The sequence below is a fragment of the Carassius auratus genome, chromosome 16, assembly GCF_003368295.1.
Source record: "Carassius auratus strain Wakin chromosome 16, ASM336829v1, whole genome shotgun sequence".
NCBI classification, from domain to species: Eukaryota; Metazoa; Chordata; class Actinopteri; order Cypriniformes; family Cyprinidae; genus Carassius; species Carassius auratus.
Window position 1 is genome coordinate 17,337,898 of NC_039258.1, and position 144,179 is coordinate 17,482,076.

At 39.5% G+C, this 144,179-nt stretch overlaps 8 protein-coding genes and 2 long non-coding RNA genes across 12 annotated transcripts; 5 read left to right on the top strand and 5 right to left on the bottom strand.

Annotated features, from left to right (window-relative positions):
• Positions 1-82: 82 nt before the first annotated feature.
• aicda (activation-induced cytidine deaminase) lies at positions 83-2,108 on the bottom strand. Its single transcript, XM_026285162.1, has 5 exons — positions 2,041-2,108; positions 1,145-1,310; positions 745-1,024; positions 539-654; positions 83-317 (listed from the first exon to the last, which is right to left on the bottom strand). The coding sequence occupies exons 1-5, from the start codon at positions 2,058-2,060 to the stop codon at positions 267-269; spliced, it is 633 nt and encodes a 210-aa protein (XP_026140947.1). The 5' UTR covers positions 2,061-2,108; the 3' UTR covers positions 83-266.
• Positions 873-3,212, top strand: LOC113116841 (uncharacterized). Its single transcript, XR_003294080.1, has 3 exons — positions 873-1,011; positions 1,129-1,234; positions 2,956-3,212. It is a non-coding gene; the product is annotated as an uncharacterized LOC113116841 (long non-coding RNA).
• A 4,782-nt stretch (positions 3,213-7,994) lies between these two features.
• Positions 7,995-13,415, bottom strand: nat14 (N-acetyltransferase 14 (GCN5-related, putative)). Its single transcript, XM_026284489.1, has 3 exons — positions 13,258-13,415; positions 12,705-12,790; positions 7,995-9,354 (listed from the first exon to the last, which is right to left on the bottom strand). Exons 2-3 carry the CDS (start codon positions 12,783-12,785, stop codon positions 8,596-8,598), a joined length of 840 nt encoding a protein of 279 aa, XP_026140274.1. The 5' UTR covers positions 12,786-12,790; positions 13,258-13,415; the 3' UTR covers positions 7,995-8,595.
• A 277-nt stretch (positions 13,416-13,692) lies between these two features.
• Positions 13,693-22,884, bottom strand: znf628 (zinc finger protein 628). The gene is made up of 7 exons (XM_026284490.1): positions 22,561-22,884; positions 19,968-20,524; positions 19,733-19,805; positions 18,183-19,271; positions 17,766-18,102; positions 17,062-17,216; positions 13,693-16,599 (listed from the first exon to the last, which is right to left on the bottom strand). Exons 2-7 carry the CDS (start codon positions 20,339-20,341, stop codon positions 14,353-14,355), a joined length of 4,275 nt encoding a protein of 1,424 aa, XP_026140275.1. The 5' UTR covers positions 20,342-20,524; positions 22,561-22,884; the 3' UTR covers positions 13,693-14,352.
• A 1,792-nt stretch (positions 22,885-24,676) lies between these two features.
• il11a (interleukin 11a) lies at positions 24,677-31,392 on the bottom strand. The gene is made up of 5 exons (XM_026284491.1): positions 30,949-31,392; positions 30,224-30,384; positions 26,990-27,082; positions 26,570-26,731; positions 24,677-25,792 (listed from the first exon to the last, which is right to left on the bottom strand). The coding sequence occupies exons 1-5, from the start codon at positions 30,953-30,955 to the stop codon at positions 25,619-25,621; spliced, it is 597 nt and encodes a 198-aa protein (XP_026140276.1). The 5' UTR covers positions 30,956-31,392; the 3' UTR covers positions 24,677-25,618.
• A 23,185-nt stretch (positions 31,393-54,577) lies between these two features.
• Positions 54,578-68,661, bottom strand: rasip1 (Ras interacting protein 1). The gene is made up of 16 exons (XM_026284493.1): positions 68,340-68,661; positions 66,067-66,188; positions 64,540-64,988; positions 63,281-63,541; positions 62,963-63,186; positions 61,906-62,061; positions 61,288-61,492; positions 59,333-59,631; positions 58,821-58,982; positions 57,745-57,785; positions 57,188-57,342; positions 56,597-56,709; positions 56,217-56,508; positions 55,912-56,075; positions 55,672-55,813; positions 54,578-55,133 (listed from the first exon to the last, which is right to left on the bottom strand). Exons 2-16 carry the CDS (start codon positions 66,186-66,188, stop codon positions 54,955-54,957), a joined length of 2,964 nt encoding a protein of 987 aa, XP_026140278.1. The 5' UTR covers positions 68,340-68,661; the 3' UTR covers positions 54,578-54,954.
• Positions 68,662-70,967: 2,306 nt separating this feature from the next.
• LOC113116373 (cytochrome c oxidase subunit 6B1-like) lies at positions 70,968-74,661 on the top strand. The gene is made up of 4 exons (XM_026284496.1): positions 70,968-71,056; positions 71,558-71,685; positions 72,156-72,256; positions 74,383-74,661. Exons 2-4 carry the CDS (start codon positions 71,580-71,582, stop codon positions 74,434-74,436), a joined length of 261 nt encoding a protein of 86 aa, XP_026140281.1. The 5' UTR covers positions 70,968-71,056; positions 71,558-71,579; the 3' UTR covers positions 74,437-74,661.
• A 2,400-nt stretch (positions 74,662-77,061) lies between these two features.
• On the top strand, positions 77,062-84,356 carry LOC113116372 (solute carrier family 2, facilitated glucose transporter member 3-like). 2 transcript variants are annotated; one of them, XM_026284494.1, is made up of 12 exons: positions 77,062-77,230; positions 77,752-77,896; positions 79,683-79,784; positions 79,876-80,036; positions 80,134-80,374; positions 80,515-80,677; positions 80,778-80,965; positions 81,899-82,003; positions 82,117-82,218; positions 82,368-82,436; positions 82,553-82,756; positions 82,848-84,356. In XM_026284494.1, exons 2-12 carry the CDS (start codon positions 77,873-77,875, stop codon positions 83,076-83,078), a joined length of 1,590 nt encoding a protein of 529 aa, XP_026140279.1. In that variant the 5' UTR covers positions 77,062-77,230; positions 77,752-77,872; the 3' UTR covers positions 83,079-84,356. The 2 variants fall into 2 exon arrangements, with proteins under 2 accessions (XP_026140279.1, XP_026140280.1); XM_026284495.1 differs by lacking the exon at positions 77,062-77,230 and having other exon boundaries at positions 77,873-77,896; positions 82,556-82,756.
• Positions 84,357-85,625: 1,269 nt separating this feature from the next.
• Positions 85,626-102,552, top strand: LOC113116374 (uncharacterized). The gene is made up of 3 exons (XR_003294009.1): positions 85,626-85,761; positions 101,875-102,137; positions 102,416-102,552. It is a non-coding gene; the product is annotated as an uncharacterized LOC113116374 (long non-coding RNA).
• Positions 102,553-110,918: 8,366 nt separating this feature from the next.
• LOC113116375 (solute carrier family 2, facilitated glucose transporter member 1-like) lies at positions 110,919-122,487 on the top strand. 2 transcript variants are annotated; one of them, XM_026284497.1, is made up of 12 exons: positions 110,919-111,091; positions 111,627-111,777; positions 118,588-118,689; positions 118,781-118,941; positions 119,034-119,274; positions 119,413-119,575; positions 119,676-119,863; positions 120,647-120,751; positions 120,882-120,983; positions 121,133-121,201; positions 121,318-121,521; positions 121,614-122,487. In XM_026284497.1, the coding sequence occupies exons 2-12, from the start codon at positions 111,754-111,756 to the stop codon at positions 121,842-121,844; spliced, it is 1,590 nt and encodes a 529-aa protein (XP_026140282.1). In that variant the 5' UTR covers positions 110,919-111,091; positions 111,627-111,753; the 3' UTR covers positions 121,845-122,487. The 2 variants fall into 2 exon arrangements, with proteins under 2 accessions (XP_026140282.1, XP_026140283.1); XM_026284498.1 differs by having other exon boundaries at positions 110,942-111,091; positions 121,321-121,521.
• Positions 122,488-144,179: the final 21,692 nt, after the last annotated feature.

Consider the following 144,179-nt stretch of genomic DNA (forward strand, 5'->3'; position numbering starts at 1 on the left):
CATATTCCTGGGACAGTTCCAATTATGAATCATACTGATTTAACACAGACAAAACAAAAAGCAGTTTGAAAATGCTTGTTAAATGACAGCTTTTATTTCGGCATCCAACATAATCACATTAATGCTACATACAATACAGTACAAGATGAGTATTAAGTCAGATTCAAGTCAAAGGATTCAAGTCTCAGGTCACACAGCACCATTTCTCTTCATCCCATTCAGTTCATTTCTCAGTGTTCATTGATTTGCAAATCTCATATTTGTGATCATAGCCCGAGGAGAGCAAAACCGTCCCTCAGATCCTCAGTCTCGGAGGGCTACAGTGAAAAAGAAAAAGAAATTGACTTAGCGCTGACAAATATGAAATGACCTTTGACCTCATCAAATAGCATATGGATTACTACCACCTACTACTATTAGATAGACTGACTAAAATTAAAGGACACTTCTTATTCAAATTGCCACATTGTTTTCATCTAATACTAGTTATATAGTTTAATTAGGATTAATCATGTTAAAACGATTGTAAATTTACAACCTGCAGGATCTGATTAAGTTTTCGAACAAGTCGGACAGAGTTTTCGTGAAGGCCATCCCAGGCTTTAAAACTCCTCTCCCTCCGTGCAACAAAGGTTTGCCAGCAGTAGAAATAGTCTAGAAACAAAACAGAATCTAATAAATAACAAGTTTAATATAACTGGCCAGAAATATTAACCAAGCCCCCTCTGTCCCCTCCCCATTTACCTTTATAAGTCATCACAGAGATCTGCACCCCTGCCCTCTTCAGGTGTCTCAGTCCTTCCCTCTCCTGGCTGTCCTCTTCATCACAGAAGTAAAGGCGTGACACAAAGATTCTCAGACGCAGATTGGGCGTCTGTGACAGGAAGTGGGCAAGTTGTTCAGCGCATTTAGAGCAGGGCGACCAGGAGCAGAACCAGGTCACTGCGTAACACATTCTCGCACCGTCCACACTGGAGCCCCACAGCCCCGGACACAACGCACCCAAGTGACGTAAGAAGAGCAGCTTCAGACGAAAACAGTTACAGATGGAGAACGAATGAGTAAAAGGTAGTCTGGGTTTTTCTCTCTATATTAATACCTTAATGTTTCATCTTTTCCCATTATCAGTTCATCTTTGCCTCACCTCTACATGGCAGCCGGAGCGATTGCGCAGGTGTCCGAAGTCAAAGGACAGGGAATCAGGACCGGTGCGTCTCTTTACTACAAAACAAAGGTAAGTCTCGTGTCTCCCTCGGGCCCAGCGCACATTCTTATAATGGAAGATAAATTTCCTCTGGGTCATGAGAACACTATATCAAAATATGATACTTTGTTATTCATTTGATACATTTGTCATAAACTGAAAAAAAAATACTTTTGTTTAATATCTATATTTGATTATTTAAAGCAATAACAACAAACATAATTCAAGGTATAGTCTCTGAAAATAAGTCTTGTATACCTAATTCTGATTCTTAAATGTTGTTTCTTGCAAACACAAACATTTGAATTTTTCTTGTAAAACAAAAAACTAAATTTTAAATAACAACAAAATTAAATCAGATTTTAATTTAAAATGAAATGTAATAAAAAACAAACAAACAAATAAATAAAATTTTCACTAGTTAATTTGCTAAAACCTGTGCTGTGTCTACAGCATTTTGTAGTGATCACATTGTTCAGCCCGACTTTGACACCTGCAGTCATCAGTGGTCGGTTGAGTTTAGACTTGGTTCTTAACCACGTGCATTTAAATATAGACCCAAGAGCAACGTGCATCCAGTCATTCCCAGACTAATAACTATCAGTTTCAATTCACACTTTCTGAAACTGGAGAAAATCTGTTAAGAGGTCAATGCACTAGCACAACATTGAAAAACATGAACTAAAGGACATCAAAGCATTGATTTATTCCTTAATTCTAAAGCTCTCATAATTACAATGATCAATTTCAAATGAACAATACAGTTCATTTTGCATACACAGACTAAAATAAATCCCCCCTTGTCTCTCACTATCACTTGTTTTGTTTTCACTTACCTGTCCAACTTGCTGATCATTCCGAAAGTCGAAACTTGCTAACTCATTTAGTTAAGCGAAAGTCAGTGAGAGTTTAAAAATGGGTTGAGGAAGAGGGAGGTATAGAAAACCTATGACATGTTCATATAGCTGCAAGAAAGAGGGTCTCTGATTGGGTGAAAATGGTTTTCAAACCTGTTTGGGAGGGCTGAGGTGCATTTAAACCGATACAACTCAATAACCTGGGCACGTGATATTTAAAGAGATATGTAAAAGAGTTATGGTCTTAGTTGCACAGATAAAAGATATGAAAATCATGACAGATTATGAATTGGATGGCACAGTGGATGAATGGTTGCATGCATTTATTATCTATTTTTAAACTGTGTATTACTTTTTCCAACAACAGCACTTGACCTTGTGTTCACCGTATATTAGTCTCTTGAGCGTTTGACGTGTTTTCTAACCTTTTTGCTCCAGAATGTGCGTCAGAAATGGCTGCCAGCAGCATAACCAAAGCCAGTTGGAAATTTCCAGATATCTTGCACCCAGTCAGGGAAGCCTCCACTTCATTTTTCCCACACAATTCCAAAAAACAACTCCCATATACCTTCTCTCCCTTGCTCAGATTTTCTCCATCCGCACCCTTTCCACTTGTTTAGTTTTTCCCACAGGGAATAAAAACGGGGGGAAAGACTTGTTTTACTACAAGAGGTCACCGCAACCCCCCGAGACACCTTCTCAGAGGGTTTTTCCAAAAAGCTATTTAACCTTCACACAAGCACACACTCCAACGCACAGGTAGCGAGACGGACCGGCGAATCGGCCTGGTTTAGGATTTACAGCATGCTTGTTAATTTGCTGCTGTCTGCAACTGTCTTTGGCTCTTTCCTGGTGACTTTAAAGTTGGCATCCTGTGTGTTTGTCTGTCTCCAGTCACTCGACTTCACCCTCTCATGCACTCTGCGGCCAGGGAAATCACCGCTCCCCAATGAGCTCCCTCTCAAGTGTATGTGTGTGTATGTCTGCATTCGAACATCTGGAAGAGATCTGTCTGCTCCCATGATTTACCTTCCGACCACAAGTCTTTCTGAGGTCTTACCACTATGCGCTATGTGTGTATAACATGGGAAAACAGAGAAAAGAATATACTGTAGGTTCTGTTCCCATTAAAGCTGATTCTCATGATGTTTTTTCTTTACTGCTAATGATTTGTTTTGGTGTGTGTTATCAAGAAAAAGATTAGATTTTTGTTTAAGACAAATCTATTGATATACACTCGTGATACTAATCATTATAAATGGCCAGTTCATCAAAAAAAGTACAATTGTGTTATAATTTACTCACCTTCATGTTACTCCAAACATTTATGACTTTATGTGGAACACACACACAAAAAATACTTTTTTGTGTGTACTATGAAAGTCAATAGTGTCCAATATTGTTTTGCTCCAAAAGGGAACGAAGGCTCCAAAAGTTTCTCCAAAGAACCATTTATTTATTAGTGTGAAGAACCTTTTTCCTCCTTTTGTTCAGTGGAAAGGTACCATGGATGTTTTAGGTTCTTCATGGAACCATAGCATCAATAAAGAACCTCTATTTTAGACAAAAACGGTTTCTTCAAAATATCTTCTTTTGTGTTCCTCAAAAGAAAGAACACCATGGGGGTGAGTAAATCGTGATAAAACTTTTAACATTTGAGTCTCACAGGTGACCCAAAGCCTAGTTTCCTTTGTTTTCTTTTGCTTAGGGTGGGCAATGAAGACCACCACATTGTGTAAAGGTGCACAACAAATGAATCGAATCATGGCCGGAAACGGCAAGTCATATTTTCCGTAACGCACCAACCTACACGCACACACACACACACACACACACACACACACATAAAAACACAGAAGCCCATCGTGCAGACAAAATCAACCACAACTCCAAACACACTTACTTTCCAGAGTCATGAACTCACATCTGTTTCCTGGCGACAATAATAGTTACACATCGGTTAGGGGGATATAGTAGCAGGTGTTCAATTGCCTGAGCAGCTCTGTACATTATAACAAAAGCTCCTCCACAACAAACCCACCACTATGACTTGCAAAAGCTACCAAGAGGAAAGATGAAGTAATTGTGCTCATTAGTTGACTAACACAATGGTAGCCCATCAAAACTTAGTGGCTGGTACTAAAACAGGTTTTTACATTAGAGTAGTGCGTGTGCATGACAAAGATGCGACACTGCTTGAAGAAAAAATAGGGTTACTTGAGGATTCATTTATATACCTCAATGTGAATACACTGAAGACGTCTGATAAAACGTAAAAAGTTTCAGGTGAAAATTAAAATCATCCTGAAACTCTATTTAAACCTAGATATGCATAATACTACTTTACAGGAAAGTAATATCAAAACCAGCAACATGAGTTAAACAGGCCTACATATTTAACATGGCTATAACTTCAAAGTTTTTTAGTTAGTTCAGTAATCTTTTTTGATTTAACTGGTAAAAGTCCCTGATTGTAGATATGTAGATATGCCCTTATAAAAAAAGAAGTTTGGTTAATTCTATTAAATGCGCACCTTTAATATACTTTAAATCTTAAAAGAATATTTTTTTAAAAACTTAACTTTAATTTAAAATTAATGATAAAAGGTAATTTAAATATAGTTAACGAGAGTACACTTTCATGGCTGTTTCTTAACACAATTAAGTGCACTTCTAAAAGAAAAAAAAACTGAAAATCTTTACTTTTTACGTAATCTTTTGTTGTTCTACAAATAAGTGCACTTATTTTTTATGTATTGACTAACGTACTAAAGCACATGTAAAGCACTTTACTGTATCGTATATATTTCGTAATATACATTTAAAGTTAACATATTTTATAACATATAAATTGCATTTTAGTAAGTTATTATGAAATGACATGTAAAATGTACTTACTTGTTCCAAACCTGTACGAGTTTCATTCTTCTGTTAAATACATAAAGATATTTCTGAAAAATTTTGATAACCAAACAGTTGATGATAGCCCTTAAAATAAAGGGTACATGATGATGGAATTTTAGGTTAACTATCCTATAACCCCTACTTAAGTGGGTCAAAAAGCCTTCTAAAGTTCAGCTGATTGCATTTAATATGAATTTAAAATATAATTCATTTCCATTTAATTGCAATTAACATACATTTCAGTATATTATTTTAAAGTGTATTGTTACAATTATAATCATTCCTTTTAAAAGTATGCACAAGTGTCTTTTTTGACATGACTATAGGGTTTCTAAACAATAGTTAAATGTTTTAAGTATAAGCAGTGAAAGCCTTAAACATGACAGTGCAGCTTTCTGTTGCAGGTGAGCATCCACCCAACCACACAGTGAACTGTATAAACATCCGGTGGTGAATGACAGACTTAGGTGCTGTTGGGTAGTAGTGTGAGTGGTTAAGGTATAGCTGGTGTTTTAAGCTAACCACACAGCATGAGCAGCTCTTAGTTTCAAATACACTCAGCATCACTAAACTGTATCCACCCACACACATTTAGAGTAGCATGCGGGAATTAACTGTACTTGCAGTGGCTTTTGCAGCAAATTGAAAGAAAATGGCCTGGATATGAGAGACTGAACTCAATTTACGATGACTTTGTGTAGTGTTATTCCTAGGTTTGCTTTTGGTAAAATCTATCAGAGCATTTCAGTGCAGCAAAACCACAGATATATTGGTACAGAAAGATCAGTGAAGCAGAAAAACAGATAACCATGCTTGGTAAAAACACATTAAAAGGTCTACTCTTAGGACACATACATTCTTAACATTGAATAGTACCCTTTGAGCTTAATTAAAAGAGTTTTAACAGAATTTAATGGCATGAGAAACTTGAGGAACAAAACCTTTATTTATACATTTAAAAAAAGCATATTCATCAGCAGTCAAGGGAAAGGTACAAAATATTTTCACAAAAACCCTCAAATTCACTCAGATATACAAGATAATAAATAAGGTGAATAAATAAGGCAAACACATGTAAATCACTATCTTTGTCCAAAAACAAAAAACTAAACGATCCATGCTATAAACAACAAGTCAAGTCAAATGACCTATCATGATTGTCCTATCAGGCTCAGTCTTCGCAACCCAGAGATGATATTTTGTAACGTTCACAAACATTAAAATGCTCTTACACAACAACAGAAATAATTTTTATTAGTGCTGTCAAATGATTAATCGTGATTAATCGCATCCAAAATAAAAGTTTTGTTTAAAAAAAAATGTGTGTGTACCGTGTATAGATATTATGTATATATAAATACACACTCATACAATATATATTTTGAAAGTATTTACATGTGTATATATATATATATATATATATATATATATATATATATATATATTGAATATACAAATATAAAAATCTTCTTAAATATACATATGCATGTGTATTTAAGTATACATAATAAATATACACAGTACAAACAATTATTATGTACACAAAAAGTTTTTTTTGGGATGCGATTAATCGCGATTAATCGTTTGACAGCACAAATGTTTATACAATATTTATATTTAGTGACAAAACCAGAGAGGTTCCCAATGCAAGTAGCTATGTTTCCATCACCCTATTTAAAAGCGCATTTTGAAATATCGCATAAGAAATGAGTAAAGCAAACACCAAATGTCTAATAAAAACCCCTAATTTGCAAAAAAGCTTTTATGCTCGCTTGAGGTGGTTTTTACGGAACCCCGCACATGACACACAGGAAAAAATATAAGGCTAAATCATGTGCATGATTTACTAATTCGTTCCCTCAATGTACTAAAACGTGCACACGATTACTATTGCGTTCCCTCGATTTACTATTGCGTTCACTCGTTTTATAAATTGTGCGCACGATTTACTAATTCGTTCCCTCGAGTTGCTAAATCGTGTACAAGATTTAGCAAATCGAGCGAATGCAATAGTAAATCGAGGGAACGCAATAGTAATCGTGTGCACATTTTAGTAAATTGAGGGAAAGAATTAGTAAATCGTATGCACAATTTATTTATTTTTTCTTGCATGTCTTGTGCGGGGCTCCGTAGGTTTTGTGCAAAAAAGGGTTGATGCGAATAATGGGAGATTGAAATGCATTTTGTGAATAAATTACTCCAAGCGCATTATGGAAAAACCTGACTAACCAGCGGACCGATCTCATTCCACAGCATCTAAAATGTTTTTATGGTCATTCATAAATGCACGAGCAAAATCTGTCAAAGAATTTCTGTATAATTGCCTCGCAGAAATGTCTTACAAGACTGCATTCCCAAACAGCAGCATCAACCTCCAAAAGCAATGACCGCATTCATCGTGTTTCGTCTGCTTGCTGTGACGCCCAAGTAATTTATTAGCCTATATATGTAAATTATTATATTCTCCTACTTTTCTTAGTGATTTATCGTGCCAGTTTTTCAGGAAGTGACTATATTGTTCTCTGACTTGTTGGATGAAAACGATGTTTTATGCGATATTCCAGTTTTGAGCACAAGTTAAATTTGGATGGCAACTTTGGATGGAAACCCGGCTACTGTTATTCATTGGGATGATGTGAAAATGAACAAATCCATTTATAAATCTTAAATCTAAGCTTTTAAAAAGGAATATTAATGGTTCAAGATGAGTTAAGCTCAATCAAAAGAACATAATATTGATTACCACAAAAAACAAAAAACAAAAAACAAAAACAAGTTGAAATGGCTTCTGGGTTACATACAATGAAGCCAATGGTAAAATACTCACTGTTTCAACAGTAAAGCCACAAGATGTAAACTATGCATATTTAGTTTGAAATAAAAAAAAATGCTTATTAAGTTACAGTGGTGGCCAAAATTATTATAATACTAGTATTTTCACCAGCAAGAAAAATGGCTTAAAATCAGTTCTTTCTATATTTTGCTATAGTGTGTCAGTAGGTAATATCAGTTTACATTTCCAAACATTCATTTTGCCATCAATTGTAATAATCCGGTGAGATTTTTGTTTGCACAAGGAGTCTGACAGCAGCCAGTGCTGCACACAGAGATCTGATCTCATTATCATCATTCTGTCTGGAATGACATGAAGAAACAGAACAAACTGAGACAGTCTAAATACAGAAGAACTGTGCCAAAGTCTCCAAGATTCTTCAAGAAAATACTAGTGTTCTAATCATTTTGGCCACCACTGTATTAGGTACACTTAAATTCACAAATTCATGGTAATATTACTTCATAAACCATAAAAGACTGTAAAATGAGTATTGAAACAGCTTTATAACTCATACTAAAGGTTCAACAGAATTAACTGCTTTTATCGCAATTATTAGCTTTACATTCTTACTTTTAAATCCATAAATTGGCCCCATTTTTCTTTTAATGTCGGCCCTACCATTTCCTTAAATTTGACTTTTATGTATTCATTTTGTTTAAATGTCAAAAAAAATAATTTTGTGATCACCATTTACATTAGACCACAGGTTTGTTGAGTATTGTGTGTACTGAACCCAGAATATTCCTTAAATTATGTGTTGCCAAGAAAGCCTTTCGTTCCTGTTTTAATGTGAATTATAGATCCTTTACAAACACTTTAGTTAAAGGGAAACCCAACCAACCCTTCTGTGGCTCTTCATAATCCTCCTCCTCCTCCTCTTCAGTAGTCCCTGCAGTCTCGCCCTGCAGACGATAACCCAGCCTCCTGAAGAAAGCTTCTCCCACTTTGGATGGAAATGGCACATGGGCATAGACCCGCCGTATGCCACTCTGTTTTGTTTTGGACTCCAGTCCCTGCACCAGCAGTCTGCCCAGTCCCTCTCTGCGGTACCAACTCTGGACCACCAGCCTGCAGACCCTACATACACCGTCCCGACTCCAACCATCTCTAGCCACGCATCCCATAATCTCCCCATCAGAGTCCGCCACCCACACCTCACCAGCAACCTTCGCCCTCTCCTTCAGCTCATCCTCATCCACCTGTTCTTTCTCATTCGTCTTGTCCTTCTCCTTTTCTTTAGGTTTTTTACGCCGTCTGGTTTTCTCCAGTTTGGCCCTGCCAGTGTGAGGATTGGGTAGATCTGGTTCAGTGTCTGCATGGTAACTGCTGCCCACGTAGTCCCAGTATGGCCTGCTGGAGCCCAAGATGCCCACCGAGCGTGGTATGGTAAGTTTGAGGTAGATGATGAAGATGAAGACTGGAATGACCAAGGCCAAGATAAAAGAGTGCAGTACACAGCGGAGGATAGAGGAGAGGATGGCCAGCATGAGGAGAGCGAGCGGACGAGTCAGAAGGTAAAGAATCAGGCGGTTCTCTGTTCCCTCACATCCTTCCTGAAAACAAAGAGAGAATGAGAGGAGGCCATAAAGAGAAAAAAAAATTCCTCAAGAAACTTCTTCAATTCTTTGGCACGTGTAAGAAATAATAATAATTTCTGCCAAGTTCCTTGATATTGCTAGATAACATTAGCTCCATGTATGCCATTTTTGCAGTGGTAGTGGCCTGAAGCATATACACACACACACACACACACACACACACACACAGCTGAGAAGTAACTGTTCACATGTAATCTGGATTATGTAAACAGATTCCAAAAATGTTATTTATTTTTATTTATTTATTTTGTAGTTGTAATGAGAGTATATTATATTTTAATATATTTTATATTTTAAAATGCTTGTAATCAGGATTACATGATTACATACTAATCACACAATGGCAGTAAATTTTTATAATTTTTTTTATTCTGGAAGCTGGACAAAAAAAATATTTAAAATCTGGAAGACTTTGGGTGTTTCGTTGTTTTCATGTTTATTAATGTGTTTCATGCAGGGATTCCCAAACGTTTTTGTCACCCCCTTAAAATATATATATATATATTTTAAATATCACAGAGGTAGCTAGTATTTCAATAATTAAACAACTTATTTGCATGTTTACAGTTCTCTGCTGTGAGTTAATGGTCACACTGACATGCAGGTAAACAAATAAATTTTTTATATTTAAATGTTCAAGTGTTTGAATTGTTTTTATTTTAAATTTTTATGATAGGATTAATTATTAGGTTTTTATCAACATACTATTCACTCTCTATCAACTCACTAATGTAATGTTTAATGCATTTTAAGATGTTGTTGACATCAAAACACAGAGTATATTTTCTTTTGGTGTTTCTCTTAGCTTTTTTTTTTTTTAATTTAAAACAAGTTAGATAAAAAAAAAAAAAATCTAAATTACATTACCAAATTTACATTACCTAAGCCGGATTACATTACCTAAAATGAGTAACCTAGATTACATTACTAACTAGTTTTCATCATGTAATCTATAAGCAGCGTGGCATGGAGGCGATCAGCCTGTCGCACTGCTAAGGCATTATTGAAGCCCAGGATGCTTTGACAGCGGCCTTCAGCTCCTCTATATTGTCTGTCAGATGTGATTTATCTTCCTATTCACAATACCCCATAGATTATCTTTGAGGTTCAGGTCAAGTGAGTTGGCTGGCCAATCAAGCACAGTAATATCATGGTCATCAAACCACTTGGAATTGGTTTTGGCACTGTGGGCAGGTGCTAAAGTCCTGCTGCAAAATAAAATCAGCATCTCCATAAAGGTTGTCAGCAGATGGAGGCATAAAGTGCTCAAAAATCTCCTGGTAGATGGCTGCATTGACTTTGGACTTGATAAATCACAATGGACCAACAACAGCAGACGTCACGGCACCCCCAAACCATCACTGACTTCAGAAACTCCCAACTGGATTTTTGATTCTGTGCCTCTACAGTCTTCCTCCACACTCCAGACCTTGATTTCCAGGGGCCGGTTGCACCGCTAGACGTAAAAAAGCTGGGTGTAAGTCCTATGCTGGGCTTTGCAACGTCTAGCTTTAGGATAAATATTTACACCTGTTGCACCACGATCAGGCGCAACTACATCCGGCTCAGACAAGGCGCGTCCACGCGACACATTCTCCCGCATTTACAGATCTATCTAAGATGACGTTCACACCACAATTTGCTAATTAAGACATCATAACAAGTGAAGCCACCGCGCAATGATTTCATTGAGTAAACATTTTCTAACAAGTCAGCGTTTTTAAATCTGAAGTCTCTCACATTCCCATGATGGATTTAAATAAGTTAAATATAGTAAAAGTAAGTAAAATATCATAAATTTAATACAATCTGGATTTATTTTTTATAGCTGACTATTAAGTTTATGTACAATTAATTTCTTAAATGTGACTACGTGATAGTTTGTGTTTTACTGGCATCTTTCTGTGGCTGAAAACACGTTTATAGTTTCTATTTTGTGAAAATATTTGAAAGCAAAATTTGAAATCTGACCATTTATTTCTGATTAAATGTAACAATGCACAAAACATATTGCAATTATTGGATGGCAGGCACACTACAAATAATGAATAGAATTAAAGAAATAACATATTTCCAAGCTCTTACACTGTCCAAGATGTCAAATGATTCAGTTTATTTTAATAATCCCAGTTCATATATAACATTTTACTGCATAATTATTAGGCTACATGATTTACAGAAATATATTTTGTATTCAATTACTGTCGACACTGTTGTAAGCTACATCGAAATTTCGCGATTAATATTCCTTATCCTGCCCGAAAAGACAAGTCCATAAGCATTACAGTTCACGTCTGCAGTAAGAATAAACTAACAGACGATCCTGAAAATGAATAATGTCCAAGCAAATCATGCCTTTTCACTTTAAACCTACCTCTGACTAGGCGTAAGATTTAGTCTCAGAAGTAGCACTACGCAGAGATGGTGCAATGGGTGTAAATTCTACGTACAACTTAAAGTGCATTTTACGTCCAGCCTAGTCTTATGACCGGCTGTACGTCCAGCTGGTGCAACCAGCCCCAGTTCTTTTTCTCCTTTCCCCAGCTGAAATGCTTCTGTCGTTTTTTTTTTCTGATTCAGGAGTGGCTTGGTTCTAGGAATGGGACAGCTGTAGCACTTTTCCTTAATACGTCTGAGTCTGATGACTCTTGATGCGCTGACTCCTGCGTTAGTCCAATCCTTGTGAAGCTCTCCCAAGTTCTTGAATCTGCTTTCCCTGACAATCTTCCCAAGGGTGTTGTCATCCCTGTTCTACCAGACTTTTTCCTTCGAGTCAACTTTCTATGAGTATATTTTGATACAGCACTCTGTGAAAAGCCAGACCTTTTAGCAATGACCTTCTGTGTCTTACCCTCCTTGTGGAGGGTGTTGATGATTGTCTTCTGGACAACTGTCAAGTCAGTGGTCTTCTCATAATTGTGGTTGCATGTACCTCTAGCTCAAGAGGTACCCAGTATTTATACTCAAAATTAATCAACTAATCAAGCTAAAAATTGAATATTCTATTTTTTTTTTTTTTTTGAGATACTGATTTTTTTTTAAATTTTCCTAAACTGGTAGTCATAACCATCAGAATAAAAAAAAACTCTTGAAATATTTCAGTTTGTGTGCAATGAATCTAGAATATAAGGACGTATATTTATTTAATTAAATTAGAAAGAAATATAGAACTTTTCCATGATATTCCATTTTTTAGATGCACCTGTATACGTGTGTGTGTGTGTGTGTATATATATATATATATATATATATATATATATATATATATATATATATATATATATATATATGATGTTGAATCGCACCTTGATGAGAGCCTTTACAGCATCAATATCCTTCTCCTGCATCCTGCGCAAAAGTACATCACCAAGGTCCAATCTAACCATTTTACCTGAAAGATACACACACATTAGAAAAAAGGTTAAATTAAAAATGTAAACATTTAATTATTGGGGAACCTGAATTTACTTTATTAGATTTTTTAATTACATTTTTATTTTTCACTGCAGAAATTGTGATTGCAACAACAACAAAAAGGAAATTCTCTAAGGAGTAACGTTACATGCAAATAAGGACAAGTTTAACGTGATAGACTTGTGGTTTTATGTACGATTGCCTCATGAGCAAATTATATTGCATTGCATCTCAAACGTTTATGAAAAAAACAACTTAATGCTTGTCTACGTCTTTCCGACTGAGCAGCTGTTCAAGGGGCATTTGACAGGTTTATAGTAGCATTCAGTAACGTTAGCTTGCTCCGTCACCACGCTTTTTTAATCCCTTATATGGTAAACACCACCACCTCATCTGTCGCTTAATCTATGGATGTAATATATAGAGCATGCGTGACCTACTTACCCAATATTCACAGAAGCCGTTAGTTCTTTAAAAGCAAGGTCATGCAAAAATATCCTCTGTAGTCGATGCTACTTGAGTGTTTGAGGGACTTAAGGATTCAGCGTTGTCTTCCCGCATGGAACGTAATTTCAACCAAATCTCATCCGGGAATACGACACTGCGCAAACTACGTAGACTAGATGCGCACATAGCGGTTTAATCTTTCAACGCTAAAGCGCATGCGTCCTTTATGTATTTGACCCACACGTGCGTGCATTACTTCTATATATTAAGAAAAAAGGTATTAAAAATAACAAACCTTATCTCTGCGTGTAAAATGATTTGCAGCAATTTCAAATGGAATTATTAACTGTATCAATGAAATCTTAACAAAAAAGCATTAAGAAAATGAATATATTTTTAAGGTCTGAGAAATAAGACAGCAAACACAAAAACTGTTATTCATATTTATTTTTTATTGGTAATTGTCATCTAGTACCAATATTAAGAATGAAAACAGAGTAGACATATTTACAAAAGTTCATTTTGTACAGTCACTGTCAGCATAGCTGAGTATAGTTCATATTTCATTTTAGTTTATAAATTCTCTTTTCAGTGCACCCTGGATGTGGAAGAGCACCAGAGATTTCCTTCATTTAGAAACCACTGCTTTTTGGCTGGGCTGTATTCGATGATTGTGGTTTGTGAAATAGCTCCCCGTAGGGGCCAGGTGAACAACTGTAACTACAAGCAATATGCTTTATCCCCACAAAGTGCAGTTTTGGTGATGGGGTGGACAACAGCTTAGGAAGAAGACACTGTGGTGTTCTAACGATGTTTATGTGTGGAGCAAACAGGTATCTAATGATTTATGTAAGATTCAACATAGGTCCTGCATTGGTCCTATAGCTACAATGTTGTTGTCAGCTTCCTAATCTCTATAAAAATTAATCACAGTCCAAAAGAAACATCTCGAATAACAGAACCATTACTTGAAATTAATCCAGTCTGGATATGTGGTAAACAAATGTGCCATTTTGCATTTGAAAAGTGACATGAGGTGTGATTTGTGTTAAAGCCAGTCCGGTTGACTATTAGAGTTCTCCATTCTTAACCCTAAGTTCCAATCAGTCCCATCTCTGCCGATGATATGCTCTCAGCCTCAACAAGTTTTGACTCATCTGACATTACTTCCTCTCGTGCTTCTTGTGCATCATTAGCTTGTTTTTCCTCAGTTCCTTCCGCTAAAGTGTGTACTGCATCTGCTGCCTCTATTCCACCCTCTCTCAAACTGCTGGTGCTAACTTCAATTATAACAATGCCTTCTCCCCCCTCTAACTGGAAGATTCCCTCCATTTGCCCAGAGTTTGCACCAACAGCACCTTTAAAACTGCCCCTTCCCCCAGAACCATTGCCTTCACCTTCTATCAGTGCAATCATTTGAACACTGTCCCCTGGAACCGTGCTTCCATCTATTTTTGTCTCATCACCAAGCTCAAATACCATATCCTGCCCTTCCAGAGGCACTAAGGCTTGACCCGGATGGCAAGAAAGGCTGAGATCCTCACCTGGGCCTCCTATGAAGCCTGAGTTTGGCTGAATGTCCTCCTCACTCTGAGGCTCTGTTTGGAAATGAAGCACAAAGGACTTTTCTACTTCAACACTTCCCTCAGCATCTGCAGTTCCATGCCCCTCACTCTGTCCGGTCCACTCTTGAAGTAAGTTAAGAGAGACCATTTCGGTCTTCTCTTTTCCTGCATCTCCTTCACATTCTCCCTCTGTCTGAAAACGGAGGACATATGACTTCTCTCCTCCCTCACTATTCCCTCCCTCTTCTTGCTGGCCCTCACCTTCAATCTGCAATACAAAAGACCGCCCTGCATCATTCCCTCCCTCCATTTCCACCTTCACCTCCATCCCATCCCCCTGCCCTCCATTCTCCATTTCTTTCTTTAGGCACAGAACGAAGTGTTCCCTAGGAATTTCTTCGACAGGAACACTCTCAGGATCACTACTCAACATGGGGGAACTGTTTGTTAAGTGGAGTTGTTGAGTGGAGTTTGGGGTCACTGACATAATGCTAATTGCAGGAACTGAAGAGCTTCCAGGTTCTTGGCTAATGCTGACAGGTGACACAGCCGATGGATCATCAGCATTAACCCGTGGGAACTCTGTCTTTGAAGAAGAAGCAGAAGTGGCACTAGATATTGTGGTAGATGTGGAAGTTACACCTGAAAACATTAACGGTTGCTTAACTGGTGTGGTCCGAACTGTGGTAGCAGCTTTAGGCTTCCGTCCACGCCTGGTTCCTCCTTTACGGTTTCGACCGAGGGTGCCTAAAATGGGACGAGCAATCGTCGATGTGCTTTGAGGCTGGGAAGTAATGAGGGGAGCATTATAATTAGTCAAAATAAATCTCTGCTGGGTCTGAACTGGTTGAAATTGCTGGAATTGAGTTTGGGGTGCTGCCAGAACTTGGGACATTGTCGGAATGGTCTGCACCAAGGGCAGGGTCTGTGGTTCTGAAGAAGTGGGAAGAGTGTTTGTACTGGATGCTGTGGGAACCAGGATAAGACTAGGCTGGTTTCCATTGTTGGACTGGCACTGAAGCAGCAGGAAATTTTGTGTCTGAGGAGGTGGTGGTGGGGGAGGAGGGGGTGGAGGAGGAGGGACATGCTGTGTTGGTGTGGGATTGGATAGTGGGATCAGTTGCAACCCTGAAGTCGTCTGGATCATAAAATAATTCTGGGATGTGTTTGGAGGTATGTCAAGATTTGGGGGTGAAAGAATCAATGTGGAATTGCCATCAGTGGGAAACAAGGAGGTAAGCCCTCCAGGTACATTCAAGTTTAAATTTAGTGTTGCTGTCTCTGAAGCCCCACTACCTTTAGGTACCTTTCCTGCTTCCTTTGTACATGCTACTGCACCCCGCGTACTGTGAGTTCTCAAGTGCCTCTGCAGGTAGGAGAGCATGACAAACTCTTTTCCGCAGTGTTGGCACTTGAAGTCCTTGCGCGAGGAGTGCGTGCGTAGGTGCAGCTGCAGATTGGATGAGTGGGTGAAGCTCTTGTGGCACTGGGAGCACTGAAAGGGCCTTTCTCCAGAGTGTGTCCGTTCGTGCTGTTTGAGGTTGGAGGTTTGAGAGAAAGCCTTACCACACACAGAGCAAGCGTGTGGACGTAGGCCAGAATGGAGCTGACTGTGGCGACGGAGACAGCTGGTGTTCTTGAAAGACTTGCCACATTCCTGACATACATATGGCCGCTCACCGGTGTGCTGGCGAAGATGGTACTGATAGTGTGAGCTCCACTTAAAGGTCAGTGGACAGTAGGGGCACTGAAAAGCCCGCACACCTGTGTGGACCTAGATGGGTTGAGAACAAGATGTTTTTAGAGCAAATTTAGAAAACATTAACATTAAAATTTGATTTCCAAATATTAGAATTCTGTCATTTATTAACAAAGCTGCTCAGGCCATTCTCCATGCATAAATGCACCATAAATGCATTATAAAATTATTATTAGTGTAGTTGTTACAAATTATGCGCTACATTGCTTTGTGTGAGATACAAGTCACTGGTAAGCTTTCCTTTAGTGTGTTGTTAACTGCTGTGACCAAATCAGAGCCAGTGAGCTGAACTTATGAACTGGATCAACCCTTAAATATTATTTTTTTTAAATCAAAAAAAAAAAAAATTTTTTTTTTTAAAATTCAACCATTAAATTAATACATTACATCACTGATGAAATTATGCAATGAATCAGTTTTTTAATCCTGCCGTTACACAAAAAGATATCAAAATGTTTGACAAGAAGATCTATTTACCCTTTGGTGTATGGAGAGCAGTGAGGACCTTTTGAAGCTCTTGCCACATTCTGTGCATCGATACGGTCTCTCCCCAGTGTGGTCTCTCATGTGGTACCGAAGACCTGATGAACCTTTGAATGACTTCCCACATTCAGAGCAGCGATATGGCCTCTCTGTAGGGAATGAAAACAGAAATTCAGACGTGAGATGAATATGAGTTACACAGCGCAAATGTCTCATGTATCAAATGGGTGTTTATAATACCATGTAAGGCAGCGGTTCTCAATTCCAGTCCTCGCGCCCCCCTGCTCTGCACATTTTGTTTGTTTCTCTAATGGCTTCAGACGTTTGTTCTATTCAAACTTAAGTGCCCTGCGAAGTGGATATCACAGGATATTCCACCATGATTCTAGTTCGAAGCGAACATATGTTCCATTCAAAGTGCACTGAAGTGTGCGAGACATGAATTTAAATGATATTTATTTACAGAGGTATATGATGTCACACTTGCCCATGTGTGAAGCCGTTGTGCAGTACATTCAGTGAGCGGTGGGGGGCACGAGAACTGGAATTGAGAGCCGCTGATGTAAGGTAATGTAATGTCTTGGAAATAAATAGCATAGTATAATAAATAAGAATAAAACCTTACAATCAGAGATGCCAGATTTTGAACAAACCAAAGTAATAATTTTGCATCCACAGATCCACTGCGGCACGCTTACCGTTATTTGTGGCAGATGTCTTATTGCCTCCACCTCTCCTAGCTCCCTTTCCTGATGCTTTGGCAGATGGCTTTACTGTTCGTCTCTCTCCCTCCTCAGTAACAGCAATTAGACTGACATGGATCTCTCTCTCTCCATCTTCTCCATCTCTCTTTAATGAGGACAGGGGCAATGAGAGAGAGGGGCAGACGATCTCTGCTTCTGCCTCTGCAAGCAGCCTCTGCTCAGGAGTGTGGGAGTGCTGGTGGTTGAGCAGAGAGGAGAGCAGAGGGAAGGAGCGATCACATGCTGAGCAGTTGAACTGAGAACGCGACTCTGATAGAGCAAGAGGATGGGCCTTAAAAAGAGAGAGACAATGAGAAATGGACGTTTGGTTCCTAAAACATTCTGTCCACCAGAACGGTTTCTTGGTCTCACCTGAGCCACATGTCTGGTCAGACCGCTGCTGGTTTTGAAACTCTTCCCACAGTAGACACATTCTGTTGTAGCTTGTGCTGTTGGCACACCGGTATCAGTGGGCATCTGATTCACAGATGCTGTAAAGGACTGCAGAAGATCATACTGTGCCTGCCCTGACTCATTTCTAATGGCATCCAGACCAAGTAACTCTGCCGTCTGCCCACTATCTGCAACTGTGGTGGTTTCAACAACCTCTTCAAAGTCTGCCAACAATGGTGTAGCCCCCACCAGTGACACTCCACCTCCCTCAGCCTCTGTGCTATTTTCTGCAGTAACCCCTCCACCACCTGGGCCAAGACTATCTAGATGTAGAGTCTGATGCTCCTCAAGGTGACTCTGTGTTGAAAATGTCTCATTACAGCTGCCACAACTAAACAGCAAAACACCAGCACCTGTGTCATTCTTGCTCATGTGGATATGCTCTGACCTTGTGACAGTGGAGGAAGTGGCTGTGAGTGTGAGCAGCGGCAGGATGTTCTGATTGGCTGTACCCGAGTTAACAGGCGAGGAAGTATTGTGAGACAGGAACACCTGTCCGACCCCTCCTTCCTGTCCACCAACGAGCCCAACCATTTCAGAAATACTCATCCCAACAGTGTTCAAGTCCTCCGTCAGTACCACCTCCATCTCTCGAGCTGCTGACCCTGAATCAGCCCCTCCGGCCTTCCCAGCACTTTTCCCCTTTCCTTCTATGTGAGAGATACGATGCAGCGCCAAGTTGGATGAATGCGTGAAGCTGCGCCCACAATCCCCACAGACATAAGGGCGTTCTCCTGTGTGTATGCGCATGTGCTGTCGCAGATTAGTGGACTGACTGAAGGCTTTATTGCAAACGTCACAGATGTAAGGCTTGAAGCCCAGGTGTACATTCTTATGGCGACGCAGGCTGCTGGAGTTCTTGAAGGCTTTGGAGCAGCTGTCACATGGGTACGGACATTCACCAGTGTGCTGGCGGAGGTGATACTGGTAGTGTGAGCTCCATTTGAAGGTCAAAGGGCAGTAGGAGCACTGGAAAGTGCGAAGGCCTGTATGCACACTCCGATGAATCTGGACAGATAAAGCGTTGTGATAGTAAGTAAATAGAAAAAGAAGATTTTTTTTTTTTTTGGAACGTAAATCCAGACTGAATGGATCGACAATAAAGACTTTTCCAATATGACAAATTAATTTAAAATAAACACTGTTCTTTTTTAACTTTCTATTAATCAAAGAATCCTAAAATAAATATTACAGTTTCCACAAAAAAGAGGTTTATAACAGGTTTATTAGGCAAGATAATTTTATTTTAAGAATTAAAAAAATATTATTGTGCAGTTCACCACTGGACAGCTGAATGAAATAAACTGTTTTAAATAAGTCTACTCCATGTCAAATATCTTATTTTGTAATCTATTCTCTTATTTCATTGAATAAATTGATAATTGATTCCTTCAGTTTATTTTGAGGTGGAATTTATATGAAGACTCACTGAAATCTGAATTAGGATCAGTAAGATGGGAATGGCTCACCTGTAGTAGAGAAGAGCGTTTGAATGCTTTACCACAGTCATCACACTTATACGGCTTCTCTCCAGAATGAGACCTTAAACAACATACAAACCAATTTTACTGAGGAACTTGTAGCGAACAATAAGTAGCAGAACAAAAACAGTCATCAGGGAATCACATCTTCAAATGTTATACAATATTCAATGATGTGTGACCTTGCATCTCAGTCCATATGTAGAATCAGTTGACCTCTCACCTCTGGTGGTATAGTAGGGCAGATGAGCCCTTAAAGGCCTTAGGGCAAAGGTTACAACGATATGGCCTTTCATTGTTATGGCTTCTCTGATGATGTGCCAATCTGGATGACCACTTAAAACTCTTGCCACAGTCCAAACACTGGAATGGATGCTCTGGGTTTTGAGCCACCGTTGCAGGGGGTGCTGATGATGTCACCATGTCACCTGTGAGCCCAACTGTTCCTGACTCTTTGCCCTCTTCTTCTCCCTTCTCTCCATCTTCCTCTCCATCCTCTACGGAGGGGAGGAGGGAAGGAAAGGGAGAGAGGGAGGAGGGCGTCTGAGAAGGTAAGAGTTCAGTCTGGACCACCAGAGTAGCAACAGTGTTAGCCATCACAACTGTTGTGAAAAGTTGGGTTGTAGTGAAGGAATCTCAGTCGTTTTGTAGTTTTGCTCTAATTATGGCAGCCATGGCTTGCGTTTAGTAGAGTCTGGGCCAGTTTTCTCAGATTATAGCCAGAGAATATTTTCTGAGGCAGAATGGGTTCTATTGTCTTCTCCTTCTGAATTGGTAGAGCTGCAATAACACATTTAAACATTTTTATGATCCATACAAATACAAAACCGTTAAAGATATAACAGTGATTGTCAACTGGTGCGTTACAACTAAAAAAAGGAGGTAATTTATTTTCAGATGTTGGAGACAGCCAAAAATAAGATGGTACTACCATGTAATCAATCATGCATGTAAAGGATAAAAAGTAGATAGGCATACTCATATGCAAATCTTTCTCTAATGTTTTGTTAAAAGAAAAGTTCACCCATGAATGAAAATTTACTCATCCTCAGGTCATCCCAGATGTGGAGGAGTTTGTTTCTTCATTGGATCAGATTACGAGAAATTTTGCATTACATCACTTATGAGAACGAGAATTCAAACAGCTGATAAAAACATCACAATAATCCACATGACTCCAAGTCCATCAATGTCTTGTGAAGCAAAAGCTGCATATTTGTAAGAAACAAAACATATCAAGGTATTTTAAAAACAGTCCTTAATCCATAATAAAGCTTCCTCCAGTGAAAAAAAAAAATGAATCGCCTGTTATCAGCCAACATCAAAATCTACAATAAATATATATATGCATATATATATATATATATATATATATATATATATATATATATATATATATATATATATATATGCTTGAAACCAATGCTTGATCTGTGCATATTTCTCTCCTGATTCAGACAAGACAACATTTTCACAACAGAAGGCAATGTTATCATATTTTAGCCAGAGGCAATGATTTGTAGTTGAAAACATCTCAATGATTGATGGGAGTTGTGTGAATTATTGTGATGTTTTATCAGCTGTTTGGACTCTCATTATGCTGACACCCATTCACTGCAGAGGATCCATTGATGACCGTGTGATCATGTAAGGCTAAATTTCTCATAAATCAGTATCAATGAAGACACAAACTGATATAAATCTCAGATGGCCTGAGGGTTACTCATTTTTCAGCAAATTAAAATTTGTAGATGAATTATTCCTTTATTTTGAAGGAAGCAAGCCAAATTAGGCAGATGTCAATATTAGCTTGTTTGATACTTTTGTTTGCTTACTTTTTTTTCCTCATACTTAAAAACTATGAATACAACTATACAAGGTAAATGAGAACATACATGGTTTGGACTGTACAAAATATTTTTGTGCTATGTATTATTGCACTATAAAGATAAGCCTGCCGCAATCAGTATCAAATCCTTAAACATGGTTCATGGTAATATTAATAAATTTCGACCATTACATTTTTAGATTTTTGTTCACTTTTGCACAATAAAGAAACATGTATGCATGTTTGTATGTATGTAACGCGTCACCACTACTGAGTGCCCAAACTATGACATAAAATAAAAACCGCTGAGAACTGCTGACATATTGTAAATAGAAACATACAGTATATCCTGAATCTCTGAGACTATACTTTTTGTAACCAGAGCCTGTAAATAAAGATTTTGAACAATACAAAATAAAGAAATTGTATGATGCAAGATTACTATCTATCAGATTCTGCACTATTTCTAGGTCACCAATCAAGCAAATTTTTGACACTGATCATGTGAACTGCTTTGTACAGACAGTCAGATGTTCTTGTTCCAAGCTCCCTGGATCATGCAACAAACCTGTGGAGTGTAATTAAAGCAAATACGAAGAGTAACCAAATACTAAAAACATTCTGAATTGCATTTTCAATGTAACTTTTTATCCAAGATGTTATGCTAATAATAAGATTTGTGATAAGCTAAATATTACGTTAGCTAACAGACGGTCCTTGAAATTAGAACGCCTTTTTAAAAAAATACTGCAAGTTATTTTACAAGAATTCTTTCCACGAGTAACTCTGAAGATCCTCGCAGTAAACAGTTTGAGTTGATCCACCTTCCCCTTTAAAGATCCTCCTCCTCTGTTTCACTCCCCCTCCCTCACCTGCGATCTATCTGTGTGTTCCTGCCTTCTTGTCCCAGGGAAATGGAAAAATAAATAAATAAATAAACAAACACAAAATGGAGATAAAAGGCTTCAAGTGTTCAAAGCGTACTCACCCCTCAGTTTCTAAACACATCGACAGTGGGTCTTTTTATCGTCTGTTTGTTGAATTATTTGCGCTGTCTCGAGTCGGCCTTCTCGAACCCATCCCAGCCTTGTCTTCGTTCCTCAAGCGTCACAATATTTGTCGGAATAAGTGCAGTATTCTATGCATGTGTTACTCCCCTGGTTCATTGCTGAGAAATAGCCGTTTTTTATGTAATGATAAAAGGCCGAACTCCGCAGTGATAGTCCACACAACCTTAACAATAATCTAGAGCACAAACTAACCAGCAGTCGCCCGTCTGTGACCGCCTCTCAGTAAAGTCGTCGTCTATTGGTCCGCTCTTGTCCCCTGTTGACTCGTCTCATTGGTCAAGAAAACATACGGAGATGAACATTTTATTAAATTATGCATAGACGATTGATGGTTTTGTTTAAAACACACACGGAAAAAACAATTAGCTTATTATGCAAATATATCTTCCTAGATTAGTCTCAATTCAGCTTTATAGACAAAGAAATTATCTTTTATGTAGCGGGTTGGCTCTGCGCACGTGCTTGTGGGTAATGTAGTTTTACTCCTGCGTCATCTCTTGCTCAGCACGTTTATTGTATGCTATTACACCTACCACAGTAGGAAAATATGCAGGCCTACTCAAAAGTAAACAGTAGTTTAAAGCTTTATCCCTCATTTTTAACTGTAGCATTCATAATAATATAGTCTTTACTTTTAGACAATGCAAAACAACAAAAAGCAACCTAAACAAGTCAAGTCCCCTTTACTTATATAGTGTTTTTAATGATACAGATTGTGTCAAACCAGCTTTAAATTATCAAAATAGCTTGGTTTCTTTGTCTATATCAAAATAGGAAAATAGTGTGTCAGTGCAAAAAGACAATAGTAAACCCTCAGTTTTCAGTTAAAGGCAGTTCATCACTGAATTCAGTGATGTCTTCGTCCAGCTCAGTCCAGTTTAAATAGTATATGTGCAATCAAGTCAACAATATCGATGGAAATTAAGTGTCCCCAAACTAAGCAAGCCAGAAGCAACCGTGGCAAAACTCCATTGGTGACAGAATGGAGAAAAAAACCTTGGGAGAAACCAGGCTCAGTCTCCAGCCTGACGAACCAGCAGATTGATCCTGATCCATGTTGCAGCAAGGTTAGATTGTGCAGAGGGCTAATCTGGTTCCTTGCTCTTGTCCCGATGACCATTAGTAGACAAGATCATCACTGGGGATCTGTCTCTGGGGCTCATCTAGTTGTCCTGGTCACAGCTGAAAGTCAGGGCTGTAGAGGTCATCTCTAGATGTTTATCCACCACTAGTGGCTATAGTGACCTGGTTCTGATACTTCCTGGTTCTAGTAAGAACTTTATCTGCTGCATTTTGGACTAGCTGGAGTTTGTTTATTAAGCACTCATTAAGCACTGTCAAGTCTTAGACAGTATTCTAGGTTATTACATGCAGAGGTTTTGAGTTAGATGATCACCTTTGATTTTTCAGAATTTAACACTAAGAAATTACATCCAGTATATTGACAATGCAGCTACAAAGAAAAAAGAGCTGAGTCTCATCAGCATAATAGTGAAAGCTAATACCGTTTTTTCTGATGATATGTCCCAAGGCTAACCAGTAAAGTGTGAAGAAAAGTAATGGTCCTAGTACTGAGCCTTGAGGTATTCCATACTAAACTTGTGATTGATATGATACGTCATCTTCATTCACTGCTACGAATTGATGGCGGTCAGATAAGTATGATTTGAACCATGCACTTGCACTAATGCCAACAAAGTTTTCTAGTCTATTCGAAAGAATGATGTGGTCAATAGTGTTGAAGGCAGCACTAAGATCTAGCAGCACTAATAGAGAGATAAAACCATGATCAGATAATAAGAGCAGGTCATTTGTAACTCTAAGGATAGCAGTCTCAGTTCTATGATACAGTCTAAATCCTGACTGGAAATCCTCACAGATACCATTTTTCTCTAAGAAGGAATATAATTGTTGCTACCTTTTTTAGTATTTTTTTTTAGTATTTTTGGCAGAAAAGGTAGATTCGAGATCAGTCTGTAATTAACTAGATCTTTGGGGTCAAGCTGTGTTTTTTTTAAATGAGAGGCTCAATAATTGAAATAAAAAAAATAAAATTTAATCGTATGAAAATACAATCCGTTTAATAAGACAGGAAATGGCACTGTCATACATGTGGTTTTGTGTGTGGTACAGGAGAAGCAGATGAATAAAGGAAAATAAGAAAGAGAGTACATTTTACTTCTTGACTTGCAAATGAAAGAATGTTGACACGATTATCAAGAAATCAAATAAATAATATCAAATAAATAACTAGTCAATAAATAAATAAATACATAAATAACAAATAGTTATGAAAAATTAATTTGTATAAAAAAAAAAGAAAAGGCAAAGGAAGTTTTAAGGTTAAATGGAGCATCAGAAGCAGGATGTCGACTGGAGTGCACTGTTTTTTTCAGATCAGACTCCTTCACTGATCAGGCTTCAGACCGCAACAGGGATGGACTGGGACTAAAAACAAATCAGTCTGGGACATACACAGCCCATCACAACCCACCACAGCATCAAACATAGTATTCAGTTTTTTTTTTTTTTACATTTCCAATATGGTTTCAGATGGTTTAATATGCCCCTTTATATGACTCAATTTACAACTTGGGACTGGACCACATTTTTTAAGAGGTAGTAATGATCAAATCAGTCATTGTCTTCCTGGTTCCATACGCAATATTTATATTTTTGTGTGCCTTAATTATGAACAGATTTACTCTCATTCTTATAATTTAAAAGTTCAAAGCTGTGGCGGTTGGAAAGAGACTGAACAAGAGTAGGTTGTGAACGGTTGCGAGAGGACAAGTTGAAATACTCAACTTCCCTCCTGTTACTCAGATGTTACGGCCTGACAATATCAAAACCATTATCGCATACATTGACCCAACCCACTGGGAAAAGTCCCGGTGCTCCCTATGGCCAGTCCATCTGGCCAACGATCAAGTCCTGGCCCAATTTTTTTTTTTTTTGTGATGCCTCTGAGGTTCCTCATGCTGGTAATCTGGATTTGAGGGTAAGGAACACTCGGGAGGCCCAGTCACAGAAGAGCCTGAACTGCTGCAGGAGTTCCTGAGAGGACTGAACCACCTCCCAGTGAAAAGCAAGATTAGGTGGGAGCGAGGGAGAGGGAACGGCGATCCGGGGAGCCTCTGCTCGGGTCATCTGAAATAAAAAATCATAATCATGAATGCACTGATTATATTTCCATGTAGCTATAAATTATCTCTGTACATATGCATCTAAGAGACTCAAATTAATTTATGTATTTCAATACAAATATATTATTATATACGTATGATAGAATATTTAAATATATTCAATTATACACAACCATTCAAAAGGTTAGGGTTCAGTGAGATTTTTTTTATGTTTTTGTGATTCTTATGCTCAGGTCTGCATTTATCTAAAAAACTGTAATATTGTGAAATGTTTTAACAATTTAAAATACAGTTTTCGGTTTTTATTTTTTACATATATCAAAATGTAATTTATTCCTGTGATGGCAAAGTAGATTTTTTCAGCAGCTACGGAACCTTACTTCAATGAAATCATTATAATATGCTGATTAGGTGCACAAGAAACATTTCTTATTATCACTGTTAAAACCAGTTGTGCTGCTTAATATTTTGGAAATCATGAAACCTTCATTAAACAGAATGTTGAACAGAACATTGAAATATTTTTTCTTTTTTCTTTTTAGCATTATATATGCCTTTCCTATTAGTTTTAAACATTTAAATTCAACCTTGCTGAATAAAAGTTAATTCTTAAAAAAAGAAAAACTTACTGACCCCACAACTTCTATTCTGTAACATTCTATGTATTTAATAATTTTAATATTATATATTACACATATCTACAGTTTATAGGATGGATAATCCAATCTCCTAACAGTTGCACATATTGTTTGCTTAGAGATGTGTGTGTTTCAGCACGTACCTGACGCTGTAAGGCGTTTATGAGGCTCTTAATGTGGGAGATCATGTCTGTCAGCTTTGGTACTGAGCTGTGCTGCTGCTTGCGTGTTGTTCTGTTCAGCCACTCGAAATGGTGCTCAAAGGACTTTAAGTCTGCATAGAGCTGAGAAAGTGTAGACTTGAACTGCAAGAGAGGAAAAGAAAAGAGCCAGAAACAAAATTATTTAGAGAATTCAGAACAAAATATCCTGAGAATGTCCTGACAAATAACTACATTATACAAGCAAATAGACAGATGTACAGTTAAAAGGCCGTCCCATCAGCAGTGCAACCAATGGACCTGCTCTTGAGAGGGCTGGGGCCCTGGGAAGCCCTATACTGATAAAAAGGTGCATAATAAAAATAAATGGCAGCATGAAAGCCTATTTTTCTTCATACACACCTCCAGAGTGGTGAGGTCACTGACTCTGCTGCTGATCGCTGGAAGAGACTTGAACCTATGGTGATCAATCTCTGTGGCAAACACTGGGTTTTTCTGAAAACAAAAGGACAAAAAGACAGAACAGGCATTAATCAAAAGGAAAAAAGAAGCATGCTACACAAATATTCTGAATGAAAATGTCATGACATTTTCTTCTGGTCACAGCTAATTTCCAGATCCCCAACTCTGAACTCAACAGTCAAAACAACAGAGTAACATTTGTCCCACAAGTGGAACGACTGGCTTCCACTAGCAGAACCACCGCAGAATTACAGGGAACAGCAGTCACCCAGAGTTCCCTGGGCTTTAACTTCTGAACCCAGACAATAAAAGTTCATGACCTAGAGCCACAGGATGTTTTCTAGAGGAAGAATAACAACATATGCAATGACTAAGGAGTTTGAAGTGGAATAGACAACACTGGGCTGCAGGGAAACTCCAGGGTCAGGACTAAAAAAGGTGCCATGACGTATGGGCCGGTCCATGCCTGGATGCACTGCCTTCACCTGGCACTAGAGGGAGACAGAAACAAACTCAGGTGTTTCTAAGGTATCTCAGGGGGGAGAAGAGAGACCCTAACTTGCTCTCGCCGGTGTTTAGACAGTATCCGGTGTTCCTAATGTGGCTGCCACGCAAATGGAGCAGAGCCTGTTTACAAGTCATCTAAAGGGTTGTTTGTGAACAGTGATGAGTGCTAATAATGTGACAGGTGTAATGCATCACCCTTTGCATCTTTGAAGCCCCATCAGAAGAGGAAAACAACATCGTAGACCAATCAGAAGTCAACATGACGAACATAATAGCGTGCTGAAGCCAGCTTTCTATCGTCACTCTTGCACTGTTTGGAATGATGTGTTTTTTCCTTGATTTGTTGTTGTTTTTGTGTACTTCTGCTCCCTCAGATGAATCCCTGCATTTCTCTATCTAGGCTCTGTGGTAGCAGCCAAATGATGACACACTCCATCCTAGACCTCATCACTCTTCATCCTAGTGGCACAATCATCACACACAAACTTTGTTAACCATCTCTCATCCTCTCTCATTCAGAGCACTCTCTGATCTCTTTATCTCCTCGGTTGCTTGTCCCGTTTCCCCCCCACCCTCTCCGTTTGGAGTGATGACCTCACTCGACTGATTCTTATGCCCTCCCTCCTCCTGTCTTCCTTGAATGCAAATACGGGAATGTGATAAATCAGAGTGATTTTTATCAGGACACTTTGCTGTGGAGACCGAAAGCTAAACAAGCAGCCCCACACCTACACAGACCACAACTATTTACAACATGCACACTCTCACCGGCACGCACACACGGTCATACAAACATCGCATGTATACACACTCTCACCACCTCACACAAATAACAGTAACACATTCTGTACATACACGCACACATCGGGTTTTATAGCTTTCTTGTGGGGACTTTCCGTCGACTCCCATTCTATTTTTCTTTCCTAGGCTTGACCCCTGTAAAGTGGAACTCCATGCAAGAAGAAAAGAAACCAAAATAAATGCTTCATGTCACTGAAAAACTAACAAAATGTTTTTCAAAGTGTGTCGGCCCTTTTGTCACCAGTGGGGTCTTTGATAGGGTTCTCCGCTGTAACATCTGGTGCACATACACAAGGCGGCAGACACAAAACATCCTTATATACAACACGCACACATAGAACCAAGTGTTATTGTATCTAATTGAACCACAGGACTGGAAAAGGTGGCATCTGGCCTTGGATTTATAAGCGATGGAGTCAGATCAGGTGATTCTCTGTTCTCAAAGGAAAATCTGTCTTGTTCGGGATGAGTGACTGTTTGAGTTAGCATAACGTTGTACACATAATCTCAATGTCAACGGGAATCAAAGACCATGCAAACATATGACAAGTGACATCTTAAGGGGGTACAAATGAGACCCAAAAATTGACATTTTGTCATCATTTACTCACCCTGTATTCAGTGGAACACACACACATGCAAAGTTATTTTGAATAGTTTCAAATGGTTTTGCCCTTATCTGTGTTTTAATTTAAATATAATATTTTCAGTTTTTATTAAGTTTAGTTTGTTTTCTAGTCATTTTGTCACAAGCTATATGAATATGTTTGTTTAAAAAAAGAAAATAAAAAAAATTCCAGTTTCAGTTTACTACAACTTTATATGTTATATATATATATATATATATATATATATATATTATAATTGTTTTTAATAGTTTTAGTTAACAATGACACTAGCCCATACAATGAAAGTCAGTGGGGTCCAAAACAACATTGGGCCCATTAACTTTCAACGTATAGGCAAAAAAAAAAAAAAAAACTAACAAAAAAAACTTAAATGTCAAATTTTGTGTTCCATGGAAGAAAAAAGGCATGCAGGTTTGGAATGACATGAGGGTGAGTAGATGATGACAGGATTTTCATTTTTGAGTGAACTATTAGTAGCAACTGCAACGGAGGATCGCGGCTCATGCTACGCCGTTAAGCAGTACATCTGTTAACATTTTCATTTACAGTGGAACTACACAGAAGGCAGCACTGTACTTTTCACCTTTCAGTGCCATGTGCTTCACTCGTGCTGGTAAACAGGACGTCCAAGTAACCATGGGAACACAGATCTGTTTATGTTTCCGAGTTAGGGAAGGGAGGCCTTGGAGAGGTGAGGGGTGCACTGTGGGTTCAAGACCCTCAAAGTACAGATCTCCATCACATAGCAACCGCAGAATCCCAAGTAAGGCCCACAGCATTTCACTTTGAGATGGTCTGAGCACTGAATACAAGCACAAGGCTCGTTCTGAGCCATGCAGATCGTGTTTACCCCCATCCCGTAGGTTCAGGCTCATTAGTTGCAAGTTTATGAATGTTACATTGCGAGCTTTGATGCTGTCTGAGATGTCAACCCTGCTGTTGGGCTGTTTGTCAGATAGAGGCTACAGTAATGAGCCTTATCTGCTCCCACATGGACTCAAAGCTACCGCAATCTGCTATCTCAGTTCTAATATGAGCCAGCTGAATGAAAAGCCGATCAGCGGCGGTGTGTGCGAGAGAAAGCATGATAGATAAGCTAATTCCTGTCCACAAATTTTTGCAAGGGGCATTACTGTAGCCCAGCTGTTCAGAGGCTCAAGATCAAGATCTGATCATCATCAGCATCTCTGGGTACAGTGGGAACTTCCTCCCCCGGTGTCACACCAGAACAACTCACCAGTAGATCCTGAGTCAGCTTCAGAAGGTGTCTGGTCTGATTGGTCAGCTTGTCAAAGTCAGTCTGGATCCGCCGGTGGTGGGCAGGGAAGGCAGATGCTAACAGATGAAGTTGAGCCAACAGCAGCGAGAGGAGCAGCGATGAGGAGGAGTCACCCAGCACTGTGGAGGAGAGCAAATCATTGATGCACAGCTACAAACAACACTCCTATGTTCGTCCCAAGGAGCCTGTGCCACTCTGACAACGGGACCGTGTTTCCACACGTCCATAAAATACATCGAGAGTCTCAGCCAGAGGACACTTCTTTCATCTTTTTGGGAGAAGGAAATCACACGTTGCATCACACTAGAGGGAAAAGCGGTGCTGCTGTGCGCCCTGAGCGAGTAACACTTTATCCATTATTACTGTCGACATGATAAATACTTCTCTAATGAACTAACCGCGAGCGCCTCAAGCCGTTAACCTGTCAAACTAACTCTACCCATTATTACCACTTACAACCGTACAGGTTTCCATCAAAAAGTTCCGCATTTATAAATTACAATAAAGATTTGTCAGTTCAAGAAATCAGTAGTGATGCTAGAAAGTTGAGTAGGTTTATATTAGGCGATATAAAACGAGTTAAACAGTGTTTTAATAAGAAACGGCGAGCTGATGGGTAAAAGCAACAAGTGTCAATCACTAATAAATAAATAAAGCGAATATATAAACAATGTGACACTTACATTTCATATTTGTCCAGGTCCTTTTTAAAAAAAAAAAAAAGTAGATACGTTGCAAATAAATATGCAGAGAAATAAACAAACAAACAAAAGCGTATAAATTAATAAATAAATGAAGCTCCAGATGTTGTCACGTGCTCCAAAGTTCGTCTCTCTCTCTCTCAGTATCCCGCGCGAACGGCTCGCGACAGTAGTTTACAGAGGAAGAGCGTGAGGTGAGGAAGAAAACGAATGAATGACAGAATTGCTGAATTAGCGAGAACTAGAAAAAAAAAGCCACAAAACTTGACTCTGTCCAGTCCCAATAGTTGTCTAGTTTTAACAAACGCGAGTGAGGATGGAAAGACACACGGCGAGGGTCAGAGAGGTGTATGGAGGGAGAGACAGACAGAGAGAGAGAAGGATGCGAGGGTAAGTCTAATTTTTCGCGAAGTGAAATGTTTAGGCTTGTTTAAAACTTCCTTTATAAAGACGGGGGTATGACACATCCTGAGTCACCACTTCATTCATAAAAACACTCTCTCTCACACACACACACACACACTCTCTCTCTCTCTCTCTCGCTTCCCGCCCCTCGGCACTGTCTGTCTGCTTTTGCGAATTTTTGAAAGAAAGAAAAAAGACGTTTCTGTTGTTTTTATTTTTTTCCCCTCAAGCAATATAATTTTCTGTAGGTCTATTTATCTCTCCTGCTATCTCTCTTCCTCTGCTCCATCCCTCTACGCGATCTATGCCGATCAAATCGTCCATCTCTTTATCTTTTCATCTGCAGATCTCTTCCCCTCTCTCCCTCTATCACTGCAAAAGTTTAAAAAGCCCATTGTTTCATTTTATATCAGTAAATCAGAGTTTCATAACTCTCCCGTTCTGTCTTTCTCTCAGCCCCGTTATATTAGGAATAAATAAGCACTTTATTTGCATAATGTAATGTAAAGGGAGCAGCTGCATTGCGCATATTTACCATATTCAAACTTCGCTCCTGAGACAGCAGTCTGTTATTTCCACCATATTTCCACTCTTTTCGTTCTCTGACGCTCCCCCCTTCTTTCTCTCCAGGGTAAAGGAAAGAGTGAGAAAAGGAATAAAAAGTGAAAGGTGTTACATAGTAAGGCCTGTAAGTGTTGCATAGTAACAGTTAGGGAACTTGCAGAACATTAGCACTAAGCCTTCAAGAGCGAAAGAGAGAGAGACAGGCAGAGTTAGAGAGAGAGGAAAAGGGGGAAGGTTAATTTAGCATATACAGAAACCAGTGCATGGCGCTGGAAATACAGAGTCACATGCAATAAAGCATAGCACAGTGTTGCAACAGAAGCAGAGAGGAGTTTCCAGACAGAGAGAGAAAGTATGGGTGAGGGGTTAATGCAACCTTAAATACACATGCTGCATTAATAGCTGACCTTTCCAGATTCACGAAAAGTGAAGAAAAACTCACTCAGGGGTGTAGGAACAACTTAAAACGTGCAAAGGGGGGACAGTAAAGGTATGGGAATGATTATCTTAAGAAAGAGTGGGGGAACAGTGGAGCTGTGGCAAAGGGGGTAAATCACAGGCACTGGGGTTTGAATCCGGCGTGCGTCATGCTCTGATCCTATTCACAGACCTGCATTTTATTGGCACTTAAGATGGGTCAGGGGTCAAATGAATGATAAATAAGAGTGTCCACAAAAAGGAAAAACTACTTGAAAAACCAAGCTAGAATGAAAACGTTGTTTTATATTAAAAGAATGTTTTATATTCATGTTGTTTTGATATTAAAAAATGTACACCATTTTTTTTGTTAAATTTTCATTTAATGACACATATATTTAAGTATATATAATGTACTTTAAAAAGAAAATCATGAACTATTAATTCATAAATATTATGTTCTTGGGACTTCAGATTTTATTTTCAAGAATATAATGCTTTTTCTTCATTATGATATCAGGGTGATTGACTTATTTTTGGCATTATTAAAATTAATTGTAGAGAACTATTCACCATTAATTAAATTCAAGTCTATTTGTACAGCCCTTATTACGATGCAAATCATTGCAAAGCAAATTCAGTAGTAGCTTATCAGTGGTAGCTTACCAGTTTATGCATGGCAGAAATGTAAAAATTTATTATAGTCGTAATCAAACAGACAATGAACACTATTAACAGTAATTATTATATGATGCAATCAAACTTATAGCTAAATGTGGTAGTTCGTTTTGTTGATTCAGGGTTAGCATCATCTGAGGTCCTCTGAGGGTCAGCATCATCTCTTCTCAGGTGTTCTGGATCCAGACTGGAGCTTGTGTAATTCCTAGTTACCCATGGCAAAAACAGAGAAACAAATAGAGACATAATTAGCATAGCTGCTTTTCCAACCAAGTAACATTAATTTGTTATTTATTATTGTGCATTATACTGTATGTACATTGCAGTTTCAATGTATTTTTGAACACATTATAGATTACACACAGTTTTGATGGCTGCAACACCCTCACTCACTCTTATGCATGCAAAAACCACTGTTCCCACAAAACTGTTCTCAAAAACTCTCTTGTCACTCACACACACACACACACACACAAGGGTGTGTGGAGGTAATGCGGTTGCAGGGTCACATTCTGGTTTTGTTGGGTCAGCCATAAAGAAGAAAGGGGGGAGAGAGGAAGAGATGGAAGGAAGGGAAATAGATGAGTGTGCAGGAGCGATGGAGGAATGGAGGGAGATATTGACACACTCGCTCTTTTAATTTCCCACATCAAAGGCCTGTTTGAAGACACAGCTGGGAAAAGAATAAAAGAAAGAGTAAAGTTAGTCACTCACCGACTCTCTCTGCCTGCATGCCCTGATGGGGGTCTCTTGGGTGGTTGATGGTGAGTCTGTTTAAGTCCCTAATCCAAAGGGCGTGTGTGTCTGATTTTGTGTGTGGGTGTGTTAGCGGGTTACCAATCAGCGATGATTGCTGTGCTGTATACGTGTGTATGTGAGTGTGTGGTCCTGATGTTCAGTCCGTCACATCACCGATCACTGAATGCACCAGAGGAAAGAGCGGTAGTCTGAGCTGTCCGGTCACAAACCTCACAAGACATTACACACCAACTCCTACACATTCACACACAGTCCTCGATCACAGGGGAAGTGAGGCACAGGTGGGGAGCAATAAGTGTCCAGACATCCTGGTACCTCATTACTGTAATATCCCCCATTATGAGACTCACACACACATTCATTATGTCCACATTCACACGCTGCCAGACCTCCCCTCCTCAAATACACATACACTGCAGCACGCAATAATACACACAGTTTCATTGGCCAACATGCTCACAACTCAGAAATGGTTTTTGTTGTCTTTTTTAATGGCTTCCTTTGATGTGTCAGCACCCTAGGCAAGAGGGCACAAGCTTAATTGGAACAATTAAGGCACTAATGAATTTCAACAGGTGGTTAAAATGCTGAGTTTAAGAACTACTGTTGAAAAGGTGCTTTTTTTCCTCCGGAATGGACAGCAGGCATAGTGAGACCGATGGTTTAACTTAATTAAACTTAAAAGAATGAAACTTAAAAGGCAGAGAAAGAGTCTACTCCTTTCCGCTTCAGTTTACAAATAATGTTCAGGTAGTGTGTGAACACCGCAAATTATTTTTTAAGGAAGAGGAAAGTACAACCAGGACATTCTGCTAAACACCTCCTTTTGTTTTCCACAAACAAAAGGAAGGTTAAAACAACAATCTGTCATTTTTGTGTGAAATAAAAATGACTGATTATTGTTTATGGCTTTCTTTTGTTTGAGGAAAACAAAAGGAGAAGTTTAGCATAATGCACTGGTTGTACTTTTCCATACAGTGTAAGTGAATTATATACTTTTTCATACAATGAAAGTGGGTTGTTTGGTTTTTTGTTTCCTTATTAACTCCATTCCAGCATCTATGACTATATTCATGGCAAGAACCAGTTAATCCATACACAAGTCGATCCATACACGTCTTGTCTTTACAAACATCCGGGGACAATTTAGAGGCTTCAATTAACCTAACACGCTGGTCTTTGGGCTGTGGGAGGAAACCGAAGCATAACCCGGCGTAAACCCATGCAGACACAGGGAGAACGCCACACAGAAAGACCCCCCCCCCCATCCCAGAGGGGCTCACACTTGGGGACTTTCTTGCTGATTAAATTTCTGAGAATATATAATAACAACACTAAAATAATGCAATAAAGATATAAATAACAGAAAATATAACATTATAGAAGAATATACATTTATAATAAAAATGTGATTTTTTTATTTAACGTCATGTAATATCATATGACTTCTGGGATGTATTTAATCAAAATCTTATGTGCAAAGTCAATTTGGATAAAAGCGCCATCCAAATTCACATATATATATGTAACATATTAAAATACTTTTAACTCAAGATCAGTATTTCATGTCTCCATCTGTTCTTATTTGGTAACACTTGCTAACATTTTGCACTGTATTCATAATCATAATCACACTTTCATTTCCCAAGCCAAAACCTCACAGCAGTTTACCATCATTTGGATTTAGTCTACTTATTTCTTACTGCCAAACTGCACGTGCAATTACAAGCATTATTTGTGGAACCATTTAGTTTCTCGAATGGAAAACTCCTTCAGAAATGCTGAACGTTTTAGTTTTAGCAATGTGTGTGTGTTGGGGGATGAATAATTATTAGTTTATTAGTCAGTGTTACGGAACATGTTTCTACTGGTGTAAATAGGTCATAAAACATTTTGATAAAAGTGGGGATGTTTAAATTACTCAGCAGTAAAATAAATCAAACTTTGTTAAATATTACTCTGTTCTCCAATGTTTCAAAGCACAGTCTTTTAGGCCATATAATAATGATTATGTTATGCGGAGTACTGCATATCACAGCCTTAGTCATAAACACACACACACACACACACACACACACCAATATCAACAGTTGGCAGAGCAGCATATGACATTAAATACCTGCAAAAGCATGATCTGATATAATTTAATAACTTTACCATCTCACTAAACCCCAAAGGGACTTTCACAATGGAAGAGGAAAAAAGAGTGAGAGTGACTGCTGGAAGATGAATGTGTGCATGTGTGGGAGGATGCATAAATACAGTGAAAAAAGAAAGATAATTCTTATTACAGGATGTGGATCATGTCCTTTGACCCTGACTGACTGCTCCCTTTCTTTGTACTTCACAGAAAAAAGAGGTGTGTCCTGACCAACTGCAATCTGGCAAGCCCCCTTCACCTTTCCCAACCCATGTGCCCCTCTACAGACGTCAGAGAGCAAGTGAGTGTGTTAATGGCTCTATGGGAAAAGCAAAAGGGGGAATAGAAAGAAAGAATGACACACTGCGGGAAGATAATCATTGGGCAATAAAGTGACGTCTCAGAATCTGTCTCACAATGCTGCAGACACAAGCCTGTAAGAACACACGTGCACAGGAAACCACGCATAAACACTGCTGGATTACACCACTGCCAATGTGCCAAATGATACTGGGTCAATAAATGTGCTGTATATAAGCTAATAAGTACACTAGGGCTGTGTAAAAAATATAGATTTTCTGATTAATCTTCACTTGATCTTGTTTCTTACAATCCAAAGATCAATCTTTTCTGAGCAAGTGTTTCCTGTAAGCACTTTTCAGCATTGCCGCACATCTTGCTGCTAAATCTACAGACTCTCTGCAAGTTATTTTTTAACAGAGTCTAAATTAAATATGAGATTGAAAAAGGGTGTGTAATTTTTTTTATTGAATTGTTCTTGCTGGGTGCATGCAATCACATATACTGTAGTGTTTCCAGTGCAGTCCGATACACATTTGAATGATCCAACTTACCAGTGGATCAAAAAAATACAGTGTCACCAATGTAAAATGATTCCCAATCAAATGACTCCTATGAACTGGTTCATGTTAGTGAATAAAATAAATAAATAAATACTGCATCACCAGGGTAGAACATTTCACGATCAAATGAGTCCAATTAATTAATTCTTGTTATTAAATAAAAACAACTTACAGCGTGGCCAGTTTAGTCTGATTCATGATTAACTGACTCTTATGAACTGGTTCTTGTTAGTGGATCAGAAACGGACAGCATGACCAGTGTAGTCTGATTCACAATCAAGTTTTTGGTTGCGGTGATTATTACTACTATTATGACTGCATAGTTCAGCTGTTATCTGTTACCTCAATTGTTATTTAACAAATATAATATGTTGATTTTGCAAATTAATATTCTCATACAGTTCCAATAATTAGTTCTCTATAAATTAGAGCAATAAATAGTTTATTTTAAGCATTGTAACAAAACTATACCCAAATGAGTAAAAATCTAATAAAATCAAATCAAGAAAACATGTATCACGTTTTGTCACCACATACAAAGGACAGTTCATGTAACCGAGCCACACACGCACACATACACACACACACAAGTTTGTTTTTGTGAAAAGTGGAAACATCCCATAGTAATGGTTTTTATACTGTACAAACTGTTTATTCTATGGTCCTACACCAACCCTACACCAAACCCTAACCCTCACAGGAAACTGTGCATTTTTACTTTCTCAAAAAGGTTTATAAGAAAAGGTTTATTTGAAAAATGGGGACATGGGTTATGTCCTCATAAGTCACCCTCTCCTTGTAATACCTGTGTCATACCCATGTCATTGTACAGAGTTGTGTCCTGATATGTCACAAAAACATGCCCACACACACACACACACACACACACACACACACAGAGAGAGAGAGAGAGAGAGAGAGAGAGAGAGAGAGAGAGTTAGATTACAACTAATTAACTTAATAGAATTTATCTCTTAAAATCTGACGTACTGGAATGTCCAGATGATATTTTATTTCCTTAACACACACTTACAAACACAAGCTTAATCTGCTTACGAAACGGTAATAAGTAGTTGTAAATCACTCGCGGCAGTAGCTGTCTTCCGGTTCTTAGAGCTTGGCAGCAGTGTTCAGATATTACCCTGACGCACACAAACATACACTCTGATGCAAGCTGCTTGCTGGAAGACATTAGGAATCGGGATGGTATAAGAGAGAATGAGTGTGCATTGTGGTCAGGTCAGGTCAGTAGGTGAAATGAAATACTTGAAATAATGAAATACTAATTAAGAAAAGAGAAAACTAAAGCAACTATTTCTATTCAATTCCATTTATTTACTGTAACATACTATATTTGTAACATGCACTTGAATATTGACATATTTGAATGAGCAATAGTTCAAAGAGAGACCAAGAGAGAGGAAGAAAGTAGGAGAACAGAATGAAGATGGAGAACAGCCCACGCAAAAAGGAAATTTTTACAGGGTGGGCAAGTCTTTCCACACTCACCCCCCTTTCCTTGCGTCTCATCTGTTCATCTCATGAGCGTGTTAACATTTTGCAGACTTAGTTCAGTCTGTTAAAGCACACGTATACAAACACAGGAATGCTGACCATCCTGCACAGAGTCGGCTTAAACATTCTTTCCTCACCTGTCATTGTATGTGTCTTGTCTGTATCTCAAACCATCTCTTCCCAGTCTGTCTCAAAAAACATTTTCTTGCTTGGAAAAAAATAAGCTTTTACATAAGAATTTACATAAGAAGATAAATTTAGTAGAGAACAGGGTTTATATTCAGACAGTATATCTTTTAGTTTTTTTTTCCAGTTATTTATTTATTTTTTGAAGCATGAATGTAATAGAATTTGGAAAGGTTTAGTCTTAAAACAACAAGAAAAAAAGTCCTAATACAGATATAGAATGATTGGGGTAAATTTTACGTATTTTGTCATCTGATAAACCGTCTCTAGGTTACGTATGTAACCCTAGTTCCTCGAGGGAACGAGACGCTGCGTCAAAGCGCTTTGGGGAACGCGCCCAGCGTGCGCAACTCTGAATATCGTGTGAAATCAGACCAATGGAAGAGCGTGACGTCACCGGCGGAGTGACGTAAGCGAACAGGAAGCTATAAAAGCACGTGCCACGCAGCTGGCGTCAGCTTCGAGTACCAGCAAGCGCCGGCAGGGGTGCCGGGGGTATGGCTCCGAGACGCAGCGTCTCGTTCCCTCGAGGAACTAGGGTTACATACGTAACCTAGAGACGTTCCTCTTCAGGAACTCGAGCTGTGTCAAAGCGCTTTGGGGAACGAGTACCAACGCCGCCAGACTACCAAACCCCTGCCTAGTGTGTATCCGAAGAGCACAGCTTAGGTAAGGAGGACTGAAGCGCCTGGAGTGACTGGCATGTCTAGGCCATAGAATTTGAGGAAACGTGTAACTAGGGGATGTCTTCCCAAAGACTGGCCATCGAGAAGGGGCGTGGTAGGCCACAATAGCCGCCACGTAGACCTTCAACGTGGAGTGGGTCAACCCTGCAGAGAGCCTAGCCTGTAGAAACTCCAGAACTGTACCAGTTTCCTCGTTGAGGGAGCTCTGGATTGGAGAAGGGTCTCAACAACCTCGGTTGAGAGACTGGCTGCTAACAGTTGTGCCCTCTCAGGGGCCACACCCACAGCTTCCACAACTCCGGGCGAGGGTGAATTATCGTACCCTGCGCCTGCGAGAGTAGGTCTGTCCTGATCGGTATCTCCCACGGAGAGCCATCGAGGAGCAAGACTAGATCTGAGAACCATACTCGGCCCGGCCAGAACGGGGCTACTAACAACAGACGGACCCCGTCCGGGCGCACTCCCGCCAGAACTCCCGGGAGCAGAGCAATAGGGGGAAATGCGTACAGACGAAGCCTCGGCCAGGTCTGTACCATAGCGTCCAGTCCCAGAGGAGCTGGATGAACTAGAGAGAACCAAAGGGGGCATTGAGACGTCTCTTGAGATGCAAATAGGTCTACTTGAGCCCTGCCAAATATTCTCCATATCTGCTTCACTACTTGTGGGTGAAGTTTCCATTCCCCGGGCCTCGGCCCCTGCCTCGACAGTATGTCTGCTCCCACATTTTGTTTCCCAGGAATATATACTGCTCTTAATGAGAGGAGTTTGCTCTGGGACCACACCAGGATCTGGTGCGCCAGCTTGTACAAAGGGCGCGAACGCAGACCTCCCTGGTGGTTGATATAGGAGACCACCGATGTGTTGTCGGTGCGCAACAACACATGGTGACCCCTTAGGTCTGCGAGGAAGTGCTTCAGTGCACGATAAACTGCTAGCATTTCTAGACAATTGATATGCCATGTTTGATGGCGATCGCTCCACAGACCACGGGCAGGGTGGCCACTCATGACTGCACCCCAGCCAGTGAGGGATGCATCTGTCACTAGCGTTACACGGCGACAAAGAGCTCCCAGCACCGGGCCCTGTTTCAAGAACCAAGGTCTCTTCCACACGTCTAAGGCAAGTAGGCAACGCCGCGTGACCTTGATAGTGCGAAGTAGATTGCCCCTCGGGGAAAATCCCTTGGTCTTGAGCCACCACTGTAGGGGCCTCATGTACAGCAGGCCAAGAGGTATCACGTTGGACGCAGCTGCCATCAGACCCAACAATCTCTGAAATTGTTTGACAGTGAGTGACTGGCCTTCTTTGACTCTCTCGACTGAGATGCGGATCGACTCGATACGAGCAGGGGACAATCGTGCCTGCATCGCGGTCGAATCCCATATTACGCCTAGATAGGTGGTTCTCTGAACCGGAGAAAGCACACTCTTCTTGGCGTTCAGTCTCAAACCCAGCTCCCCCATATGTGCGAGGACGACATGTCGATGCCGAACCGCAGCCTGCTCTGACTGTGCTAAGATCAACCAATCTTCGATATAGTTGAGAATGCGGATGCCCTGCATGCGCAGGGGGACCAGAGCCGCGTCTACACATTTTGTGAACGTGCGGGGTGAGAGTGCAAGGCCGAAGGGAAGTACTCGATATTGGTAAGCTTCGCCCCCGAAAGCGAACCTCAGAAACTTCCTGTGTTGTGAAAGGATGGATATGTGAAAATATGCGTCTTTGAGATCTATTGTGACAAACCAGTCCTCGGACCTGATCTGCGCTACAACTTGCTTGATTGTGAGCATTCTGAATTTTAGTCTCATAACTGAACGATTTAAGACCCTCAGGTCTATAATCGGACGCAGCCCCCCATCCTTCTTCGGAACTATGAAATACCGGCTGTAAAATCCGGACTCCCTGTCTTGAGGAGGGACCACCTCGATGGCCTCCTTCTCTAATAGGGTTTTCACTTCCTGTTCCATAACCAGACCCTGCCTGAGGCCGACTATTGTCTGAACGACCCCGTTGAATAGTGGCGGCACGGAGCCAAACTGAATGCGGTAGCCTTTTTCTACTGTGTGCAGGACCCATCGAGATACATTTGGCAGTAGTTTCCACGCTGCTAAATAATCTACTAAGGGAATCAGTCTCTCGAGACTGATCTCTGGTGTAAGAGGCCCCCGCAGGGGCGGCGAGCGTCTCAGCCCCGCTACGCGCACGGGCGGAAGATACTGAGAGCGATGCTCGCTGGGACCTGCTGCGCCCTGGAACACTGGCAGGGTTGGCAGACCGGCCCCCAGAGGGCGCTGAGGTGAGACGGGCACCGTGTACTGTGGTGTGTACCGCTCTACCCCAGCAGAGGCTGCCCTCTGAAACCCTGGGTTGTTGGCGTCAGGGTTTCTTGGCCGAGGACTTCTTAGCTTCAATAACTGCCCTAAGATCTTGTTTGGGCTGGGAAGTCCTCGGCTGTTTTTGGGCCTTGCGTTACGAGGAGCTAGGGAGCGGCTGGGGCATCTCCCGCCCAGATGCCCCAAGGGAGCGACGAGGGAGGAACTTATGGAGCGCCGCCGCTTGCTTGCGGGCCTCCTGAAACCTGTCAACGACAGAATTGACTGCATCGCCGAACAGGCCAGTCGGCTGGATCGGGGCATCCATGAGGCAGACCCTGTCCCGCTCTTTCATATCGGACAGGGTCAACCATAAGTGCCTCCCCGCGGCCACCATAGCTGCCATGGACCGCCCAATCGCTCGAGCGGTCTCCTTGGTGGTGCGGAGGGAGAGATCAGCGGTCCTTCTTAGTTCTGATATGTCATGGGACTTGATCTCCTCTCCCTCGTCTAGCTCCTTCAGCAGGTCGGCTTGGTACGCCTGTAACACCGCCATGGTGTGCAGACACGCACCAGCCTGACCTGCTGCCGCATACCCTTTGCCCACCAAAGCCGATGTTGCTCTGAGTGGCTTTGAGGGCAACGCCGGGGCCTTTAGAGACGACGCCGCACAAGGGGACAGATAGCTCGCGAGCGTCTGTTCCACCCGGGGCATCGCTCTATAGCTGCGCTCTCCCATCCCCACTACATTCCCATAGTAGTCTGAAGAGGGGATGTAGAGGCGGGCCGAGAATGGACGTTTCCACGACCTGGAGATCTCTTCGTGCAGGTCGGGAACGCAGGCGCAGGAAGCGTTCATCAAGCTTGCTTCTCTGCAGTTCAGCTGCTTTCTCGGCGGGCCAATCGATGTTTAATTTGGCCACCGCGCGAGTAACCACCTCCAAGAGCTCCTCATACTGTGGCGAGTGGGGTGGCGAATCCCTGTCGAGCGACTCCACATCAACCTCCTTGGAGGAAGAGAGGCGGAGCGTCTACCCCTCTCCCTGAGTGGAAGGAACCGCTGAGCGTGCTTCCGACTCTAGGGATTGGGTGCCGGATCTGGCAGAAGTGGAAGGAGATAGGGACTGGCCCGTCTCCATTCCCTCGACCAGATCCACTTGCGAACCCCACGAGTGCAGCCGCCATTCTGCCTCAGCAGAAGCGGGACCAGCACCGCGGGGAACGCTGGCGAAGGCCCCCTCCTCGAAGAGGGCCATCCGGGAACGAAGCAGCCGCACCGACATACGCTCACAGTGCGGGCAGTCGGCCCCCTCGAGAGCCGACTCAGCGTGCTTCGAACCCAGGCAAACCACGCAAAGGCTGTGTGTATCCGTTATATATCTTGGGCAGGGAGGAACACACAGCCTATAACGCGATTTGGAATCGCCAGTGTGTTTAACTTTCGCCTTGCTTTTAGGCATGTCTAGGAGCTCTTAAACTGGACAGACAACAGTAAATAAGACTCACAGACAAACAGTTTGACATTCACATACAGAGCGCTTGCTGAGAGACGTGAAGCTGACGCCAGCTGCGTGGCACGTGCTTTTATAGCTTCCTGGTCGCTTACGTCACTCCACCGGTGACGTCACGCTCTTCCATTGGTCTGATTTCACACGATATTCAGAGTCGCGCACGCTGGGCACGTTCCCCAAAGCGCTTTGACGCAGCTCGAGTTCCTGAAGAGGAAATTTAATTTATGTAACTTCTGAAGACGGTAGCTACCAGTGAAACAATGATATTTACAATTACCATTATACATTATCATCCTGTTCAAAAGTTTACACCCCCAGCTCTGCACAAGACAAACAAGGGACCCATGAACAACTATTACTAAACATAAAAACAATCATGAATCATCATCATTAGTATTCAAAAGTATATTCTTTAAAAAGAAGTCTGTTTTACTGCAAAACAAACAAAAACAACAACAACAACATTTTTCTCATTATGTGCCTGTTTGACTTCTATCTCTTTTTCCATCTCTCTGTCTTTCACTGCCTCTCCATCTCTCTTTATCTCGGCGGAAGAGTAGGTGTTGGAGGAGAGGGCTAAACATAAACCGGGGGCTGCTAAACAATAACAAAAACAAGCGGATGGAACCAGGAGTGAAATATGTAAACAGGTCTGGTCACTAGCATGGTATGTCTCTCTCTCTCTCTTTGAGAAACTTCAACAAGGCCAGCTGAAAAAGAACTACTGACTGATGGGACAAAAGAAAAATACAAGACAACCAGCGTGAGTGTGGCTATTTTTAGCGCATTCTTTGTAGCTAAAAAAAGATACCCAGGAGACACTGGGCATTCTCAATGTCTTTGTCAGGCTCGTCTGATAGCTCACAAGAGAGAAGCGTCACAAGCGGCCAAAGGCCAAACTCATCACCCTCCCCTTTACTGGAGACCTTCTGTTACACATGCACTCGACCCTCCCCTTACTGGACCCCCTTTTGCTCCTCTTGCGTCACAGAGGGCTAACTGGAGGGCTGTGTGTTTTCTAAGGGAGGAATCTCACTGCTCAAAAACAGAGGAAAGGAAACGTAAAGATAAAGCAGGATGAGATACGATGGACGGCTGATGTCGGCTGACGGAGAGACAGTGGGAAGGCAAGAAAGAGGGTGCGAACGTATCGGTGAGAGGAGACAAAAGATCCTGGAATGCTCCTCCAACGTCATCGGTTTGTCCCACTGACTGGGTTTTCATTGTGACCCCAGGGAGATGAAAGAGGGAAGCCATTGGAGGGCATTCTCATGCTCTCAGTCGTGTGACTAATGCCAACCAACATCCGTACCTCTTGCAAAAATGTGCCTTTTAGTCCCACACAGAATAGGCTCAAAGAACAATAACTTGGGCATTTCCATTGTGCGTTAATCAATGATCCTCCTTATGTCTTCCCAGCTAAGAAATTTACATATTTGAAGTAACCTATAATCACTTAATATAATCCAAACTAGAGCAAATAATCAAAAAACAGCTCAGTTTTCATTAAACTCTAGTATCAGTATTTTAGGGAGGGACGGTTATCATTGTGAACCTCAGGAGGCCATTAAACCTCTTTGATAGCTACCTCTTATGCCAGTCTTTTCATTGGCACTGTTATAGAGTCTTTTGTAGACTGGTCTGTCAGCAGCTCATTGTTTGGTAACTCGTGTTTTGTCTTGCAAGCTGTAATCATGTGGGGTCTGATGCCACCCTCATGGTGGTTCTGGCTCTTTGCCTGTGCTGCCACACATTCGTCAGTGGCTCTCATTGCCGAACATGGATGTGTGTTTCTCCACTAAGCTCAGTGTTTTCATATTCAGTTCTTTTCTCACTTATCACTTACACTCTGGAGGTGCCGGTAGATCCAGCAAAGGCAACATCAAAGGACCGCCTACTCACCTGTCAATCAGTCCGACATTAAGGTTAAACAGGCATTTTATGGCTTTTAGGTGAGTCAGAAATTATCACAGGAACCAAGAACTCCTGAAGTTTAATTAATACAACTCAACTAAAATAACACAAATAATCATCTTTAATGTTTGTTGTGAGATGTGTGTCAAAGGGATAATTCATAAAAAAAGGAAGAAAATTCTTTCATCGTTTATTCACCCTTGTGTCATTCCAAACAAATAATGCTTTCTTCTGTAGAACACAAAAGGAGATATTTTGAACATTTCTTTTTTTGTCTGTACAATGAGAGTCAGTGGGATCCAGTGTTGTTTTGGGCCCCACAGACTTACATTTTATGGACATTCTTCGAAATACTTGTACTGCTCTGCAAACTGACACAATTGGCCCTTCACAGGGAGCTTGAATGACAGGTGATCTGACCAATCACAATGACATCGCTGCCATTTTTGTCCGACAAACAAACCAGACAGGGGTACAGATTAACTTCGGTGAACTTGAACTTGAAAAATGCAGTGTATTGACATCTTTCCACGGTTTAAACAAGATACCTTCTGATGTTCATTCATATTTATTTCATGCTTTAACCAGTAAATATGTAGAGATGATCAGTTCACGTGTTGCTTGAACTGAGGCACTACAGCATTAGCAATCTGTCATTAGGGGGCTTATATGATGTTGCTAAAAATAACATTATGTTGTGTATTTGGTGTTATGAAATGTATTTATGTGGTTTAAGGTTAAAAAAAACACATTATTTTCCACATACTGTACATTATTGTTTCTCATCTATGCCCTGACTTTCTGAAATGTTTCATTTTTTACAAAGCATATCAGTCTGAAAAGGGAGGTGTGTTCAAACAAAGTAGCTTTGCTTTCACAACGAAACACACAGCGTCTCAACAACATGGCACCGGCTGCAACAGCGAGAATAAAAGTTAAGCCTTCTTTCTTTGCATGAACATTTGGGCAGCGTTATGCATATATTCCTACATTGTGACGTAGACATTTGGGTTGTGAATAAACAAGGTGTTTTAGGAGGGCGTGGACAAGTATCAAAGAATATCTCTTTGGGTTTGAGACTTTAGTTTTTGCAACTTTAGGGATCTTATCTATTCACAAACAGTTTGTTACAATCCAAAGAGAAAGGAAAAACTTGAAATTGCATAATATAGTCCCTTTAAAGAGCCTCAAAATTGTCTGTGTTTCTTAAAAAATAAAAAAACTGAAAGCTGAGACTTTATTTCATACTTAAAGTAGCCTGCTCTGTCTTGTCTGATGGCATGTTGTCAGTTTCCTCTTCACTCCACAATGTAAATCTAACTGCGTGAGAACATGATGTGTGTTGTGAGAGCGGTGTGGCTTGTCAGACATAGCAACAGTAACGAAGGGGTCGGGTTTTGTGAAGGGTCTCTTGTGAAATCTAGGCTTTTATTCATACATACACTGAGCAATGCATATACATAGAATGCATTGAAAACCGTAAACAGAGGATGAAATATTTATGAGGATAAAATGGATTTTCAGTGGAGGGAAAGAAATCTCTCATGTTTTATTTAAAATATCTTGTTTTCAGAATTAAACTATCATGGTGTTGGAACGATACAAGGGTCATAAATATATAACAGAATTTAATAGTCTGGATAAACTATCCATTTAAAAGGGCCCTCTGGACTCAATAAGTTAATATACAAATAGCTATTACAGCTGGCCTTGAGAAACAACCTTATTACTTAAAGGTCGGTCTCATGTAACAGGAAGTCAGAGTTTACGGTAAAAAAGGTCAGTTTCACATTCCGAAGGTGAAACAATCCCACTCCATCTTACTCATCCACTTTCCCTCTCTGTGTTTGTCAGTGTAATGTACTGTATGTCATAATGACTGTTCTATATTTATACATCTGTTTACATGGCCAATTAGCCTCCCACGGTCAAGAAGATCAATACAGCACAACGTCCTCATCCTAAAAACTCCTCTAATACCACCCACTTCAGCGCATCTCTATCTCTTGCTCGAGACGCTCCATTAAACCCCTTCATACACACACGCACTCCAGCACATTTCAGCATCTTATCCCCGTAGGAATGAAAGGAATGTGAGGAATGGCAGAGTCATAGATAGAGGGAATTTCCCTGAAAGACAGCAGACATGTAAAAATGTATGAAGACACACAGACAGTGGGGAAAAGGGAGCGGATGAAGGAATGGAGGATTAGAGGAAGGGCAAAGGTGAGGAATACAGCAAAGAAGAAAAAGAGTCACATCTTAGATGAAGACAACAGACACTCAGTAGTACAGTAGGGCAGCATTACTCAAACATTTGTGTCTGGATCAGTCTCACCAGCCTCAGCATGACTCAGCCTGAATAAATCCTATCAGTGACAGCTCCTGTAACAACCCAAGCTTGTGCTGATGTCAGATCAGAGTCTTAACCTGAAACAAACAATCCACTGGACTTTCACTGCAAATTACATTGAGCCTACAGGTGACTCCTGCATCGGTCGCCCACCTTGACCTCAAGTTCACCTCAGAAATACATTGAGAGACAGGTCAAAGACAACACTTCAGTTTAGGGACCAATTTATTACCTAGCATGCCTATTACTCCCATATTAGCTGTTTATTGGTGTTTAAAGCATTAAACTTTATTTAATTTCCGCATTATCATATTTTAGATCCCTTAAATCAATAACTTACTAATTATTAATAAAAAACAAATAAGGAGTTTATTGAGGAAATTGTTTTTAGCTAATAGTTAATATTGAGAATTGAATCTTAAAATAAAATGCTCAAATAAATAAATAAATACTTTTATGGTGAATTAATTTAAACTCAGTGACTGTGTAACCACCAAAAAAAAGTAATATCATATATTCCTTACAGCTTGAAAACATGTATATTTTATTATTATTCTAAAAAACATTTTATAATATACTTATCATTTGGTAAAAAATATAATTAAATGAGTTAATATAATTTTTGGGGGGAATAGCAACACCTAACTACAATCTAAATATTAATGTTCAAATTATCCAATATTTTAAAATATCTATTGACCATGGATATTATATAATTTTGTTGATAAGGCAGAAAAATATTTTTAAATTAATACTACTTTAACAAAACTGAAATAATAGTCGATTATGCCAAACTACTTAAGTTTTTTCTTTCTGTTTTTTTTTCTTCATTATGATAAAGACAGTTGTATCACCATAACATTTCTGATTAAGCCCCTAAACATATCTGTATTCAATTTATTGCATATGATTTAATATACTTTTGAATAAATTCATGGATCTGAACAAAACAAAGAGTGTCAAGTCATTGTCCCAGATTTTAATAAACTTACACAACATGGATAAGAATGAAAGCAAAAAAAAAAAAAAAAATTGAGGGATCGGATTACAGGACCGCCGGGGTTGATTTCCCCCCGTTTCCTGGCGTTACATCATCATTTGAACTACGCCGGGCCTTAAGCAAGCACATGCCATATGCCTCCCACCCAGAACACACACAGCCTTGACAAAAGAGACATCATTCTCTCTATATTTGGGCCGAATGTGTATAGATCAGTTCTGGGAGGAGTCTGGGAAAGACAGAGACTGATTCGGAACAGCCGCTAGCTAAGTCCACCGTATGACTGCGGTCATCTGCATAAACGTAACAAGTAATGAGTAAGAGAGAAAAAGAGAGAAATTGTCATACCCTCTTTAGGTAATGTCATATTGTTGAACAGAAATTGCAATGTCATCTCCTGTTAAGACTGAAAGGATGAAAGCAAGAATGAAGGATCCCTAATGTTTTCTTTACCCTAGCAGCCACTGATGTGGAGAGAAAGCTGTCATTTGGCTCAGTGTCAAGCTCCGCCCACTGAATGATTTACAAATGGCACGCTGTAATTTACTTGAATGAGAACGCATCACTGGAGTTTAACAGGTGATGTCAGAGGGCTTTCCAAAATATCACACAGAGATGTTAACACATACACACCCAACCGCATGCTGCCATTCACAAAGAGTCCTATTGAAGGGATTTTGATAGGTTATAAAACAATGCTATAAAACACAAGTACACACAAGCTTTTTATTTACAGCCACAAAGATGATGTCTACATGTAAATGAAAAGATTATCTCATCTCATCTCACATAAGAATTACTTTATGTACAGCACACCTGCTTTACTTCTTACAGGATCATTATGATTTCAAGTAGAAAAGCATTGTGAAATGTTATAACCACAATAAAGACATTGTTTCCTCTTCCATCGCGAATTATAGGGACTACTGCCAAGATGTTACCTTTGCTTCATTGTCAATAAAATGATTAAAATGTAATTTTTTAATCAATATTTTATTTTGTTTGCCAGTATAAATATCTAAACATTCTTAAAAGCAAAATACATTTACTGATTTAGACTGATTTGGTTCTATTTTACTTGAAATAGAAATCTTTATAATCTAATTCAATTTGTTTACCGTCACTTTTGATCAATTTGATGCATTCTTGATGCAAACTTTTGAAGGTAGTTTAGTTCCAGATATAATATCTAAAAAGCAAGTCTTAATATCTCAGGGTTTGAAATGTCGGAATAATATAACCTGTCAAAATATAACCTATATAACCTCCCAAAAACATCTAAAATGATGTTGCTCTCAGATATAAAACATATGCAATTTATTAGCAATAAAATTAATAGTAATTCATTTAACAGTGGCTACAAAATTCATTTTATATTTTGCACCATTTTCCCATGGGATGGAAACACTGCTAAATTTGCTAATTGTTTTAGCCCCCTTTTAATTTTTTGCAAAAATTGAATTTGTAACTTGGACGCGCATACACCGTCTGCCATCATCATGCTTGCTTTGGATTGGTCATGCCATTAAAACTCACTGAACTGAATTGAAAACAGAAAGAGAGAGAGAGTAAGAGAGAAACAGAAAGTGAGAGAGGCCCAGCGCTTGTTCTCAGACAGTGAGTGATGGCATGAGCTTCAAAAACAGTGAAGAGGTTAAGTACCTATTATGGGATTGTGGAGGCGTAATAAGGATTGATGGAGTAGACGCAGTCTTGCCACCACAGCCAAGGCTCCGAGAACCCCACACTCTCTAAAAAGAGAGAGTGAGAGAGAGAAAGAGAGAAAGAAAGAGAGCGAGAGCTCCCCTTCTGTCCCCTTTCTCCCCTCTCTGACACTAATATGGAAAAAACCATGTTTTGAGTGAATACGAATGCAAATATTATTTTTCCTGACTATTACCACTGCAAGCACCTCTGCGCGGGCAGCCAAAGCACTGGACAAAAAGGCCAAAGACTTTCTCAGCGCCTTCAAAGAGAGCCTACATAAAATAAACACCGCCATCAGATTACAGCCACTAACATGGCTCAGTGTTAGGCCGAGACCGGGTGCGCAACTGCCTGGTAAGTGTGGGGTCCATTCAGTCAACACGATGACGCAGAACGGAACAAAAGCACGACAGAAAAAGCAGGTCTGTCGGAACACAGCCCCAACCCGCAGCACCGCTGACCCCTCTGCCGCTGCCCAGGCCCAGAGCGGAGGAGAGACGAGGGGATGAGAGGAGAGTGGAGGACAGATGAAGCGGCTTGAGCGGCGAGTCGGGGTGTGGTGTGCGTTTTGGACGAGACCCTTAAACCCGAGACCAGAGCGGAGACTCCCAGGGAAGGCAGACCTGAAAGAGAGCAAATATAAAACAGAAGGAGGGGCAAGGAAAGGTGGGGAGAGAAATGCAGAGCAAAGGTTAGGGTGGAGTGAGGGAAGCTAGATGAGAGAGATGTAGGGAGAGGTAAAAGAGACATCTGAGCGGGTGATGTTTAGACATCCAACGAGAGAGACAGACAAAACGGGAGCGTCACCGGTGGATAACCTCTTGGTATGACATCACAGGGCTCTTCTAATACGGTGGGCAGCGATGACATAATCCGCCTGGCAGCAGGAGAAAGTGAATTGGTCCCAGAGCAGAGCCTGGGTGTTTCACTCGTCCCGTGTCTAACCCCAAACCTACACACAGTCTCTCTTTCCCATGTGCGTGCACACACACACTGGCTACAAACACGATTCCATTTCATGTTGCTATATTGCACATCAAGGATTTGCTTCTATAAGAAAGTAAATTAATACTGACACGTGTTCACTCCCTCTGCACTCGCAGATAGAAATACACACGCAAATATGCAAGGATAGATTCTCTCTCTCTCTCTCTCTCTCACACACACACACACACACACACACACTCACTGATGTTCTCAGAGCAGGGTAGGAAACTCAGGGCAGCTCAACCTCACTGACCGCACCGGCTGCAGACACATCTACTGCACACACACGTCTCCATTTATACTGTTCACCATCTTTTGCTGTTAACATAACGAAGAAAATGTGTAATTAAAGATGTATTTTCTAAATAAATGTCTGGAGTAAAGTGTGCAGCTCATTTTTTTAACCAAAACCAATAAATAATTGACATCAGATATAAAGAAAAAATGCCTTAGACTGGTTATAGCAGATTATAAAAACTTTTTTATTTTTTATTGAATCTGCTCTGATGTCTTTTTTCAAATGTAATTCAGGAATCAAACTGAGATGACAAAACTTTAAAACAAAGGTGTATGCTTCAATATATCATTCCATGCTGCAAAACTTTAATCTATAAAATACTTGTACATTAATGCATTTCGTCGTGTTTAGTTAAATAGTCATCAACTACAGGACACCAGGGTTGTGTGCCATTTAAGATTGGAATAAAAATGCCTTTTACGTAAAATCCATTTCAGTTATTTAACAGGATGTAGAACTAAAATTTGAATTTCGGAAGCAAAATAACAATAAACGGGAATTCAAATAAAGTCATTCAAACAAAAAAAAGGCATTAAGGCCTTTTTAAAAGTTTAAACATTGATGGATGATAGATGGATGGATGGATGGATGGATGGATGGATGGATGGATGGATCGATAGATCGATAGATAGATAGATAGATAGATAGATAGATAGATAGATAGATAGATAGATAGATAGATAGATATGTGTCCAGCAAGTATGGAAAGCCCCATGATGCTTCAGGAGGGCTGAGGGCACTCATCGAGAAAGCAGATTAAAACTGCTGGACTGCTTGTGTCACAAAACATAACATATAAACATCATACAATACTCTATACTGAGCCATTCATGCTCAAAGATACTGTTAAGAAGAGCGAACACACACACACACACACACACACACACACACACAACCCGACACATACAGAGACCCTCCCTTTCTCTCTTTCCTGACTCAGCGGTTTTGTAGGAAACCTGTGTTACTTTGAAGAGGCAAGAATCTATCATTACTTGAGAGATGTAGAAAAAGAAAGCAAGCAACGAGAATAAGTGCTCCATTGTCTACCCCTTCACCCCCCGCCCCCCACCCCCCGTCTTCGAAAAATAATTGTGTTGTCCTAATTACAGAGAGGAACTTCAACAGGTGTGGGGATATGCACCTGGAGGAATGGGTATACATCTATGTGTGTGTGTGTGTGTGTGTGAATGGCCGTGTGAGCAATGCAGACACACTCTTAAGGACAGGGCAGACAGTGACACAGAAAGAGGATGGGGAGGCTGACTGTTCACACATCAACACTGGCATCACTGACCCATAGCTGTATGACCAGCATGCCTGAAAAACATCTTCACTGCTTTAACCCAAATAATAATCATCAATTATTCCATGATGAATGGGTGACAAGTTCAAAACAGCCCCTGGACTGTCTCGCTCATAAACCACACAGATTTGCAAATCAGAAGTCGTATAGTAACTTATTGATTAAATTTCCACCACAGAGAGGTTAAATCATGACATGAAATCTGCCACCGACTTGAGACGATGACATGGCGTGGATGATGGGGAGGGCTGCTGCCGCTGGCTGGACGAATTGAAAATCCGGTGTGATGTAAACGGCTCTCACGGGATCGCATTCTTACCGTAAAAACGGCATAATGAAACAATTGACCGGAAAGGACGGAGATCTGGCTCGTTGTCAAGATACAACGCGGAAAAGACAACATGCTTTCACAATAAGTGTGGATTAAAGGCTTGATATGACGTCAGTGAGCGTCTTGGGAATTTTGTTCATATCCTCAAAAACATGTAAATCTAAACAAACGAGCCAAGGATGGGCTTGGCGCCACTTCCATTCATTGCGTCGTTTAGGTCAAGAACAGCAAGTGTTTATTTTCGAACGTCATGTGAGTGAGAAGGTTGTTTTATCGGGAAAAAGAAACTCAACAGTAGCCTGTGAAATGTAACCTACTCCCTCCGTCATAACACAAGAGATAGTTCTGTCTGCAATAAATATACACTTCAAACTACACTTAACCCTGGGTTAGCAACGTTTCACACTAGTTAAGGTGTTTAGCACCACTTTCAGCCAAAGATAATGACATTAGCAGTATGTCTTTAGCAGAGTGTTTTTCTATGTAACGTTAGGCTAATACTGTTTTTATACAGTCTATGGCTAATACGATTTGCCGACGTGCTTGACTGTTGCGCTTCTTTTGACGCGACGTTACAAAATATTAAAATATTAATATTATATTACGTAGGCCTATATAACTGTTTTTAAACTTCTGCCTTTTTAAAAATTCCAATATAACTTGCCTCTTGTAGACAACTATAAACCGCGTCAGTGCTTGCTCATCAAATATTCTTATTAAATAAATAAACTTTCACGCACTGTGTTTAGTCTCCATATCTTAGGGAAATGTTACGTGTTAACTGGAGTGAAGACAACGTAGCCTATGTGTGTTTTTTTTTTTTTTTTATTGTTTGAGACCATATATCCGATTTACGCAGCGACCTTCTCAGAGATGAACAAACAGGTAACGTTAAAACAATGAGTCATGAGCTTTGCGTTCAATCATCGTTGCTGTCCTCATAAATATATAAATGACAATCCTGGGTTTAAATGTCGAAAACCCAACTTACCGTGGATTAATTACCAGCGCATGGTAAACATAAACTGTATGAATAGCATGAAACACCGGATAACCCTTAATTAGCCTATGTTTACTCTGGGTTTAACCAGGCGTCGAACTAGTAGGCCTATCTAAATGCTAACGTTATATACCTTTACAAATATTTACCATTGTAACCACAAGTTGCGCCAAACACCATAGCAGCACCACATAGTTATTACTGCAATAAAATAGCTAGTGTTAACATTGGTATTAGGCTACATGAACTGTCATCAAATAAAGAATTTTAAAAGATGACAAATAAAACCCGGATTTATGTATTATGTTTTTTTGGTAGTAACATATAGTATCATATATTATTCATATGGTTGTAGGCTACTGTTTAATTGTAAGGGCCCCTGCATGTATCAGCATTTCCACTATAAACAGTTATTGTATAGGATATAATAAGTTTTTATAAAAACCGTTCTAGACAAAACAATAATCTAGAGTAATTGTCAGGATACTGATCCTCATTAATATAAACTATGATATGTGATATGTATTTTCAGTGGTGTCCAGTGGAGTCTCTCTCTAACTAATCGTTGAGTCCATTGTTATCATGCCACCCAGTGTTGATTAATAGAACAGCAGGTGACCACAACTTTTTTCCAACAGCTTCTCGCTAAATGTATGAGAATACATAAAAAAAACTGATCATAAAAGTTTGATTTGTTTATTGTAGTGCCATATTTAGTAAGATTAACAGTGGAATGAAAAACCCTACAGAACATATGAATACTGTGTAAAATAACAGGCTGGCATTTATCATTGCAACCAGGCAATGAATCTCCTCTAGCATAAACCCTTAGGGTAACTAATGCAATGAATTATACATATTCATAGTGAAGTCAGTGTCTATCCATCAAAATCCAACAGATATGCTTGACAGAAAAAAAAGAAGAAAAGAAAATAACAAAAAATAACATCATCTGATATGAACAGGCCTTTATGTAGCTTACTAGTGTCTAAAGATTGGTAGTTTCTCTATGTGAGGACTAGATAATGTTCATAATGTGAAAACTGGGATGAATTCTTGTTACAGTCTAGTCCGCTGATTAGCAGGAAGTTCATCCTGGTCGAGCCCCCACAGGAACGTTCGCAGGCGTGTCACTTCCTTCAATAGCTCAGGGCTTGGGATTGGCTGAGTCAGATCCAGACGAGGTGTCTCATTAGGCAGGATAAGAGGAGGATGGTCCAAGAAACTCTCATAAATATCTTAAAATATGAATAAAGACAAAACATATATATTATATATAAAATTAATATCATATACTTAAAGTATTTACACTACAGTTTGGGGTCGGTAGGATTTGTGTAATGGTCTTTTATGCTTCCTATGGCTGTATTTTTTCGATTAAAAATCATCAGCATCATTTTCAGCATCATTACTCTAGACTTTAGTGTCACATGATCCTTCATGTGAATTCATCTTCAGAAATTATTCTAATATCCTGATTTGTCAACCCTTAATATTATCAATGTTGTAAAAAGTTTTGCTGCTTAGGTGTAATATTTTTGTGAAAACCTTTAAAGTATTCTTTGATGAATAAAAATGGAAAAAGAATGCATTTTTCTGAAACATAATTTAAACATAGTCTTTTTTTTACTACATTCTTTCAAAAAAGGTTAACAGACTCCAAAACTTCTGAACAGTAGTGTATGTTATACGTATAAGTTTATATAAATAGTTTTTACAGGTGTAGTATCATTATATACAGGAAGAATGTGTTAATTTATTTAGGTTGTTACCCACCACCTCCAAGTTCGGTACCAAGAGGCGGAGCCCAGGAAGACGGTGGGGCTCTGGTTGGTCCAAGCTTATAATGAGTGAGAAGGTGGTGAAGCTGGGAAGGACTTAGCAAGGGATGTTCTTCCTGTAAACTTGACCAGGATGACTGAGGAACAGAGTGATAATTCATAGTCATGTGACTGAGTAAGGGATGTGAAAAGCATTGCTTTACATATTCAGTGCATGTGCTCAGTTTGTTCTAACCTGAATAAGGCGGGTCTTAGGTATGCACAGGAAGTTAACCGTAACCGATAGCTTCCTCAGAAACTCTGACGCAATATCCCCAAGACCTGCTCCTTGTAGCCAGTCTAAGACCAGGTCCAGATTTGTTCGTATTTGAACCGCACGTGACCAAGAGAATAGAGAATCTGTAAAAGATGGAACAAATGAATCATTTTCAACCTCACACTTGCATTTATTCTGGTCGTCCATCGCCATCATATCCTGCTCAAGTCAACTGCTGTCAATGCTGCCCGAAGCCATACGCAAACACGACTGTAAATTCTCACCTCTCTCCAAGAGTGTGTTGAGCAGAGACGTGTTTGTGAAGAAGAAGAGGTAGCCAAAGGTTTGCGAGGTCAGCGGTGGAGAGAGGCAAGCGTCTCGTGAAAGCTGCAAAGAGCAGCGATACACTTCCACCAGTCCAGCGACGGTGGGTGGCAAAGTGGAGACGTCTTCTTCTTCTTCATCTCTTTCCCCTTCATTACCAGCTCTGTCCTTTGGTCCTGCTTTCCCTTTCTTCTTCTCCTCACTGGAGAAAGGGTTAGTGTCTAACAGTGCCGGGAGCAAAGAGTATAACGTCTGAAAGAGAGAAGAAAATGAGTTTTAAGTCAATCAGATGCATTAAATAAATGTGTCATCCAAGCACCACTGATGCATGTTCTCTAACCTTGGTCAGATGGTAAACACACTGCTGAAAGGTGTGCATAATGACATCATCCAGCTGTGCCAGCGCCTCAGAACAGGTGTCCATATCAGCTGAGAGCACTGGGTCACCCGGGGCTACAGGTTATGATGAGACAAATCATAATCTTCATTTAATGTTTAAACTTTAAATGTCAGTAGGATTTGCAGATGGACATAAATCATCCCTGGTAATTATTAACGTTAATGATTTATAATCAGTTTTAATATATTAGTTGACAAAATGTGTTATTTTACAATCTCATCTTGGAAAGAATAACAACTACACTTGGCTGATGTGATGAGAAAGGAGTTTTATGAGGCATGAGTCTGCAGGTTGAATATATCCTCACTGTAATTCTATACAAAGTTGAGGCCTATTTCTCTGTGAATAATATTTGCTTAGACTAACAGGTTTACTAAAAAGAACAAGATGGCATAAAAATAGATGAGAGAAAACTGATTTAGTCTAACAAAAGACATAACACGTCTACAACCAAAGATACGGCACGTAATGCAACACAAAAGTATTTTTTGTTTTGAGAAAACATGCTGTAATTGCAGATCTCTCCCTAACCTTCAAATTCCCATTCTTTTTCCATGGCTTCAACTTTGACCTGAAAGAAGTTGAGGAGCTCTGTGGCATTGGACATCCAGAACATTAGAGGTCGAAGGTCAGAGGAGAGCTTCTGCATGCTTGGTGAAACAAGTTCAACATCAGCCTCTGCTGAGCTGAACACACATAAAAAAAACATTAAACCTCAGCATAGTGCACAAAATCCACAAATAAGCAAACACACACACACACACATATATATATAATTTATATAAAAAATAACATTTAAATTAATTAAATATATAATATACAATACAAGTGACTATTTTTATATATTAAGTTATTATATAATTACATGATGTTATATGATTCTATAATTTCTTTAAATAGAAGGTATATTCTAGGCAGGCATGCACAGGCATTTCACGGTAAAGGATCATTTAAAGAATGGCAAAACACACGTTCAGTCCTGGGTAAGGTGAGGGGAATTTGCTGTTTACAGACCTGTCACTGAGCAACAATGTTTGAACAGTGTATACAGATCTAGTACAGCATGGAGAGGTGGTGCAGGTTCTTACTTTTGTGTTGGATGTTTGTCACCGAACTCTTTAATTTTGTCCTGAAAGATGAATAATGGAACAGACAGGGAGAGAGAGAGAGATTAAAGCAGACTCGGATGAATGCATGGGCGGGAGTGTTTGGCTGATGTGTCCGGACAATGACAGCACATTTTCCAAACGGGTGGAAATGACATCAGTCAACCTCTGTTTACAAACTACGGCGAAATTCCAGTGAAAGCCCATCTGTGTCTGCAGCTGTGGCTCCTCAACCACAGCTTCACGATGCAGAGAGAGAGAGTCAGAGCATTTTAAAACACTCTCAGATAAACTATTAGTGTGTTGTGTGTTTTAACCATTAGTCCAGGTTTATCTCTGCAGTGGTTTGAGAAAACACAAAAGTGGGCAGAAAAGTGTCCAGAACAGTGTCAGCCTGTTTAAATCATGTCATGTTCATTATCACCTTTGCACTCCAATTGCCGTCTCAGTGCTCTTATATAACAACCCAACCCGGTACTTTACTTAACTCCTAATAAAGGTTGTGGTTTTACACTTCATGATTTCATGATGTTTCATATTATCCAGACCAGTGGCTTCCAACCTATTCTACCCCATTAGTAACACTCAAGCAACTCTTCATCAACACAAATCAAAATCAAATCCATTTATTATCACTCCAAACCAGACACGTGATCCTTTTATCTCTTCTTATGGATATAATTTAGCATGATCATGATTAATATTATTAAAAAAAAACTATTATTACAACAACTCACTTAATGAAACACAAATCTAAACTGTACTGTATGTAGGTGAAAAAGACCCAGAAGTATTTTTCATAATTGCATTTAGTTTGGTATTGGTTTGGTTGGCAGACATTTGATGGGATGAAAATGTCAAAACATAAGCCATTTAATTAATAAAAAGTACAAAAATTATGTTTTCAATTATTATAATAATAAGTATTTAATTAGTAAAACATACAATTTTATATTTATTTAAAACATTGTCATTTCTGCTTTATAGATTTAAATAAGCACAATCACATACACATAGCCTTGGAGAGGAATCACTGCACTAGACTTTTGGATACTCACCCAAACAATTCCTTTGATCTGATTGGCTGCCTTTAAAAGTAGCTGAGGTAATAAAGCAGGATCCAGATGTTTAGAGGCGTAGTCAATCATGAGCGACAGAAGATAGGCAGGTGCTAAAGCCCCGCCCCCTGAATCTGGGCTGGAGTTCGTTGAAATAATTTCCTGAAATTTAAGTAGCAGTAGTAACCGACTTGTATAAATAGCTATTATGAAGCCATGGCAAAGTTGAAAGTACAGCAGTATTTGTTACACCACAATTTACCAGTGATAATATTTTTCCTAAATTAAGTTTCATTGCAGCACTCACTAAGTATGCTGTATTATAAGCATTTATGCTGAAGTGTTGACGGAGCTGCTGTATGATTTTTAAATCACTGTAGCCTACTGTTTGTCTGTTGCAGTAAATCATTAAGATAACCCCCTCCTCTTCCCCAGATCTCTGTATTTACATGCACTGGTGTTTGTTTATGACGGATATATCAGAAGGAGTATTCGATTGTATCAGTGTTTACCTGCAGCAGGGCATCCGCATGTTTGGCCTGGAATCTCAGCAGTGATTCTGTGGACCCCAGATACTGCCTGAGCATTTCCTGTCTATCTGTCATCCCGCCAGGGCCGTAGGAAGTTGACATGTCACCTTGCCATGGAGGCGGTAAGGCCAGAGGCGGAGCGGGGGTCACACGGGGGTCACGGTAAAGGAAAAGGAAGTGGCTGCCAAGACCCAACAAGTCTCCAGGCTTTAGGACTGCTTCCCTATAAAGTGGGGCTCCGTTAAGAGTGACAGGTCCTCCTCTGAATGGACGCGCCAAAGCTGAAGAAGAATAAGAACCAGAAGTATAATTGCAAACAGTATTGGACAGGCTACTGTAGCTGGCTGAGCTAGCATCCACAGAAAAAATAGCTATGCTAGATTTTAAGGTGAAAACTAGAAGCACTAGAAGCTACATGGCTGATGTAGCTTGCTATATTTAAAATAATTTTTATTTTATTTTTTACAAATACGATGCAACATCACCAAGTATAAATAAATAACAATTATAAATATAACTACAACCAAAAAAACAAAAAAATACATTCCTCAGATTGACTGTGGTATTAAAGTGCTTTTGTGTATTTGTAATGTTTTGATAATTTTTGTTTAGTAAATGTATATACCTGCATCCAAGTGTGACCTTCTTCTTTGCTGATAGCAATATGTGCTAGCAATATATGCTAGCAATATTTTTGATGTCTGTGTTATTCTGCTTATGCACTACATGACTTTCAAAGTCATCAAATTGCTGTTGTTTTCACACTACACTGTTGTCACCGACATCATTTCCAGTCAAAACAAATTGCACACTACAGCACTTGATGTTTTACTTGCTAAATATCTCTCGGGCTTTAACAACACATTGCCACTTCTCTCTTTGAAATATCAGAGAATTTGAAAATTTTGACATAGCGATTGGCACTGACGTGAACTTGAACAGATTTGCCTCAGTTTTTGAATAGACTGTTGGCGAGCAGAAAATTCAGGGCTGAAATCGTGTAATGTGTGGACGGCATTAGCAGGTCAAATATCTAGACCTGACTGTGATCCAAGTCATGTAGTGTGCCATTTATTTTGACTGTAACTGATATCGGGCGACAACAGACAGTTGAAAAGTACATAATAAAGAAACCTGTTAGTGTTTTACTGAGTGAGAAACAGCACAGCACTTTTTGTTTTTCCACTAGCTTCATTTAATATGAAAGCTTATGTGGGGGGCAAGAACAGAAGTGAAAGCGAATTGAAGTTTGATGAACTCATATTGTTGAATTGAATGCGATCTGCAAAATGAGTAGATTACATATATTTACATTTTCAATGTATTGTATGTTGGATTATGGTTTTTTTGTCTTTGACATCACATTACAACTATTACAGCTTTCACTGAAATTCTGCATGTTAAAAGACTAGCGCAGGGCTTCTCAACTCTGACCCTCAAGGTCCACTTCCTGCAGAGTTTAGCTACAACCTTGATCAAACTCACCTGGCTGTACAGTTCTAGTAATCCTGAAGAACTAGATTAGCTTGTTTGATTAGAGTTGGAGCTAAATTCTTGAAGACAGTGGACCTTGAGGACCAAAAGTAGAGATCCTCTGGTCTAGTGTGACTGTTGCTTGTATTATGAACCGAATCACATCATTTTGCTCCTTCCTTTGATAATTAATTGGAAGGGAAAAGTTGCAGAATTTGTCAGCGCTCTTTAATCAATAATACACCCTAAGATATTTAGTTAAACTTCCCAACACTGATTGCAGTATTGCTGTTTTTCCACATCAGTACTTTCTGTTCCTGTTTTATCGCGAATGTTTGCAATCCTTGGTGCCGCATTATTGAATGTGAATGTGAAAATCGAAAGCAGAGCCCATTTGCAACAATAATCCCTTTAATTTTATTCATTAGTTTGATCTGACTTATGTTGGTTTGGTGTAAGGGTACCTTGACCTCGCGGTTGCTCTGGGACGGCTGTGTCTCTTCTGATCAGGAGGTGTCGGGCAAGCAGGTCAGGTGCTGAGAGGTAAGTGTCCACTTTTAGAGGCCTCTTCCCCTTCTTCTCTCTCTCCCTGTCCATCTCACGCTCCCGGAATGTTGGCTTCCGCCCAAAAACATGTGTGTGACCCGCCATTATGTACAACACAAAGTCCTAAACAAATAATAAACAAGAGAGTGAGAGGATGAGAGGGTGAACGGTGAAGACAGAGAGTGGAAAAAAGCTGTTATGATCTTCATTGTGGTCTTTACTCCAATCTGGGCAATCTCCTATCTTAAGTTGCATAAATACAGCGGTGATAAGGAATGAAGAGTGTTACAGTTTTCAACAATGTGTGCTTGTGTGAGGTCATTGTGCAGAGATGAAGATGTAGACACAGCATGCTTGTGTTGGTATTGTCCGGCCCACGTGTGTATATAAAGCTTCTGTGTGGCTGTTTTGTGCAGCGTGTTCAATGGCCATTCCACTCAAAGGTATGAAAGCGCTGATGGTATGTTGTGATTAGAGGAATACAGGTATGATGTCATGTCATGGCTGTAAGATAAGTGAGATGATGCATGTCTAGCCTTGCTCTGGTCATAGCCTTGCAGTAACAGGAAGTAAGGCCGATCTGTTGGTGGAAGAATCAGACTCTGCGACATCACTTCCAGGTCACAGGTGTCTTCTTCTGCTGCCCGAGTGCATCTGTCTGTCTCACCTCCACCACTTCTTGACCCAGTGACCTGACAAAGCAGAGACAGTTAGTACTGTGAATGGATTGCATGCATTTACTGTATAATGGCAAACACAGGTATGAAGTTGACTTATGTTGTTTCATTTAGTATTAGGGGTTTAATTTAGGGATATTTTAGGGGAAATGTAGTAGGGATATATATATATATATTATAGGCCTTAACAATAAGAATGTGAGAGAGTTCAAGTGAGAGTGTTTATTTTACACAGATGATTTATTGTTGATATTGTAATAATGACTTGACTAATAGTCATGGAAGCAACAGTTGCTATCTTGCTTTTTATTTATTTATTTAGCTATTCCATTTTTTTTAAGTTGTATAGTAAATAATATTTTAAATAATTAGAAATAAATGTTAAATATTTAAATAAGCTGATGCTTAAATATTATCATTATTGCACATTTTTAAATACTTTAAATACATTTTTTTATATTCTGCTTGTCAGTGTTAAGCTAGGTAAATGATCTAGTTGGCTAACATGGCTTTGTCAACATTGTAAAAATGACTTGTTAATTATAGTCTTAGAAGCTTCAGTAAGAAAAAGTTTTTAAAAGTTTATAAAAAATGTGTAAAATTGTGAAAAATTTGTAATTGTTTATAACTTCAAAATAAACATTTAGATTAAATATTAAGTGTTAATATTCAAGTATAATAAATATTATACTGTACATTGAAGTACTTCTAAAAATGAAGTTATGAGTTTAGAAATAAAAATCTGAAGAAAAAAAAATTGGTGAATATATTGGAAAGGCAAATAGAAATCTGAACTACTAGCTCACTGCAAGCAAGAAAAATTGTCGGGCCCTATTATAAATTCGAATTCACATTTTTGAGGTTGTGATGTATTGTAAAGTTGGCCGGTGTTTTTTATTTTATTAAAGAATTGTACCTCTCCTCCTTCAGTTGTTATCATGCTCACTATGTTCTTTCTATCCTGTCCATTTGGGGCATTGCCAGAGCGCCGAGGGTCATTGCTAGCGTTGCCCTGGCGACGTCTTAGACTCAGGTTCATATCACTAATACTCCTCCTCAGTTCTGAGTTACGCCCTCGATGACCTCGTTCTTCTTCTGGCCCGCCCCCAGAGGACATGCGGCTCCGTCTCCAACGGACTCCTGTTACCACGATAGTGTTTTCCCACAAATTAATAGTCACACTGGTTAATACACTAGTAAAATGTCTTACAGTTAAATATAACAATGTTCCAACCTTGATAGCTCTCTCCATCCCTCTCTCTCTCTTTTTCCTTCTCTTTCTCCTCTCTCTCATATTCATCAAGGCGCTGGATCTCAAACCGTCGTTCGAAGCCATCCTTCGGCCTCCACATATCCACTAACTGTAAGGGGCATTCCCAGGATGCCACGCTCCTTCGGCACTCTGTTTGCCATTTATTGGCTCCATCTGGCTGCTGAATGGGCTTTCCAATGACATCACATAACAGGAAGTCCTCAGGGGAATATTTCTGGAGAGCTGACAGGTGAACAGGAAGTTGGGACATTCAGAAGGGAATGATACAATGAGTGGGTATAGTCTAATTTCCTACATCTAATCTGTGATGTCTCCACTCAGAATGCACATTTGATTATTTGCAGATTGCTTTTGAAGTTTTATTTTTCCTACATAACAAGATAATGGATGGATGAACCATGTATTCATGCCAATATGAAGCTTCCATCATTATTTACTCACCTTCATGTCATTCCAAATGTGCATGTACAATATTTCTGAAGAATCTTATCTTGGTTCTTTCCAAACAACAACCATTCAAACCACAAAAGTGATTCATACAGAGCATGTGCTTTATTCCAAGCCTACTGAGGCCATAACTTTTTTTGTGATGAACAGAATGAAACACATACTGTTCAAAAGATAAAAATTACAATTTTGTAGAATAAATTAATCATTTTATTCAGCAAGGATTCAATTTATCCTTGGTGAAAGTGTTTACATTGTCATAAAAGATTTGTATTTCAAATAAATGCTTTAAAACTGTATTTTCATCAAATAATATAAACAAAGAAAAAATATATTAAGCATCACAACTGTTTTCATTGATAATATTGATATTGATAAAAAAGAATTTCTTGAGCACCAAATCAGGATATTATAATGATTTCTAAAGGATCATGTGACCCTGAAGTCTGGAGTAATGGCTGCTGAAATTCAGCTTTGCCATCACAAGAATAAATTACATTTTAAAATAGATTAAAATTGAAAGTTATTTTAAACTGTAATATTACTGCACAATATTATAGTTTTACTGTATTTTTTATCAAATAAATGCATCTATAGTGAACATAAGATTTTATTTTCTTTTTTGGGTGAACTATCGAATTAAAGTCACACTTTTGATATCTTTATAGTGCTTTTTAGAACTTTGACAGCTGTGGCCATGGAGTAACTGATGCATATTTTTTTACAAAATACAGACTAACTAGTCTGGTTCCCCATAACAGGGAATGAAATACCTGTGTCTTCACTCTCATTCTCTCTTTCTCTCTCAGTGTAGCGGATGATGACCTGCTGAATGAGCTGGCGGGCAGTGGAGTGCATGTTTGCCAGCAGGCTCCGATAGTTAGCTCCACTGGACAGGGCATCTCCATAGATCTTGACCAGCCCGGGGGCATTAGAGGCAGCGGGAGGCAGGTAGTGATGTGATGAGGGGGTGGCAGAATGCGCCCATATTTCCCTCTCACGTTCTCCAATGGCACGGTCTCTGTCGCTGTTGGACCGGCCTCTCAGGAAAAGGTGAGACAGCCGCTTGGCCCGGGACTGCTGATTGGCGGGGCGAGGGCGGAGAAAGGCTGGAGAAGGAGATGGAGAGGGTGGGGCAAGAGAAGAGGTGGAGTGAGAGAGGGAGGAAGGGACTGATGATGGGGCCTCGGGAAGGGAAGCGGCATCTGAGCTGGTTGTGGACCTGATTAAATGAAAGCAACAGGAAGGAGGTGATATACAAATCATACATTGTGTACCACATATTAATCTGAAGTTTGCACAGTAAAGCAGTAAAGCATCCATGATGATGTCATGCATGCCAATCTTTCCATAATCTGCCCCTATTAACTGGAAAGAGAAATGTTCTTAGTAAAATGTTAACCAATGACATTCAAGTTTGTTTTTCCATATCTATTAATTTATAAATAAAATAAAATTAACAATGCAATTCATAATACAATGACTTGAATATTCTATAATATTCTATAGTGAGCATGTTCTAATGTATGAATTTAAAATAATTTATATATATATATATATATATATATATATATATATATATATATATATATATATATATATATATATATATATATATTTTTTTTATGTCAGGGTGATATAACTGTACTGATATCATAATGAAGAAAAAGAATGAAAGTAATAGTAGCAGAAGCAGTGATTTAACATAAAATATATAAAAATTAATATATAAAAACTTGGTGAAACCGACATACAAGCAAGCATGCACATGAAAAAATAAATGAAAGAATAAATAATGTTGTTATAATCACTCTTATTTTGTGTCTCCAAGGTTCAGATTTTTACTTAATTATTTTTACTTATTGAGCTTATTGATCTTGATTGTTTGTCAAGGTCAATAAGTCTCTTAAAATATCAGATAATTAGTCTTTCTTGCCTTTGCAAAAGGTCTTGCAAGGTTAGTTCAAGTTGTAAAATGTCACACAAAATGTCATGAATATGTTTTACCTTGCCAAATTTATTTTAAAACCTTTTTAAAGGTAATGGTGAAGGAATGTTGAATGTTTACACACATGTATTCAAAGGTAAGTGGAAAATATGGTGTTAGATTCTCCTTGATGGTTATACCACATGACACTTTTAGAGTCATTAAACTGAAACGTTTGTTGAAAATGTTATGAAGGTTTTTCCAAGTGAAACCAACATTTCTAAGAACTTGGCACATGTTTTAAACTTTCTTTATCTTGGACACTCTTATTCGTCATTGATCCAGAGAGCAGGAGAAAGTTCAGAACACTGACTTGACTGATGCTGCACTGGGCCAGCGAGCTCCCAGCTTGGCAAAGTGTTTCCGTGGAGAATTTATCCACAAGCCCACTGGGAAATGGAGCTTCCTAAATCGGGGACTGCCAGACTCCTCCATCTGAGGGAGTAAGAGAGAGGGAGGTAAGGACTGGACGGGAGTGTGGAGAATGGAAAGATATACTGACAAAAATAAATTGAGAGAGGAAGGACCAGGGGGAAGTAGGAAAAAGCAAGAAAGGGAAATGTCTTAAAGGGGTCATATGGTGCGATTTAAAATTTTCCTTTCTCTTTGGAGTGTTACAAGCTCTTGGTGCATGAAGAAGAATTGTCAAGTTGCAAAGACTAAAGCCTCAAATCCAAAGAGACATTCTTTATAAAAGTTAAGAGTCAACCGCGACCCTCCTAAAACGGCTCGTTTGAACATGCCTTACATGTCTACGTCACGATGTAGAAAAATTTGCATAACCCACCCAAATGTTCACACAAAGAAAGAAGGCGTAACTTTGATTCTGGCTGTAGTATTGTTGCTGTCGCCGCCATATCGTGGAGACGCTTTGTGCTTCGTCGTGAAAGTGAAACTACTTTGTTTGGTCTTCCAAAAGAGGACACAACAAGAAATCAGTGGTTAAAAGGGGGGGTACATGATGTTTCGTGTATTCAGAGTTATTCACAGTGTTAAAGAGATGGATTCTCATGCTAAACATGGCCAAAGTTGTAAAAAATAATTTAGAAGACTGAGAATTTCTGTGCTGAAAATTGTACTTCCATGTTGGTACAAGTTTTGGCTGATTTTTTTTTTGAACATGGATCTAATGACGTAGACAACAGCGGAACATAGAGCGGAACTCCTTATATGAGCATTTCTGTCGGAAAAGCGTGCCTGCGCACATGTTGGCCAGAGTAGCGCATGTTATTTGTCGTTTCTTCGATCACAAATGCAGACATGATTTTATGTTTACGCAGCATGATACACGATTTATAAAAAGATAGTTTAAGTCATTAGAATCAGTAATTATGTCCTCACTGGATGCAGCAAAATGCCTAATTTATAATGTGTTTCACTGGTTTTGTCTCGTAGCGCTGGGACACACGGCACCACAATATGTTAAGTGGTAAGTTATATTTCTGTCATATGCTTGAGACTTCTGCCAATCACAACACACTCAGTAGCTGGCCAATCAGAGCACACCTTGCTTTTCAGAACGATGAGCTTTGTAAAAATCGACGCATTTCAGAAAGGTGGGGCGTCAAGGCGAAACAATATGTGGAAAATAATGCTTTTTTAACATTAAACCGCATAAACACATTGCATTACACCAAATACACTAAATAATATTCTTTAAATCAATGTCACATGACCCCTTTAACAGTCAGAGACAGATAGATGCAGAGAAACACCAGAAGACCACTGACTCAGTATATCAGTATTGGGCATTAAGCAAGACTTTAAAGTTTTAAACATGTAATTTTCTAGATATGTGTTGTTATTGAGATTTTTTTATCTCCAAATCATATTTTGGCAGGGAATGACATTCAGTAGACAAATGGCAGGAAAAGCTAGCATCTCGTTGAAGGACGTGCAGTGTCATACGTTCTTCGTCATCTAAGGGTCTATGAGTAACCGAGCATTAACGCAGTTAGTGGGGAATGCCACATAGTTGACAGGGCAGGCGGCGAATAGTTATGGCTCTGTGAAAAAGATTTATTTCACATTCATTTCTACATGTCTAATGAAAACCAGAGGTTTGGCACTGTTGCTCCTGAGCTAAGCAAACTTGTGGAAGTCAAGTAAGAGTCAAGTGGCTTCGCCAAGAGGCCATGACGAGGATATCAACCAGCATAAAACTATCATTGCTGAGGATAAGCTATGAAGCCAAACCACATTCTATGAATATCATCCTTGTTGTACTTTGATTAAAAGCGCTGAATGTCGCCTACATATAATGACATATGTTTTTTTTGTCCTCCACCCTGATTGTGGACTTCACCTACATGTATCCTCACAGACAGATGGGAAAACCCCTGAACAGACCCCCTAAGTGCCATATGTTCCTCAAAAGTGAAGTTGACCTTTATTATGTTGACTCTTTGACCATAATTGATTTCATCACATTCTGCTGGGTAAATGGCGTGTGTAGAACAACCAAGAAACAAAATTTACTTCTGGTTGGGAAAGGTATTCAGTATATGCTGACTACAGCTCCAAATCAGTCATTTTGCATCATTAAAATGGCTTTTCACACCACCAGATGATCTAAATGTGACTTACCCACTGTGACGGGCTTCCACTTTATATCAGGATAAATCTTCAGAATGGCTGTTGCTGTTTCTGAAGTGTATTATAAAAATATCAAATAAATACCAGTAGAGGTCAGTTCTGCGTCTCCTTATTCCAGAATAATTAGGTTTAAATAGTCCATTTTCTACATGAAGCCTTGCTTTGCTTTACCCAAATTTATAATAATACGTTTTTTAGCATGTATTTTTCATTTTCGATGTACAAGAAGGGTCCTCGAGTCGTTATCCTTGCTCTCTATTTCTCGCTCGTTTCTTTCTCCCCTTTTCTGCGTCTATAGATAGAGAAGCAGGCCCATTGTTCTAAATGACAGAATTTCCTTCCTCCCCAATGGACAACACCTATATCCTGAAAGAGAGAGAGAGAGAGAGAGAGAGAGAGAATATGAAGTATATGCATAAAGCCAAGTCAATGACACTGATGTACATACAAAGAGCAAGACGAAAAATGTTATAAGCACTAGTCAGGATGTCCATTATGTCCATTCATGTTCAACACAGAGCCGGAAACTGCCAGACAGTTGAAGAATTCAGTAGACTTGAGTCAGGAAAGACGCCATACTGAATTTACGGGATTAAATATTGTGCTACCCTGACTATTGTCTATAAAAACAAGCCTCAGGAGATATAAATCAATGAATGAAACAGAATATATGTTTATTACCCAAGGGATGAGCACAAGACTAATTAACACTTGCCTCAGCATGTTTTATCCAACACTTTTGTGTGTGTGTGTGTGTGTTGTGTTGTAGGGCTTTTGAAAAAAGGAAACAGGAAACCTGGGACGGGATGTCAAAGACAGAGAGGCACCTGTAACCTTTGACCTTGTCAACCACATAATGATGTGTCAGGAAAGAAGAACCCTGTGTATATCCGTACATGTGAATGTATCTATATGTCTAAGAAAGACTTAAACTAAAGACTACTAAGATACGTTTTCTTGTTCAAAACATAAATCTGACTAAATTTAATGAGATTCATGCATACGTTTGCTTCTCATTTATCTATAACTGATATTTTCACTGGAAAACAGCACAAGAATACAAATTAAATGCTATGCTATTTATTTTGCATTGTAAAGTCAACATGCAGTCCCACATATAAATGCACACACACTCACATGCACCATGTCAGACCAAAAAGCAAAGCCAAAAGCTCTGTGAGCAGTAGGTCTCTTAGACAGGAAGCATTGACAGCCGACTGTGAAGGCTCCTGTGCGTCACACAGATTTGTCCCTCCATGTTTTTTTTAGCGTGTAAGTGAAAGCTCTTCCTGGCTTCTGGTCAGAGGGAACATGTTTGGAATGAAGTGTGCATACAGTAGTGCACTCTTTCTTTGGTAAAAAGTTCTTACTGTACATCACTCACACCTCAACTCTAGAGGAAAGAAGGTGGTTTTGGTAGCCAGCAGTGCCCTACAAAGGCAGAGGACAGTAACTACACTCTGTTGAATTAGGCCTATTGCTTCCTAGTTAGTGTAGGTGAGCCACAGATTCCAAAAGTGCTCTATATTGATTTATTAAAACAAAAATATTTATTTAATTACTTATTTGCTTGCTTGCTGTGGCTAAAACTGCAATAAAAATATCAGAATATGAAAAGAAAAAAAAAACAATTATGCTGCTTCATTGCACACATAAAACATAAATTCTAAAACATTAATAAATTAAATAAAGCACACAATAAATAAAAACTATACAGAAATAAATTAATACCCTGCTTCAGACAGTGGGTTAAGTAATAAAAGAAACATACCTGTTCTTCACAGAGACAGGTTCTGAATATACCATGCCATTATTCTACAGGTTTTTCTACGTTTTACTCAATGACAATATATCTTATTATGCCATACTGTGCTTCCCAGTGCTTTTTATCAGTGAATGTCAATATAATTTTTTTAAAAATATTATTTTATTAAATTTTTATTTGTTCATTAATTTCTTCCCGAATGATTTTTTATTGTATTTTACTTTGTATTGTATATTGCAATTATTGATTTATTAATAATACTGACTCGTTTTATTTATTTTATATTATTGTTTTATAATACAATTATTTTGATAATTCTATTGCCTTCATATTACATCTTAATATTAGAATAAACACTGGAGGAACATTAATGCTACTTACAAAACGTGTAAATAATAAATATACTAGTAGTATTAAAGTATTGTAAATGTTTTTAGAGACTTAGGTCTCTGCAGAGCAAAAGTGGGCGTTTATCACCATGTGGGTGTTTTCAAACTGCTGGGTGTTTCTGAATCATGAAATCTAAATGATCCCCCTTACCTAACCCCACCCCTAAACCTAACGTCACTATTACATCAACCAATCAGGTATCATGGTGTAAAAACACCCTGATCTGGTAACTCCCATTACTTTCCTGCAGAGACCTATACTTGTGTTTTTAGGCTACTTGGCATGGACGTGATTTTCTTATTGCTTTTCAGATTTTATATATTTTTTATTAATTGTATTTGTTTATTATTATGTTTATTTTTATGTAATTTATGTTGTTGCCCTTGTATGTTCGTTATTATAAAAATTGCAGGAAAAAAAGTTTTAGTTTAATCTCATAAGCCCCGCCCTCACTCATCCTTACACTACACAATTCGGCTTCCCATAATCCAGTGCGCTGATAGAGTCTTTCGAGAGGACGCTACGATAAGGGCACAGCTTATTGCTTACTGAGGTGGGCCTCAGTGTTTATATTTGTTTAAACTTTAGCTTGTTGTGAAATTGCTGAGCTCGTGCGATGTTTATTTAAACCCTTTATCTTTACTCTTTTGCAAAATTCACGGAATAGCAACAAACGTTCCACAGGAATGGTTCATTTGAGTTAGCGAGCTAGCAAACTGGCTACTTAAACCGGTTATATCAAGGTTGTGTTACTAAATTGAATATGTCTGCTGGTTTGTAAGTATAATAAGCGTATTTTACGTTTTTACAAGTTCACTTCAATTTACATTTAACGTTACCTGGTTGAAAGTTTAAAAGAACTTGTTTAAAATACAAGAGTTTAACATCTCTACAGCCGTCTACTGGCGTTAGTTCAAACTGTCACGGAGTGAAATGTCACTAACAGTCGTCTGCTTCATTACACCGTTAAACTATGACATTTGAACAGCTAAAGTCCAATTATGTGCTTTAAGTATTTAGTTATTGTTGTTAATGTTTACTGCTTGTCACACAGACTCATTATCTATTGACTGAAGATGGCTGATGTTATTGACGACAAGATCAAGAACTACAGAACGGCTCCATTCGATGCCCGTTTTCCAAACACTAATCAGACAAGAAACTGTTTCCAGAATTACCTGGGTATGTACAGTACACATGATTATGTGACCCTTATTTATACCCAACTTTGTTCGATTTAAAAAAAAAAAAAAATTAACAAATTGTGCCACAAGTGCTTTGTATAAATTATGAAAGCGATAAGTGTGCTTCACATTCAGGCTTTCACACAATTATAATGAATATGAGACTTCACTAAGTGCATTTCAACCATGATTATTAATAGTATGCTGATCTCACAGATAGATCTTTCGGAGAAACCAGGACTCAATTTGTTGAAGGTCACATCAGTGGTGAAGCAGGGTTGTCTGTTGTAAATCTCCAGTTCCCCTGAAGTTATGAGCTAGAATTGATCTATATGACCTTATTAATTGTGACTTGATTAAGTTCCTTTATGAATTGAATAACTCATTATATATGTCTGGGTTGGAGACTGTATACCATTTATGCCTGAGTTCAGTGTGTATTATTTACAGCTGTTTTTTTCCTCTCAGACTTCCACCGGTGTAATAAGGCTTTGTCAAGCAAAGGGCAGGACACTTCTCCCTGCGAATGGTACCAGAGAGTCTACCAGAGCCTGTGTCCAATGAGCTGGGTGAGTCTGTTCTACCAAAAACACCTCTGAAAACCTCAGTAATAGAACCTTTGAGTAAACATGAGAATCAAGATTGACCCTAGCTACCTTATAGACATTCCTGGTGTTATTTTGTAAGCACTTTTTCATCGCATCTTAAATGTCATAAACACAGCATGGCCAGCTGCTGTATATGATCCTTTCTGGTTTTAAACCCAGACTTTACAAAATCCAATCAGTTCTGGTTTGATAAAGCAGAGTTAAATATACAGCAAGAAAAAAGCAATCTTCTTAATCTTTGAAGCTATCAGTATTCTTGAGTGCAAAATGCTGCCTAAAACTTTTTTCAGATATATTTGAAATTCATACATGCTCTTTTTTTGGAAGTAGGTTATTGTATAAAAACATTATCGCCATTCCTTTCTTACTTTATGAGTACAGGTCAGTGAGGTTGATCGGTTTTTGGTCACAATTTTTTTTTTTTAATGACAGTCTGTGATCAAGAACAAACCGCATATGGTCCTAAATCATATACAGGGCACATGTTTTACAGAACATCACTCTACATCAACAATTTTTTCAGAATTCTGTTTCAGAATTTGATATTGGCCATGTTAGGAAAAAAAATGAAATCAGAACTGAGGTTTGCACTGAGAATGTAGCCTTAGGTGCTTTCTAGAATAAATCTTGAAGACGTACAAAATCATTAGCAAACGTTTGGCTGTCTATAATTGGCATCTTTATTCTTTATATTCCTCATCTTTGAGATTTGTTCTGAAAATAAGTTCAAGTAAATTTTCTTTGGCACCTTCTGATTCTAACAGTTTTGCAAACATAGATGAAGGTAGTGCCAAGAAGTCTTTCAAAACAGGATGTAATATTTTTGCTTTTATCTTGCAAACCATCAAGTGTGACTATGACGTATTTAAAGACACTACAAATAAGGTATTACAGTGTATGTGGGCATAGGCAGAAATCCCGAGGGGTATTTTTATACTTTAAATAATTGTGTAAGTAATAAAACAATACAATCGGGGCAAAATGCATTTTAAGTTTAGAAACTTTGAGTCTCCCCCTCCCCCAAGTAAGGCTGTCAAGGTTATTTTATTCACTTAAACATCAGATGAAGTGAATATTTTCTCTTTAATACAGATGATGCCAGTGTATTTTTCAATTCTCTACTCAAAACTAGCCCAAACTGTCTACGTTTCAAGGGGGTCCCCTGGTAAAAATTGTATTCCAGGGGTTAAAATACACGTGACTGGGGTCGCTTCAACCTGTGGACATGAAAAACAACCCACACCAACAGTGATAAAAAAGCCCAATTCCACAGGAATTGTGGACTTGGCAACACTGTGATGGATAGTTATGTGTACAATGGAAACAAAAAGCCACAACGGCTTTAAGTTGTCTAATTTGGCTCAGTCTCCCTGCTGCACTAATAATTCATACATATCCTTACAAGTACAATTTTAGCTGTATTATTTGTGTCCACTTCAAAAATTGACCTCGCAAAAAATGTCCTTACCCCAAATTTACACCCCTGTATGTGGGGTTGATGGGATTGATGTAAGGATGTCCAAACTCTTGTACGTTTTTTTGCCATTGGCAGTTTTCACTATTGTTCACTGCCAAAAAAAAAGATTAATGCTGGTAAACTATGCAGATGATTTGGTATTCACCAAAATGTTGAGAACGACTTGAGCGTGGTCAGGATGCAGTATTGTAACGACAAAGTTCTCTATTCTTCATTGTTGACACACACCCAACATGTTCCCGGAGTAGGGTTCATCATAGCTATCGTCCTTCTGAATTTGAATACCACTTTGAACTTTTCAGTGTTTGCAATCAAACCAAAAATGTATTGGTTTAAAACCACACAGACTCTTCTATATCAGGTATCAGACAGTTTTGCCGGGGGTTCTCTGTTACTGATCATCATGGTGACACGATCCCCATTCAAAACTTATAGCTAAGCAGCTCTGTTAAAAAATAAAAAAAGGAGCTAAAATTTAGTTTCTTCTATCAAAGTATAATTGATATTTCCCTTCAGCAAGAGACAACCAGACATTGTGAAAACTGATTAAATGTGAAGGTTTGCTGGAAGTTGTTTGATATACAATGTTTCTTTGTTTTTCTTCCTTCAGGTGGAGAGATGGAATGGGCAGATTGAGGATGGAAGCTTCGCCGGAAAGATCTAAATGGTTTCTGTTACTTTCAGATCAAGAAATCCCAACCTTTTGTAGAGTACCTCATCATATGTTATCCCTAGACGATGTTGTCTTAGTTATTGGTTTGCCTGCTGGAGGCTGAAAGCTCATTCAGAGTGGGATTTGGAAACCTAAGTCCTAAATTTACCCTGATCTGTGTCACTCTACATCCTACTGTTGCAATATACACAATAAAAACGCACAATTTCATCTAAATAGTTTTGTTTTTGTTTTTTTTACTAAAGGTGTCTTTTTTTCTTAATAGTAGAAACAAATTACGGTTTATACAAAGTGTTTCTAAATCATTCATTAATCACCAAGTTCAACCTGCTGAAAATTGTGTGGCTAAATGGCTTCTTGATGTGTGGTGTTGAATCATATATGCTATATCTGTGAGGTTTAATGAATGTCAGTAATTTGTATGCGATGGTCAAAAACCAAGGCAAACGCTGTTGATTTTATTTGGCCTATATAATTAACACTAGTCTGAAGATACTGGATTTATCTATATAGAGCTCGAGCAATGATACAGAGGCTGATTTAGTTTGAACAGACAGCATGAATTTACATGAAATCAGTGATTAAGGAATTAGATTCTGCAAATCATTACCCAGCATTCTTTAAAAGGCTCAGTTTAATCTTATTTGACCATTGTGTTTTTCAAACAGCAGATGGCGGTAAAGTAACCTAAATTAGTCCATCAATGTGACGACAACAGTTACTAATAAATTTAAGATGGAGAAATTGAAGTCACTATTCTGATTGCAGTACCTAGAAAAATTGCGCTCTTGCTATATATTTATAATATTTGATGCAAAAGGTCAGGGGTTAGTTGGTCAGATTAGGTTATCCAGCAGCAAATGTCTCGGGGACACACAGGAAGTGCAGCAGTCTAGATGTTAACTTAAAGGGATCGTTCACTCAACAATGAAAATGGTATCATTTACTCATCCTCGTGCTATTCCATACCTGTTTGAATTTCTTTGTTGAACACACAAACACACACACACACACACACACAGTATTTTGAAGAGAAAAGTTGCTGGTAGATGCTGACGTTCAAGTTCAATGTCAAGTATGGAGAAAAAAAATCTTTAAAGATCAATGGCTACAAATCTTTTGTGTTCAACAGCTTCAACGACTTGAGGGTGAGGTCAAATATGACAGGATTTTACTTTTGGGGTGCTTTTAGGATGCTTTTAGGTATTAATGTAGATCTTTGTTATGATGGTCGTCTGTTACCAGGCTTAACATTTATTACTGGAATGCTAACAAAAACATGAGAAAAAGTCCATTTCCACAGAATGGATTCATTCGTAGTTATGTGCGTGGTTGAGCGCTGACTGGAATAAAACCTGCATTTTTGCCAGATTTCTTTTCAGAAGTTAGTTAGAATTCACAGAATGATATTCTTGTGTTTGAAGTGACGAGGTGTTAAACTAGTATAACAATTCTGAAAGGAACTTGAATTGAGAGCATACAGTAAATCTATTCATACTGGGAGAGAATATCATAACCGAGCGTGTGTGTATGGAAAGCTTTTCACCCCTTTTTCTTTGTGATTATGTACCTTTTAACTTAAACACTCACTTTAGTTGTATGCTTAATTATTTCATATGGTGTTATAATGCTTTGTTAATAACTTCAATGCACGTTTAAAATACGCTATACTAATTTTCATTTGTACAAGTCTGTCCAAGTTCAACTTTTATTTTATGACAGTGACGTATATACTGTACATAAATGAAGCATGTCGGAGCTTTACAGTATGAAATGCTGTTGGATAATGGTAAAAGGATACCCTTCACAATACAGGTGTCTTATTTTGAAGTAATTCAATCTCAGACTCCCAGAGAATTTTTTTTTTAAAAGGTTCAGAGTTTAGCTTCTAGCCTATTAATAGAAAGAAAAAAAAAACACAGTGGCAGGATGCTATCAACAGCTGGTCTCAGTTCTCGAAATGTGTTTCCTTTGGAAGTTCCTGTTTATCCGTCTTAAACATGGACAGCTGTAGTGTTCCGTGTTTTTGTGTTGTTATATTCGTTATTACTGTGTTTTCAGTGTAATAATGCACTTTTTTTAGGTCATTATCTACCCTGCCAGAAACCAAACGCAAATCGATTATTAGCCTTCTTTCTAACATTAAGTTATGATTAATAAGTGCATCAAATTCATCTATGGTTATTTAGTCAATTCCAATGAACAAACGAAAGCTAGGAAGCGTAGGAAACGCAACATTTGTTATTACTAGATCTCACATTTGACAAACTGCCCGTTCTCGGAAGAGAGGACCACTTGTTTACAAACATAAAAAATAAATGGCATTCTCTTACAGAAACACTCACATGACAACAATAGCGGGTTTATTTGTCACATCAGCATCAACGTTTGGCAAGTTTGAATCTGGTGGGATGCTGCGCCAGAAAACAGAGGCGCGATCGGACATTACCAAATACGTACATTACACCAGGCTTTGCCTCAAAACCTCGTGAGTTGTCTCTCTAGGGGGCGTTTCTGGCATCATTGGCACTTTCTAAATGATGCTCACTAGTGTTTGGGCGCGGCGATCACTTCCAACGAAAGGATGTCACGCGAATGTCTTGAGACGGAGTTCTTGTTTAATCGTGTGACTCAGAGGTTACTGAAACAGGGGGAGCTCTGGAGTGACGACAAAACTGCAACGTGCTGCTCCTCATGTCTCACTCTACATAAAACCCACGAGCGCGAGAGTGTTTCATCACTTACCGGCGACTGCTTGATCGACACAAGAGCTCTGCAAACAAACGTAAATATAACTTTTATATATATATAAACGGACTATAATGGACTATAATTAGCCTTTAATAATAATCAACTTTTTTTCCCATTACCAACTATTAGTAGCCTATTCTATTTAAAATGTAAAAAAAAAAAAAAACCTTAAAACTTTAAAATAATCCTGCAGTAAATTTAATTGTACTACTTTAAATTTCATTGCTAACTAATTAGAACTGCATGAAGTTGTTAACTAAATTGTATTTTCTTCACTGTTTAACTTTAGCCAGAATAATGCAGGATTGAGGATTTGATGTTACAGGAAAAAACACTTAGACTGAGTTTGAGTAATATATAGGGTGGATCTTGGGCTGACAGAGATGCCTCATGTATTTGTCTTCCACATTTACTTTGCACATGGTGCTCTACTGTCATCTCAACTCTGCAGACATCCATTACAGGAAGCAGTTTTTTTCCATTCGTCTTTGTGAAGACATAAAAGGATTGTCTCATGCCTTATCATTACTGACATATTCTTTTTCCTCCATCTAGAAGCTTTTCCAAATACGGATTTGTTTTCTCTGAAAACATAAGTTTGGTCTCACTGCAAAAAGAGTTAAAACTGAACTGAAGACTTCTCTCGCAATAACTGGCTTTCACAACAGAAAGTAGGATGGAGAAGATAAAGGACAGTAAGGTAGAGGCTTTTCTCCTCTATGTTTTTATATATAATCAGTGGTGATGTTTAACTTTTGTCTTCATGATTTCTGAGTCAAAGCTTTAACTTTTTAATTTTTTTTATTAACAGTTTTACTAGATCCTTTGTGAATAAGAATGTGCACTAGTGTAATATTAAAAGTATTTGACAATCATGACAGTTTCTTAATAGACTTAAGTACTCTTTTAAAAAGAGCACTTAAAAATCAAATTAAGTTTAACTTTATCCTTTGCTTAAACTTTAAAACTTTAAAATTCTTAACTTTTTTCCTTTAAAGAAGCACATTTATTTTCATGTGTTAAATAATATGCATTCATTGTTGCTATAGTGAATTACTCAATATTACGAAGTACTACTAAGTGCTAAATTGCAACTTCATTATTAAAAATGAGTGAGTAATTAAATAAAAATATATTTTAATACATCACTTACAAGTTTCAAGAGAAATGACATTCAAATATTGTATAGTTTACCATAAATGCCAATTTAGCATCCATTGCAGCTCATTACAAATCCATTAAGGGAGTCTAACACTAAGTGTGTTGATTTCATAATTAAATATGGTCTATGCATTTATGGAGGCTGGGGGTTGTATGGTGGGATGTGCAAAAATGTGGTATTAGAGATGAAAAATTCAGTGATGGATCATCCTCTATCAGCAGAAGTCATTATGAACATTAGATTCAATAAGATGCCTCTTGGCAACTTTCAGATCATGTTATGACACCCATATCCTTTTTTGCAGTCACTCCTCCAGGAGACAGATTGTGTGTTTAAGTCTTTATCCAAACATCAGACCGGTGTGCACTTGCCAGAAGGTTCTCTGTGCAGGTTTAAAAGTGCAGTGCACTATTTCTTTTTGTACTGACATTTGCCAAATGCCGTATTTGAAGGAAGTTCCTTAGAAACAATCCACTCCTGATTACCCCAACATAATGGAAAACCATTGCAAACTAACCCTTTTGGTTACTAAGTGTACATTTATTTTTCTCTCTCAAAAAAAAGAATGCACCCAATACACAGGTCCTCAGTCTAATGAACTTTATAACCCATAAACCACATAGCTGAACATGTGAGAACTTCTTGAAACTGGTGTAAATGTGTGGTTTTCTGTGATTTTCCCGCTGACTTTGTATTTGTACCACAAGTCATGCAGATTTTAACTCTTTAATCTCTGGTCAACTTGGGTTCCTCTGCAGTCATACCGAAATTGCGCAGTTGACAGTAAGATTAGTTCATTATTTCTGTTTCCTTTTAATTTGACTTAAGAAAAATGGAACCGACATTAAGATCCGAGCAGCCAGCCAGTTTAAGAAAATTGAATGACACATAGGGACACAAGCATTCCAGTTTTTATTGCTTAGTAAAGTATGCAACAGTCTTGTTCCACTTTCACACATGCTCTGGGAAATACTGCATTGTATAATGTGTTGTTATCAGAATTTGTGTACCATTTAGAATCTTTAGACTCAATTTAGCTGTTGAATTGAAGCAGAAAACAAGAATTAGAATTTGGAATGAGTGTGAGCACTGTGTGAAACGAGAGTGTATTTGTGTGCTAAAAATAATGGTAAAAGTGAGAAAGACTCTGCTTTTCTTCATCTTTTTGGCTCCCTTAGCCTTTTAATGCAGGAGTTTTCCAATTTTTTGATGCCACTGACACCCCCAAACTGATGACAGACTCAGTTTTACCTTTTGTCTTATATCCATCTTTACTCTTTTCATTTTCTGCATCTTATGGTATGTGTTCCTTCTTCTTGTCCAGGGGAAACAGGTGACATGGTGCCTCATGTTCTGTGTGTCCACGGCTGTCATCGGCTCCTTGCAGTTTGGCTACAACATAGGCGTCCTCAATGCACCCGATGAGGTAAGTGTTTCAAGTGAGTAGCATTTTAGAGTTCAAAAAATAACACCTTATTACTTCATCACTCATCGTCTGTCTCTCTGTTGATGATCAGAAAGTGCAGAACTTCATCAGAAACGTGACTCAGGAGCGCAGTGGAGAGCCAATGCATAAATCTACATTGACAACAGTGTGGAGTGTAACGGTTTCCATTTTCAACGTTGGTGGCATGATCGGGTCTCTTAGTGTTGGCACACTAGTTGACAAACTAGGGAGGTGAGAAAATCACACACTTTCTTTAAACATAAAACCAATATAAATGCTTTGTTAAAAAAAAAAAATCCTTTATTCATCTCCCGTCTTCTCGTTACAGACGAAAATGCATGCTTCTGTCCAACATCCTGGCTCTGATTGGTGGAGGCCTGATGGGTTTATCCAGCATGTGCACCTCTTATGAACTGATAATAGTGGGCCGTCTGGTTATTGGTGCCTTCTGCGGCCTGTGTACAGGATTGACGCCCATGTATGTGGGTGAAATTGCTCCAACGGCACTGCGAGGGGCTTTTGGTACCCTTCACCAGCTCGGGGTGGTCATCGGCATCCTAATTGCACAGGTTAGATTTTCCGATGTATTAATGTTGGCAACAGATTAAAGGTATAGCTCACTTAAAAAAAAAACTTTCGGTCATTATTTGCCGAATAAAAATAATATAATTTATTAATCAATGGGTAATTTTTCTGGATTTCATGGTAGATCTTAGGTCTGGAGTTATTGCTGGGATCTCAGTCTATGTGGCCATTGTTACTGGCTCTGACGGCGGTCCCTGCAGTGTTACAGTGTGTCATGCTGATCTTCTGCCCGGAGAGCCCTCGATACCTGCTGATCACTCTGAACCAGGAGGAGGAGGCACGCCAAGGTGAGTCTGCTGTGACTGCTAAAGAATGATAAAAGGAACTAAACTGTATTTACTCCTCTGGACTGACATTGTATCTCTTCCTCTCTTATTTTGCTCTCAGTGCTGACACGTCTTCGTGGGCATTCAGATGTGGAGGATGACATTCGTGAGATGAAGGAAGAGGCCTTGAAGATGTCCATGGAGAAGAAGGTTTCTATTCCAGAGCTGTTCCGTAACTCCGCTTACAGACAGCCCATTATCATCGCCATAATCCTGCAGCTGTCCCAACAACTCTCTGGCATCAACGCTGTGAGTCTCACACTTCATGCAAAATGTCTCGCACCACGTGTAAATCTGATGTTTGATTAGCTCAGCATATGAAACATTTTTATAGCCAGCAGTGTCTTTTTTCCAGGGAAAAATCTTGAACATATCCATCAAACAAGATCCCATTCAGATTGAGGCGCCAATAAAACCAAAGTCATTTGCACTATGTGCAGTTAGTACTTTATATGGAATTAATGCCATCAAAGCAGTTCTAGCCTGAAATACACAACCCCGGTCAACACACTCCACCAAACTACACTGACTGAGATCAGTTAACACAAATTTATTAAGTCTACATGGGAAAAATTTACAAATGCTATAAAGTTGTGGGTTGTATATATACTATGTACTATAATCTATCAGATTTATAATAGTTAATTGCATAATAGTTTCCATCACTGGCCAATTTTGTTTTGCCTAAAACTGTTAAAGTGGTAAAATGAAATAAATACCCATTTCACAGACAAGGCTTAAGGTTAGTCCCAGACTAAAATGCATGTTTTAGCTGTCTCAGATGAAAAAATATTGCTCTGACATATCTTAAAATATGTCTGTGTCATTGTTCAGTCTCATTATGCACACCTGTAATTTTCTTCTAAGGCATTTTTATAAAATCTTAATTTATCAAAAGCCTAGTGCTGGCTAAGCTAAGCCTGTCTGTTAAACCAGGCCTTAATGTGTTTAATATATCAAATTACTACATAATAATATTTTCCCTAACAAGGTCTAATATATTTTAATTTTAGATAAACAAGACAAACTAATCAGTGACTTTAACAGTGTTTGCTTTAACACTGAATTTGTAAAATTCTCAGTTTCTAAGGCTTCCTTGCATGTTTTCCCCCTCTTTGACTTAGAATATTGACATGATCAGTCCTAAATGTTGAACAGCTGTGTTTTCTGTCAATCTTTTAGGTAATGTATTACTCTACCAAGATCTTCAGATATGCAGGTATCACTGAGGCAGTCTATGCCACCATTGGAGTGGGTGCAGTCAACACTCTCTTCACCGTCATCTCTGTAAGTTTACACAGCCTTTTTTAATTTTTTATGCCCTTATGTCTTTTAAATACTTTTATGATGGTGCACTAAAAAACCTGTGTTTTTGATTCTTCCACTGCTTTGCTCAAAAGCTCTTTCTGATGGAGCGGGCAGGAAGAAGAACACTTCATATGGTCGGACTAGCTGGAATGACTGTCTGTGCTCTGCTCATGACCATTTCTCTTGAAATTCTTGTGAGTTGTTGGATATCATTAAATAGCACTAAATGATAAATCACTCAAATCTTCCGAATAAGATGTCATGGATTTAACTATGGTTTATTTAAATGAAAAATACAGGGATTACATTTTTTCTAATTCTTTTTGTCTTTTCTGATCTTAAGAACCCTATTGGAGCAAAAGCAGGAAGTGGTGCTAACATGACTGCCATTCCCGAATCTGTATCTGCTGGGGTCAGTTTCTGATCTTACTAATGAACGCCGACTTACATCTTTGTTGGAAATCATTCACTGAAATGAACCATTTCTCTGTTTCTCTCTCCAAATGGTTCAATTTCCTATACCGCTAGCAGGCAACTTCCCCAATCAGCGTTCTGGCCATTCTGGCAGTGTTCGGGTTTGTGGCCAGTTTTGAGATGGGACCAGGACCAATCCCATGGTTCATAGTGGCGGAGTTATTCTCTCAAGGTCCACGCCCGGCAGCCATCGCTGTGGCGGGATGCTGCAACTGGACCGCCAGCTTTCTTGTCGGACTGTTTTTCCCAAAACTATTGGTGAGAACCTTGTCAATGAATTCATCAGTATCACATTTGTCTAGGATACAAGAACTAAATGCATTATATTGTGATATTGCTTACTTTTCAGGAACTGTGTCAAGCGTACGTCTTTATCATATTCCTCATCCTCCTTATCATCTTCTTCGTGTTTACATACTTCCGTGTTCCCGAGACTAAAGGCAGAACATTTGAAGACATTGCCAGTGGGTTTTCCAGTGCCGTCAACTACACATCCCCGGAGGGTGCCGTCACAATGCCAGTCTCCCCATCATCAGAGAAGTTTCAGATGACTGAAATGACTGGTCAGGAGAAAAGCTGAGCAAACCTATAGAAAAAAACCTGTAACCCTCACAAGATTGGCACCTTAAATGAACAGATGCAGCTGAATGATGGATATTATTATAAAGAAATAGCTAGATCAGTGAGATCAAGTACATCAGTGTTTTCACAAGTAAATCACAATGTTACACTGCAAGTCACATTTCTGTGATCAAACCATTGTGCTTTTTACTATTAGTGCCGAGGTAGCTTCAAAAACTTGATGGGGTTTAAAAATGTCTGAAAAGTTTGGAAACCACTGACATAGAGGTACTAAACAGTGTTATGGCAGTTACAAAGTCAGTTACAAAGTCATTATGTGGTCGCTGGTGTGTATGTTTAGGAGTATTTTTTTTAATAACTGAAGTGTGAGATTTCCACTGAGCACTACGCACTTGTACATCATGTGGAATATTATTCAAATATATTTAAATAGTTGGTTAGGAAATTTCCCATATTGCTCAAAGACTTTTATGAAGTTTTGTGTATTTTTCCGTCTGCACACCCATTGAGAAATGCCCCCTGCAGTTAAATGAGTGAAATTCGCTATGGTAATTGAAATGGATAGTTATGAAAGTGAATTTATTGCTTTTGTAAAGCAGTCTGTCCTTATCGCGTTTTTTTTTTAGCTTTTAAATCCTAGTTTTTAGTATGTTTTGTGGGTCCCGTACAGGTCCAGTTATTTCAGCATGTGTTGCTGTTTATGTATATTATACTGCTTGTAAAAGTTCTGCTGAAAGTATGAATTATCAGTGTTTAACTTGTGTTCATCAATTAAGTATTTCTCTTGACGACTGTCACTGAACATGACTGAATGAACAATACTGATACAGGGTGATTTTAAAGATAATCATTATAATCACTCATCACAAGCGCACAGTTTAATAGCCCTATTTGATGTTTTTAATAGGCTTTTGGTTTTGGGGATAGTTTGGACTATACACTGTAAAAGTTTTGCTCTACTGTGTAAATTTTCATTTGTTTACATTTATTTCTCAATTTTGTCTGCACTAGTCTAATTGAGGTTTACATACATTGATGTTTTCCTTTTTTATTTTTTGTGAATGTGTATTTTATATATATTTATACATTTTGTTATATTTATAGCTTTTAGCATTTTATTTCCAATTTCTTGTGTTTGTACTTTTTAAATTGTTATTGTTTTTTCTTTAAACACAATGTACTAAATATATGAGCGTATGTAATACCATAAGCACATGAACGCATATTTATTTTGTGAGACTGAAAAGATTAAAACATTCGCATTGCACATGACTTGATCTGACACGTGACTGTTCACATCACAAGAACTTTGTACATGTTTTTTTAATGAGATAACTCTCATGTGTTGTGACAGGTCTGTTCATTCCCATGACACGTTGCATCATATCATAAAAAGTCATATACCCAAATATATTGCTTTACTTTTGAGCCACTATAATGGGATATAGTTTACTGTAATCTAATAATAGCGTTTGTCTTATATTACATTGTGATCTACTTATACACTTGAATTACCGTGTTGTTTTTCTACTCTGATGATATATTGTATTTTTCTAGTATAAAAACATTATTTTACTTTGTTACAAATTCACTAAATCCATTTCACTACGTCACCTGCTCATCCAGTCTGGTAAATGTATTTAGCTCCCTGTCCTTGAAGGAGATTCGCCTCGAGATCGTCTTGACCTCCATTAGGAATACACAATTTGGTAAAATATAGCCTAGGTAAAACAAGTAAATTTTAGTAAAGGAGATGTGTCAGTGAAAGAATTGTCAAAGAAGTAGAAATAGAAATAGTAGAAATAGACGTAGACGTTGTTTGATGATTGACAGGTCACAGTGATCAGGCTCCTCACAAACAAATGTATAACTTCTGAAAGAAACACAACAGGATATCCAGTATCTACTGCTGTCTTCAAGTCTCTCCACCAGGAGGCGCTGTTTTCAAAGAGATAACTCCACAAAACTGTAGTCTTCAGGAGTGCAACAGCCTGTTAATAAATGTCTATATTGAATAACCTTTCTGTTTTTCTCTGTGGGTGTGGAAAATGAGAGATGACTAAGCCCAGAAGGAAATATTCAAAATATGTTTTTTTTTTTCAGGAAAAAAGAAGCAACTGAAAGAAGAGAGGAAAAGAAAACACACAGGCAGTTTTCCAAGCTTCTTTGACTGAGTGATGCATATCTCCAATCTGGCTCTCTGTGCCCTATCAGCATGCCAAACCAGAGCCTTCACCAAATGTGACTGTTAGAGCGTCTGTCTCCTGCGTGTCTAGACACTTTTTCTGCGAACAAGCTGAACTTGTTTTAGGCTTTCCATCACGGTGAGTAGCTAAAGTCAGTTCACGGGTCCCTTCATCTTTCTCTCTCTCTCTCTCTCTCTCTCTCTCTCCTCATTCTTTGCTCAGTGACTTCTCAGTCATAATCATCATCATACATAAATACTCCTCCCTGCTCCCCCACCCCCTCTCTTTCTCTCCTCTCTTTAATCTGAGATAAAAACGAGCAGACAGACTCCTCCTCCCTTCTTTCTGCCTCTCGCTCTCTCTTTCTCTCTCTCCTCCTGTGTCCCTCTCCCGTGTTCTTTCTCTCTGGACTTCTCCTGTGTGTTGCTCTGATGGAAATGTGGAGGATCTTTCTGTCTGTCTCTCTGGTGGTCCAGCACAGTTCAGCTGAAGAAGGTATGAAACTTCCTTTGCCCCCCCGGTGCTCTCAGCTGTCCCGTTCTGAGGGGTTATCGGGGTCTCTTGCTGTCTTGTCCGGTTTAAAGTGCATGTCAACATGTGTAGGAGTCTCTGAATGAGTTTGTAGGTCTGTTTGCGGTTATAAGAGTTCACTTTCATTTACATCTGCATGTGTTTGTGTCAGTCTGAGGCTGATGATCTGAGCAGGTCTTGTACTGTATAATGAGTTGTTACTGTGGATTGAAGAGCTCTCTGTGGACCCTGCCAAGCTGCGTTTATGCTTAACAAAAGGGTGCAGAATAGAGCCAGCGGAGGGGTGAATAATTTGTTGTGTAACCTTTGTCTCTCTCTGACCCATGCAGCCCCCCCCCCCACCTCCAAACTCTCTGGCCCCTTTTTTTCTGATATTATAACTGTTATAATGGCCTTCCCACAGACCATTCAGCCCTCTGACAATACAGACACCCCACTCACTTCACTGTACATCTCTGTGTCCTTTCATCTGCACTTTTTCTTTTTCTTGGTCTCATTTCTCTTTTGGCTAAATGGTGTTTTTAATCAGTGCATTGCAGACATGAGCAGTTTAAATAGATGGATTGATGAAGTTGGCATCTCATAGTGAGCTCTTCTGAAAAAGCTCTCAGTGATTCATTTGTGTGTATCTGAATGCCAGAGACTGTTAAAAACATGTTGTCTCAAAGACGCTGGTATGTGCAAGGTTTTTTTTTTCATCTGAATCGGTTATCGTGCTTTGTATTTTTCACACAAAAGCACGTGTTTATGCTCATGAATGGTAAAGTGTATTTAACTATTTGCAATGTAAAAAAGTGGATCTAATCTGATCTAAAAAGGAGGGCCAATGCTAATATTCACAAGGACTGATTTTATGGATGAGTCCCTTTATTTCAAGGCTACTTTAATCACTAGGCATTTAACATTTATGTATTTTCTTTGGGGGGGGGGTGATCAGTGTCTTGCATTGCTTAGAGAGCTTGCATGATAAGCACACAATACAGTTTCACTGCTATACCATGGGTGTATGTGACAAACAAATGTTTAATTTCCAAAAAAAAAAAAATTGTTGACTATAAACAGAACAGCTGGTTCTTTTAAGACATAGACATTGATATAAAAAAGACAAGGACCAGTCCAAGTGTTTTGTGCCCATATTGCGACACATCAGTCCCATAAAACAGACTCACATCTCTAATGATTCTAGGTCGCTCCCTCAAGGCCATAACTCTAAACTAATACAGCAAAACACTTTACCTGCTCTCATACAGCTAAAAACCATACCTTTCATCAAATTTAACTAGTCCACAGCCTTTCCCTCAGGCTTATAACTCTAAACTAATGCAGTTGTACCTGCCCTCCTGGAGCAAATGGCTGTACCCTGCCTTCATCACATTTAATTAGATCAGCACCCATTCTCATAGATGCTGCCTGTCTTTTCGCATAGCGTCCCGTACCTTCAAGATCTCTGGAAGGCGTTTGTAGATCTGCTTGTAAAAGTGCCCTCTTTTATCACATCAGACACTCTAACCATATTTAGAGTACATTATTTTGCTGGTCATGTGATCTCAGATGGTGGCCAACATAAGGTGACCTGCTCCATGTGAAATAAAAACAGCTTTTATAAGGCTATTGATACGACTAAAATCTTCATCTCATGTAAGTGTATGTGATTTTAAATATATTTTCCCAAAACAATAAATAAAAAAACTTTTATCCAGCAAAAATGCATGAAACTGATGTAAAAGTTACTTATTTCAAATAACTTTTTTTTAAAAATTCAAAAAATCCTAAAAACAGTATCACAGTTTTCGCAAAAATATTAAGCAGTACAGATGTTTTCAACTTTGATTATAATGATTAGAAAATTTATTGAGCAGCAAATCAGCAGATTGAATCATTTGAGGCTATGGAATAAATTACGTTAATATATTTTTAGAAAATAATTTATGTTAAGTTGTAATAATTTTTCATAGTATTGCTGGGTTTACAGTTTTTTTTGTCCAAAGAAATGCATGCTTTGTAAGCAGAAAAGAAACATTTTAAAAAATCATACCAATCCTTAACTTTTGAGCGGTAAATTGCAAAAAAAAAAAGAAAAAAAAAAGTATTGTTCTCAAAACAAGGCATTTAAGCATATTTTAAGATTTATGCTTACCCATATCTGTTGTAGCAAGCAGAAAATGTACTATATTTGATTTATGTAAAAAACAAACAAAAAAAAAAACATTTTTTGACAAGATTTTTTGGTAACACATTACTTAAAGACTTTATGTATAATCTATGTTATGTGCGTTGTGATGCATTATATCACGTCCTAAATAATTATAACCAAATGTAAAATTCATAGTGTAACAATGAATCGATGAGTGTTATAATGTATTAACTGTGGTTGCAATTATTCATGCCATTGTACAATGCATTATAGTGTGCATTACAAGGAATAATTAATGCAATTAAAACTACTTTTGTAATGCATTATACATTATACAAGCCTTTAAGTTTAATATCTGTTAGTATGTGCTTCTAAAAGTATATGATCTCTGTCTCTAAGTTATATTTCTTAATTAATTATATATACTTAGTGGAAAACTGAGATTCCCCTTCATAGGTCACTTCGATGCTGCGGTGACGTCACCGGCTATGGGAACACCCCTCGGCAGGGGCGGAGTGGGACCAAAAAATCTACCGGGAAATTTTGTAAACCACCGGCCCTCGGTGGTAAAAAAAATGCAAAAAAATATATACTACTAACGTCATAACCCTTGCAAAATTATTTTAAATATATTAAGAAAGCCACCGCTACTGGTTTGTTTAGATCCAGTGAAATTGCTACCTTGACAACGCCACGTGAGAGGCGTTCACACCGCCGCTGACTTGTAACGGAATTTTCAAAACATACATAAAATGTGAGCATATCACTTGCTAATCATTTATGAACGTTTTTGTAAATTATATAGTTTATCATAAACTAATCACTTATAAATTACTTACAACTGAACTTTTATTATAAAGTGTTACTGATTGTTAATTGGCGTTGGCTATGTTATGTTAATTGGCGTAGTATGAATATATATAATACACACACGACTGTCTACCTACCACTAATTAAATTAGTCATTATTATTAGGCTACCAACATTTACTAGCTTGTGCTAGTTCACGAGCGGCTAGCAATAACGTACGTTAATGCTTGAGCGGCGCCACTGTTTTTTCTGTCAATTCACCTGTTGACGCCTGATATCGGAAATTCGGAATAAATCCGTAATTTTTGAGCACTTTGATGCATTCTCCTCCAGCATCCGCTTCTTCTTCATTCTGTCCTTTTTGGCCCCTCCTTTGTCCTTTCCCATCTTGCCTTCCATGGGGGTATCGTTAAATGTTATGCAACCACGCTAATCCTTCCTGACTTGTCTTTTTTTTTTCAGAATTTGCGCACTTTCTCTCTCTCTCTCTCTCTCTCTCTCTCTCTCTAGTCTGGCGTGTGCCATTTTTGGGTCATGCCATTAGACGAGGGGGCAGGGGGCGCTCATTATCTCCCTACATTTCTGTAAACAGACTTGACCTGTAATCGGTTCACTGGATAAACGAATTCCCCATTCCCAGGAGGTTTTACTCCATTCTATGTTGATTTAAGAACAATCAAATGAATTAAAGCTGCTGTAGGTAACTTTTGTAAATATATATTTTTTTACATATTTGTTAAACCTGTCATTATGTCCTGACAGTAGAATATGAGACAGATAATCTGTGAAAAAAATCAAGCTCCTCTGGCTCCTCCCAGTGGTCCTATTGCCATTTGCAGTTACTGACCGCTCCCGGTAAAAAATCAACCAATCAAAGCTGCGGTCCGTAACTTTGTTTGTGTTCAAAATGTAGAAAAATGTATATAATAAGCGAGTACACCATGAATCCATTTTCCAAACAGTGTTTTTAGCTTGTCCTGAATCACTAGGGTTCACCTATAATAAGTTTTTATATTCTGACTATTTTAGATTGCTTCGGGGGTACCGAGGCGGAGTAACCCAGTACCTTTGTGATTCTTCATAGACATAAACAGAGAAAAGTAGTTCCGGCTACGATGTTCTTCCGCAAGATGCAAACAGTTCTGTTTATTAACCGCTAGAGCGTCAAAAGTTCCCTACCGCAGCTTTAAATACTCGTTTTTTTTTGTGACCATGAAAGTTCTGTATAAAGAATATGACGGGGGAGATGAGATGAGTGTGCAGGGGGGTAACTATGACTGAGAAATACAGTGCCGGTGTAGCAGTCGATTCTGTTCCCCTTGGAATGTCTGTTTCCCCTCGGGTTGACAGGTCCGTGTAATAAACCCTACCATATAGTTAATCAAACATTTTCCCAAAGTAGCCTAAATTCCGCGGATTTGGCAACATTCCCACATGCAAATACACCAAACACACCTGGATGTAAGGAAAGCAAAAAGGGACAAATTTCTTGCTACACTGCAGCATAGTGAAATGATTCTCACACTCCCGTTTATGTTCTTTTTTTTATTATTCATCTTGCAGTTCCGTTATTTTTGTCTTATGTTTTTACATTTCAAGTTGAAAAACCTCTCGTCTTAATTTTATTTTTAAGTTTAAGATTTAGGACGGTATTTTGAACTATTTGACTTGCAGTACAACCAGTCACGCTTCTTGCGCACGCTAGTTCTGATCGTACGTATAGGAACTCGGCAACTACGCAAGGATAGTAGTATGTTTGCGTAAAGGGAAACAGACATTACGAGGGGAACAGAATCGACTGCTACACCGGCAGCCGCGCTCCCGCTCCGGCCACTCTAACGGCTGTTATGAATAATTTATAATGGGCCGATCATGAAAATTCATCAACCGGCCATCCGGGAAAAGTCCCGATCGTCCCGATTGCCACTCCGCCCCTGCCCCTCGGTGTGACGAATATCTGAAGCCCTATACCATCCCGCCAATCCTATTGGCCAAATAGTGCTTGGCAACGGCCTACGCATGCGTACGCATCGTATACCTGGGTGCTGCGTGCTATTTCGCTCAGATTTCATTCCTTCAGGGAAGCGAATCATCTGTGCCCTATGGAAACCATCTCGTGTTCTCAAGCGTTTTTTTTTTCGAGCAGTGTGTAATTCCTCTTTGCGGATGCGATGAGTCAATGAAAGGTAAGAGCCGTATAATGGGTTTATCACGAGGAGGCACTCATGAGAGGTTCGTTAGCAGCCTCTCTACATGTTCTCTCCTTGATAGCCTACGGCTACAGTAAAAGAAAAAAAAGAGAATTCTCGCTCTGGAGTGTATTTCTATAAGTCGCCTCACGTCTAACCCCCACCGTTTCGCTTCTGCGGTCGCCGAGGCCCTGCACGAGGTGTTGGTTATGGGCGATATGGGCGGTTTGACTATGAATACAGTGATGCACTGGAGTTTTTCCACTTACTCGCTCTACCCCACTCAAGCGTGTTAATCAGCAGATTTGCTTTTTCAAACTATGTTTGTCCACCGCGGCTTCAAACTCAGAGTATGCTCTGGCCGGCACATGCGGTTCTCTCCCTCCGAGCGGACAGGAGCAACGCGCCTCCCCTTCCTCAGTGAACTATTAATGTGGTTACCCGCGTGGTGGATAATTATTCCCCCCCGTGAGCCACTACCCTTCTTCACGGACCTCCACCAAGGTTTTGAGGTCCTGGAAGCAGCCTTAATCAGCGCACGTCACGAACGCCGCGGGTTTCGCCACCATTGCTGATATGGCGGACTGCTGTTATACAGCAATGGCGCTAGTGAACTAACTCTCTAGCCAAACGGATCGCACGAACTCGGCCGCGGCCTAAAGTCTGTCGCAGGGGTGCCGAGTCGTGTCTAAATTTCGGCAAAATTTACTTCACTTTATGGCGATTCTTAACGAGAAAGCCTCTCGTCCTCAATCCCAACGCTCTAACATAGACTGTCTCGCAGCAAAGGCACCTCGAGCGTCATTGGATTGAGCTATTATTTGAGCGCCCACTCAGACACTCTGCACAATCCATCCTTCAGAGATTGAGGGACGGCACAAGAGGCTGACAAAGGTGGCCAGTTTATAATGGCTCACACAGCTGCCGCGTTCTTGCTAGAGGCGTGGCCCGATGTTTATCTTGTAGGATTAAATCCTGCCGTGGATACGCTTCAGGATTATACACAACGAAACGCAGCAACTTTGACGCATACGCATTAGAGAGTGCTGTTGGACTGCTAATGCACATCCAACCCTCTCACTGCAGTCCCCATGCTCTAACACTGACTGTCTCGCAGCAAAGGCACCTCGAGCGTCATTGGATTGAGCTATCATTTGAGCGCCGACACTCTGCACAATCCAGCCTTCAGAGTTTGAGGGATGGCACAAGAGTCTACAAAGACGACCAGTTTATGAACGGCTCATAGCTGCCACGTTCTCGCTAGCGGCATGGCCTGATGTTTATCTTGTTGGATTAAATCCTGCCGTGGATACGCTTCAGGATTATACACAACGAAACGCAGCAACTTTGACGCATGCGCTTCCTTCCTGTTTGCCAGGGACTGTACCTCCATTAGAGAGCACTGTTGGACCGCTAATGCACATCCAACCCTCTCACTACAGTCTCCACGCTCTAACACTGACTGCCTCGCAGCACCATTGGATTGAGCTATCACTTGAGCGCCCCCTCAGACACTGCACAATCCAGCCTTCAGAGTTGAGGGACAGCACAAGAGGCTGACTAAGACAGCCTGTTATGATGGCTCAAACAGCTGCTGTTATCAGACTAGAGGCGTGGCCTGATATTCATTTTGTTGGATTTAATTCTGCCGCAGATACGCTTCAGGATTAGACACAACGAAACGTAGTGGCTTTTACACATGTGTTTTTTCCTTGCTTACGGATGCTGTGAGCTTTCCGTGCTCGGATGTTAATGCATGTGGGAACGCTGCAGGCGGAGGCTTGGAAACCACTATTCACACACGTTCTATGGGCCGCAAGGTAGCGCTTGCTAGTCATTTTCATTATGGGTGTTATGGGTGGGGACAATTCATCACGGATACACCATTCAGTTCTTCTTTCGGCTTAGCCTTGGCTCATCGAGTATTTCGAAACGCATGGACGCAATTCTGGCCCTGTTGCGGCTCCAGGGCGTCGTGTATTGAATTGCCTGGACAATTGGCTGGTGTTAAGCACAGTCGCAGACTCAAGCACACTCCCATCGGGATCTTGTGCTGAATCATCTAAACAGCCTGGGCTCATGCACAAATTTCTAAGAGTGTTTTAATTCCCTCACAGCGGATAACCTTCTGGAATAAACTTGACTCTTGCACGATGACAGCAAGACTATCTCTCTCGCGTGCTCAGTCTCTCGCGTCATGCCTACGTCACTTCAAAGTTGGTTGCACAGAGACGGTGAGTTTGTGCCTCAGACTTTTAGGTCTAATGGCAGCGGCATCCCCTGTAATCCATCTGGGCTCACTTCATATGCACCCTTCAGTGGTGGACGACAAGCCGGAACATTCACCCCATTGTCTTCCGCATCGGACGATTTCAGTGACCCCGAGGTGTGTTATGCCAATAAGACAATGGATGTCAACCAAATTCCTTCTAGCTGGAGTTCGGCTGGGGATTTGTGCTTCCCGAGAGACTGTCATGACGGACGTGTCATAAGGGCGCTCAGCTCACGGAGTATGGACGGCGACACAACGCAGTTGGCATATAAACAGGTTGGAATAACTGGCGGTTTTTCTAGCTCTCCAGTATTTCTCGAATCTGCTGATCGGCCGTCATGTACTACTCAGATCAGACAACATAGCGGTTGTGTCGTATCTGTATTATCAAGGAGGACTGCGCTCTCGCCCCTTGTGCAGGCTGGCGAGAAATATTCTTTTTTGGTCTCAGAACAGATTTCTGTTGATCTGAGTGGTTCATGTCCCCGGACGTTTGAACTTCGGAGTGGATTTGCTATCCAGACAGACTATGGAGCAAAAGAAAAAAAAAGAAAAAGGAGGAATGGAGGTTGCACCCCCAAACGGTGAGCCTTTTATGGCAAATATCTGGAGAAGTGAGAGTGGACTTATTCGCGTCGAGCATGACTACGCATTGCCTGCTGTGATTCTCCTTATGCCCTCCATCGCCCCTGGGCCTGGATGGGTTAGCTCACAATTGGCCCACACAGCTGTGGTTTGCGGACCTGGTCAGTCTGTTAGCGGGCTCTCCATGGAGAATCCCCTCAGACAGGACTTACTATCGCGAAAACAGGGAATGATTTGGCACCACGGCCAGATCTATGGAAGCTGTGGGTGTGGCCTCTGAGCGGAGTGAGTTAATATGTCCCGGTCTTTCTGTTGAAACCACCGAGACTATAATGAATTCTAAGGCAGCTTCTACGAGACGCTTATATGCTTTCAAATGGAAACTGTTTACGACCTGGTGTGGAATTCGTAATTGGATCCGGTTTACTGCCCAGTGGCTTTAGTACTGGAGTTCCTTCAAGACCGTTTCTCTATGGAGTAACGCCAGCCACTCTGAAAGTTTACATGGCAGCCATTTCAGCTAACCACGTATATATATATATATATATATATATATATATATATATATAGATGGTGCTTCAGTGGGCCGTCATCCGCTGGTCTCTCGTTTTATACAAGGTGCGCGACGGCTGAGGCCTTTCCGCCCTTTGCGAGTTCCTTCATGGGATTTATCCATTGTGTTGCAAGGTTTATCAGGGCATCCGTTAGCCCTTTGAAACTATACCGGATAAAATCCTGACTTAAGGAGGTGGGGTCAGGAGATCTGAGTCTTTGCCCTGTCAGAACGCTGAAGACTTATGTTGATCAAACAGCTCCATGGCATGGGTCCAACCAGATTTGTCTGTTAGGACACAAAATAGAGGCCATGCTGTCACAAAGCAGCGTATGTCACATTGGCTGATGGAGACTTTATCTTTAGCCTATGAGGTGCACCGACTCGCTTCGCCCTTAGGAATTAGAGCTTATTCCACAAGAGCAGTGGCTTCATCACAAGCTTTCTCAGTGGTTCTTCTATATGATGTCTGTGCTGCGGCAGGATGGTCCTCACCGAGCACTTTTGTCAAGTTTTACAGTCTGAATGTGAGGATGGCTCCTGGCTCCCGGGTTCTGTCCACTTGAGCAGATGTTTTCCTTGGATTCCAACTATCAGGTACGTCAGGCGTTATGGTATAGCGTTCCCATAGCCGGTGACGTCACCGCAGCATCGAAGTGACCTATGAAAGGGAACATCTCGGTTACGTATGTAACCACAGTTCCCTTAATAGGGAACGAGATGCTGCGGTCCTGGCCATTCCGTACCTTGATAGCATTTCTTCAGTTCATGAAATCTGAGCGAAATAGTGCTCGGCACCCAGGTATACGATGCGTACGCATGCGCTATTTGGTCAATAGGATTGGCGGGATGGTATAGGCTTCAGACATTCGTCACACCGAGGGGTGTTCCCATAGACGGTTACATCACTGCAGCATCTCATTCCTTATTCAGGGAACCGTGGTTACATATGTAACCGAGATGATAAAAAATTTCCAATTTCCTGCATTGGCTCACATACCCATGGCAAAATATGATGCTGGTTTCCAAATAAAGCAGTCAAAACTTCTCAAAACAACCTAGCTCAGAGACAGAGAGCTTGTCCCTGCTGCAATCTTGTCAGACAGAAGGGAACACCATAAGGTCAGTCCCTGAGGTCGGCTTATAAAATGACTGTGCTCTCCTTCAGTGGTGATTAGCCTCCACTTGACTCTTCAGGGGTGTAGTGTTGAAAAGGAGTGTGTATGAGCAGACAGTGCTGAGTGTAGAATGCACACAGCAGGGTGTTCCTCGCTGAGAGAAACAGAATGGTTTAAAAGCCTCACATTCTGGTAAAAGCAGCTTTTACACCCACGCCCATGTAAAAGAGGGAGCTGTGAAGGAAGTGAGGAGGATGGAGAGGTGCAATGAGAAAGGAGAAAAGCACAGTTTCAAGTCGTGTCTCACACAGGGCCACGAAAAGGTCCCTCAGGCGGCACAGCTTGGACTGTTTCGCTGAAAGTCCACTTCTTCTCAGGTTGTATATACAGTATGTGTATCTCCTCGTGAGGTCTCCCACTGTCTGTATATTGAGTCACGCAGCTCAGCTCTCAGATCTGTGCCCATCCGAGCTCAAACTGTTGCCCCAAACTGCATCACCCTGCGCTGCTCCATCTTCAGCTGCTCCCCTCCCACCAACACTACCAAGCCTTCCGCTATCTTTAGCTTTAGTTGCTTGTGTAACACTGCAAAACACCTTTTCCTAATGTTACAAGTCATTTACTTAATAATTAGTGTCTAAAGATGTTTTTTTCAGTGAACTCAAATGGAAGTATGTAATATAAAGCTATAAAGTCAAAATTTGTTTGTGAGATAATCTAAGTATAAGAATTTCAGTTGTCCTGAGTACTTTCCAATCATGTTCCTCTCTCTCTTCCAGAATCACTTCCTGTTAACGTTTCACTATGCTTGTCTATAAAGCCAATAATAATAATAATAATAATAATAATAATAATAATAATAATAATGTTGCTACTTTAACAAGATTTTTCTGCCGGATTTAATTCTAAAACCAGTTCATTTCTAATGTTGAAATGAAAAACTTTGGTGAATTGTCGCATTGATGCAGTCACACTCATTTGGATTCATGGAGTGTGCTGAAGTTATTTTTTTTTGTGTTATCTAGCAAGTGTGTAGCAAAGTGTTCTTGATCTATTAGCACTTAGCAATGACTCTCAGAAAATAGATTTAATTTGTCTACATTTCTCAGCAGCAGAGCAGACATAGACACATCACAGGAGGAATCTGACCATTTAGAATCATTTATATTGCAAATTTCCAAAACTCAAGGGCCCTTTACATTTAATCAGATTAATACAGAGAGCAGACAAATTACTTAACTTTGTCCCCGAACAATCCAGTGCACATTCCTCCTTATCAAAATGTGTTATTCAATTTGTATAGAAATTAATGGTGTTGGAAATCTTATATGAAGCATACATGCATCACAGGAGGATTTTGTCATTGTATAATAATAGTAATATTTTATATGGCAAATTTCCCAAGCTTAAATGTACATCCAATCTTTGATGATCAATCATATTAATGAGTAAACAAATAAATACATAAAGCCTATGAATAAAAATGTCACCCCTAAGCAACAAAATGCAAACATAGGAAATAATAGTGGTGGAAATGACATATATGAAGCAAATATAGTATATTATATGAACCAAGAGAAAACATTACCGTTTACAGCCGCGAGAGGGCGGTCTATGTCTTCAGTGTAGACTACAGGAGCACTGAGCAGCATAGAGCGCCCTATGGCTGCTGGGAGACGGTAATGTTTTTCTATTGGTTCATTTCTCTTGGTTCATGTCAAATTAATTTTGATAAATAAGTTGCACCTGACTAAGTGGCATGGACCGGCCAAACTATGAAAAAAAGTGCGACTTATAGTCCGGAAAATACGGTATATGGTAAATTTCCAAAGTGTAAGACTTTAGAAATATGCATATATATACTACCATTCAAATGTTTGGGCTAAGAAAGATTTTAGTTTTTAATGAAGTCTCTTATGCTCATCAAAGTTGCATTTATTTGAACAAACATGCTGGGGTAAAAACCCCCAGTAATATAATTAAATTTTATTGCAATTTAAAATTAATATTAATTTATAATACTTTATCAAAGCTGCAGTGTCACATGATCCTTCAGAAATCATTCTAATACGCTAATTATCATTATCAATATTGGAAAAAAAATGTGTAATAATTTGTAATCATTTTTGTAATAATATACACTATACCATTCAAATGTTTGGGGTCAGTACCTTATTTTGTTTTTTTAATTATATATATTTTTGGAATATATTTTTGTTGTTCGATTAAAAAAATTATAATAATAGACTTGTATTGTTAGAAAATATTTATATTTTGTAATATTTTTGTTCTGTATTTTTGATCATGCATAATTGATGAGCAGAAAGAACATATTTAAAAAAAAGGCACAAATCTTATTGATTCTGAACTTTTGAATGCCAGTTTACTTTATACAAATACACATGCACTCCCCCCTCCCCCCAATTTTGATGACGTAATGAATTTTTTTTAACATTTTAGAATAAAAAGGCTATTTCCTCTGTCTTGCTTAGGCTGATTTCATAGCCAGCTTTTATGTCTTCAAATTCATTTTTTTAAATTAATAAATCAATAAACTATGGAATATAAATAATTAATTTATACGCATTTAATTTACAATCGGATTGGAAAAAGCACACAATAAAAAAATATTGTTCACAAGTTGAAGTGATATTTACCTAGAGATCCTTCTTTGTTTTCTTTACACTTAAATGGTCTGATTTTTCATCTCAAACCTGACCTTCTCTGACACTGTCGTCTTCTTGTTTGTCATGGTGGAAATTACACCACAACCTTCAAGTGACCTTCAAATAACAAAACTAAGGTGAAATCTGTTTATTTAACCCTTGTGTGGTGTTCATATTTTTGTTACTCAGCCAGTGTTCGGGTCTGGTGGAACTGCTGCAGTTTTGGGTTTTTAATTCAACACAGTCAAAATGTTTATGTTAAAATACTCAACAGATGTTTACTTCATCCTAATTACAAGCAATATAAACAGCATGGTCAAAATTTACCCTTTACCTTTGTTGGATCACATTTATGAATTAAAGTGCTACAAACTTGTGAGGGAATGGCAGGGGCAGAAACACAAAACTCACACTTACACTCACACTCTTACAGACTCTCTCTCTCTCTCTCTCTCTCTCTCACACACACACACACACACACATAAACATAAACACACATACACATACTGATAGCAGGCCCAGACTATAGGATGCTCTGATAGCCTATATGTTCTTCAGAGAAAATGAGCCAAGGCCAATGAGCCTGAGTTTGAAAAAAACAATTAATAGGATAATTATTCTATTTATATAAAGTGACCCAAACACCATACAAGGGTAAAATCAAAATCAGCCATAAAGCCTGTAGTTGAAGAAAAATGTGTATTGCCGTGTAGGCTATATTTAAACAACCCATGTATTTTGCTTGCATTTGATAAAACCTATGTGAGTTCAAGTTTTGCTGTATGTGTGCGTATGCGTGTGAGAGGCTATCCTAGAAAAGTGTTGGAATAAAACACTCACACTTCACTATTAAAGGAGGATTAACATTGTAGAGTTGTTTTGAGTGAGACTGACTAATATTTGGCAGTAACAAAAGATAAAGGCTCCGCTGGATTTGCTTCGCCACTAGCAGCGGACATTTAATAAAAGAATGCCAACATTAGTGTATATACTCTGTCCATTTTATGCATTTAAGACTCAATGAATATTTAGTTATCATTTGAAAAACCTTTAATCACAAAGATTAGGCTAAGCCTGCATGTTTTTGTGGAGGAAAATGAATGAATCCACTGTAGATGTCTTCAGCGCGTTCCTGCGCTCACTGATGGTCCGTCATAATTCACTCATTATTCTCATTATAAACATGATCAAAACATTTCCACACTTCAGACTTTTCTTTAGTTGCTGGTGCAACCAAAACGTAAATGCCAGAGGCAAGCCTGCGTTGCATCTACTCAGCATCCATTTTCACATCTTTCTCGCGCTAATCGAAACACATCACATGACCGCTCGTTTACCTCGCAAACCGGAGTGCGAGCACGAGCCGAGTCCGCGTAAGATGATCTAAATTAAGCCCGAACCCGACCGGGCAAAGATCTTCAGCTCTAGTACAGAGTGTGAACGAAAATTGAGTGTAATCTCAGACCGTATTTGTAAATCTACCAGTAATGTATGCCTTTCTGTATTAATGTTCATAGCAACCGATATTTTTACTTTAAAATTAGGTTAACCTATACGGTTTAATTTTTTCGTCTCAACAAAAATCCTTGTTGGAAAAAAAACTGTTGTTTTATTTAATTTTAATAAGTCACTCATACTTACTTCAGTAGGCTAACCTAAATCCTTGAAACACACACACAAACGTAAACATACTGAAAACATGAACATGTAACAAAATAAATACAAATATACACTCAAACAAGTACATAAATACACAAAAAAACAAAATAGGTCACAAACACGAAAATGCCGATATTAGATTGAAAACGAGTTGTCATAAGTTTTCTTTGAAACCAAAAGTGTTTGTTGCTACAAATGTCTCACAGAAATTTATACAATAGATTTGTATAACCATTGTTTGGAATAACGGTGTTTAAAAGAACGGTGTTAGGTAATGGGGCGCCATTTGTAAAGCTGCTCATGCTGAAAATAGCAGCAACATTGTGTCACATTTAGCTTCAAACAACGTTTAAAAAAAAAAGGTATGAATTTTTTGACGGTCACTTTTTAGCACATTTACAACAATATTTGTCAAATTAGAGACATTTTAAATAGTTAAATATAAATATTAAATGTTAAACCTAAATGTTAAATGTTAAATCTAAATGTTAAATTTAAATCTGAATTTAAATGTTAAATATAAATGTTAAATCTAAATATAAAATCTAAATGTTAAATATAAATCTAAATGTTAAATATAAATATAAATGTTAAATATAAATGTTAAATCTAAATCTAAATGTTAAATATAAATCTGAATCTAAATGTTAAATCTAAATATTAAATCTAAATCTAAATGTTAAATCTAAATCTAAATCTAAATCTAAATGTTGAATCTAAATGTTTCAGTTGAAACTAAATATTTAGCTAATATGCAAATTCAAAATGCCAGAAGTGCCAAAATAAAAGCTCGATGAGGATAAGTGTGTGTTTATAGCATCTTGTCAAATAAGTAATGAATAAAAATCATCTCATCCGAGGAAATTGACTCTTGGACATGGATATCGTGATAATGACTACCGTATTTTCAGGACTATAAATCACACTTTTTGGTTGCACTTTATTTTACAGTACGTGTACTAACATGTACTTATAGTGTACTTCCAGTGTATTTATCTAAGAAAGTTCTGGTAACACAAGGTAACTACACGGGGTAGGGTTAGGTTCAGGGTTAGTACCTAATTATTACATAGTTATTGTAATTACTATAATAAGTACATAGTATGTACATGAGGAACAGGACTGTAAAATAAAGTGCTACCCACTTTTTTCATTTTTCATAGTTTGGCTTGTCCTGCCACTTATCAAAATTAATTTGACATGAACCAAGAAAAAACATGACCGTCTACAGCCACGAGAGGGCACTCTATGCTGCTCAATGCTCCTGTAGTTTTTATATTTTTAACTCCACTAATGTCATTTATATATATATATATATATATATATATATATATATATATATATATATATATATATATATATATATATATATATATATATATATAGATTTAGAAAACCTAAAATGGTTATCTCTAGAATATTTTTTAAATTATTTTATGTGATATTTTTTTCTTGTATAGGATCTCATATGATGAACACGTTAAATATTTACTGTTTTATGGCGTTATGATTGTTATTGTTAAATACAACCGTCTTACCCTGATCTTTTATGTTATAAGATTGGCAATAATAATAAAAAAGAGGTACAGGTGCACTACCACTTCACAACATCACTAACTCCACAGTCCAGTACAACTGCTCGAAGATCTCACCTTTGGAGAAGACTGATGATTTTATACTCTAAAAATTTAAGTATTACTACTCAAAAATGAAGATTACCCCATAATGAATTTCATCCTTTGCCCACCCCAACACTTACATGCAATAATAATGATTAATGCCAACCAATAATTATATAAATTTTTTTCCTTAAAATTACATTTTGGTAAAAGAAGCAAAATGTATTTTCTGTCGTGACATAGCTATACATGTATATACACTAATGCAGTTGATGTGAATGCATCAGTTTTCAGTCAAGCAATTAATACACGAATAGATAAAATATTGATATTTTATTTACTGACAACAAGAAACATGTTTAAATGAATGTTTAAATGTTAGCATCACAATAAATTCATACATATACAAGTCAACAACACATGAAACAAAGCTTCATTCAAACTTACTCTTCTAACAATCATGTATTTACAGATGGTGAACCCCACATCTTACTATCATCTCAACACAGCTGTGCCAATTCTGCTGCTGTGCTGTGCTTCACAATCTCACTCTTCTCAACGGGGATGTCGTTGAGCAACAGGACGAGGAAGACCATGATGTCGGCTCTCTGAACCACACAACCTTGAAGCGAGAGCAGAAGAACACGTGCAGGACAATCTGACTGCTGCTGTGTCTGCTCCAAACAATCGTGTGCCTGCTCTCCATAAGCACCACTACCTTGAAAACATTACAAAGTACATGCATTAATTTATTATTTTTGTATTGGGCTAAACCAATGAACTGGTTCAAAACCACCAGTATGTCTGTGAGCACGGCTCTTTTCTCCAGGTGGATCAGAGGATTGTAGGCCCCTGTAATAAGAGCACTGTCAATGATTTCAGATAAAAGCTCCACCACATTTTTTGATGATGCTTTTGAAGCTTCTGAAAGACCGCCTTTATTGTATAAACAGAAACCAGCAGAACAAACTTTACCAAAATCAAATCCTCAGTGTCTTTTGGTCTTTCTCTAGATGCTCTCGCTGCTCTGGGGCCACTGATGAGGAAGAGACCACAGCAGCATCTTGTCCTGGTGAGAGCTGGAGTGATGGAGCATCTCATCCATATCTCTGGACCATTTCCGGACGCTGCAGTGGAATACACACACACAATACAAAAAGTCATTACTTTATTCTTTTGTTTCAGGCATTTCCTTTTTTCCCCTTTCCTTGCAGGTCCTTCGACACCACAAAAGATCTGCAGCAAATGCACAGAAATCAACAATAAGAAAAGTGCTGTTATAACTCTTTGAAATTACACTAATTAAAATGTTTCACTTATTTTTGTAGTGTATTTACATAAATCCTTTGTTGGCAGCATTCCTTCACCAGTCACTCTACAGCAGATAAACATAATCTGTTCCTGCAACATCCAGACAAGAGTCAGTCTCCTCTTTGATTTATCTGTGATATACTGTATCTGTATGTTGAGTTAGTAAATAATGTAACTCGCTTTTTATCCAACACAAATGTTCCTAAAATTATCAATATTGCAAATGGACAAATAAAATAGATAACCTGTGTTTAGTTACTGTATGTAGATTTGTTTGATTACATGACTTACACTCATCAGTGTTGAAAACAATGTGTGAACTCAGATGCCTGTTTCATGTCTGTTAAATGTGCTCACCTGCAATACTTATCAAAGACTATCCTGTCAGATGATAGACATTTAGTAATAGTCAAGATGTAAATATGGTTTATGTAAATACACTTTTGAGTCGTGTACTTAATGGAGCTCCCCTGTTAGTTATTCATTATAAAACGTGTTTTTACAGCACAATCACAAATATTCTATATACTACATTTGCTTATATGTTGCTGACTTTACACCTTAGATTTAATAGATTATTAACTCCAAACTCAATACCACTATATGAATTTAACTTGTACTCTTAACATTTAGATTTAAATTTATATCTAACATTTAGATTTAGATTTAACATTTATATTTTATATTTATATTTAACATTTAGATTTAACAATTAGATTTAGCATTTAGATTTAACATTTAAGGGGGGGGGGGGGGGGGGGTGAAATGCTCGTTTTCACTCAATATCCTGTTAATCTTGAGTACCTATAGAGTAGTACTGCATCCTTCATAACTCCAAAAAGTCTTTAGTTTTATTATATTCATAAGAGAAAGATAGTCTGTACCGATTTTTCCCGGAAAAACACAACCGTCTGGAGGCGTGACGTGTGGGCAGAGCTAAAGAATCACGAGAGCAAGTAAGCTTTTGCGTTGAGAGCGTTTGGAAGCTGTGACATTACCGTGAGGGGAAAAAAACCATCATCCAAAACAAACCATGGCTTACAGTCAGATTCAGCCATTTATTTATGATCCAGAATCAGATCCCGAGGCTGAAACTGAATGAGAACAGCAGCAGCAACGACTCGCTCCGAGCGGGGCTCAAACCCGGGTCTCCGGCATGGGAGGCGGACACACTAACAAGGAGACAGAGATATTTGAAGCAGTTTTACTCACCGCATGCGGTTCCAACACACGATCGTGGCCCTTTTTTGTTGGGACTGCATTATCCTTAAGAAATAAACGATGTTCAAATCCGGCGTCAAACTGGGCCTTGTTTGTAAAACAAGCATCTTCGAAATGCAGGGAACAAACACAAACACTTGCACAACTCCGTTGATGCTCTGTAAAAATAAACTCCATCCACTGGTCCCTTAATGCTGTTTTTTTTTTTGGTAATCTGTGCAGGGTTGTCTTGCCCTGGCAACCAAAAACACACTTCTTTTGTGACAATTTGCGACGCTCTCGCTCTGATCATTGAATGTCACATTGAATGTGCTTTCAGTGCTATGCTATACGGGAGCGCGCGCTCTTCCAGCAGAAGTGCCCTTAGCACCCATATAAGGAAATTCCGCTCCATCTAACATCACACAGAGCCATACTCGAAAAAAACTTTCTGAAACTTGTGACAAACCGGAAGGAGTATTTTTGGAGCATGGGAATCCAACTCTTTAACAGTGTAAAAAACTCAGTATGCATGAAATAGCATTTCACCCCCCCCCCCCCCCTTAACATGTAGGTGTAACATTTAATATTTATATTGAACTATTTAAAAGTTGACAAATATTGTTGTAAATGTGCTAAAAAGTGACCGTCAAAAATTCATACCAATTTTTTACAAATTGTTTGAAGCTAAATGTGACAAAATGTTGCTGTTATTTTCAGCATGAGCAGCTTTTTACAAAGGGCACCCTACTAGTCTGAAAATACTGGATTTATCCATATAGAGCTCGAGCAATGATACAGAGGCTGATTTAGTTTGAACAGACAGCATGAATTTACGTGAAATCAGTGATTAAGGAATTAGATTCTGCAAATCATTACCCAGCATTCTTTAAAAGGTTCAGTTTAATCATATTTGACCATTGTGTTTTTCAAACAGCAGATGGCGGTAAAGTATCCTTAATTAGTCCATTAATATGACAACAACAGTTATTAATACATTTAAGATGGAGAAATTGCAGTCACTATTCTGATTGCAGTACCTAGAAAAATTGCGCTCTTGCTATATATTTCTAATATTTGATGAAAAATGTGAGTGCAAAAGGTCAGGGGGTTAGTTGGTCAGATTAGGTTATCCAGTGGCAAATGTCTCAGGGACACACAGGAAGTGCAGCAGTCTAGATGTTAACTTAAAGGGATCGTTCACTCAACAATGAAAATGGTATAATTTACTCATCCTCGTGTTATTCCATACCTGTTTGAATTTCTTTGTTGAACACACACACACACACACGCACACTCAAAAAGTCAAGGATACCCTTCACAATACAGGTGTCTTATTTTTAAGTAATTCAATCTCAGACTCCCAGAGACTTTGTTTTTAAAGGTTCAGAGTTTAGTTTCTAGCCTATTAATAGAAAAAAGACCACAGTGGCAGGATGCTATCAACAGCTGGTCTCAGTTCTCGAAATGTGGTTCTTTGCAAGTTCCTGTTTATCCGTCTTAAACATGGACAGCTGTAGTGTTCCGTGTTTTTGTGTTATTATATTCGTTATTACTGTGTTTTCAGTGTAATAATGCACTTTTTTAGGTCATTATCGACACTGCCAGAAATCGATTATTAGCCTACTTTCTAACTTTAAGTTATGATTAATAAGTGCATCCAATTCATATATGCTTTAGTCAATTCCAAAGAACAAACGAAAGCTAAGAAGCGTAGGCAACACAACATTTGTAATCTCAAGATCTCACACTTGACTGAAGTGCCAGCAATCCCCGCAAAGTGCCCGTTCTCAGAAGAGAGGACCACTTGTTTACAAACAATTTTATTTTATTTATTTTTTCTAAAATAACCTTAAGATTATAAAGATGTTAATGTTTTATGTTCTTGTGACATAACGTGACTTGTGACTACTTAAATACATCACTTGATTTTTCTTTTGTGATACTGGGACTATAAAAAGACTTCACTTTATTTTATTTTACGTTAAATTTAAGCAAACAGGATCTCAAAACTTGAATTTGAATTGTGACTCCTATGAAAATTTGGAAGTAAGAGTACCCTTAAACTCTCTCATCACTTACATTCCAGTTTACTCATTTTTCATTTAATTGTTCCATCAAGAATTATTATTATTTTTTAAATTAATCTTTCAAGTTCATGTCAATAAGAATTTTTTCAGTTAATGCCAGGGGTTTACGAAAGATGCTAAAAAGAAAAGCTCAGTTTTTGTTCTGTAAAGGAAAAGAAGCTGATTTTTGTTTCATTCAAGAAACTCATGCCTGCAAGGATGATGCGCTTTTTGGGAAGAATCAGTGGGGTTGTGACATCTGGTTCTCTTTTGGTGCCTCAAATAGAACAGCAGGTGTTGCCATTTTAAAGGATAGATTTTCAGGGAAAGTTCTAAGTCATAAAACAGATGATCAACAGTTAATACTTCAAGATATTGAAGGTCATATTAATCATCTTAATTCAAAATTCCCGTCTGCTGAAGTAATTTGGGGTGGTGACTTTAATTTGGTGTTTGATGGAAAACGAGATCGATGGGCACCTAGAATTGACAATATGGCAAGTGAATTAAGCAATGCTTGTTTACGACTTAACATAATTGACATATGGAGATATAACAATCCACAGTCACTTACAGTATGTATACATGGAGTAATAGGGACAGATCTCAACAATCACGTATAGATTTTTGGCTCATTTCAGAACATATAAAAGACAGTTGAATTTGTTACTATTGAACCATCAGTTTTAACGGATCACAAAGGCATATCTATTCAAATTAGTTTGTTAGTTTGTCAATCAAGTAGAGTTAAGAGAGGATATTGGAAGTTAAATAATAGTCTATTGAAACAATGATTTTTGTGAACAAATTAAGAATTTAATTGTTAAATATTGGCAACAGGCTTCTTTGATTTAAACTTACGGGAAGTTATGGGAACAAACAAAATTTGAAATAAGGAAATTTGCAATGTATGGAAAATCTATTAACAAAAAGAAAAAAGAAAAAGAAATCAATATAATTAATGAAATTATATCCATCACTTCTAGAGCTAACCAAAATATGTCAAGCATTGAATTATTAGAACTTGCTACACTGCAGAATGAGCTGGATAATATTTATGAAGAGAAAGCTAGGGGTGCTTTCGTTAGGTCAAGACAAAAATGGATGGAAGCAGGAGAAAAAAATCTAAATATTTCTTTGGTTTAGAAAAAAGAAATATAGAAATAACTTCTGTAAACAAATTAATAATAAATGGGCGTACTAGTGATAATACCAAGAATATATCTTATTTTGTTAATCAATTTTATAGTAAATTATATAGTCCAAATAATCAACTAAATGATTCAGATCGTTTTCTTAATAATTTATCCACCAATATTAACAGGATTACTTCAGATTACAAAAATGTATGTGATAAAGAATTAAATATTCAGGAAATCACAAATTGTATAAATAGTCTTAAAGAAAATATGTCTCCTGAAAATGATGGATTGACAGGGGAGTTTTTTTGCAATGACCTTGCACCCTTTTTATTGGCAGTCTTTAAAGAAGCAATTGATTTGGGAGAAATGCCCGCATCACTAAAACAAGGAGTAATAACACGTATACTCAAGCTTAACAAAGACAAATTGTTCTTAGAAAATTGGAGACCAATTAGTTTATTAAATAATGATAAAATCTTTTCATAGATTTTTTCAAAAAGACTTAAGAAAAATTTTAATACAATATTTGATGAAGAGCAGTCAGGTTTTCTGAAAGGCCGTTATATTGGAAATAATATACAATTAATTTTAGATTTAATTGATTATAGACACCTTATCTCAGATGATTGTTTTATATTATTTATTGACTTCTATAAAGCGTTTGATGCTATTGAACATCAATTTATGTTCAAAGTTATTGACTTCTTTGGTTTTGGCCATTTTTTTCAAAAGGCAATTCGTACGCTTTATAATGGTTGTAATAGTTCAGTCCAGTTGTCTCACGGTACCTGTCAAAGATTTGATATGGGCCGTGGGATGAGACAAGGTTGTCCTATATCACCTTTTCTCTTCATATTGGTTACTCAAGTCATGGCGGCTCATATCAAAAAAGCAAGTTTTCAAGGAATTTCAGTGTTTGGTAAAGAGATTAAACTTAGCCAATTAGCAAATAAAACTACAATTTTTGTTAAAAAATAGTGAAGAAATAGATGAAGTTATTACATGTATTGAAGAATTTTCCAGAATCTTGGGATTGAAGATGAATAAGAATAAGTCCACTTTATTCTCTCTTAAAGATTGTTTCCTGAAATAAATTTGTGGAATACCAATTAAAGGTGTGTAAAGATTTGAATCAGAGAAGACTGTTAAATTTTGACCCTATTATTGAAAAAATTAAAAACAGATTCAATATGTGGCTTATGAGAGATCAGTCCCTATGTGGACGTGTTCTACTCTCAAAAGCAGAAGGGCTTTCAAGGTCTGTTTATATATCTATGTCAGCAGATGTTCCAAAAAAAGTTGTCAGGGAATTAGATAAGATACTTTATGATTTTATTTGGACGAAAAAAATACAATATCTACGGAAAGATATTATAAATAATAACAAAGACTATGGTGGCCTTGAAGTTTTAAACTTTACAGATCTTAATAATGTGTTTAAGATAAAATTGATAATTTAATTTATTAAAAATAAAGATAGTGTATGGAACGTTTTCCCCAATTACATATTTAACTCTTTGGGTGGCATTAAAGGGATAGTTCACTCTCAAATTAAATTTTTATATGTTTTAGCTTACCTCAAGGACATCCAAGATGTGGGTTTCTTTGTTTCCACAGTATTTCCCATTTTGATATTTTTAGGTCCAACCGTTCTTGTCTGTGACTCACATAATGGATGTCTATGGTCACCACCTCAAAGAGCATGCACAGAGGAGTCAAATTTAAACAATTCCCCATTGTAAGTACACATTGATGACCTAAGACACGAAACGAGCGGTTTGTGTAAGAAAACGAACAGTATTTATATTGTTTTTACCTCTTGTACACAACCACGTCCAACTGATCTCTCCTGAGTACTTGGTCTGTGTATTCTGGTTCAAATAAATATGGTTGTGAAAAAAATTCAATGTTGTCTATGGATATATTGAAATCATCTTCCATTGCAATTTCCTGTACGTCTAAATAGGTTTAGATCTTCACAGTGAAAGGTAAAACTTCCGAAATCTGTGTAAACCATAGGCATTAAGTGTAAAAAATGAGTGATGTACACACGCGAGAGATCCCTTCCGGCGCTTTCCGCGCGTGCACAGACAAAAGCCAGAGCGCACGCGCACGTTACATCAGGAAGCACTCGTGCACTCAGATCAGTTGGACGTGGTTGTGTACAAGAGGTAAAAACGATATAAATACTGTTCGTTTTCTTACACAAACCACTCGTTTCGTGTCTTAGGTCATCAATGTGTACTTACAATGGGGTATTGTTTAAATTTGACTCCTCTGTGCATGCTCTTTGAGGTGGTGACCATAGACATCCATTATGTGAGTCACAGACAAGAACGGTTGGACCTAAAAATATCAAAATGGGAAATACTGAGGAAACAAAGAAACCTACATCTTGGATGTCCTTGAGGTAAGCTAAAACATATCAAGATTTAATTTGAGAGTGAACTATCCCTTTAATATCCTTTTAAAATGTAATTTTTCAGTTGAAAAAATTCCAGTGAAAATGGCAAACTTTCATAAGCAGGCACTGCGGGCTTGGCAATTAATCTATAAACATAACTTTTCACCGCACCGATATTTTATATGGAATAATAAAGATATCTTGTACCAAAAAAAAAAAAAGAAAATCTTTAATCAGACATGCACAATGGATTTCTTACAGTTAGTCAGTCGCATATAGAGAACATATTCTGAATTTCTCAATAAATGTATGATCCCTGTGAGGCCAAGAGGATACTCTATTATCTTTTATGCAATCCCTGGCAGAGTGGTATCATTATTGCGAAATATTGGATTCTCTCCTGTTAGCATTGATCATCAAACTAGTTTTTGTAGTGATACAATATTTATTAGAGATATTAATATTGTAATAGATAAATGTAATAAATATATTAGAAACATTTTAAAAACAAACTATTTACCATGTTCAACAATGTTTTGGTCTACTAAATATGAACACGTTAATTGGAAAAAAGTAGGGTCAATAACAAATCAGTTTTTTTATTAATAACAAGATTAGAGAGGTATCCTATAAAATATTACACAAAATTAACCCTGTTAAGGAATTGATTGAACGTTTCAATTTGAATATTGAACATATATGTGAATTCTGTAGTAATGCCAAAGAATCTTTGACTCATCTTTTTTTTTTTATTGTTTTTATTCAAAAATGTTTTGGTTGGATGTATCTAATTTAATTTCTAGATTGTTTTGTAACCTGTATAGAAATTGATCTGTATGATATTGTTTTTTTTTGTTGTTGTTGTTGTTGTTTTGTTTTTGTTTTTTTGAACATTTTTTTGTACAGGACAATGTTGATTCAAAAAGTACGATGTGCTTTCTTACGCAACTTTTAATTTTTCTTGGAAAATATCACATTCATGTAAAAAAATGGTCTAAAGCTAAGCCAAACTTTGAACATTTTATAAAAGAGATTAAACAATATGGTACTACATTAGATAAAATTAAGAACAAAAAAGCAAAAAAGACCTATGAAGCTTTTTGTTACTTTAAATTGTAATTTTACCCCTGGAATTGTTTTATTTTACATATTCTTATGAATGTTTATTTGTTTTTGTACTTGTTGTGAGATGTATATGCTTGTACATTTTTTTTGTATAATTTCTGCACAATAAAAAAAAACAAAAAAAAAAACAGGCTATGCCTCAAAACCTCGTGAGTTGTCTCTCTAGGGGGCGTTTCTGACATCATTGGCACATTAAATGATGCTCACTAGTGTTTGGCCGCAGCGATCACTTCCAACGAAAGGATGTTACGCCAATGTCTTCAGACGGAGTTCTTGTTTAATCGTGTGACTCAGAGGTTACTGAAACAGGGGGAGCTCTGGAGTGACGACAAAACTGCAACGTGCTCATGTCTCACTCTACATAAAACCCACGAGCGCGAGAGTGTTTCATCACTTACCGGCGACTGCTTGATCGACACAGGAGCTCTGCAAACAAACGTAAATATAATTTTTATACATATATAAACGTACTATAATGGACTATAATTAGCCTTGGAATTATATTTTATGTAGTACTCGAATCAGCTTTTTTTCCCGCCATTAACAACTATTAGTAGCCTATTTAAAATGTAAAAAAAATGTTGCCTTAAAACTTTAAAATAATCCTGCAGTAAATTTAATTGTACTACTTTAAATTTCATTGCTAACTAATTAGAACTGCATGAAGTTGTTAACTAAATTGTATTTTCTTCACTGTTTAACTTTAGCCGTAATGATGCAGGATTTGGGCTTTGATGTCACAGGAAAAACACTTAGACTGAGTTTGAGTAATATGTAGGGTGGATCTTGGGCTGACAGAGATTCCTCATGTATTTGTCTTCCACATTTACTTTGCACATGGTGCTCTACTGTCATCTCAACTCAGCAGACATCCATTACAGGAAGCAGTTTTTTTTCCATTCATCTTTGTGAAGACATAAAAGGATTGTCTCATGCCTTATCATTACTGACATATTATTTTTACTCCATCTAGAAGCTTTTCCAAATACGGATTTGTTTTCCCTGAAAACATAAGTTTGGTCTCACTGCAAAAAGAGGAAGAACTGAACTGAAGACTTCTGTCTCAATCGCAATAACTGGCTTTCACAACAGAGAGTAGGATGGAGAAGATAAAGGACAGTAAGGTAGAGGCTTTTTTCCTCCGCTTTTTTCTAATCTTGTTTAAAGTTTAATTATTTTCTAAAAACTTTTTTGCTCTAAAGAAGCAAATTTATTTTCATGTGTTAAATAATATGCATTCATTGTTGCTATAGTGAATTACTCAATATTACTAAGTACTACTACAGTAAGTGCTAAATTGCAACTTAAATAATACAAATGTATTTTAATACATCACTTACAAGTTTCAAGAGAAATGACATTCAAATATTTTATAGTTTACCACAAATGCATGTCAGTAAATCTGACAATACACTTTAATCATATTTCAAACACAATAGAATCATGAAGTTACATATATAATCCTGCTTCTAAAAAAAAAGCACTCTAAAGTTGAGCTAATAACATTTAATATAGAATTAAACAATTGTTACGACCCGGCTCAAAGTCATAACATAAAGAGGACAACTGACAAGATGATTTCTAATAAAGAAATTGTAAGTTTATTTAAAATTAAACAAATAATGTCTAGGGTTCGAACAAGATAATTATAGTAAATATCAACACAAAATCAAATCAATAAACAGTTGGAAATGAGGTTGGTAGAGTTGTGGAAATAATATGGGAACACAAATTCAAGAACCCACTCTTCAAACAAAAATCACAAAACCCAAATGAGAGAGAGCTAGGCAAAATTTAGGAGCTCCTTAAATAGTTTGCCACAGGTGCAGCTGATTTTCATTGGAGCAATCCCGCCCACCAAAAAGGAGTCAGTCCTAGAACTCAAAAGATAAAAAGAAAACAGGGGCAGGGATGTAACAACAATACATACAAAAATTATCAATTGTTTTTTGGCAGTGGGTTCCTTTGGTTTCATAACATGTACCATAATTTGGGATATAGGTGTTACTATGATACCATATACAGGAAACGTCTCTAGGTTACGTATGTAACCCTAGTACCTCGAGGGAATGAGACGCTGCGTCGAAACGGTTTGGGGAACGCGTTTATCATGAGCGACTCTGAATATCATATCTAATCTGTCTTATAGAAGTGCGTGACGTCACGGGCTGGGTGACGTAAGCGACCAGGAAGCTATAAAGGCACGAGCCAGGGGGTATGGGGTGCCGGGGGTATGGCCTTGAGACCCAACGTCTCGTTCCCTCTAGGAACTAGGGTTACATACGTAACCTAGAGACGTTCCTCTTCAGGAACTCGAACTGCGTCGAAACGCTTTGGGGAACGAGTACCAACGCTGCCAGACTACCAAACCCCTGCCTAGTGTGTATCCGAAGAGCACAGCTTAGGACCAGAGCCGGATTATCCATAAGGGCACTTGGGCCAGTGCCCAGGGGCACCAACCATTCACAACAATTAGGGGGGAACCACATGATACAAGCTTTAAAAATATTTTTCAGAAATTGTTTTATTATTAACTTGAAATTATTAAAAGACCATAAATAACTTGTTTATGAACACTAACTTAACAATAATAATAATAATAAATTATAAATAAATAAATAGTACAACATGACCACTTCTCAGTCCCCCCCTTCCGTCCCTGTCAGAGTTGAGTTGGTCCACAACAAGTACGCGCAAATATGTAATTTTTTTAACAGGTACAGAAAATGAATCAAAATGGACAGACGTCAATTGAGTGCTTTTGCAAAAAGAAAGTTAAAGAAAGACAAGGACGCTAGACGTTTAGCTACAATTCAAAATGTTCCAGGGAGCAAAAGTTTTTTTTTAAACGAGTGAAGAATGAGCTCAGGACGACAATGACACAGAAGCGATTGACTGCACTCTTGCTTACTCTCCCTGTTTACCATTGAAGTTAAAGTTAAAACATTACCATCTACAGCCGCGAGAGGGCGCTCTATGCTGCTCAGTGCTCCTGTAGTCTACACTGAAGACATAGAGCGTCCTCTCGCAGCTGTAGACGGTAATGTTTTCTTTTGGTTCTTGGTTCTAAATAAATGCGACTTATAGTCCAGTGTGACTTATATGTTTTTTTCCTTGTCAGGACGTATTTTTGGACTGATGCGATTTATACTTAGGTGCGACTTATAGTCCGAAAAATACAGTAGTTGGACAAGTTAATAAATTACATTTGATTTGAGAAATCACCTTAATTATATCTGGGGAGTGGGGGGAGATTTGAGGTATAGTGTCCAGGGGCACCACACAGTCTTAATACGGCCCTGCTTAGAACGAGAGGACTGAAGTGCCTGGAGTGACTGGCATTTCTAAGCCATAGAATCTTGCAAAAGTAGAAGGCGTGGACCACCCTGCAGCTTTGCAGATGTCCAGCATGGTCGCACCTGCTAGAAAGGCCTTGGAGGCCGCCATACCCCATGTAGAGTGAGCCAAGGCTCCCGACAGCGGGGGACGACCAGAGGACTCAAAGTGGCGTTGATAGTCTCAACTATCCAATGACTCATAGTCTGCTTAAAAGCAGGAAAACCCCTCTTGGGGGGACCGCAGCATACAAGCAATTGGTCCATTTTTCTCCACAGGGTAGCTCTGTGGACGTATGCATCCAGCGTTCGAGCTGGACACACACAATTTAGCTTCTCTTGGTCGGGCTCCCGAAAGGGAGGAGGACAGAAGGCTTGCAGCACTACAGGTTGTGGTTTGATAGAGGGCACCTTAGGAACATATCCCGCTCGAGGGTACATGAACACTTTGTTCATGCCAGGTGCAAAATCAAGATAGGTAGGTGCCACTGAGAGGGCCTGTAAATCTACTTTCCTCAGAGAAGTAATGGCCAACAGAAAGGTGGTTTTAAGAGTCAGATGTCTGTCTGAGATATCTTGAATCGGTTTGAATGGAGATTTGCAAAGAGCCTCTAACACCACACCCAAGTCCCAGGGGGGAACACGGGACCGTACTGGAGGTATTAGCCTCAGTGCACCACGGAGGAAACATGTAACTAAGGGGTGTCTTCCCAAAGACTGGCCATCGAGAAGGGCGTGGTAGGCCTCAATGGCCGCCATGTAAACCTTCAGCGTGGAGTGGGTCAACCCTGCAGAGAGCCTGGCCTGTAGAAACACCAGAACTGTAACAACTGGGCAGTTTGCTGGGTTTAGCTGGAAGTCTCTGCACCATGAGGTGAAGAGTTTCCACCTTAGGGCATACAGGATTGGAGGAGGGTCTCAACAACCTCGGTTGAGAGACCAGCTGCTAATAGTTGTGCCCCCTCAGGGGCCACACCCACAGCTTCCACAACTCCGGGCGAGGGTGAATTATCGTGCCCTGGGTCTGTGAGAGTAGGTCTGTCCTGATCGGTATCTCCCATGGAGAGCCGTCGAGGAGCGAGACCAGGTCTGCGAACCATACTCGGCCTGGCCAGAACAGACAGACCCTGTCCCGGTGTACTCTCGCCAGAACTCCCGGGAGCAGAGCAATAGGGGGAAAGGCGTACAGACGAAGCCTCGGCCAGGTCTCTACCATAGCGTCCAGTCCCAGAGGAGCTGGATGAACTAGAGAGAACCTAAGGGGACATTGTTATGTCTCTTGAGTCGCAAAAAGGTCTACTTGAGCCCTGCCAAAAACTTTTCATATCTGCTTCACCACCTCGGGGTGAAGCCTCCTTTCCCCGGGCCTCGACAGTATTCCCCCTGCCATGACAGTATGTCTGCTCCCACATTTAGTTTCCCAGGAACATATACTGCTCTTAACGAGAGGAGTTTGCTCTGGGACCACACAAGGATCTGGTGTGCCAGCTTGTACAAGGGGCGCGAACGCAGACCTCCCTGGTGGTTTATGTAAGAGACCACCGATGTGTTGTCAGTGCGTACCAACACATGGTGACCCCTTAGGTGTGGGAGAAAGTGCTTCAGTGCACGATAAACTGCTAGCATTTCTAGACAATTGATATGCCTTGTCAGATGGCGACCACTCCACAGACCATGGGCAGGGTGGCCACTCATGACTGCACCCCAGCCAGTGAGGGATGCATCCGTCGCTAGCATTACACGGCGACAAGGAGCTACCAGCACCGGGCCCTGATTCAAGAACCAAGGTTTCCTCCACATGTCTAAGGCATGGAGGCAGTGCCGCGTTACCTTGATAGTTCGTAGTGGATTGCCCCTTGGGGAAAATCCCTTGGTCTTGAGCCACCACTGTAGGGGTCTCATGTACAGCAGGCCAAGAGGTATCACATTGGACGCAGCTGCAATCAGACCCAACAATCTTTGAAATTGTTTGACAGTGAGTGACTGGCCTTCTTTGACTCTCTCGACTGAGATGAGGATCAACTTGATACGAGCAGGGGACAATTGTGCCTGCATCGCGGTCGAATCCCATACTACGCCTAGATAGGTGCTTCTCTGAACCGGAGAAAGTACACTCTTCTTGGCGTTCAGTCTCAAACCCAGCTCCCCCATATGTGCGAGAACGACATCTCGATACCGAGCCGCAACCTGCTCTGACTGAGCTAAAATCAACCAATAGTTGAGAATGCGGATGCCCTGCATGCGCAGGGGAACCAGAGCCGCATCTACACATTTTGTGAAAGTGCGGGGTGAGAGTGCAAGGCCGAAGGGAAGTACTCGATATTGGTAGGCTTTGCCCCCGAAAGCGAACCTCAGAAACTTTTCCTTTGTTGTGGAAGGAAGGAAATGTGGAAGTATGCATCTTTGAGATATATTGTGACAGACCAGTCCTCGGACCTGATCTGACCTACAACATGCTTGATCGTGAGCATTTTGAACTTCAATCTCATAACTGAACAATTTAAGACCCTCAAGTCTATAATCAGACGCAACCCCCATCCTTCTTTGGAACTGTGAAATACCGGCTGTAGAACCCGGACTCCCTGTCTTGAGGAGGGACCACCTCGATGGCCTCCTTCTCTAATAGGGTTTTCACTTCCTGTTCCATAACCAGACCCTGCCTGGGGCTGACTATCGTCGGAATGACCCTGTTGAATATTGGCGGTGCAGAGTCGAACTGAATACGGTAGCTTTTTCTACTGTGTGCAGGACCCATTGAGATACATTTGGCAGTAGTTTCCACGCTGCTATATAATCTACTAAGGGAGTCAGTCTCTTGAGACTGACCGCTGGTGTAAGAGGCCCCCGCAGGGGCAGCGAGTGTCTCAGCCCCGCTACGCGCACGGGCGGAAAATACTGAGAACGATGCTCGCTGGGGACCGCTGCGCCCTGGAACACTGGCAGCGTTGGCAGACCGGCCCCCAGAGGGCGCTGAGGCGAGACAGGCACCGTGTAATGCGGTGTACGCCGCTCTACCCCAGTAGGGGCCGCCTTCTGCAGGCGTGACCGAAACTTGTCAGGACTTCTTAACCGAGGGCCTCACAGCCTGAAGTACGGCCCTCAGATCCGCCTTAGGCTGGGAAAACCCTGGTTCAGAGCGTTGTTTCAGCCTCCGGTCCCGATGCAGGGGGAGTGCGGGCGGCAATGCTCTGACTTTAGACTGAGAGGGCTGCACCCGCCCAGCAGCCCCTCCAGTATATATCATTTCTCATAGTGAGATAAATGTCATTATATTCCTCAGAATTTTATGCAAACAAACAATCAGACGAGTAAACACGGTCTGCCTTGTTGGTATAATTCATATCTAACTTCTCATAGTCAGATAGATACTGAATTTAATTCTTCAGAATTAATGCAGTTAACCAATCAGACGAGTAAAGACGGTCTGGTTTTGGTAAGATTTACATCAAAACTGAAAATGATGTAATACATGCGTTGCCTCGGCAACACATGAGCCACTTAGTCACACAAACAATATTAATCTCCTCGCAGATAAATAGTTGCAGCTGCGAGTTCACAGAGGGGGAAGGAACCACTGTGCATGCTTCCAAACCTCGAAAATGAACTCTAAATCTAGGGAATACAGGTGGAGATAGGCAGAGCCATCTTCGCCCTGTCCTTAGATATGCGAGAAGCACAGTCAGCCCCCCTTTTTTTTTCCAGAGAGCTGACTGCGTGAGCTGTGCTCCTCATTAATGCTGCTCATTATACAGTTATACAGGCATAATATGCTTGTGAAACTGATGCTTGTGTAACTGTTTGTCTGTGCAACTGATGTTTATGCAGCTTATGTTTGTGCAACTGCGAGCTCATCGACGGCCTCCGTTTCAATCTCCTTGGAGAAAAAAGGGTGGTGCGTCACGGCCGTCACTCAGGGGGAAGGACCGCAGCACTCGGGCTTCCGCACCCGGAGATCGGGCAGATCTGGCGGGTGAGGTAGGAGATAGGGACGTACTGTGTCCATACCCTCCAGCATATCTGGTGCAGGCGCCGCTCCACCTTGGCGAAAGCGGGACCGACACCACGAGGAACGCTGGCGAAGACTCCCCCTCGAGAGAGTCCTCCGGGATTAAAGCGTCCACACTGGCTTGTACCAGTGCAGGCAGTCGGCTCCCTCAAGAGCTGAAACAGCTTGCCTCGATCCCATGCAGACCGTGCACAGACCGTGTATTCCCACTCATGATGAACACACAATCTGAAACGCGATCTGGATTCACCTTTCAGATGTCTCGTCTTAGCTTGCTAAAGAATCTTTAGACTCAATTTAGCTGTTGAATTGAAGCAGAAAACAAGAATTAGAATTTTGAATGAGTGTGACCACTGTGTGACACGAGAGTGTATTTGTGTGCTAAAAATAATGATAAAAGTGAGAAAGACCCTGCTTTTCTTCATCTGTTTGGCTCTATTAGCCTTTAATGCAGGAGTTTTCCAAACTTTTCATGCCACTGACACCCCCAAACTGATGACAGACTCAGTTTTACCTTTTGTCTTATATTCATCTTTACTTTACTTATATTCATTTTCTGCATCTTACGGTATGTGTTCCTTCTTATTGTCCAGGGGAAGCAGGTGACATGGTGCCTCATGTTCTGTGTGTCCACGGCTGTCATCAGCTCCTTGCAGTTTGGCTACAACATAGGCGTCCTCAATGCACCCGATGAGGTAAGTGTTTCAAGTGAGTAGCATTTTAGAGTTCAAAAAATAACACCTTATTACTTCATCACTCATCGTCTGTCTCTCTGTTGATGATCAGAAAGTGCAGAACTTCATCAGAAATGTGACTCAGGAGCGCAGTGGAGAGCCAATGCATAAATCCACATTGACAAAAGTGTGGAGTTTAACGCTTTCCATTTTCAACGTTGGTGGCATGATCGGGTCTCTTAGTGTTGGCACACTAGTTGACAAACTAGGGAGGTGAGAAAATCACACACTTTCTTTAAACATAAAACCAATATAAATGGTTTGTTTAAAAAAAAATCCTTTATTCATCTCCCATCTTCTTACAGACGAAAATGCATGCTTCTGTCCAACATCCTGGCTCTGATTGGTGGAGGCCTGATGGGTTTATCCAGCATGTGCACCTCTTATGAACTGATAATAGTGGGCCGTCTGGTTATTGGTGCCTTCTGCGGCCTGTGTACAGGATTGACGCCCATGTATGTGGGTGAAATTGCTCCAACGGCACTTCGAGGGGCTTTTGGTACCCTTCACCAGCTCGGGGGGGTCATCGGCATCCTAATTGCACAGGTTAGATTATCCTATGTATTTATGCTAACAACAGATTAAAGGGATAGATCACTTAAAAAAAACTTTCGGTCATTATTTGCCAAATAAAAATAATATAATTTATTAATCAATGGGTAATTTTTCTGGATTTCATGGTAGATCTTAGGTCTGGAGTTATTGCTGGGATCTCAGTCTATGTGGCCATTGTTACTGGCTCTGACGGCGGTCCCTGCAGTGTTACAGTGTGTCATGCTGATCTTCTGCCCGGAGAGCCCTCGATACCTGCTGATCACTCTGAACCAGGAGGAGGAGGCACGCCAAGGTGAGTCTGCTGTGACTGCTAAAGAATGATAAAAGGAACTAAACTGTATTTACTCCTCTGGACTGACATTGTATGTCTTCCTCTCTTTTTTTGCTCTCAGTGCTGACACGTCTTCGTGGGCATTCAGATGTGGAGGATGACATTCGAGAGATGAAGGAAGAGGCCTTGAAGATGTCCATGGAGAAGAAGGTTTCTATTCCAGAGCTGTTCCGTAACTCCGCTTACAGACAGCCCATTATCATCGCCATAATCCTGCAGCTGTCCCAACAACTCTCTGGCATCAACCCTGTGAGTCTCACACTTCATGCAAAATGTCTCGCACCACGTATAAATCTGATGTTTGATTAACTCAGCATATTAAACATTTTTATAGCCAGCAGTGTCTTTTTTCCAGGTAAAAATATTGAAAATATCCATCAAACAAGATCCCATTCGGATAGAGCCACCAATAAAACCAAAGTCATTTGCACTATGTGCAATAAGGACTTTTTTTATATGGAATTAATGCCATCAAAGCAGTTCTAGCCTAAAATACACAACACCCTCTGGATTGTGTATTTGGTCCCACTTTATATTAGGTGGCCTTAACTACTATGTACTTATATAAAAAAATAAGTACAATGTACTTATTTTGTTCATATTGTATTGTAAAACACTTTTGCTGCTATTGAGGTGGGATAGGGGTAAGGTTAGGGAGAGGGTTGGAGGTAGGGGTAAGTTTAAGGTTTGGTTAAGGTGTAAAGTATGGGTCAACAGTTTAATTATAAATTTAATTACAGAAATTAAATACAGATGTAATTACATGTAGTAATGCATGTTTTAGCTGTCTCAGCTGAAAATATCTTGCTCTGACATATCTTAAAATATGTCTGTGTCATTTTTCAGTCTCAAGATGCACACCTGTAGCATTTTCTTCTAAATTAATACATTTTTATAAAAACTGCCTGAATATATTTTTTTTGAATTCTCAGTTTCTAAGGCTTCCTTGCATGTTTTCCCCCTCTTTGACTTAGAATATTGACATGATCAGTCCTAAATGTTGAACAGCTGTGTTTTCTGTCAATCTTTTAGGTAATGTATTACTCTACCAAGATCTTCAGATATGCAGGTATCACTGAGGCAGTCTATGCCACCATTGGAGTGGGTGCAGTCAACACTCTCTTCACCGTCATCTCTGTAAGTTTACACTGCTGAGCTAAAATCACCCTACTTATGTGAATTTTTATGCCCTTATGTCTTTTAAATACTTTTATGATGGTGCACTAAAAGACCTGTGTTTTGATTCTTCCACTGCTTTGCTCAAAAGCTCTTTCTGATGGAGCGGGCAGGAAGAAGAACACTTCATATGGTCGGACTAGCTGGAATGACTGTCTGTGCTCTGCTCATGACCATTTCTCTTGAAATTCTTGTGAGTTGTTGGATATCATTAAATAGCACTAAATGATAAACCACTAAAATCTTCCGAATTAGATGTCATCGATTTAACTATGGTTTATTTAAATGAAAAATACAGGGATTACATTTTTTCTAATTCTTTTTGTCTTTTCTGAACTTAAGAACCCTATTGGAGCAAAAGCAGGAAGTGGTGCTAACATGACTGCCATTCCCGAATCTGTATCTGCTGGGGTCAGTTTCTGATCTTACTAATGAACGCCGACTTACATCTTTGTTGGAAATCATTCACTGAAATGAACCATTTCTCTGTTTCTCTCTCCAAATGGTTCAATTTCCTATACCGCTAGCAGGCAACTTCCCCAATCAGCGTTCTGGCCATTCTGGCAGTGTTCGGGTTTGTGGCCAGTTTTGAGATGGGACCAGGACCAATCCCATGGTTCATAGTGGCGGAGTTATTCTCTCAAGGTCCACGCCCGGCAGCCATCGCTGTGGCGGGATGCTGCAACTGGACCACCAGCTTTTTTGTCACACTGTTTTTCCCAGAACTATTGGTGAGAACCTTGTCAAAGAAATTCATCAGTATCACATTTGTCTAGGATACAAGAACTAAACGCATTATATTGTGATATTGCTTACTTTTCAGGAACTGTTGCATGCGTACGTCTTTATCATATTCCTCATCCTCCTTATCATCTTCTTCGTGTTTACATACTTCCGTGTTCCCGAGACTAAAGGCAGAACGTTTGAAGACATTGCCAGTGGGTTTTCCAGTGCCGTCAACTACACATCCCCAGAGGGTGCCGTCACAATGCCAGTCTCCTCATCATCAAAGAAGTTTCAGATGACTGAAATGGCTGGTCAGGAGAAAAGCTGAGCAAACCTATAGAAAAAAACCTGTAACCCTCACAAGATTGGCACCTTAAATGAACAGATGCAGCTGAATGATGGATATTATTATAAACAAATAGCTAGATCAGTCAGATCAAGTACATCAGTGTTTTCACAAGTAAATCACAATGTTACACTGCAAGTCACATTTCTGTGATCAAACCATTGTGCTTTTTACTATTAGTGCCGAGGTAGCTTCAAAAACTTGATAGGGTTTAAAAATGTCTGAAAAGTTTGGAAACCACTGACATAGAGGTACTAAACAGTGTCATGCCAGTTACAAAGTCATTTTAGCAAAAAAGTGTTTATTACATGTGGTCGCTGGTGTGTATGTTTAGGACGTTAGACTTTGCCGTAATTGTACAGTAACTTACCGCAAAAAAGGCCGGTAAAATACCATTTACATTATTTACGGTAAACTACTGTAATATGCACTGCTTTGTGCACAGTACTTTACTGTTTACGCAAAAGCAGTAGTGCTACTGTAAATGAAAAAGACAGATTTCTATACATACAATTAAGTTATAATCATTGCCTTTGTCATTGTGTCCACAACTTGTATTACTCATAGGGCTATATGCATATTGTATTAATGTTTTAGGCCTATTAAAATGTCATATGATAATGTTTTATTGTTTTTTTCCGTCTTGTCCTGCAGATTGAAATCATAAAATCATTCTCATTTCACACACTGGATGTTAATTTTAATAGTAGCATTTTCTCCAATAAAAAACAACAATACTACTACTACTACTACTAATAATAATAATAATAATAAACGGAGCAGAAACAATAGGGTCCTCTCACCATCGGTGCTCGGGCCCTAATAATAATAGTAATCGACAACTGGTTCCCATACAGGCAAATTAGGCATTTTTTGTTTTATTTTTATGCCAGGTAAAAGAGCACAGGTGTGGTGATATTTAAATAACAACAACAGCAATAATAATAATAATAATAACTTTGCTTAGACCTCACAAATTTTAAATTGTTGCTCACGTGCAAAGCCCGCGCAACAACGTGGCAGAATGTAAACTGATGTTTGTGTGATGTGTCGAGTGCGTGCAAAACTGACGTCTCTCAGAGGGGATCGTTATACCTTAGGCTACGTTCACACCACAGGGCTTAATGCTCAGTTCCGATTTTATTTTTTAAATTAGATTTTTTTGCAAGGCCATTCACATTTCCAATTAAATGCGACCTTTTGTGATCTCCTGTGTGAATGTGAAATGACCCAGAAGTGACCCACATGCGCAGAAGAGAACTCAACGGTGAACGACGTCACTCGTTGTTAGCGGAAGTAGTTAATGTTAAACATAGATGTCAACAACAGTGTAGTCAACAGCGGAGCTCTTTTTGCAAATTATTAAAGTTATTTCACCAACGGAGCCAGCACAATTACAATCTTCTCGTTTTAAGAAGAAAATTAAAAAGAAGGTTTTTGGCCATGGCGTTTTGTGGAGCATTGTTAGCAATGTCGGTACAGAGAAACGTGTGGGTGCGGAGTCACAGGCAGGAGTGGTGGGATACTGATGTGAGTGGCTCTTCTCGTTCCCACCTACTTCAACGCAGAATTATGGCATTTGTAGCGTATCAATGACGTACAGGTCGGATATATGTGGCCTGCCTGTTCAGACAGAGGTCGCATTTTAAAAGATCGGATACGTATCGGATTCAGGACCACATACCCAAGTGGCCTGGGTCACATTTGAAAAGATTGGATCTGTGTTGTTCAGACTGTCATGAAAAGATCAGATACATGTAACGGATATATTATTTTGAAAGAAGTTTATTTTTGGGATACTTTTATTTTGGCGAGTGGGCCGCTTTTTGCGCATGCTGTAATTGCAGCAGGTGTAGACGAAGAAGAGCGTGATGTATGGGTGTGTCGCACACAGAAGTGAGTGCAGCGTTGTGATCGAGAAGCTCGTTCGATAAAGTTGATTCAACGGAAGATTATCGAGGCTTACGTCGAGTAAAATACAACCGCACTAAGTGAAGGTGTGGATAGTGACCCGCGGCTCATAGAAGTAAATAGATTTTTTTTCGTGATGTGTGTTGGCTGTTAGAGTGACGCAGTTACGTAACGTGAAGGCCACTGAGATTGTGAGTAAATGTAACGGAGGCCAGCGAGTAGTGCTGTACAGGTAAACCTCACTCCCCGATCTCAAGAGACGCACTAGCGACAGACACTAGTGGCTGTAGCCATTTAGCCTCCTTGTTATTGCGTCTGCCTCCCATGCCGGAAGACCCGGGTTCGAGCCCCGCTCGGAGCGAGTGCGAGGAGCGTCAGAGAGGACCCGGGTGAGAGGGGTTACATTGGTGCCGTGACCTGGATGGAAGTGAGGTTTAGGGGGGTGAGTGTAACGGAGGCCAGCGAGTAGTGCTGTGCAGGTAAACCTCACTCCCCGATCTCAAGAGACGCACTAGCGACAGACGCTAGTGGCTGTAGCCATTTAGCCTCCTTGTTATTGCGTCCGCCTCCCATGCCGGAAGACTCGGGTTCGAGCCCCGCTCGGAGCGAATGCGAGGAGCGTCAGAGAGGACCCGGGTGAGAGGGGTTACATAAGCTTAGAGTGAAAACCCTGTTTGCTTGTATTTTTTTAAATATCTTTTATGTGTTTTTGCTGCATTTTGCACTCGTGTTTTGATTGAAACGCATCGGCGAGATCTAACATGTCAACGAGACTGTTCACGTGTAATTAAGCTTCCCACACGTATTAGCGCACGTGAGACCGAGACCGCTGTGAAATGCAATTAACTTTTCCTCCGATCAGAGTTTGAAGATTGAGTTGTTACCCTGCCATCCAAGGGACATCTCCAGTTGATTCATCGCAGTTTGAACCTTTTTGAGACAGTTTATCTGTGGGATATTTTTTTTTATTATTATTATTTTTTTTTACAAGAATGAGTGATTTTTTTTATTTATTAAACTGTGATGTTCAGTTTATTTCAACGCACCCTACGTCCAGACAATGCACTCTAATTCATCGTTCTACGAACTGGTATTTTTCTCATTTTTTTCCATTTTATTCAGTGACTCAACTGATAAACAGTGAACTGTGATAATTCAAGTGCACTACAGAACAGAAGATACTGTGAGTAAACCTTTCAAAGGACATTTCTTATAACTGCTCATTCTAAAGTAAGATTTAATTGTGTATTGTTTTCTTCAAATGTGATTGTTTAAAAGTGATCATTTGAGAAGGGTGAGAATTTGTGGGTCTACCAATTGAAAAATTGTATGTGATTTCATTTTGAAGTTTCATTAGGTATTTGTTAAATCACAAGTGAAAGTTTTTCTTTCAACTGATATGTTGAAGGTGATTATGTAAATTTGTAACAATGGCACAAATACTGTAAATTCTTTATATTTTCGTTTAATTGCTTTCTTAATCAGACAAAAAAATAATAATCATAGGAAGAAGAAATCTAGAATTAATAGTTTAATTTCTAAACTTGGAACGTGTACTCTTCTCTTGGGAGCTGTCAGGGAGTGGGGAAGTCTCACTTACTTTATTAGATCTGGGGAGGGAGGAGCATATAACACTGCACTGTCATATATGCAATTTCACTTCAGGAAGCCACCATGTATCACTACTATAACTGAAGCCTACCCTTGTCAATCAGTAGTGTTCTAACACAATAGAGTAAGAAACCACATACCCACATTAGTGTGTAACGAGACTAAAAGGTTGGGGAACGGGGACCAAGATCCTTTCGTTGTCCAAACTTCCAGGGCAGCCATAAGGGCAGCCATAATTCATTTCCCCTACACAACGGGCTTAATACCCCCGTTACATACAGGTCGCATAGGGGCAAAAAAATCGGAATTGGGTCGTTTCAGCCTGCAGTGTGAACGTAGCCTTAGACACCAGCTGCGAGTTTTTCTGAGGTAAGTACTTTTTACTTGACAAATTTATTTTATAAGTCACTTTTACAACGTAAACTATTACCAATATCAATTAAACATAGCTAAATTTATGAAGAAAGTAAATAATACAATCTAATAGGCTATTATTAACAGGGCAGTCTGAAGGAACTTATAGTTTTCCTCAAAAACTGCCGCTTTCATATCCCATTATGTCATACAGTTGACTGACTGCCTTTTCCAGATGGACCCAATGTAGTATTTACACAAACAATGGTTTTCCGTATTTTTTTACGACCAGTTATGGTATATTTTACTCGTCATTTAAATGAATGCTGTTAAATGTGTGTGACGTTAGACTATTTAAAGTAACATTGGCGCGAATTCTCAAAGGCACTCTCTCGCAGTCTCTCGCTCCCAGAGCGCGGTAAAGTTAGTTCTAGGTTTGATCAGAGATATTCGCCTAGGCTTGCTTTAGGGACCGTCTGCAAATTTACCCTTACGAAAAATAACCATGGTTTTATTATAGTAAAACTGTAGTAACCCATGGTTTTTTGACGTATTGACTGCCATTTGTAAAACCACAGATTTACTACAAATACCATGGTAAAACTATGGTTAATATAGCAAAACCATGGTTAATTTGTGGTTACCATGGTTTAACTACAGTAACCATGGTTTTTTGGTTTTATTTGTAGTAAAACCATGGTTAATTTTCGTAAGGGTACATCTCAGTACAAAACGAAGTGCAATAATTAATACAAATTATGTTTCCAACATCACAGTAAATGTCTTGTGGGCAAACTGACAGAACATATTTAGCCAAAATGTCCCTACTAACAATATCTCCCTTACTGTATGTACAGTACACACAAATTATTTTCTTTAAAAAATTACTATAATTCATCAAAAGTTTTTTTTTTTAATGTTCCAAAGGTTGTAGGACATTTTTAGTTACAAGACTGACTTACTACAGGTGAAATTTTGCCAATATCTCACTTACTGTATGTACAGTAAATAAAGGTTGTAGGACATTTTTAGTTACAAGACTGACTTACTATAGGTGAAATTTTGCCAATATCTCACTTACTGTATGTTTATAAATAATTATTCTTAGAAAACAATTACTGTAAATAACCATGAGGCTATTTTTATGTTCCAAAGTTTGTCGTATATTTGTAGTTAAAAGACTCACTTACTACAGGTGAGATTTTGGTGACTCAATGTAGCATACAGTCTAAACTGTTTATTTGATCTACCCTGGTCTCCTACTTTCTGTAGCTCTAGTGACTCTAGCTCACTGCTACAGAAACTCTTTTTCTTTAACTCTCTCTTTTCCTTGCAAGATACTCTGCTCTTGCTGCAGGGTCGGAGTTGACTTTCTGTCTATGACGAGCAGTCTTCTCTTTGCTTGTTAATCTTGCCATCTAGGAAATAGGTAAAATAGGTAAAAACTTGTTTTAAATGACTGTATATTAAATACATGTATAGGCACATAAATAAAATGTCATTGTGTAGTTTTTTTATTTATTTATTGTTTTTTACTTACATTTTTCCTGTAGGACTGTACTACAACAGAAAAAAAAAATGTTTATCCCTATAAAAGCAATGGAAAAGGGCTGAATAATAAAAAAAAAAAGATAAAATATACAAATAATTATGCTTAAACAATTAACTCTATGTATATAATTGATGTATAGAATATGAAAACTACAAATATAGGACATATATCTATCATTTAAAACACTCAGCAATGGTCGCCCCACATGATACTCGGTTGCCCCATATGATGTTTTCAAGTTCACTCAAGTATAACAGGCTAACAGTTAGCCTCAGAAACCAAACTAGCTTCTTCTATTTGTTGTCCGTAATGGAAATGCAACGCTGGACATCACATGTAAACCCATGAGAGTTAAACACTTTCATAGACCCCCCCCCCCCCCCCAGCAGAAACAGACTGAAATTCCTAAGGGGGGGGGGGGGGTGGCAAAGAAACTGTCTTTTTGTACATATATATGGACCAAAATGAACTCAAAAAGACTTATAAATGAATCGGTCCATCGCTTCTCTCCATATTCATTTATGTGTAACCCACACATTTTACTATCATGTTATAATCACTTATTGTGTATGTCTTTTAATAACTATGGGATAGCTTGAGGAGGATACATTTTAATGTCTAGTATCTATGTAATCAAATCTGCTTGCTTGAAATAGTCCAGACAATCATTTATTGGTCACATGTATCATATTCTGGTTATAGGAATCATGTCCAAAATTAGACCCTGCAAGAGCGGGAAAATTCGGACCACATGCTTGGTAAGATAAACATATGATTTATGATGCCCCCGAGCCACGACAATATCTGATTGGTCAAGACAACATTTGAGGTGTGGGCAACAGGCCAGTTTAAATACTCAGGACACCATAAAATCTTACTTTTAGTTGTTAGCCTTGCTTCTGCTACTAGTCATGCCTGCTTTTAGTCTCTAGCTATGCTTCTGCTATTAGTCATGTCTGCTTTTAGTTCTAGCCTTGCTTTGCTATCAGTCATGCCAGCTTTTAGCTTTGCTTCTTAGCTTTAGCTTTTAGCCATGCTGTTTGTCATCACTGTTCTTTGAGCGCGGTTCCAGCATGTTTCAGTCTGCACGCTTGCTGCTACTTAGCCATGATGAGAAGGAACACAACTTAGTCTCGTCAAACTTTACTTCTTTTCTTTTCCGTCGGAGAGTTTCGTGTTCTGAGTTAAGTTTTGTAACGTCGAGTTTCAACTTCAACCAGCACACAACTCCGTCTTCAGCCAACACCCAACCAGGGCTTCCCAAGATATTTATATCCAGCGCAGATTTTATGTTAAACGGCTCGTTCAGTGAATCGCAGGGCGTCTCAGTGATCAGCCGTGAAACACTGATTCTGTTCAAATTCCCTTTAAAATCTTAAATTATTCTCTTTGAGTTAAATTGACCTGTTTCCCTTACAGCGTCTTTCAGCAAGCACTCTGTGTGTGCATTTCTAAAGTCTGTCTTTTGAGTCTTATTTGCTGTTGTCTGTCCAATAAAACAACATAATGGCAAAAAGCAAAGCTAAGACATGACATTTGAAGGGCGATTCCAGATCGCGTTATAGATTGTGTGTTCCTCCCTGCCCACGCTACTTTACGGGTGGGGATACACACAGTCTATGCGTGGTTTGCCTGGGATCAAAGCACGTTGAGTCGGTTCTCAAGGGAGCCGACTGTCTGCATTGTGAACGATTGCTGATGCAGACGCTTTGATCCTGGAGGGCTCTCTTCAAGGAGGGAGCCATTGCCAGCGTTCCCCGCGGTGCTGGCCCCGCTTCTGCCGGTTCGCAGGTGGAAACCTTGGGTTCGGAAGCACGCTCATCGGTTTCTTCCTCCCAGGGTGAGGGGTCAACACTCCACCTCTCGTCGTCTGAGGTGGATGTGGAGACAATTAGTAGGGATTCGCCACCCCTATCACCCCAGTATGAGGAGATGTTTGAGGTGGTTACTCGTGCAGTTGGTAAATTAAAAATCGAGTGGCCTGCAGAAAGGTAAATTAGATGAATGTTTTCTGCGGCCGAGGCAATCACCTCCATCCCGGAGCCTCCCCTTTTTTCCCAATCTCCATGAAGAGATAGCGAGATCGTGAAACCACCCTTTTCCACCCGTCTCTTCAGCCACGACTCTCAATACTACAGCTATGTCACGGGGCTCGATGAGCGAGGGTATAGAATGTATAGGGTATATGCCCCGGGTTGAGCAGACGCTTATTGAGCTATCTGTTGCCCGGTTCGGCATCGTCTCTGAAAGCTCCGGCCTTGCCCACGAAACCGCTAAAAACAGAATCTATGTGCTCCCCTACGTCGGGATCGAGGGTCTCAGCAACGCTCTGAGTCGGGGACTTCCAAGCCCAAATCAGATCTTCGGCCGATTATCAAAGCTAGGAAGTCCTCTACAAAGAGGTCCTTATGCCAGAGGAGCAGTGACCCAGAGGGTAGCCCCCACTGGGGTAGAGAGGTGTCCACCTCATTATACGGAGCCCGTCTCACCTCAGTGCCCTCTGGAGGCCGGTCTGCCAAGCCTGTCAGTGTTTTAGGGCGCAGCAGTCTCCCGCAAGCGCCACTCCAAGTTATTCCGTCCGCGAGCGTAGCAGAGCTGGGACGCTAGCCACCTCTTCGGGGGCCTCTAACACCAGAGTTCAGTCTCGAGAGACTGATTCCCTTTGTACATTAGTAAGCAGCGTGGAAACTACTGCCAAATGTATCTCAATGGGTCCTGCACACAGTAGAAAGAGGCTATTGTATTCAGTTTGTATATATTCGTCCACCACTGCCTTTCAATGGGGTTACAACCAAAAGTAGTCAGCCACCAGCAGGCTCTGGTGATGGAACAAGAAGTGAATACCCTATTAAGGAAGGTGGCCATCGAGGTGGTCCCTCCTCTTGACAGGGAGTCCGGGTTTTACAGCCGGTATTTCATAGTTCCTAAGAAGGATGGGGGGTTGCGTCCGATCTTAGACTTACGTCATCTAAACCTCTCAGTAATGTCACTGAAGTTCAAAATGCTCACTGTCAAACACGTTGTAGCTCAAATCAGATCCGAGGACTGGTTTGTCACAATAAATCTCAAAGATGCATAATTCCACATATCTATCCTTCCACAACACAGGAAGTTTCTGAGGTTCGCTTTCGGGGGCAAAGCCTACCAATATCGAGTACTTCCCTTCGTCCTTGCACTCTCACCCCGCACATTCACGAAATGTGTAGATGCGGCTCTGGTACCAATGATTGGTTGATTTTAGCTCAATCAGAGCATATGGCTGTTTGACATCGAGATGTCGATCTCGCCCATATGGGGGAGCTGGGTTTGAGACTAAACGCGAAGAAGAGTGTACTTTCTCCAGTTCAGAGAACCACCTATCTAGGCGTAGTGTGGGATTTGACCACAATGCAGGAATGTCTGTCTTCTGCTCGGATCGAATCAATCCTTACCTCAGTCAAGAGACTCAGAGAAGGCCAGTCACTCAATGTCAAGCAGTTTCAGAGACTGTTAGGGCTTATGGCAGCTGCGTCCAACGTGATACCTTTTGGCCTCCTGCACATGAGACCCCTGCAGTGGTGGCTCAAGACCAAGGGATTTTCCCCCGAGGGGGAATCCATTACGAACTATCAAGGTCACGCGGCGATGCCTTAGATATATGGAAGAAACCTTGGTTATTGAATCAGGGCCTGGTGCTGGGAGCTCTTGGTCACTGTGTAACGCTAGCGACAGATGCGTCCCTCATCAGTTGGGGTGCGGTCATGAGTGGCCACCCTGCCCGCAGTCTGTAGAGTGGTCGCCATCTGACATGGTACATCAATTGTCTAGAAATGCTAGCGATGTATCGAGCATTGAGATATTTCCTCCCAGACCTGAGGGGCAGTCATGTGTTGGTGCGCACCGACAACACATCGGTGGTTTCTTATATCAATCACCAGGGAAGTCTCCCTTATACAAGCTGGTATACCCTATCCTCCTGTTGTCCCAGGGCAAACTCCTCTTGTTAAGAGCAGTATATATTCCTGGGAGATTGAATGTGGGAGCAGATATAATGTAGAGACAGGGGCCGAGGCCCAGGGGAATGGAGCAGCTAGGCAGATATTTGGCAAAGCTCAGGTGGACCTCTTCACGACTTAAGAGACATCGCAATGTCCCCTCTGGTTCTCTCTAGTTCACCCAGCTCCACTAGGACTAGATGCCATGACACAGACATGGCCGAGGCTTTGTTTGTACACCTTTCCCCCCATCGCTCTGCTCCCGGGAGTTCTGGCGAGAGTTCACCAGGACGGGGCCGTCTGCTGCTAGTAACCCCGTTCTGGCGGGGACGAGTATGGTTCGCAGATCTGATCTCTCTCCTCGACGGCTCTCCATGGGAGATTCTGACCAGGACAGATCTACTCTCTCAGGCGCAGGGCAAAATAAGTCACCCTCGCCCGGAGCTGTGGAAGTTGTGGGTGTCGCCCCTGAGGGGGCACAGCTCATAGCTTCCGGTTTCTCAACCGAGGTTGTTGAGACCCTCCTCAAATCCAGAGCTCCCTCTTCGAGGAAACTGTACGCCCTGAGGTGGAAGCTCTTTACCTCATGGTGCAGAGACCACCAGCTTGACCCTGTTAACTGCCCAGTTGGTAAAGTTCTTGAGTTTCTCCAGTCTAAGCTCTCTGCAGGGTTAACTCACTCCATCTTAAAGGTGTACGTGGCGGCCATAGCTGCTTACCATGTCCCTTTCAACGGTCAGTCAGTCGGTAGACACCCCCTAGTTACACGTTTCCTCCGCGGTGCGCTGAGGCTGAGACCTCCAGTACGGTCCCGTGTTCCCCCCTGGGACCTGGGTTGTGGTGTTAGAGGCTCTTTGTAAAGCTCCATTTTCATTTTCATTGGAGATTCATGACATCTCAGCTGGGTCAACAACAAATATCTTCTCTGACGTGGCATGAAGGAACTACAGATTCATTTTCCAGGTTGGTCCCATAACAGAAAATTAAAAGGAAAAATATGTTAATGTATTATTATTTTTTGTAATGTAACTACAGTCAATCCTAAATGAAACAATTTTCACCTGTTCTCTACAGTATTATTGTTAGCATTGAATTAACAGTACTAAAACTAAGGAATGACAAAAAATTTCAACTTGCAACTGGTTTTACTTACCACAAACTTCCAGTGATTGCCATTTACAATTACAAATCCCACTGCACAATCATAATTTTCAAAGTTTTCCTGTAGAGCATTTTAAACATTACAATGAATAAAATAAAAGCAGTTATACATTTGCAGATTAACAGGCTGTTGTAACATATTTAATGTGAAGTCTAATCAGTACTACAAACACTTCACCCTAAACAAACATAATGTTAACCGTAACTAATGGACAACATTTTACATTTACATTTTAACAATTCATTGTGAATGTTTTAGTCTTATAGACTTATAGACTCGTGAGTCTTTACTTCAGTATGATCTGTTGAAGCAGATATTGTATGGGTCATGTTCTAGGCTTTTGAATTTTTTTGAATTTTGAACAAAGTTGCCTGGCTGCAGTCTATGAGCTTTCATAAGGATATGTTGCTTTACAATGGCAAACCATCCTTCAACATGGCAATTCGTTTCTCGTGTCTTGGTGTCTTGTCTTTGTCCTCCATCCTCCTTTGATGTTATGTCTTTGTCTGCTGCATGTCTTTTTAGGTCACCCAGCATGACTCCCCTCCACATGGGAAAGATAGCCATGTATGTGTTAAAAAGTGTACGAATGATGCTTGGCAGTAGTACAGATTTTCTTCTGAAGACTCTTCCTGTTCAGTGACTGCTTTGATTGCCTCATCAAACACTCTTCTAAACACAGTTGAGAAGCGAGACCTTCCCACAATTGTTCTAGACTGATCATCCTTGTCATCTGCAGTGTTCACCTGGACTCTGTTTTCAGAGGATGTCAAGGATGAAGAACTGAATGAGTTCTTGAAGAGCCTTAATACTGTCCTGTACAGAAGCAGTATTTGTACTTGTATTAAGGACAATGCAAAGAGCCTGAAAGATCCTAATTGCTTCATCTAGAGTCTGGCTATTTTGCAATCTTGCGAACACAAAAATCACAAACTCTCTGTGTCCCTTGTCCGTCACATGCCTGCAAATTGCCTGGGCCACAGCTTTAGAACAGCAGTAGAACAGCTTGTATGAGTGCCCAACTATAATCTGTTTCCAAATACCTGATTGTCAGTGACTACGTTTACAAGCTGTTAAAATTCAGGTTATGGTCGGGTTAAGGTCCCTATTCGGGTTTCTGAAACATTCGGGATAACCCGTTTACATGTGTGAGCAGAGAGAGTTACTCCTGTATACATGGAATGTGTAATCAGTCGCCAATATCCCGATGTAAACGGCGACGCACGGTTAGCGTCTGGACGTAAGACGCAATATGCGTCATTTCCGATTCTTCTTCCTGTATCCAAAGACTCAAAAGACCAAGATTCCTTGTGAATAGAACATGCGCAGAACACACATTTTGATGGGGATATGCCGAAACGCGTTTACAAGACCAAATATTTGGGTTAGAAAAGGGGTTCCCCGGGTATAATATCCCGGTTTTTAAAAACTGGGATATTAGCATATCCGGGTTTTTGCCGGTGTTTACATGGCCGTGCGCGACCGGGTTATTGCTAATATCCCAGTTTTGAATGGGTTATTGGCTGCATGTAAACGTAGTCAGTGTAGTGAACTTTGACAGGTTGTGCACAAACTGCATCAGCCAGAAGGAAACAGATGGCACAGTGTGGTCATTAGACAGCATTTCAGCAATGGGCAAAGGTGGTGTGCCATGGCCCTGACCTGCCAAAACAAGGGCATAGTACAAAACTCTCTTTTTCTGTTCTGCTATTTTAGACATGACACTTCCAGTGGCATCCAAATAGAGGGTTACTGGTGACTTTTTTCTCATATGTGTCACTAAGATTGAAATTCCCTTTTCAGTGTACATGTGACAGCTGAAAGGATCCACCTGGAAGTTCTGAATGTAACCTGGCAAATGTCTATAACTGGTGTCACATTCCTTGATAATTTTTTGTGTTAAATGCATTTCTAACAAGACATTGTCATGTAGTGATGCAGCGTTTTTTACCTCAGAGGAAATTACTTTTAAGATGTCTCTGTTAAGAGAATTTTTCCCCTACGGACATTGGATGCCTGGCGTTTTCGATTTGTCCACGACGATACACAGTCATGAAAACCTTTCTCTGCATGTTTGAAGGTTTTCTCTTCATCAGAAATATGTACTGAGCATTGCACGTTGGAAATGTGCAAACTACACGAATATTTACAAAAGCAGAACTCCTTTTCCTGCTGTGCATCAATCTGACATGTTGGTACTTGAAGGCAAGTACACAGTTAGGGTTCACTTTGCTGAATGCCTCATATATGATACGAGTCCATGGTTTTCTTAATTGCACTGAACCTAATTTTGGTTTTATTGCTCTCCATTTCTTTTTACTGAGTGAAATCTTAAAGGTTTTTGGAACAGAGTAAACCTTTCTAATCTTCTTTGTATTTCTCTGTGGTTGACTGTCATTTTCAGCATTTTCTGTTGCTGTAACCAATGAGTCAAAATAATATTTGACTGTTACTGACACATGTTCACTATCTGTCCTTTCTTTGGCAAAATCTGTTACCATTTCACTCAACTCCATCGTAGTAGTATGTATGCCACTTTCATCGCTGACTAGTTCTTCAAGAATTTCACTTTCATTAACTGCAGTTCCAACAGTTTCCTGAACAACAGCACAAGATTGAGCAGCATTCTTGATGTTAGTTTTGTCAGTGTCAATCTCTTGTAACAATGGTTTTTCAATATAATCAGCACTCTCCCATGAAGTATCATCAACATCATCTTCACTGACTTGTATTTGCCTGTTACTTTGTGTTGAGTCTTGTGAAGTGCAAAGTGTTCCACTTTCTGTAGGCCTTTCTTTTGTCATGTTGGTGTCACCATGGAGCTTTTCTTCAGTATCAGAACATCTTAACACAGGATCTGGAGGCTGGCTTTTTAGTTTCCTTGATAGCAGCACTTGGCCTTTAAGTCCCCTGCAGTTGTCATGCCAAATAACCCACAACCAATATTTGTTTTGTTTGATGTCATTTCCAAAAATGGACAGAGACAGATTGGTCCAGATCTCAGAGTTATATGGAATGGTATGTCCTACATTCTGTTTTGAGAATTCTTTCACAACAACACTGAAACCACCTGCTAAAGCCCACAGGTCCTTTGCTGCCTTTTGTTTCCTACCGCCAGTCATTTTCTATAAAGTTATTAAATAGACAGTGTTAAAGTACAAATAAAACTGTAATAGAAAATATGACAATAACAAAAATAAAACGGAGAAAAATAATGTGTACTGTTGAATTTGAAGGCTTAAAAACTAACAAATAAATACCCGCTCTACAAACTAACTGTATATTCTGTAGTGTAAAAGAACTATAGGCTACATATTACTGTTTGCATCTGTCTTAACTTAAGAAATCAATTATTTAAAATGTGAAACAGTTAACAAGAAATACAGTTGTATTGTATATAGAAAATTATAGTCCAATGTCAACAAATACATACAGTACACGTATGCACAAAAATGAACTATATTTAAGATTTCAAGTACAGCAACCACACTACATTTTCAATAAATTGTATTTTCTTCATATTAAAATGCTACTATTACTACTACTACTACTTATAATTATTAATAATTATTTATTTCTCAGGGCATTATTCCCAATGCCCCTCACCAGATTGAGCAAAAATTTGCATACATCATACTCAGACCCTCATTAAATAATGTTATATAAAATATATATATTTTTTTTTTTTGCCTATATCTTGCAACATGCCAATTTTCCTTAACTTCTGATGCTTTTGTCAAGTGAACGATAAGGGCTGTAATACTAATATTATCCACAAGTTAATATATATTATCTGGATAATGTACCGCTTAACGTCAATTTATTTTAAATCAGTATTAATGTAAGGTACATTTTTTATGTACTTTTTCAAATATGTTGACTTTTTTGTAACGTTTCATTTTTTGTACGAATTTTAATCAAACCCTAACCTACATTGTCAGTTAAGGGTAAAGACTGATGACTGCCATAAAAATACAATGGTTTAGAAATAGGCTATAAAAAACATTTGCATCACTTTTTTCCGTTGGTATATAAGCAACTTTTGAACCCCAGTAATCGATAATATATTCTTGGTTGCTTTTATGTTAACATAATGGGCAATAACTCTTTGATAATAAAATCACAAGCTTTTATGCTACTGACAGTCAACTGAAAGTCATGATTAGCAATTGTTGTAATACTCACCAGTTATGATCTCTGAAGGTAAGACAAAGTAATGCATGTCAAAAGTAAAATTCTAAATAAAATTCTTACTTGCGGTAATGTAAGTGGAAAAATCGAGTCGATTGAGAAAGCAACAGAATGATGCACTGTTGAATTACAAGCCCTCAGGCACTGAACATCGTTCAAAATGAAATTATTTAGGCATAATGCGGCCAAATAAATGCATATAAAAATACATAAATACATTTTAGTTTGAATGTTTTTTCTTTAAAACATTTGATTACAAATACAAAATAAAACATTAATTACAAAAAGTACTTTTACACACATGTGTATACAGTACATATATGAAAAAAGGTGTATTACTGTGAAGCTTTTTTCACACACACACACACACACACACACACACACACACACACACACACACACACTCACACCAACACAAACACACACAAATATATATATATATATATGTGTGTGTGTGTTTCATGAAGAGGTTTATGATAAAACAATTTAAAGCAATTTTCATCAGATTCTAAAAACCATTTTGGTGATTTACAGTAATTGTTTTTAAAGAATTATTATGTACTGTACGTACAGTAAGGGAGATATTGGCAACATTTCACCTGAAGTAAGTCAGTCTTGTAAATACAAGTGTACTACAACCTTTGGAACAGAAAAAAACCCTTTTGATGATTTACAGTATTTTTTTTAAATAATTATTAGGTACTGTACATACAGTAAGGGAGATACTGGCAAAATGTCACCTCTAATAAGTCAGTCTTTTAACTACAAACATACTACAGCCTTGGGAACATGAAAAAAAACTTTTGTTGAATTACAGTAATTGTTTTCTAAGAATAATTATGTACTGTAAGTACAGTAAGGGAGATATTGGCAAAATTTCACCTGTAGTAAGTCAGCCTTGTAACTACAAATGTCCTACAACCTTTGGAAAATTAACACACACAAAAATTTTTTTTGGTGAATTATAGTAATTTTTTAAAGAAAATAATTTGTGTGTACTGTACATACAGTAAGGGAGATATTGTTAGTAGGGACATATTGGCTAAATATTTTCTGTCAGTTTGCCCACAAGACATGTATTGTGATGTTGGAAACATAATTTGCATTAATTATTGGACTTCGTTTTGTACTGAGAGGTAAATTTGCAGACGGTCCCTAAAGCAAGCCTAGTCGAATATCTAGCGGATATCAAACCTAAAACTAACTTTACCGCGCTTTTAAAGCAATGTAAAGGCAGACCAATAGATTAATTGAAAAATTATCATTGCAAAATATTTTAGATATTCTATGCTAATTATTGGTAAAACTGATTTTCTTCTCCCTTTTTTCAGTGTTGATTGTCATCTGATTGTGTAAGTGATCCCAGATCTGTGATTTAACATGTTCATATATTCATTAGCCAATAATCATTGACGAAAAATAAAGTTTCTTCTTGTTCTCTTTTCCCTGTGTCAACAGGAGCTAAATACAGCCCAAAGGCTCTTTTAAGAGCCACAAGCACTGAGGATCTTTGGCTTTGTAAGTATATTTCCCTTTCATAGGTCACTTCGATGCTGCGGTGACGTCACCATGTATGGGAACACCTTCGGTGTGACGGATGTCTGAAGCCCTATACCATCCCGCCAATCCTATTGGCTGAATAGCGCTTGGCACCGCCCTACGCATGCGTATGCATCGTATACCCGGGTGCCACGCGCCATTTCGCTCAGATTTCATTCCTTCAGGAATAGCGAATCATTTGTGCCCTATCATCTCGCGTTCTCCAGCGATTTTCTTCGAGCAGTGTTTAACTCCTCTTTCGCGGACGCGATGAGTCAACGAAAGGTAAGAGCCGTATAATGGGTTTATCACAGGGAGGCACTCATGAGAGATTCGTTTGCAGCCTCTCTACATGTTCTCTCTGTGATAGCCTACGGCTATGGTAAAATAAAATAAAAGCATCCACGCTCTGGAGTCTATTTCTTAAGTCGCCTCGCGTCTAACCCCCACCGTTCGCTTCTGCGGTCGCCGAGGCCTCGCACGAGGTGTTGGTTAGGGGGCGATATGTGCGGCTTGACTATGAATACAGTGATGTACTGGAGTTTTCCACTTGCTCGCTCTTCCCCACTCGAGCGCGTTAATCAGAGCAGTTTTGCTTTTATACTATGTTTGTCTAACCGCGGCTTCGAACTCAGAGTAGGCTCTGGCCGGCATACGCGGTTCTCATATGCGGTTCTCTCCCTCCGAGCGGACAGGAGAAATGCACCTCCCCTTCCTCAGTGTGCTATTATGTGGCTATCCGCGCGGTGGATAAACTACCCTTCTCACGGACCTCCACCAAGAGGTTTCGAGGTCCTGGAAGCAGCCTTAATCAGCGCATATCACGAACGGCGCGGGTTTTTGCCACGATTAAGTGACATGGCGGACTGCTATTATATAGCGATGCCGTTTGACTACCTCTCTAGCCGAACGGATCACGCCGAACTCCGCCGCGACCTAAGTCTCGTCGAAGACATATCGAGTCGTGTCTATTTCGGCAAATTTTATTCTCTTTCTTAACCCCATGCTCTAACATTGACTGTCTCGCAGCACAGGCACTTCGAGCGTCACTGAACTGAGCTGTTATTTAAACGCCCACTCAGACACTGCACAATTCAGTCTTCAGAGTTTGAGGAACGGCATAAGAGACTGGCGAATATGGCCAGTTTATGATGGCTCACACAGCTGCCGCGTTTTCGCTAGCGGCGTGGCCCTATGTTTATTTTGTTGGATTAAATCCTGCCATTGACACGCTTCAGGATTATACACAATGAAACGCAGTGAGTTTGACACATGCGCTTTCCTTCAATGTTTGCCAGGGTCTGTGCCCTCCACTAGAGAGTGCTGTTGGACTGCTAATGCACATCCAACCCTCTCACTGCAGTCCCCACGCTCTAACATTGACTGTCTCGCAGCAAAGCCACCTCGAGCATCATTGGATTGAGCTATCATTTGAGCGCCCCCCCTCAAACATTCTGCACAATCCAGCCTTCAGAGTTGAAGGACGGCAAAAAAGGCTGGGAAAGATGGCCAATTATGATGGCTCACACAGCTGCCATGTTCTCGCAATAGCGGCGTGGCCCGATTTTTATCTTGGTGAATTTAAAAATCCTTCAGACACTCTGCGCAATCCAGCTTTCAGAATTCGAGGGGCAATTCAAGGGTCCAACACAGACGACCCGTTTATGACGGCTCGCACAGCCGCCGCTTTTCGTTAGCGGCAGAGCCCGGTGTTCAATTCGTTGGCCTAATTCCTGCCGTGGACACGTTTCAGGATTATACACAATGGGACGCAATGGCTCTTATGCATACACTTCCCCTGTGCACGAATGCTGCAGGTTTTTCCATGCACGGACATTTAATGTGTATTACAGCGTTGCAGAAAGTGGAAATTTTGAGACCGCTAGTATGGTTTCGGGCCGTGTGGAACGCTTGCCCGGCATTTCTCAATGGGTGTTACGCACAATTTGTCACGGATACACTATTCAGTTTTTTAAGAGGCCCGCCTCTTTCCGCTGAATTCTTTCCACGGTGGTAAACCGATGGAAATAGCGGATTTGCGACAGGAGATGTCAACTCTGCTGAGCAAAGGGGCTATAGAAGACGTACACCCCTCTCAGATGGAGGCAGGTTTTTTACAGTCGTTATTGTGACACCGTACTTCTCAAATGCATGGATGCAACTCTGGCCCCGTTGCGGCTCCAGGGCGTCAGTGTTTGAACCACTTAGACGATTGGCAGGTTTTAGCGCAATCGCAGACTCAAGCACATTCTCATCAGGTTCTTGTGCTGGATCATTTAAGAGCCTGGGCTTACACACGAATTTTCAGAGAAGTGTTTTATCTCCTCTCAACGGACAACCTTTCTGGGAATAGAATTGGACTCTCACGCGATGACAGCCAAGCTTTCTCTCCCGCACGCTCAGTCGATTGCGTCATGCTTGTGGCGCTTCAAAGTGGGTCCCACAGTGACAGCGAGATTGTGCCTCAGACTTTTAGGTCTAATGGCAGCGGCATTCCCCGTAATTTGTCTGGGGTTACTTCACATGCGCCCTTTTCAGTGGAAAAATGGGCGAAAAGATGTAATATTTCACCCCGTTGTCTTCTGAATTGGACGATTTCGGTGACACGGAGTGTGATGTCGTTAAAACGATGGATGCCAACCGAATTTCTCCTCCCGGGGTTCGGCTGGGGATTTGTGCTTTCCCAGAGACCGTCACGATGGATGCGTCTTTGACCGGTTGGGGAGCTGTTTGTCAAGGGCGACCAGCCCACGGAGTGTGAACAGCGGCACAACGCAGTTGGTATATAAACAAGTTGGAATTACTGGCAGTCTTTCTGGCCCCCAGGTAATTCGCGAATCTGCTGATCGGCCGTCTTGTGCTGCTTAGATCAGACAACACAGCGGTTGTGTCATACCTGAATCATCAGGAAGGATTACGCTCTCGCCCCCTGTGCAGGCTGGCGAGAAATGTTCTTCTTTGGTCTCAGAACAAATTTCTGTCGATCCGAGCTGTTCATGTCCCCGGACGTTTGAACTTCAGAGCGGATATGCTATCCAGACAGGCTCTGGAACAAGGGGAATGGAGATTACACCCCAAACGATGAATCTCTTATGGCCTACGCATTGCCCACTATGCTTCTCCCTATCGCCCCTGGGCTTTGCTGCGTTAGCTCACAGTTGGCCCAGGACCAGTCTGTATGTTTTTCCCCGATTCATTTGATCCCAGCGGTATTATCCTAATAAGGCTGGACGGAGTGGAACAGCTACTACTGGTGGCACCGCGATGGCACACGCAGCCGTGGTTTGCGGACCTGATCAGTCTGTTAGCTGGCTCTCCATGAAGTTTCCCCTCAGACAGGATTTATTATCACAAGCACAGGGACTGATTTGGCACCCGAGGCCAGATCTTTGCAAACTGTGGGCGCGGCCTCTGAGCAGAGTGAGTTGGTATGTCCCGGTCTTTCTGTTGAAACTACCGAGACTATTCTGAATTCTAGAGCAGCTTCTACGAGACGCTTATATGCTTTCAAGTGAAGACTGTTTACGACCTGGTGTGAAAATCGTAATGTGGATCCAGTTTACTGCCCAGTGGTTTCAGTGCTGGAGTTCCTTCAGGATCGTTTTTCGAATAGAGTGACGCCAGTCACTCTAAGGTTTACGTGGCAGCTATTCAGCTTACCACAAATATATAGACGGTACCTCAGTGGACCGTTATCCACTGGTTTCTCGTTTCATACAGGGTGCGTGACGGCTGAGGCCTTTTCCGCCCCGTGTGAGTCCTTCATGGGATTTATCCATTGTGTTGCAGGGTTATTAAGGCATCTGTTGAGCCCTTGGAAACTGTACCAGTTAAAATCCTGACTCTGAAGACACTTCTTATGGCTTTATCCTCCCTCAAGAGAGTTGGGGATTTACAGGCTCTTTCTGTCTCACCCTCGTGCATGAAATTTGCACCGGGATCTATGTAGGTGTTGTTGCGACCGAGGCCTAATTATGTTCCTAGGTCGCATCTAATCCCTTTCGCTCTCAGCAAATGGTCCTGGAAGCTTTATCCCCTGCTGAGGCAGGGTCAGAAGATCTAGGTCTTTGCCCCTTAGGGCTTTAAAGACTTATGTGTATCTTACAGCCCCATGGCATGAGTCTGAACAGCTGTTTGTCTGTTTGGACATAAGAGTAAGGCCATGCGGTTACAAACAGCGCATGTCCCATTGGCTGGTGGAGGCAATATCTTTAGCCTATGAGGCGCGCAGACTCGCTTCGCCCATAGGAGTTAAAGCTCATTCCACTAGAGCTGTGGCTTCTTCTCAAGCTTTTCTCAGTGGATCTTTTATGGATGATATCTGTGCTGCGGCAGGATGGTCCTCACCGAGCACTTTTATCTAGTCCTACAGTCTGAATTTTAAGGATGGCTCCTGGCTCCCGGGGTCTCTCCGCTGAGCAGATACTTCCTCGGATCCCAGCTATCAGGTACGTCAGGCGTTTTGGTATAGCGTTCCCATACGTGGTGACGTCACCGCAGCATTGAAGTGACCTATGAAAGGGAACATCTCGGTTACGTATGTAACCATGGTTCCCTGAATAGGGAACGAGATGCTGCGGTCCTGGCCGTGCCGTATCTTGATAGCATTCTTCTTCTTCAGTCATGAAATCTGAGCGAAATGGCGCGCGGCACCCGGGTATACGATGCGTACGCATGGCTATTTGGCCAATAGGATTGGCGGGATGGTATAGGGCTTCAGACATTCGATACACCGAAGATGTTCCCATACGTGGTGACGTCACCGCAGCATCTCGTTCCCTATTCAGGGAACCATGGTTACATATGTAACCGAGATGGTTTTGACTATTAGATGCATTACGTGATTAACATATTGTAATGCATAACTTGCAGGGCTTTACACTTAAATTTCTTTTTAGGAGCACTTAGGTATTTTTATTTATTTATTTAACCTAAATAAAAATTAAATAAAAAATAAAGTAAAACCCTGTCCTCTATTTAATATTCCGTTTCACATGGAATACTTCACAACACTGGAAAAAAGTTGTTTGCAACTTTCTGTTCACTGGGACTTTAATGAGGCTCTGAAGGGGCATGAATGCATTTAAATTCAAGATAACAATATGTTATGAGATTAATGTTTTAAATAGAAGGTTTTGAATGTAGAAATATTAAATGATTTAAATAACTGAAAAAATGAAACTAAAACTGGCAATAGGGGACGGCAAGTCACTGAATGATTCATTCAGTCAGTTCGTTCAAATGGCAGATTTATTCAGGAACAAAGCAAGCGACTGTCTTTTTGAATGGGTCATAGATTTGTTTGAAAACGCAGATTCATTCATAAACGAAACACCGCTGTGTAGTAGTGGGAAGTTCGGATCATTTTACTGACTCGGATATTTGAGTCTCATTCAGCAAAATTAAAAAATCTTTTTCAAGTCATTTCGTTCATTTCAGAATAATATAAATACAATGGCATGTTAAATATCCCAACACATCTAGAACTTACGAAAATGTTGATTACATTTGTAAAAATAATAAAAAATAAACTATAGGGTAATGCAGCCAAAGCCAAATTATAAGAAACCAAAATGTTTTATTAATTGATTAGTTGTTGGGTCTTAAGTTCAGGCTATTGCAGTCTGACTCTGTTAGTTCACTTCACCTCCTGATCCGGGACGTTCTTTCCTTTGCAACTTCATATTTATCACGTTTGTTCTAGTTTCTTTAGTTGTCTGCTCGTCAGTGTCTGACTCTGATCTGTCTGTTGGGCTGTGCCGTGTGTGATACAGCAGGGCCAGAAACAGAAACGATTAGTTAGTCTTTCAAGTCTCGGGTTCGGGTCAGAGTCTTTCGTTCTTCCTCAGTCCCATAGAGGATATGCTGTCAGTACCGGAAAGAGAAATGATTCATTCATCTCTCGAGTCTTCGGGTCGGAGTCGTTCGTTCTTCAAGCCAGAAACTCATAGCACTCTGCAGAAACAGAAATGATTAGTTAATTTTTTTCAAGTCTTCGGGTTGGAGTCCTTCGTTCTTCAAGC

What these genes read in the sequence shown, in the direction of transcription:
- aicda (XM_026285162.1), bottom strand. Translation starts at nt 2,060, where the DNA reads ATGATCAGCAAGTTGGACAG. An exon ending in ATGATCAGCAAGTTGGACAG is followed by an intron (nt 1,311 to 2,040) that starts GTAAGTGAAAAC and finishes ATTTTGATATAG; the next exon opens with TGTTCTCATGACCCAGAGGA. An exon ending in AACTTAATCAGATCCTGCAG is followed by an intron (nt 318 to 538) that starts GTTGTAAATTTA and finishes TTTTCACTGTAG; the next exon opens with CCCTCCGAGACTGAGGATCT.
- nat14 (XM_026284489.1), bottom strand. Translation starts at nt 12,785, where the DNA reads ATGGTTAGATTGGACCTTGGTGATGTACTTTTGCGCAGGATGCAGGAG. An exon ending in CTGTAAAGGCTCTCATCAAG is followed by an intron (nt 9,355 to 12,704) that starts GTGCGATTCAAC and finishes CTTTGTTTTCAG; the next exon opens with GAAGGATGTGAGGGAACAGA.
- znf628 (XM_026284490.1), bottom strand. Translation starts at nt 20,341, where the DNA reads ATGGCTAACACTGTTGCTACTCTGGTGGTCCAGACTGAACTCTTACCT. An exon ending in GCCCTACTATACCACCAGAG is followed by an intron (nt 19,806 to 19,967) that starts GTGAGAGGTCAA and finishes ATGTTGTTTAAG; the next exon opens with GTCTCATTCTGGAGAGAAGC. An exon ending in TGACCAGACATGTGGCTCAG is followed by an intron (nt 18,103 to 18,182) that starts GTGAGACCAAGA and finishes TCTCTTTTTAAG; the next exon opens with GCCCATCCTCTTGCTCTATC.
- il11a (XM_026284491.1), bottom strand. An exon ending in AGCTGACTCAGGATCTACTG is followed by an intron (nt 27,083 to 30,223) that starts GTGAGTTGTTCT and finishes TTTTGTTTTCAG; the next exon opens with AAAAACCCAGTGTTTGCCAC. An exon ending in GTGACCTCACCACTCTGGAG is followed by an intron (nt 26,732 to 26,989) that starts GTGTGTATGAAG and finishes CCTCTCTTGCAG; the next exon opens with TTCAAGTCTACACTTTCTCA.
- rasip1 (XM_026284493.1), bottom strand. Translation starts at nt 66,188, where the DNA reads ATGGAGGAGTCTGGCAGTCCCCGATTTAGGAAGCTCCATTTCCCAGTG. An exon ending in AGATCAAAGGAATTGTTTGG is followed by an intron (nt 57,786 to 58,820) that starts GTGAGTATCCAA and finishes TTCATCTTTCAG; the next exon opens with GACAAAATTAAAGAGTTCGG. An exon ending in AAAAGAATGGGAATTTGAAG is followed by an intron (nt 56,710 to 57,187) that starts GTTAGGGAGAGA and finishes CATAACCTGTAG; the next exon opens with CCCCGGGTGACCCAGTGCTC.
- LOC113116373 (XM_026284496.1), top strand. Translation starts at nt 71,580, where the DNA reads ATGGCTGATGTTATTGACGACAAGATCAAGAACTACAGAACGGCTCCA. An exon ending in CTGTTTCCAGAATTACCTGG is followed by an intron (nt 71,686 to 72,155) that starts GTATGTACAGTA and finishes TTTTCCTCTCAG; the next exon opens with ACTTCCACCGGTGTAATAAG. An exon ending in GCCTGTGTCCAATGAGCTGG is followed by an intron (nt 72,257 to 74,382) that starts GTGAGTCTGTTC and finishes TTCTTCCTTCAG; the next exon opens with GTGGAGAGATGGAATGGGCA.
- LOC113116372 (XM_026284494.1), top strand. Translation starts at nt 77,873, where the DNA reads ATGGAGAAGATAAAGGACAGTAAG. An exon ending in AACTCTCTGGCATCAACGCT is followed by an intron (nt 80,966 to 81,898) that starts GTGAGTCTCACA and finishes TCAATCTTTTAG; the next exon opens with GTAATGTATTACTCTACCAA. An exon ending in CCATTTCTCTTGAAATTCTT is followed by an intron (nt 82,219 to 82,367) that starts GTGAGTTGTTGG and finishes TCTGATCTTAAG; the next exon opens with AACCCTATTGGAGCAAAAGC.
- LOC113116375 (XM_026284497.1), top strand. Translation starts at nt 111,754, where the DNA reads ATGGAGAAGATAAAGGACAGTAAG. An exon ending in CTAGTTGACAAACTAGGGAG is followed by an intron (nt 118,942 to 119,033) that starts GTGAGAAAATCA and finishes ATCTTCTTACAG; the next exon opens with ACGAAAATGCATGCTTCTGT. An exon ending in CCGAATCTGTATCTGCTGGG is followed by an intron (nt 121,202 to 121,317) that starts GTCAGTTTCTGA and finishes CTATACCGCTAG; the next exon opens with CAGGCAACTTCCCCAATCAG.